This window comes from Calypte anna, chromosome 10 (genome assembly GCF_003957555.1).
Source record: "Calypte anna isolate BGI_N300 chromosome 10, bCalAnn1_v1.p, whole genome shotgun sequence".
NCBI classification, from domain to species: Eukaryota; Metazoa; Chordata; class Aves; order Apodiformes; family Trochilidae; genus Calypte; species Calypte anna.
Window position 1 is genome coordinate 1,251,126 of NC_044256.1, and position 124,451 is coordinate 1,375,576.

At 40.2% G+C, this 124,451-nt stretch overlaps 2 protein-coding genes across 8 annotated transcripts; both read right to left on the minus strand.

Moving 5' to 3' along the window:
* Positions 1–1,435: 1,435 nt before the first annotated feature.
* On the minus strand, positions 1,436–4,033 carry LOC115598867 (ubiquitin carboxyl-terminal hydrolase 36-like). The gene is made up of 8 exons (XM_030457268.1): positions 4,019–4,033; positions 3,711–3,956; positions 3,061–3,115; positions 2,801–2,917; positions 2,244–2,354; positions 1,999–2,163; positions 1,769–1,839; positions 1,436–1,599 (listed from the first exon to the last, which is right to left on the minus strand). The coding sequence occupies exons 1-8, from the start codon at positions 4,031–4,033 to the stop codon at positions 1,513–1,515; spliced, it is 867 nt and encodes a 288-aa protein (XP_030313128.1). The 3' UTR covers positions 1,436–1,512.
* A 2,230-nt stretch (positions 4,034–6,263) lies between these two features.
* HERC1 (HECT and RLD domain containing E3 ubiquitin protein ligase family member 1) lies at positions 6,264–106,218 on the minus strand. 7 transcript variants are annotated; one of them, XM_030456956.1, is made up of 78 exons: positions 106,097–106,218; positions 87,251–88,208; positions 85,844–85,939; positions 85,342–85,536; positions 82,799–83,110; positions 82,024–82,120; positions 79,916–80,059; positions 78,549–78,676; positions 77,794–77,938; positions 77,524–77,695; positions 76,313–76,447; positions 74,937–75,102; positions 74,248–74,373; positions 72,895–73,116; positions 71,658–71,810; positions 71,362–71,494; positions 70,692–70,883; positions 69,361–69,582; positions 68,332–68,505; positions 67,690–67,804; positions 67,472–67,592; positions 66,122–66,293; positions 63,835–64,141; positions 62,412–62,532; positions 62,070–62,121; positions 53,781–54,055; positions 53,261–53,476; positions 53,055–53,175; positions 51,869–52,106; positions 50,675–50,868; positions 49,910–50,065; positions 49,598–49,704; positions 49,240–49,350; positions 48,962–49,138; positions 47,936–48,175; positions 47,648–47,731; positions 45,641–46,161; positions 43,785–44,560; positions 42,510–42,708; positions 41,426–41,586; positions 40,623–40,739; positions 40,206–40,437; positions 38,914–39,038; positions 38,095–38,315; positions 36,618–36,886; positions 36,046–36,098; positions 34,586–34,786; positions 33,826–34,000; positions 32,847–33,117; positions 32,172–32,385; positions 31,226–31,482; positions 29,646–29,773; positions 27,752–27,879; positions 26,318–26,518; positions 24,941–25,071; positions 24,057–24,256; positions 22,651–22,765; positions 21,961–22,107; positions 21,339–21,440; positions 20,162–20,335; positions 19,570–19,863; positions 18,790–18,855; positions 18,562–18,687; positions 17,809–17,947; positions 17,191–17,372; positions 16,291–16,446; positions 15,668–15,790; positions 15,079–15,181; positions 14,221–14,390; positions 12,153–12,291; positions 11,695–11,864; positions 11,153–11,322; positions 10,834–10,999; positions 10,271–10,347; positions 9,608–9,860; positions 9,208–9,360; positions 7,913–8,218; positions 6,264–6,933 (listed from the first exon to the last, which is right to left on the minus strand). In XM_030456956.1, the coding sequence occupies exons 2-78, from the start codon at positions 88,178–88,180 to the stop codon at positions 6,748–6,750; spliced, it is 14,646 nt and encodes a 4,881-aa protein (XP_030312816.1). In that variant the 5' UTR covers positions 88,181–88,208; positions 106,097–106,218; the 3' UTR covers positions 6,264–6,747. The 7 variants fall into 7 exon arrangements, with proteins under 7 accessions (XP_030312816.1, XP_030312820.1, XP_030312819.1 ...); XM_030456960.1 differs by having other exon boundaries at positions 63,835–64,117; positions 106,070–106,218; XM_030456959.1 differs by having other exon boundaries at positions 43,785–44,536; positions 106,070–106,218.
* Positions 106,219–124,451: the final 18,233 nt, after the last annotated feature.

A 124,451-nucleotide genomic window follows, 5' to 3' on the forward strand; every position in this document is an offset into this window, starting at 1 on the left:
CCCTGCTGAGGGCTGTTCTTGCAGCACCCTCAGGGCTTCAATCACGAAGGCTACAAATGCCCAGTTCCACTGGAATCTTGCTACCAGGTTTCCTCCTGCTGGAGCAAGACCTCCTCTTTACACCCTCTATGGCCTCCTCAGGAGACATTTGCAGCTGGGCAGCAGCCTGAAGCCCAGCAAGGAGAGACAAGGACCGGCATGGGGTCGTTCAGCTTTGACAGCACTCTGTGCTACTTTGTGGAGGAAATGTCTCCTCTGACAGAAAGAAGAACACTCAGGAGGAGGAGAAGAAAAAGAGCCAAAGCTGGAAGAGGAAACACGTTCTGAAGCCATTTTTACGCTAGTTCTAACCTGACATAAAACAGTAAATAGGCTTCCTGCTGAAGAGCTGTGTCAACGTCACAAGGAGTCACAGATGTGTCATCCATTTTGTACCACAGCCCATCATTGGCCTGCAAAAAGGGCATCAGAGGGAGATGAGCTGCCTGGTTTCCTGCCTAGTGTCCTGCCTAGGTTCCTGCCTAGGCAGGACACTACAGAACCAAGAGCACTCCCAAACCAATCCCCTCCAGCCCTCAGGAGACCTTCTCCCCCAAGCCTCTGGCGGCCAGGAACACTGCCAGGAAAGTTGGTCTTCCCCAGGACACAATTCCCCCTGCTGAGGAAGCAAGTTGCTCTTTACCTTGATGTAGCAGAAATAGTGTCCCGAGTGACAGCTCTCTCCTTTGTGCACCAGCACAGCGTACAAGGAGTAGTGCTGCGCTTCTCCTGCTGTCGTGTATGGCCCAAGGTCCAAGACCTTGGGATACTTCACAACCTATGGAGAGAGCGAGGGGGCTCAGAAATGATCCCAAATTACTTGATGACACAGCCTGCCAAGACCAGGACCCAGGTGTGTGGAAATCCAGCTCTGGAGCTGGTCAGCACTACAGCTCCATGTTCTGGTTTGGGCGGCAGGAAACTGTTCTGGGCCAGAGCAGCTCTGTCGGGGCAGAGCACACACTTTTCTTCCCTTGGCAACTCTCCTCTCCTCTCCAAGGAAGGGAGCAGGAAAAACCCACCACGAACAACCCGTGAGGGAGCACACCGCCTGGGGAAACCTCCTGCTCCAGGAAGGGAAGGTTTCCCTCCCGTTGCCAACTTACCTTGGTGATCTTCCCACCAGAGGCATCCTCAAACCTCTTGAGTCCCACTGTGAGAACCTCAGGCGCCCAGTGAATCGTCAGCCTCTTGGAGGCAGCAGTCACCTGGCCACAGCTGGAAAGCAAGCAGAGAGCCAAGTGCTGCAATGGACCCTTGCAATGCCCCCTCCTCTCTATCCCCAAGAAAGCCAGACGAGCTCTCCCATCTCCCACACCCTTACTCTCATTGAAGAACAGTCAGAAGGCTGGACTACAAGAAAGCTGTGTCCCATCACTGTGCACCTCCCCTCCACCAAAGCCTCCCTTGCACTCTAAACCACAGCAAACCCCAAGGCAGGATCTAACATGAAGATGTTTGTTAGGAATCATCTTACTGGCGACATCTAAAGCCGCTTCTGGCATCCAGCAGCTCGGGTTTCACGAATGTATCAAGAGCTTCAGAAAGAGATGCCGCTGCCTGGAGAAGTGAGAAAGGAGAGCCCTGAGCTGAGGGAAATGCTCTCCCCCAACCTCCTCACCAGGAGCTGGCGTGACCACCCGGGTGGCTGGGGCTGAGGAGACCCCCGGGTTCTGGAAAGCTACAGGGGCCTTGGGACATCCTGAAGCACAACTACAAATCCTCTTACTTTTATATCCAGAAGGATATCCAGGAAGGGCTCGTAGTCATCAAAAACCACTTGGCAGCTCGAGCAGCAGACTGGAAGGGAAGTTGGAAAGCTCAGCGAGAGGGGAAGGCGACCGAATGTGCCGCTTACGCTGCTCATCCCTCCTGCGCCAGTCACACACACAGCTGCTTCCCACAGGCAGCGGGAAGGGCACAGCCAGTCCCAGGGAGAGGAGAGTTGTGGAAAAGTACCTCTGGATCTCAGAAAGCTCCCAAATATCTGATGGATGACGGTGTGCTGACAAGACGTGTCCAAGCTGCCATCACACAGATGAGCTTTCTGCATGGCGTCCAGAGTACAGCGCAAGAACTCGTGGGCGTCCTCCTGCACGCCGAGCTTGAAATGTTCTCCGATTTCTAAGAAAGAAGAAGTTGGGAGTTCTCTCCTCCAATCCAAGGAGGGAAGAAAACCTGGCAAAGCACCAGACAGGGCTTACCTGGGAGAGCAGTGATGACGTCCACAGGCACGATGGCAGATCCTGTGGCATGCAGGACCTTGCACACGTGCTCCTGCACTCTGCACATCACACAGTTGCCTGCTCGAACACCTGAAGAGGGACAGAGGGAGGGAGGAGGGGAGGGAGATTCTTGGGTTAGCCAAATATCCCTAGCAGTGGAAAACCTACTGGAGATCCTGAAGTGGTAAGAACAGCCTCCACTCCTCTGCTCTCAAGAGGCCAGTGTCCCGGCAAGTGCCTGGGAACCTTTCTGCAGAAGGATGCTGAACTGACAGAAGTTTTCTGTGCTGGGGCAAAGAAGGTTTCACTTGCAGGAGTGGAGACCAAGTCCCAGGGCTAGGAAGAGGTGCCCTTCTGACAGATGTGACAAGTGGCTTCTATGCTAAAAGTTTCTTCTATTCCAAGAAACCCAAGGCTGGGTTTGACAGGGGGTTGATAAAGAAGGCCTGCTTTTCTCCTGCATCCAGTTCCACATCCTGGGAATCCCTGGGAAGTGCCCAACAGATTGACAAGGAGACATTCATACGAGTACTCACAGGACTGGCTGTGCTCCCGAGAGAGCAGGTAGTCTGCCAGAGATGGGGTGTAGGTGAGGCACTGGAGGACAGCATTGAGGAAGCAGGTACTGCCCAAATTCTCGAGTCCTGCTCCAACTCTTAGTCTCTGCTTCTTGTCCTCATTTCCTTGTGGAGCCATTCTAGTGGCAACTGCAGGGAAATGACATTTGTAAAGAGAAGAAGCCTTTCTGGTTCACGAAAGCATCTTTCCCAAGTCAAGTTGTTTACAGGAGGCCCACCCAGGGAAACAAGCTCAAACCTCAAAGACAGAAAGTCATGTAGCCTCAGGAGAGGCTGCCATTGAACTTGTCTGGTCGAGAATCCCTTTGGGAAACTATCCTGTGCCCTGCCAGCCTGGCCAACCAGCCCACATTCGAACTTGTGTGCCTGCAGAGCTGCAGGCTGATGGCCCTGCTGTCCCTGTCACAGGACTCCATCTGACAGCAGTGCTCAAGGCCCTTTGGAAAGATCACCTTGTGTGTCCCCTTGTCTGCAGAGGAGCTGCTGCTCACCTGTGGTGTTAGCAGAGGGAGCTGAAATGAATCCTTCCCACAGCACTGGAGAGCCGGGAAAGCCACGAGAGCTGGGAAAGGAGAGACCTCTCCTTGTTCCGTACCCTGACCTGAGCTCCTCTCTCCTCTGTCCCGGCAGGGCAAACCCAAACACCTTTGACAGAGGAGGGAAGCTGAGGAAAAGTGGGCAGGAAAGGAGAAATGAACAGAACACAAAAGGCACACGACTAGCCAAGGAAGGAGCCGAGTTATCCCGAAGGTCAGCTCAACCACACTGGCATCCTCTGGCCCACTTCTCAGGCTTTTGTAGGCCTGGCCATGTGACATCACAGGTGGCACATCACAAGTGGCCCTTTGTGACCATAGTGGCCCGGCACCTGTGTTCTGGAACCCTCCAGTTCCATGGCAGCCACCACAGTTTGTGGCAGCCATATGGCCTCAGGGGCACACGTTGGGATCCAGCCCACGTCTCTGCCTTCGCAGCCTTCCAGGAGAGCCTTTGGGAGGGTCTGAGATTTCCCCTCAGCCAGCTCCTGGGGGTTCCCCACTCTTCTGCTCTTTGCTGAAGGGATGGGCAGGACCTCCACACTGTTGTCTTGGCAGGAGGCGATGGTGGGGATGGTCTGCAAAGAACCACATCCCTGTAGGCTGCGCAGTGGGCAAGGAGACAGCAGGAGAGGGTTACCCAGCCTTGCTCCATGGAGACTCCAGCACCCAGTGCTGTCCAGGAGAAGACCCTGCTGGGGAAGAGGGGTCTGAGCAGGTCCCAGCAGGGGGGCTCTGATCTCCACAGCTGGTCTGTGCAGCCCATGGAAGCTGCAGGGAAGAAGAGTTCAGTGCCCAAGTGCTTGGTCCTTAAAGACATGGTTTAGAAGTTGACTGTGGTGTTGGTCAAAGGTTGGACTGGGGACACGGGGCAATGGGGAGGCGGAGAGTGGGGTAGTGGGCAGCAGGTCTCTGGGCAGCCGTCCTGTACCGGGCTGCTCCCTGCCCACCACAGTGCCACCCGCATGAAAGCTCTCCACACCTCGCCCCTCACAGGCCGAATTCACCACAACCACAAACAAAGACCTCACAGATTAGCTCTTCCCTCCAAATCACTGCTCCAGCCACCTGCCCAGGCACAGCGGGAGGGGGGCTCGCAGGCAGACCCCCTGGGCAAATGGAGTTGGCTATGTAAAGCAGCGGCCAGAGGCTGCACAGCCCTGTTCACTGGGAGCTGGGGCTGCCTGGGGACACAGGCCTCCACGGCTCGGGACACACGCTCTGACTCCAGGGCTGGCAGCAGGACAGGCAGCCACGGAGGCACAGACCCAGGCCCTGACTACAGGCGCGGTGCCTCGCCTGCACCAGAGTCAAGCGGCTGCGCTCCCTCCTTCCAAAAAAGGGGCAACCCCAGACCCTCCCTCTGCTCGCGGCCTCACAGGGGAACCCCTGACTACTGCACAGACCCCTGCTCTTCCTCCCGGGAAGTTGCAGCTGAACTGCAGTCATTTGCAAGGAGGCCTAAAGCTCACTCACTCAGGCACTCACACCCACACGGACGGGCACACACAAACACAACTGCCCATGAGGGAGAGCGGGGTCTGTGCAGGCTATGTCTGGGGAGCCATCCCTGCCCTCCAGCAGGAGACAGGAGCCTCAGAGCTGCCCCCCCACCTGTCCCCGGGGCTGCGTGGAAGCCAGGGGGACCCCGAACACCCCAAGGGGATCTGACATGTGCAGGAAACCAAGGCACAAGTGGTGTGTGATACTGCATGACCCTGCAGTTTCACCCTGGCCTAAAGCCATCAGCAGGTACAAAGGCCCCAGGAACGGAGGAAGCAGCTGGGAAAGCGCCCTCCCCTACTAACAGGGGGGACATGGACATCCATCCAGCTCCCTCTCCCCCTCTAGCTGTGCAGACACTGCTTCTCACCCTCCTTGCAGAGTTGCCACTCCCTCAGGCACTCAAAGGACTGAGACATCAAAAGGCCAACACCACAAACACCAAAGCCCCAGACCTGCTCACAAGGAGCTGGCACACCCCAAAGCCACTCAAGTTGGGTCTCAAGGGTCTCAAGTTGTGCCAGGGGAGGTTTAGGTTGGAGATTAGAAAGAATTTCTTTCTGGAGAGGGTGATCAGGCATTGGAATGGGCTGCCCAGGGAAGTAGTGGATTCTCCGTGTCTGGAGATCTTTCCAAAGAGCCTGGATGTGGCACTGAGTGCCATGGGCTGGGAACCACGGGGGGAGTGGATCAAGGGTTGGACTTGATGATCTCTGAGGTCCCTTCCAACCCAGCCCATTCCATGATTCTATGATTCTATGAATAATCCAGGACTCATCACTGCAGCAGTCTCTCTGCTCCTCTCTTCACAGCATCCCTGCCACAGGAATCAGTGAGAATGGAAATCATTAGTGGGTGGGGATCTGGGCAGAGCAACAGGGACTCACCTGTGGACAGACTCTGCCCTTTTCCTCAGCCCAAACACGCTAAGCACCAAGCATTGTGTGGAGTTTGACACAAATCATGGGTTTTGATACACTGGGGAAAAATTCCTGTTCTACAGCAGCTCCCTGAGACACAGACCACAAGTGGGTTTGTGCAGGACATTCCTGTTCTAACCAAATGTGACCACTGCAGTGTAAGCTACAGCCTGCTGATCAGAATACCATTACAGCTGCAATGATATGAGACCAAACACAGGGAAAATCACTACAAGCAAAGGCATAATCTAAGAATGTATATAAAATCCATAGCCTACACTATTATTCTGTCACTTTTTTTTTTTTTTTCCCTTGTACTCTGACACATCACACTGACTGAAGATAAACAGTTCAGGATGTATCAAGTGTCACATCTGGTCTAAACACTGGGATTCTGTCTTTTCCTGAGACAAAATATAAAAGTATGAAGACTGAGAAAACTGATGACACTTCACAAATGGATACAAGCAACCAATTCTTGAATTTGCTTTATTTTTCTCTGCATAAGGAACCCTGCACAGGCAATTCAAATTAAAACAAAATAAATATGTGAATATTCATGTAAAACTGTCCTTGCTAATGAACAATTATACACAATGTACAACTTTTCATGTTCACTGGGAGGGCTTACAAATTTACTATTCCCAACAAAAATGCACCAAAAATGTCTCCATGCAAACTTATCAAAAGTGACCAAAAAGGAGAAAAAACTTACTGATCATTCTTTTTTTTTTCTTTTTCCTTGTTTTCTTTTTTACAATCACAAAAAAATAAAAACATCTATTTCTTTTGTTACATTTAGAGTAACTAAAGTGTGGCCACTGTCTATTAACATCTGGTTTTATGCTCCTAAAACACCTATGGTTACTGTAAAATTATGTCGACGATAAATTGGACTTAGGGCATTTATTTGTGGTAAAAGGGAGGTGATTTTGTTCACAGAATGTTAATAATCTGTGTCTGAGCCCTCTGCATTGTCCACGTTCCTGGAGAGCATATAATTGTCCATATCTATAGACCTGCAGTTGTTGATTGCATAGCGCAAACGCTCTGCCATGACCAGCTGACTCGAGTAAGGTGGGAGCCTCAGTTGAAAGAAACAAGTCTGTGAGGTAGGCAAGCTGTCGTAAGGCTGTGGAAATGGATAAAAAGTGGGACACTGTTAAGTTGGGAATGAGGGAAAACCCACAACATCACCCATATCTCATTGCTTCCCCCCTCCCGTGCCTCTGTCACTCAGCGTTTTCACATTCTGACTCAAAATTCCCTTTAAGAAGCAGAACAAGCTCCAGTGTTTCTATCACTTTTTTCATCAAAAGTGATGAAAACCATCATCATCTACAAATGGGCTACAAAATCATCTGTAGATGATTTTCTACAAAACTATTGCTCTGTCACCTGCTCTGTAAATGATTCAAGCCACTCATGAAATGCAGCTATCTGAAGAATGGATCACCCTGCTCTTTAGCAGCCCACTGGAAGATACCAAGCCAAGTGCAAACTGGCACTTGGACAGACATCCAAAGATGACACCCAAACCACTGTTATCATAGGTTTTGCCAAGTTTTTGGTTCAGGTAGTTCACAGAGAATGTGTCTGCAACACACAAAACCCAAAATGCCAAATGACTGCATCCTCTGTGTAAAGTCATGGACTGTAAACTCCTGACAGTGGTTTGAAGACATCCTAGTTCACTGTGGTCACATGTTGCCACTAACATGGATGTAAAGCTTAGGGAAAAAAAAGAAAGAAAGAAAAAAGATTTAAAAAAAAATTAAAAAAAAGACTGTGGAGTTATCAAATGAAAAAAGGGATTGGAACAGAAAATGAGTGTGGGTAAGTTACAATACAAAGAAGTTTGCTTCTTGAGCAAGAACTTGTCCTGACCTCCACAGAGCTGCAGTAAATGCCACAAATGAATGAAGTTGCAATTCATGAAATGTATGTACTGCTGCACAATTAAAGTGTTTGGCTTTAAGCACTCAGAGCATATCCCATCCCATGCTTTCTCTGTGAATTTTCAGCTATGCAAACCTGTCTCATATTGCCAAAGGACAGATTATACTAGAAAGGAACAAAAAGAACCCAAAAAACCAAAAATGGCATCTTACCCTATCAACCTTCATTATTTGGAATCGCTGAGAGATATCAGCTGTGTTGGCTGGCAGTCGAGATCTTCCTGACACAAACCTCATGAAAAGGACTCTCTCCTCATTTGAAAATTCTTCCAGGGTATGCCAGAACCACTGTACCAGCTGATGCTGCTCATCAACTTCTCTGTATCTCACAACTTTCTTCAGAACATCAACTGATATTTCTGGCATCCCACAGACCATTTGTTCCAACTGCTTGGCAGTCAGAAGAGACAATAAAGGAACTGGAACAATCCAAGACATTCCTTCTCTTACAGCAGCCACCTATTGCCCAAAAAAGAGAAGACATTTGAAATGCTCTTGTTTTACCTCTGCCACCTACTGTACCCTCCAAACATGTTGTAACAAACATGCTACAACAGTAACATAGCAGATGAAAATGGGAAAAAAAGAGAGAATTACAGAACAATTGCCAAATACATGTACATGCACCTCTTGTAACGGGTTGTATCCTCTCTCAAAACACTGATATTCTTAATTGTAACTGCACAATAAAGAACATGTTTTGAATAGAAAACAGAAGAACTTTAAAAAGTACAAGTTAGCAGCACAAATGATGACAGCCAAACCAAAGAGCAGCCTGAATACCATACAGCTGTCCTGGAATGAAGCTATAGTTGTAGGAAGTTCATACGTGTTCTAGGAGACTTAGGATTTGGTACCTGATGGAAAAGTTACTTTGCTACTGCAGACACTATCAGGCATGCAGTTACCTCTTGAAGAAAAGATTTTTACTAGCCTGTAATTGGCACACCACTTTTGCAAGCTTCACTACATCAATGACAAAACACACCACAGCAAATGTCTATTTAACACCTCTCAAAACACACAATGAAATATTTGTCTTTTCCCTGCTAGAGCAGAACATAAATAGTTTTAAGTTAAACAAGTGTCTGTCAATAATATTTGCTTTAGCTAGTCCCCAGGTTGCTGTGATGTCTCATTACAGTGCACAGCATGCACAACTGCAGGTTACTTTCTCAAGTGGGGCTTGGCAGCTGCACTGCTGCTACTCTAATGAAAGCAAAGTTCTGATTCCTGATGCTTTTTTGTCAACTGAGCAATTACTAAGAAAAGGAGGACTAATTTAAAACAAAACTCCAAAGCAGTTTTGGGGAAAGCCATGGGGACCCAGGCCATATGCAGAAAGTCAAGCTTTTCTTATTCCCTAATAAACTGTAATGGCAACTTGCATGAACCAAACCCCACTGTTCACATTAACTATGGGGACAGAGTCACAGAGAGATTCTTACCTGCCGGTCCATTTCATGGAGTCTGTACTCAATTGCCCTCTCCACATATTCTTTCCTGTTTGAAAAGGTAAGTGGGATACTGTTCCCTCCAGGGATTATGGGAACCATTTTACCATCAGCACTTTGGCCAACAAAAGAATCTAAAGGAATCATCTGTTATGCAAAACAGGAAAAGTATGTTTAGTGTAAGTCACTCTAGTGATCTAAGTTTTTTTTTATTTTATTTTATTTTACTAACAGTCACCTCTAAATATAAGAAGATGACAAACTATTCCAAATGTCTATGAAGATACTGTTATTCCAATAACAGAGACATTGTATTATATTAATACTGAACCTAAGGTACAGCTGCTAAAATAAACACAGAATAAACCTAAAAGCTCCAACTTTCTTATCTTACCTCATGGAAATTTTCTTCAGTAATCCCACTGTCTTCAATGTGAAGAATGCTGTTGAGGGTCTGCACATAGAGCAGATCTACCTCCTCCAAATCCTCCAAGATGAGTGGGATACAACAAAGTTGCTTCCAGACCATTGGAGCCAAATGAAGATCTAATGGCTTTTTCGTACGAATGGCTACACCCATGAGAATGCCCAAGAACTTAAACTGCATCAGATGTTCATCTAAACATGCTGAAGGGTTAAAGAGAAACCTGAAAGAACAAGGGATTGGTGAAAATACTCATGTCACTTCTATGCTACATTGTTAGAAGCAGAAGACAAAATATCTCTAAGCACAGCAGTGTAACTGTCATCACAATTATCAGCAATGGGTGTCCAAACAAGATTATTGATATCTTCAGCTGTTAGAACAACTGAGGTTGAAATGGGCAGAACTAATCCTGACCACAAAGGCTGGCACTATTGATGTTACTCTGCATCCTGCCCTCAGCAGTCCATGATAAAACCATGCCCTCTCCTCCACAATAATGGAACATCACAACCTGGAGAGAAAAATATGCTACAATCATGAAGTCTCATCATTTGGTATGAAACAGCTGACAGAAGATTTTCATTTTAACCACTAACATTATGAAATAAAAGCAACTACTGGACAACTTACCTATCCCTATTGTAGCCTACTTCAGCTGTAGCATTTGGGGAAGGAATAAGCAGATCTACTATTCCAGTTTCTAATTCCTTAAAAATAAACAAACAAACAAAAAGCCAGCTTAGTAATAGGATAAAAAAACCTATTACAGAAATATTATGATATTATAACAGAATAGACATAATATTAAAGCATTACAAGACAGACACATATGAGAAACACCTGCCTGAGTTGTTTCTGTATTGCATGCATGGAATGTACATGGAATTCAGCACGACTTCTCCTATAGAAGGCATTGGCTGGACAGAATGGGAGGGCTGCAAGATAACTCCCATCATGTGTAGGCCTAATGTAATACTAGTTAAGAGTGTGGCCTTATGGCATCACCTTGCCACAATCTAGGAAGATTTCTTTATCCTCTGAAATACCCCAAATCATGTAGGTCTAGTGTTGTGGCTTAGGAATGAGGAACAAGTGTTTACCATGATGCAAAAAGGAAATTTGGAGAATACTAAAAAGACACCAGAGGGAATAAAAACTCTACTCAGGCATTCTGAACTCACGTATTTTCATACCTGGCACATTTCTGTAATAGTGTCATCAAACACTCCACCTGCATCATCAGCTCCTTCTCCAACCAGTTTCACTTTCCAGGCACGGGAAGGCAGGCGAAGGTCTGAAGCATTCAGCTTTACCACTTGTCTTGCTATCTGCACAAAAATGGGTTTGCATTTCCGACCCCTTTCAAAGGAAAGAAAACAACCATACCATGTAACTCACAAAGATGTCAAGTCCACTGGAGCCGTGTGATTAACCAAGTAAGCCAAAAATTCTTGTAATACAGGAATATGGGTATTTAAGGTCTAATACAATGCCTGTGAAGGCAGCACTGACCTGGTGGATATCCTTTTCACAGTAATCTGTGGCCCATAGTTCTTCCCCTGAACCATTGTTTTCCCTATAGAGCGTACCATGGGGAGTGTGTACACCCGTGGTGCCAGCAAGGGCCTCAGCTGGCCTTGGACTATCCCCCACGTTCCAGCATTGTAATGAGAGGTGCTGTTCTACAATAAAGCAGCATGAGAATGAACATGTTAATAAGAGGTATTACTTCCATTCTTTACAGAATTAAAAATGTCACAGTAATCACTAGTACTTGGATGTTTCAGGAAACAGGACAGGTTTAGTTGTAGCTCTGAGGCTAGTAAGCTTTGGAAATGGAAACACTAACATGTCAATGTTAGCATAAGCAAAATTATGTAACAATACTTTGACAAAGTTTCGTTTAATCTATACTTACTTTAGAAATGTATTTTAAAAAAAACAACACCCTGCAGAACTACTAAGATCCACTCTGATCTGATCAGAAACTCTTCTAGCAACACAGGGTGACACGACACACCTAAGCTGTGGGGTTTTTTCAAATGATATTTTACCTGGTTATTGGGACTGAGGTTGAGTAATCTCCATGAAGAGTACATGAGGTCAGAGAAATGGTACAGCAGCCTGAGCCTTGCTCTTACTGTATGAATGCTCACTTCTTTCAGTGCCCCATACTGTGGTGGAATGGCATCAGGTAAGCCAAGCTGTAATGGCACTGAAACACCTAAAAGAAAAACAGCATTATTGCTAAAGGCAGTGCTAAGGCTGCACTGCTTTGAGCTGGGATGGAGTTCATTTTCTTTGCAGTAGCTCCTGAGGTGCTTAGCTACCTCCTGGAGTTAAACCTTGACAGCAGCAGAATTAAGATCAGGACTCAGATAATTCGAAAACCTGAACAGATTTAAAACAAAACAATTCTTTTCTCAAATGTCCACAAGTTGCTGCTGCACTCATCCCCCAGGAAACACAGGGACTAATTCAAGTGACCATAGGAACAATCCCAACCCTTTACCTGGAGCTCTTGGTGGAACAGGTGGAGCTGTCCAGGCAGCGCTGTGGCAGCGTCCCGCAGAGATCTGCCGAACGTTCTTTCCTTGCAGGACTGTTATCAGGGTTGGTTCTCTGACATGGTTGGTGTGGCCCAAGCCCAGCTGACAATTTAGTAAAGATGTAAAAAGAATCAACAACTGTGATAAGACTTCCAAAACTCTCTGAACTAATAGTAAAAAATGGTATTAATCCACAGCTTCTAGTGGGATTAAAAAATATTTTAAAATAAAAAATCCCTTATTACACTAGCATTTACCTTTTATTTTTGGTAGAGTATTGCATCCATACCCAATGGGAATAGCAGATCTAGAAACCTTAAAACAGCTAAAGATTGTTTTGCAAGCTATTATGAATACTGAGGAACTAATCTATGTTGCAGAGTTTTTCCTGTACACAACAGCACAGCTCATGGGTCTACTCTGTCCCATATAAATACTACTTTTGTTCTAGCACACACATTCCTACAACAGCTTATGAAAACCTGCTTGGACATTTTAATGGTAGCTTCATGTTCCAATTTCATATGCTAAAAGTGAAAATATGCTATCATAACAGTATAATTTCTTTTTTTTTTTTTTTTTACCCTCATGTGTTTTTCTCTTCCAGAAACACAAACTAAGCACTATTAAAAAAACCCCAAAACCCCAGAGGTTTCTTTCAGAAACTTATTCCAAACAACTTGCCCAAACAACCCTTATCAAAAACTCAACCCTGAAATATCAGACTTTGTCCAAACTTCCTGAAACACCAACAGCCAATACATCAAGAGGCTCTTTTTTAACACCTGTAGGATACAAGTCCTTTCAAAAAATTGAGTTACACATGGGGTTAGGGAGGAAAACAGATTTTTAAAGGTAGGGATAAAATGAAGTTCCCAAAGAAAACACAGAATTAATTATCTACTAATTTTCTGTTTTTACTTATACAAAATTAGCCTCTAAAAAAGTTAATTTGTATTTTCTTTTTAAAAAGCATCTAAAGAGTGTAAAAATCTGACATCAGCCATAAATACTATGATGTTGAAATACTGATGACAGCTCAAGAAAAAGTTAAAAAAAAAAATTTTTTTTTTAAAGTTTTGATTGTGATATTTTGTATAGAATGTTTTCAGTGCTCTTCCAAACTACCACCACATGAGAGCATAGGAAGTAAGAAAGAAAACAATGGAAATCCCTAAAGCCTGAAGGGAAGCAGGGGAATAAAAATAAAGCCTTTTTTTTTCCACCAAAATAAAGATATTTCAACCACACCTGGTGAAAAAGAGAAAAGATCCTGACAGGATTAACTCCTGTAAGGAGAGTAGATCAGGCCAAGCTGTTTGTGTGAGTTTACTTTATGTAGAATTAAAACTTGTAATATATGTTAATGAATTTGTATTCATAACCAGTAGAATTCAGGGTTAAACTGAGAAAGAAGTGAACAAAGCAGCTGAGACATGTCAAGACCCTAATGGGATTAACTTCTGTCTTGGAGATAATTAGGAGTGTAAGTCTTGGCACTGCCAAGGTGAGCTGGGCACTGGGGGAGTGCAAACACCTGCACGGAAGACAGGTTGAGGCTGCCAGAACCAGCAGATAAGGGGAAGATAATTGCAAGGGTCCAATTATGCTCTATAACAAGAGGATGAACTCATCAAAAGCAAGAAAGGTAGAAAGTTCAACCCTGAGGAAGACTTCATTACTTCATCTGAAGACCCCCAAAGACACCGAGACATATCCCCAAAAGGATGACTCCACCCAGACTCTGCCTGTCATGAATATTATGATTACATGTTGCTATCTTATGAAGATGTATGTAAGGATGTTGTAACCTCCCCTTTTAATGTATAAATACCCCAACCCTTTCCCTTAACCCTTGGAACATTTTGTCCAGTGCGAGCTGGGAGTTCCCCGGATCCGAAAATAAAAACCTTTGCTGTTTAAAGACTCAAAACTCTGTCTCTAAACAGTTTTGCTTGGCCTTTTTGGGCTTCACTGGAAAGGACAATTCTAGCCTAATCAAGGTAGAAATAAAGCAGGGATAGTACACACCTGCCCTTCAGAGTTGCTGCCCCAGGCATACACATCCCCTGTGGATGATAGAGCCAGTGTATGCTCTGCTCCTACAGCAATGTCTTCAATGAAGATTCCTGAGAGCACTGGAACTTGCTGGGGTCTGTTGTGATTTCGAGCTCGACCTTCTGGCAAACCTATCAGGCGATCTAAAATTGCAAGCATATGTCTATAAATGTAAAGAACATTAACAAGTTAATTTGACTTGCAGGCAAAAGCCAGGAAGGGACAAAATGCAATTCTACATACTCTCAGAACTGGGACATGAGTGCAATTGGTCAGGGAGAACTCTAGTGCATGATTCCTACAATACAGTGCTCATTAAAATTTGCTAAAGCTGTTTCATGCCTGAAGTGAACAAGATCAAACTCTACTGAAACAAGATTTCTAGCTATAAATGTATGGTTTTATAATATATATATGAATTAACTGACTTGAGATATTTAAACGTATTTAGTTCACTGCACCTAGAAATTCTCCTGCCAAGATTTTTAAATAATTTGTGTAGGCATTTGATTTGTTAGCCAAAGTGAACTTTGAAGTAACCCAATGTTTTTGGCCATGTGAATTTCAATGCAGTCTTACAAAAGGACTTGTGAAAAAGTAAATTAGTATATAGAAAAGCTATCCTGGGATCAAGCTAGACAGGATGACAAATCTGGATTTTAGGACTCTGCTAAAATTGCTTTGTTGAAGTTCCAAAAATCTGATCAGGTCAGCACAAATCTAAAAAGCAGCACTAGGTCAGTCTTATAAACATGTGTTCAAGTTCTTCCTTCTCACTTGCAATACACACAAACCTGCAGATGTAAAGGCCCAAAGATCAAATGGTCCTACCTTGTCCAAAGGTATACACATGACCATCTTTTGTCAGTGCAACAGAGAACTGGGTTCCACATGCAACTTTTTTTATTCCAATTCCACAGAGAATGTCCACTTTCTAGGGAGCAAGTGAAAGGAAAAACAGCTATGGTATCACGAGGATATAAACAAGAAATAAACATGAACTTCACACGTAACTCCTTCTTCCAAAATGGAATTCTGTAATGCTCACTGTGCAGTTCATAGATTGTAGAATTACTCTAATTAAGGCTCATAAATTAATACATCAATCTGAGACACAGTTTCCTCTTTTTCTTTAATGGAACTAACACCTTATTCTACATACCAAGGTTCAAAACAACTTCCTTTACAGGGAGTGGCATGGGAGGAAGAAGATAAGAGTGTGTAAAAAACCTTCCCCCCATTCCAAAGAAAGCAAGCTCTCTTCTTTAAGCTAATCCTGATTTTCACTCTTTGTATCAACACCAAGATAAGGTCACATTATTTACATGGAATCCTATAAAGCCCCAGGCTCAGCATAACATCTCATCAGAAAATATCACTGAAAATTTATGCAGGGAATAAGTTTTCTCTTAATTCTAACCTGTGGTGAAGATTTTGCAGTGGAATTTCCCAAACCAAGTTTACCATAATCCCCATCTCCAAAAGCCCACACCATTGAGCCATCTGTTGACACAGCTACGGTATGATTGAGTCCACAGGCCACCTAGTTGAAAGAAATCCATTAGTACCACAGCTTTTGCCAACTTACTACTTACTCAAACAACACAATTACCCTAAAAGAAAGAAAAACTGTGTTTTAAAAGTTAGTATCTTTTTAAACCTTCATTGCTTATTACAGCGTTTTAAAGACACTTAAGATCACAGTAATATTTTTAAAGTATTTGCTTCCTCTCAGATCCTTGAACTGAAGGCAGTATAATGCTAAATGAGATCATCATTTCAGAATATAAACAGTTCATGAATTCATGCTTTAAAAACTCCTAAATCTTGAAATGTTACAATGTTAAAAAACACGGGCAGTTTTGCAGAGGGAGGTTCAAAAGAAGATATTTTTTTAAATTACACATTGTGAAATTCTGACATCACAATCAAAATAAAAGCCAAGGTTAAAAAACAAGAAAACAAAACAAAACAAAACACTTCGATAGGATGAAAACATCAGCTTTCAACAAGGATGCACTGCTAGTTTTAGATAAACCATGCCTGTCCAATCTGGTAACCCTCCAGCGCTGTCACTCTTTCTGGAAGTTTCTTATTTGAAGTATTTCCAAGTCCTAATCGACCATAATCACCATTTCCAAATGTAAAAAGTTTTCCATCTGCTGTCACCACAGCTGAATGTTTGAAGCCACATGACATCTGAAAGCAAAATTGGAGTAATTTTTACACACAGTTTAAATTTTGATGGCATTACATTGGCAATTATATTAGCTATTATATTATATTAGCTATCACATGTAAATACACGTGATACCTTTCCTATTCACTCTATCAAGAGCTAAAATACAGGTATTTTAGTGTTAATGATTTCTCCAAAAGCCTATCTCTTATTTTCAATGGTAACACTGAGGAGGACAGGAGAGCATCTGCATGAAGAAAGGCTTTCAGGTAGTTTCTTTCTTTTTACAAACTCTGCCTTCTGCAAGCAGATTGCTTTTGTTGTATGAATATTTTACATTTTTACAAAGAAACCTCCAGCCAAAGCCAAAGATGATTTTGTGCATTTTTATAACCTGCCTCAAACTTAGGAGGTGATCTTAGTCACTGGTTTAGTAGGTCAAAGTCATGCGACAAGGACCAAGGGAAACTTCTAAATCATGTCTCTATTTGGACAATCTTTTGATTATCTCTGCCTTGCTCTTTTTAACTTCCAGTCTACTCTGGTAACACCTATCAACTAACAACCATGCACCAGCAATGTGGTTACATGTGATATTAACAACTTCCAACAGGAAATTGGTTCACAATGCTCAGAGAAGCAAAAAGTTGCCTGTTCTCACTGAGCATATGAATTCATGCTGTCAGGACTGACAGTAGCTCTATGATGTTCCTAGCACTAGGTTACCACTTGGAGTTTATTGGAGACAGAAAATATTTTGGAACCTGCACCACTTCTTCTCCTTGCAGAGCCTCTATCTGTCTAGGCCTGCGTTGTCTGTCACTGTTCCCATGGCCCAGTTTGCCATAATCTCCATCTCCCCAGCTGAAGACTTCCCCACTTTCAGTTAGAGCCATGGAATGTCCATCAGATCCACAAGAGGTCACTAGCTGTGTTACAACAAAGCCTGTTAAAGAAATGCAAGAAAATAAAGTTTAGAATGAATTGTAACAAACTCTTTACATACGTTTATCCAAGGGCCCCTGATGGCAGCCAATTAAGTCTGGGGAAAGGAATCAACCACAGAACCAGGTTTATGGCAACTTATTTATTTTCATTTTAAGCAAACCTTTTGTCTTCATGTAATACCTATGAAATGTAATATCTCATCTTGAGCAAACAGTTGTCCCTGAAGTCACCTTAAAATTAAGGAATTTTAACAGATCACTACTTAAACCCTAAGGAGAAATAAACATCTAGTTTATTTGTTTAATTCTTTAATTAAAGCCTACAACATTTTAATGTGTAAATCTGCAAAAACAGCACAAAACCAAATAACAGTAACTATCAAAATGCTCACTTGTGCTTGAGTGATCAACTCATTACAAACCCAACAACTTTACCTTGCAGTGCTGAAATGACTGTTAAGACATGAAGATCATCAGAATTTCCTTGTCCCAGCCTCCCATAGCTCCCTTCTCCACAGGCCAGAACTGTGCCATTAGCTTGAATGACAAAAGTACAATTCTGACCACAAACAACCTGGTTTAGGTAAAAACATAAGGGAGGTTTAATGGTTTTTGAGATAGATGCAGCAATGCTGTAATACCTGCACTACAGTGTACAATCTCCTTTGAAAACTCCTCTTCTTTGTATTTCTATCAAGACAACAACTCTTTTGTCACATTGCAATTTTGAGACAACCCTTTTACCCTAAGATTCCACTCCCCCTGGTGTTTAATTGTTATCCAGTCAAATCATAATTAAATTACTTCACTGAAACTTGCTACAAGTTTTGCCAAACCTTCTTCCCGTGAGAGAAATCACAACATATTCCCACCTGAGACTTAGTTTTGATGTTACCATACTGACTGTCAATGTTATTTTAGAAAACAAAATTGGCACATGGATGATGTTAAAGCTGTGCAGTTATTTTCACATGATGGTTTTTCCACATATTTGTTTTTTTTCAGATATCAGTGGCTTCTTGGTTTGAATTTGCAAAGAACCTAAAGACTTCCTCTCTAGTGAACACATGCTTTGGAGGTGTTTAATAGTAAATTCAAAAAACAGAAGACATTTAGAGCTGGATTTTAACAAACTAGCAATACACAATCAATAAAAACAGGAGCACATGACTGTTTACAAGTTATCACCTGCTGAGCCTGAGAGAATGAAGGTGCTGCTACAGGTATCATGACATTCCTGCCAGCTTCTGCTAACTGGCCATGTCTTCCTGCTCCCCACAGGTACACATCACATTTGCCTCCCAAGTGCCAATCCTATGGAATAGCAGGAAAGAATATTTTAAAGCAGGAGTACTTTCAAGAGCTTAAGATGTTTAAAAAGAATAAAATAACACCAAACCCATCAATTTTACTAACCTCTGGCCTCGACGTTGCCCAAGACATTATCTGTTCATCCATACCATTGATCCATTTACTATTATCCTACACAACAAAAGCCATAGTTACCACACTCAGTTCAAGAGAGGCACATTGTTTTGCTCTTATGTGATACATTTTGTCCTTACCAGGAACAAAACTGGCCTTCAAATTATTCTAAATTGTGTATCAGTAAGAATGAATATGTGCAGACTAAAATACTGTTTTTTCACCCATAGGCTAAGTTTATTTCCTTACTACACCTATCTACCAGTGACACTGTTAGCCATGGCTTGCAATTTAAATCAAAAAAAGAAAACCAAACAGAATTCATTATGGAGTAGTATTTTCCTATATACTAATGAATAGGTCTTTCTGAAGTTTTAATTGCAAATACTGGCTTTAAATGTCCTAAGTTTGCTTAGGCTTATTAAGCCAAAATTTCTCATTTGGTTTACATATAACAGGTCATAAAGACAACTGGCTCTAGCAAAAAATGTTGGTGTAGTACTGTGCCAAAATGTTACTCAAAAATAGCATTGTAAAGCTCAACATCCCTAGCTTTTATCAGATATGAAAATCACTGTTACAGTTTTGGGATGTTTCAGTTTGGTTTTTAACAAGTAACTGCCCTGCACTCACTGCATGCAGAGGGAGCACTTATTGCTGGTGCTTATGTTAATGAATAGAAATCTTTACAGTTCAGAGGTATTAACTGCATCATACCATATGCTCAGTAACAACACGATTTGCTGTTCAGGCAAAATAGGACATTTGTACCATTAGGAGAGTCAGTTCATCCTCTGGAACAGGCTCCAGGTCTGGAACAGTAAAGGACTCAGGGAACTGTGCTCCCTTGGCCAGGGCTTCAGCAGCTTTTATGGTGGTAGAGAAACACTCCAGCCATGCCCATTCCGTGGGATTCCAGGCTGAAGGATCAGGGAGGCAGCTCTGGTGATGAGGTGGTACTGGGGGGTTGCACAAGAGCTGATCAAGGTGAAGGCCCACAGCGAGTGATGCCAAGCACTGCATGTAAGGACTGTGAACAAGTTGGTCTCCACAAACCACGTGGGGCTAAAGGAGCAGGAGAGAGAAATGGAACACACCAAGTCAGAATCTGCATTTATCAGCTCAAAGCTTGGCCTACAGAAAAACATTTCCTCTGTGCTTAGTCAAAGTGTTTCTAATATTTAAAATATTCTCAAACTGGGAGAACGTTAGCTCTGAGAATACTGGAAGAATCTGTAAAGAGGACGTGGATTTCTGTGGTGAAAGACTGAAACCAGCTGAGAGTCTGTCCTGGTTTGGGTTTGACAGAGTCAAACAGTGAGCTCAGGTCACACATAAATTCTCCATGGTTGCATCTTCTTACCTTTTCATAAGCATACTGCTCCTGAAGCATGATGGGCAAGCGTTCCAAGAAAGCTCTCATGCAAGGAGCCATGTTTAATCCCAGAACTCCTTGCTGTTTCAGTGCAGTCCTACATGTTGCAAGCACATGATTGGAAGATGTCCACTCTGATGTACAGTTCACTACCAACACATCCTGTTTAACAGCAGCCACAAGACAAACCCAAAATTAACATTCAAAAAACGGGATCATCCAGCTCCATTGATTTATCACCAATCATCTTAGTTTCCACAGGGGCCAGAAAACACACAAGCTTGAACATCTTTGTCTCTGCTGGTGACAAATGCTACAGATTAGGCATCTCCACTTGCCACTTCCTCACATTCACAATTGCCACTTGGAGGCAGACTGCAGACAGGTTAATAAGCAGAGTTCATTTCAGTGAATGCTGTAACCTCACTTGGGATTTAGTTTAGATGTAACCTTAGTTTAAGTTTAAACTTAAGGATGTAAACTTAGTTTAAGTTGCCTTGTAACATGATCTCCAGTATTTGGTCTGAATTCATGAAGGATTTTCAAACAATCCTAGAATACTTAAAACCATATACAGCACGACTCTGCTAAGAGGACTCATAACTTGTGCCCAATTCAAAAAAAATACCATCTTTTGGAATAATCAGCTGTTAGGAAACTTCTGTTCAGATGTCAGCAATTCCTGACACAGCAAACACCAAAGAAAATTCTGCTGCTCCTTAAAAATTTTCTGAGGTTGAGGCTGCTTCATATTATTAAGTTAGATCACTGCAGAATCTCACTTGCTGGGGGAAATGAAACATTTCTTCATGTTGCATAAAGGGAAAATAAAAGTTGTCTTCTCCCTTTTTTAATTTTCCACTTACAGCTGCTGCCATTAAGCAGAGAAGCTGTTGTAACTGGTATGCAGCATCCTGCATAACCACTGCATCTGAAGAATTCCACCCTGCCCTCCCCCCAAATAAGAATAGGATTCTATTAAAAAGGAACAGGCTTTTTAGGGTCAGGTGACAGCTGAAAGCCAAACCAATGTGTCTTGAAAGGTAGCAGTTAGATAGACACCTCTGTCCACATATGTCTATACCAATGAATAATAAAGACACACAAAGGACATTTTCTGTTAGTAAAAAACCTGCAAGACCATTAATTTAATACATAGTGTCACCTTTGATCTGTTTGAACAAGCAGCTACTCCAACTTCAGGTATCCACACTGCAGTCTGAATAGCTCCAGAACCTATCACAACACTCTGTAATACTGAGCCATCCTAAAGAAAGAAGTTTGTTGTGTCAGTGTGTATACAATTTCTCATTTTCTGTTTAAATGCATCAGATCACATTCCAAAGGGATGACATTCTCCCAAACTGTTCAGTAACCATTTAAAGCCTTAATGTTTTATACCAAAAGCAAAAAAAAAAAAAAAAAAATCATAGTAAGGAGATAACAAAGGATTTAGAAGCATATAATAAATGATATTATTAAAGTTCTCAAACTAAGTAAATACTGTTCCCAACTATTAAGAGTGGCTGGTTTTACAAAGCCTAACAGAAATGAGCCTGCAGCATGAATCAACAGTAGAACAATAAAACACAAAATGGTTCAATATGAAGTACAATTTAAATCTATATTTTATCATTGATAATTTTATACCATTGTTTTATACTATGCTTTCTCTAATGTTTCTAGCATTCTAAGGGGGAAAACAAAGCAAGCTAGTCCAATGCTTTGTCTATTTCAGATATTCATACTAAAAAAAAAAAATCAGGTCAGAATAAATATGATCTTACCCGTAAAGACCAGATATTCATGAGACCACCAAGGCCACCAGACACCAAGGCCAGTCCATCAGGACTGAAGGCAACAGTCCGAACAGGAGTGATGTGTCCCCTCAGCTGAAATACACACTTGACTTCTACTGCTTTTCTGTACCCATCCTGCAAATAGTTTCATAGGTAAGGAACACTTCAAACTATTCACAGAAAATGGAAAAGTCTAGGAGCTTATATGTGGTGTAATAAATACTCATCAACCACAGAGATGGGGTAATTTCCAGAAGAAAATGAAACAGACCAGTTGTGTGATCATATTTAATGAATATCTTCATCAGATCATCTTTCCTTCCCTTACAAAATGCCACCAGCATTAAAGACAACATTATAATTTACGTAGGTGAAATTATTCTTGACTTACTTTTGCCTAGAAACAATTATAAAATCTTATAATGTTTTAGTATAGATTTATCAACTTCTAAAAAAGGGGAAACATATTAAAGTATAATCTTTATCCAATTAAAACTCACTTAAACCTGTGATTTTTCATTTCCTGTTCTGAAAATACATAGACAAATACAATATGAACTTTCTATTTATCAAATGTCTTCTGTCAGGAAACGCTGAGATTTGAGTAACTCACTTCTCCTCCCCCAGTTTCACAACAAGCAAAGAGAATCTCTTAAACTCTGAGTTTATTCCTTTTACCTTGGCACTTGTTTCTTGGTCCCACCACCCTTCTGAGGAAGCTGAGCTGGACTGCAATGTGATTACTATGTCCTGGGGAACAGTCCAGACACACACCAAACCATTGTGGCATCCACTGAAGGAGGTCAGAATGAATTAAAAAAAAGAACAAAATAAAGGTGTTAACTAACAAAATACCAATGGTTTGTTATTAACTTAAAATATCAGTAGTCTTTACCACCTTGCTATAAAATAGTATAATATTAATTTATCTAGAATGGAAAGGAATGTTCCCAATGGATAAATGCATTATTTCCTATTCTTCCCACCCTGCAGATTTTCAGTTTTTACCAACACCATATTTTCAGAAAAAATATTGGGATGAAACAAAAAAATTTCAAGTAGGACCTCATACACAGGTCTCATGGCATGGAGAAAACAGCTGGTGACTTGGACAGACTGGAGACTTGGGCTGATTCTGACGGGATGAGGTTCAACACGGCCAAGTGCCGGGTCCTGCACTTTGGCCACAACAACCCCATGGGGAGCTCCAGGCTGGGCACAGAGTGGCAGAAAGGGACCTGGGAGTCTGGATTGCCAGGAAGCTGAACAGGAGCCAGCAGTGTGCCCAGGTGGCCAAGAAGGCCAATGGCATCCTGGGCTGGCTCAGGAACAGCGTGGCCAGCAGGTCCAGGGAAGGGATTCTGCCCCTGTGCTCAGCTCTGGTGAGGCCACAGCTTGAGTCCTGTGTCCAGTTCTGGGCCCCTCAGCTCAGGAAGGAGATTGAGGTGCTGGAGCAGGTCCAGAGAAGAGCAAGGAGGCTGTGAAGGGATCCAGCAGAATTCCTGTGAGGAAGGGCTGAGGGAGCTGGGGGTGTTGAGGCTGGAGAAGAGGAGGCTCAGGGGAGACCTCATCACTCTCTCCAACTCCCTGAAAGGAGGTTGGAGCCAGGGGGGGTTGGGCTCTTTTCCCAGGCAACTCTCAGCAAGACAAGAGGGCAGGGTCTCAAGTTGTGCCAGGGGAGGTTTAGGTTGGAGATGAGAAAGAATTTCTTTCTGGAGAGGGTGATCAGGCATTGGAATGGGCTGCCCAGGGAAGTAGTGGATTCTCCGTGTCTGGAGATCTTTCCAAAGAGCCTGGATGTGGCACTGAGTGCCATGGGCTGGGAACCACGGGGGGAGTGGATCAAGGGTTGGACTTGATGATCTCTGAGGTCCCTTCCAACCCAGCCCATTCTATGATTCTATGATGACCAAACCACTCTTTCCATTTGCATTCTGAAGCCTTACAGATCTCAGGACAACTTGCTTACTGAATTCATGTTAGTTTTTTTTGAAAAGACAAAAACCTTCCACTGCTCTGGAAACTGAACACTGATAGAAAACACCTGCAAGAGAGTTGTGAGAACTATTTTTAAAGTGACATACGTGGCTAGTAGGAGCTGCAACTTGGGCCCTTTCCCTGGAAGAGCACACCAGGCAATGCCATTCACAAGAGCTGGATGGGACAGGGAATGCAGATGTCTCCAGCATCCTCCCATACATCCCCAGAGTTTCACTGTTTCTTCCTTGGCACAGGTCAGAAGAATCTTGCCAGTTGGATCCCACTTCATACTCACAATCAAATCCTATTGGATTTTAAAAAATTTAAAATGGGTATAAGATAACAGCACATTAAGAACAGAGAAAATGTAATGCTCGGAGCTAATGTAGTGTTTAAATATGAACAGCAGAGAAGAACTTGTTCTCAAAATAATTGTTACAGGATAGTGAGTTGCAGTTACAAAATTTTAACAATACTTTTCAGAATTATCAAATGAAAATAAAATTCTAGGTCTCTGGGAGGAAATAAAGGGAAAGCACAGGAAAAAATGTTCCCTTTTCATTGCATGCTTTTTTTGATATTTTTTTTCCCTAAAGAAGTAGACAATGTTTCCTTCTTTTTCATACTAAGAAACTGTGGTATGAATCACCTTAATGGTACACAGCTCATAAACATATTAGCAAAGGAGAACAACCCATAGTGGAAAAGGCAAACAAGAGTTTTATTGTCACAGCACACTCACTTCCATGACCACCATGATTCCAACACCAAAACCAGTTCATGAAAGCACTCAAGATGCTTAACTACACCCACACTTTGAGAATTCTCTTCTTAACTTAATAAAAAAATTATGGATTATTGATGACTTATTATTACATACTAGCCAAGCAAAGGACTGAAAACTTTGCAGCTGTGTACTTTGGAAAAAGCATCTTCTGCTTTACAAAACCATGAAACTATACAGTAGTTTAAAGAAAATTAACCCTACCTTATGTGCATCAACTAGAATGATTCCTCCTTTTTCAAGTGGTTCCTTTGTTCCTATTAGCAATTTTCCATCAGAGTAACCAACTGCAAATGGTCTGTCTTCACTGAACCAGGCCAGGCATGTGACAGACACTACACACACAGACAATGCAAGAATTAATTAAACTAAATTGAACCTGAACTGTGTCCTGGGCTGCACCAAAAGAAGCACAGACAGGAAGCTCTGAGGAGATCTCATAGCAGCTTCCCAATGTCTGAAAGGGGCTGCAAGAAAACTGGGGTGGGGTTTTTGACACGGGTGGGTAGTGGAAGGACAAGGGGAAATGGTTTTAAACAGTTGAAGCCTCCCTCTTGAAGAGGGGAGATTTAGCTCAGGCATGAGGAAAAAAATTCTTTCCTATGAGTGGTGAAATGCTGGCACAGGTTGCCCAGGGAAGTTGTGGCTTTCCCCTTCCTGGAGGTGTTCAAGGCCACTTTGGATGGGAACTTGAGTAACCTGCTCCAGTGGAAGTTATCCCTGCCAATGCAGGGGGTCTGGAACTAGATAAATGATCTTTCAGGTCCTTCCCAACCCCCAGCCATTCTATGATTCTATGACCTTCACTCCTGCCAAAGAGGTTTTTCTGTGCAATTGCCTAAAATACAAAATGTGTAGCAACTTCCCCCACCACAAAGATTAATTAATGTACTTGTGGTGTGATTATTTTCCTGAATTTTTACATCAAAGATAAAACCAAGTGTCACTCTAGTGACAAGTGTTGAGATAATTCTGTAATAGTATTTTCATTATTCTTTTTATGAAAACAATTGACAAGGTGAAAAGAACTATGCTAGGGAAAAGAAAAAAAGAAGACTGATTGTTATTGATGTATCTGAGGCACGGATGGTTCTAAGAACAGCACTGAAAACAAGCAGAGCCTTTCTTAGCACACTTAGATATTGCCTCTGCAAATTTCATTAAGTATCAATAGGCAAAACCACTCAATACTAGAGAAGATGTGCTTGCTACTTGATGTCCCCTGGGAGTGGAACTACAAAAGCAAATGGCAACAGTTCAGTAATTTAAATGACACTGACTCCATGCTATCTGTAGACATAGCAGACACTGCATTATACACTGATTATACATGACAGCAAGGAAGGTCAGGGTTTCACCAGGTTGCTACAAACTGCTGGTTCCTGCTGTAGTGGAACCAGTGTGCAGCTGGAGGTCCCACAGACATGAGTGAATGATGCTTCCAGATAAAGTACCAAAAGTCATGTGCCATGAACAATATTGAAAAATTAAGACTATACAGTTGCTTAATTGGGAAAAAAAAAAAAAGGAGTGGGATTTAACAACTTTACTTTCTCCTTAAATAATGATACAATCACCTACCATCCTTTCTGTAGCAGTGTTCCAGTTCTACTCGGTGCATGGTTGAAATATCTACAACTTCAATAAGACCAAGAGACCCATCCATACGACCAATTAACAATAATTCTGGAGCATCTCCTGTCCAGGTTGCAGCTGGCCCTTCTTCTGGCCAAGCTAGAGCAGACACCCAGTGAGGCTGAAGATCTAACAATCCTTTTCCTCCTAGGAGACAAAAAGTTTCTTAAAACTACTTCATCTTCATAAAGAACCAGCAAAAAAACTTTCCATGGAAAAATATGAAGAGATCCTATTTAGAGCTAGGACATACTGCAAATGCATTATGTAGGTACAAGTCTATGAAGCAATGGTCTACTAATCTACACAGAGACAGAATCAAGTTAGCATATCTCTATTATCAGGGAAGTGACAGTTTTGTTACAGATGGAAGCCAAATTCTTCAGTACTCAGTACATTTAAACTTTTCCTGTGGACTGTCTATTAACACGAGCAGTGCAACCCATGATTTTCCTAAGTGCAAGACAAGAGACTGAAGGTTTGGAAACTACAGATGACAAAGTGATTAACAGTCTTCCTTCTATTTCCTTCCTTGTGCTCACAGGGGTTCTAAAAGTATTATGCCAGATTAGTCAAGTACAGCACAAATGACAGGAAAAATATAAGAGAAACCTCTTAAAGATGCTCACAGACTGCACTGAGGATGAAAAGGGCCTTTCCTGAACCAGGCTCTGTCCCCTCATCACAGTGCAATCTCATAAGTTCAGATAAATCACTTTATAGTATTTCTCTCCCAAATGTCATTCCTCCTTATAAAATATGACATCACAATCTTACAAACATTAGAAATTTTCCTGAAGTTCTTCATGGACAATTTACTTACATTTCTTCTGTGCTAACACTATCAATTTTCTTACACAGCTGCTTTTTCTCCCTGGGCTTTGCCTAATCTTCCAAATGTATTTATCTATCTGCTTCTTCCTGACTCTTGTTCAAATAAATAAATGAAACTCACTCATCCTACTGTCATTAGAGGACATTCATCCTGCCTGCTCACTCAAGCAACCTTTCCTCCACCTGTTTCAGTCAATTTTCACCCCGTCCCTGTTGCATGCAGAGAGGTAATTCTTGCAGATGACAGGAAGATAGCATTTACAGATAAAAACTGCTAAGAGATCAAGTCTCACACCTAAGCATTTCTGATTCACCCAAGGACTCATGTGCTGCTCAGTTTTCTACTGAATTAATTGTAAATCCCACATCCATTTGTGGTTAGTGCCTTCCTCTAATTAAACAGGTTTACAGGATATCATGGAAGATGGTAGGCATTTACACTGGAGAACACACACAGTTAAATGCTTGGGTAAACAAATATTCAACACAGCAGATTCTCTAGAAATGTGTTGTGTCATGAAGTGCCACGGGTAGCTAAGAGCATACCATTGACTTGCCAAATGTTCACCATCTTCTCTGTAGCTCCAGCCAGATACTTGCCACTGATGCTCCAACACACAAGAGACAAACTAAGGTCACTGGGTGATCCAAGACTTTCTTCAGAATCACCTTCTCTACAATAGAATAAAATAATGCAGTTTAAAAAGGGCATTTTCTTTAAGCAGACAGGAAAACATAAGATCAGGACTTCAGAAAAGTAAAATCTGGAGTCCTCCTGCCATCACTGTAGATTTTCACATAAAAAACTTTTCTGCTTGTAGTTCTGTGTTCTATGTAAAACCACTTCAAACTACAGAATGAGATACCAGATATTTCCACAGTAAGAAATCTGAAGTTCAGTTTCAATTAGAAAAGTAAGTTTAATTATCTTTAACTTTGCCTCTTTAGATCTCACATTTCACAGTTTAGGTAAGGGCAAAACATTCTGGGAAATGAAATGAAAGAGAACAGTTTGGACAAAAGGAAAGAGGTACATCCTGCTCTCTGTTGTAGCTTAAACTCTTCCTCCCCTTACAATGTTGTTGCACCATACTAAAATTCAGTTTTAAAGTTTCTCTGGCTAACTGTAGCAGGACCCCTGGTATGTTTTATTGCCCTTAGGGTCATTCACAACAGGCAGTTTTTAATGATTTTAGTAAAAGAAAAATGCAGGCTATAATATTATATATTATACCAGGATGCAGATGTTAAACCAAACACTGTATCATCCCCATATTTTGGAAGACACAAACAGCTTACTTTTGGTGTGTTCTTGCTTAAGCAGGAGACATTTAATTTGTGAATATGGGATGCTGTAGCTATTACTAACAACATTAACTTACTAACATAACATGTCCCAATATTATCATTAAAAGTTAACATAATAGGTAGTAATACAGTAATAATGTATCAGGGAACAGTAATCTGGTAGCATCCAAATAATGTTGCTCTGCACTCAGAAAGACAAGAATTATTCTCAAAGCCAAAGAAAATTATCCCATCAGAAAGAAGGGATGATGCCTTTTCATCTGCTCATCTCCTAGGGCTAAAATACCAATTTTTCTGCCTTTAAAGCTGAACTGGCACTTACCTGTTGCAATTAAGAATACAAACACAATTGTGTTGCATTTGTACTTAAAGTAGTTATTGAGATTGTTAGCAATGAAGCCCATGAAAGTACTAAATTCTGTCTGAACCTACTGCAGAGGAAGCACACTTTTCTTCTCACATGAGTAACAGATCTCTGCTAAGGATCATCACCTATTTGTTGCTTTTAAGGAAGCATCAAACAGCAGCAAGCAAACAAGAACTCAAAAAACCAGTAAGAAATCATCATGAAACAACCAGTGATCAAGCAGTTCTGTGTTGTTTCTTCTGTTTCCTGAGTTAAACACACCTAAGCAGTGTTAAAGAATTAAATGTCAATCTTTATTTCTTTTTTGGACATATCTAAATGATGCAAAATTACTTCTCAGATACTCTCAGGATGAAGAGTTCATTTTCTGAATACCAAAAGTCACATGAATCAAACCACCACACTTGTAATTATCATGTTATACATGGGAACTGTCCACAGGAACCCTATCCACTTAAGGGATATTCACTTTTTTTTCATAGGACAATTTTTTTTTACTTATTTCTCATTATAAGAATTAATTAAGACTATCTTTAAACCCTTTTAACATGATCTCTTTATACTGACACTTAGCAGCTTGATAAATATTTAAGTTCTGTTTTCAGTTTTAAGCTATTTAATTTACTTTGTATCCTATAAATACAGCAACAGTACCAGAGAAATAAATAAGAGAATGACTGCAAGAAATACTGCAGTTTTGGCTCTTTTCACTATCTTGCACATATCTATCTTAAATTAAATGTCTATTACACAAAGACAACTTACAGCTTGTTGAGCACACAAGTTTGTTGCAGTGAATACTGCTTCTTTGTTACATTCCACACTCTTATGGTGCCATCATTTCCACTGGTGGCCAGGAGTCCCTTTCTATTGCACCAAACACAAGTCATGACCTACAAATACCAAAGTAATAATGGCAAAAACAAATTTAAAACCAAAGCTTAGGTATGTTTGTTCACTAATATTAAGCAAACATTAACCAGTGGGACAGCATTAGCTACATTCTTGAAAAAAACTGTAAAATGTACTGTAATTAAGCATGCTCTGCAATGATGCTACACTTTGTTCAGACCCTTGCTCTAGAGGCCCCTGTTGCACAGAATGCTGAAGGAGGACATGAACTACCAGAACAGAAAAAATAACACAAGTTAAGATCTAGTCTAAGAAAAGATTTAGGGTGATTGTGCTGGCTTCATGTACAGGGAGGACACTTTCATTTAGCCTTTAATTGAAGCTTTAAAGAAGTTAAGTGTTTTTCTGCATCAGAGGTACCCACAAGGAATAACTTACTTTATCATCAAAAACTTACTTCTTGTGGGAAATCATTTCAGTGGGTGAATCTGTAAAATCATAGAATGTCAGGTTGGAAGGGACCTCAAGGTCCAACCCTTCTATGATTGTTCATATGATATGTCTCAGAACCTCATCAAGCTGAGACTTAAAACTTTCCAAAGTGGAAGGATCCACCACTTCCCCTGGGAGAAGTAATGGTAGTAGTAAAACAGAGTAAAATAATAGTGTTTTCTTTTCAAAAGAAAAAAAAAAAGTAGTAATATTCATGCAGTTTGGGGAGCTGGTGAAGGGACTTAAGCAAATATCCTATGAAGAGAGGCTGAGGGAGCTGGGGGTGTTGAGGCTGGAGAAGAGGAGGCTCAGGGGAGACCTCATCGCTCTCTCCAACTCCCTGAAAGGAGGTTGGAGCCAGGGGGGGGGTTGGGCTCTTTTCCCAGGCAACTCTCAGCAAGACAAGAGGGCAGGGTCTCAAGTTGTGCCAGGGGAGGTTTAGGTTGGAGATGAGAAAGAATTTCTTTCTGGAGAGGGTGATCAGGCATTGGAATGGGCTGCCCAGGGAAGTAGTGGATTCTCCGTGTCTGGAGATCTTTCCAAAGAGCCTGGATGTGGCACTGAGTGCCATGGGCTGGGAACCACGGGGGGAGTGGATCAAGGGTTGGACTTGATGAGCTCTGAGGTCCCTTCCAACCCAGCCCATTCCATGATTCTATGATTCTATGACTCCATTCAAACCAGGGACTCCTCACTTAGTGAACTGTACAAAACGTACATGGGCATGGTCTGTAAAACTGAAATATTGAATGCTCACTCTCCACCGTGATCACTTCCTACACACCCTATTGGGGAACAAATAGGGTGGGAAGTAAAAGAGGATCATAGAATCATAGAATCATAGAATCATAGAATCCTAGGGGTTAGAAGGGACCTCGAAAGATCATCTAGTCCAACCCCCCCTGCCAGAGCAGGGCCACCTAGAGTACATCGTGCAGGATGAGTGTGTCCCTTCCAACCCAGTCGATTCCATGATTCTATGATTCTACGATCATGCTTACCCTGTTCTGATGAGCCTCTAGTTTGATGAAGGAACATTTCCTTAAGTCTCCCCCCATGTCAGCGAGGGTCTGAGGAACAGTTTGATTGTCTCGATCGTGCGCTGCCAGAGTTCTCACCAGCTGCTGAGCAGCCCACTGCCTGTGCTGAGATGATAACCTTGAAGAGAGGCAGCAAGCTGCTAGTGCATTAGCCAGCTCCAGAGGGCCTACAGCAGAAGGATCATAGGAAGGATGGGCATACAAATGGGCAATTAAACCTGCTTAAACAAAACAATGAGATGATGCCTAGATGAGTACCAAACAGAATGATGCAAATGAGCACAGCATTAGCCGTAAATTCCAGAAACAGAGAAACAAACCCAGGAATGCTGTAATCATGTTCACAATTATAAAAGAACACTCTTCTGACACTGAGAGAAAAATAACCTACAACAGACAGACTTACAAGTGGGCTTAATTCCCATGTGGAAAATAGTTATTGACAGAGCCAGGCTTCCTGATCAGGGAAATGCTGCCTCTGACAGAGATAAGCTGCTGTCACTGCTATCTCCTTCCCTGCTTCAACACAGCACCGGCCTGGTGCTGACCTTGCTTTCTGGCCTCACACCAGAGCCAGCACAACCTCGTGTTCCAGAGACAGAGCAGTGATTTGGCTGCAGCAGTCAGTGGTTTTTCCCCTTAATTTCATTAGATGACACCACTGAGGCTGAAGGTCTCAGCTACATGGCTTTGAGTTCACACTTAGAGATTTTTTTTTTTTTAAAGCAGCATCCAATTTGTGTACTAAACTACACGATTACTTTGATCAAAACAGGTTTTGTACATTTCTGAAAGTATATTTATTTGTATGTTTATTATATTTATTATTCTAGGAAGTCTCTCCTTAAATATGAAGAAGCAATTGAGGATTTAAGAAATAACATTTAAAAACAAAGCTGTATCATACCTTTCTTTTCAATTTCTGCCTTATCATAATTTGGCCTCAGTTTGGCCCCTTTGTCTGCCAACAGTGCTACAAGTGCTTGAGTAACCACAAAATTTGGAGATGTGACAAGTTTGTTTTCTTCTGCAATTCCTCTTAAAAAACTTGGCAAAAACTTTCGCTGAATTGGATCGTCAACTGTTGTCAAGTTTACACCAGTTGCTGCAGAAATCAAATTCTAAAAATAAAGACAATGAATAACCAACACAATCAGAAAAATCAATTTCTGAAAACATTTTTAGTTGAACAAATCATGCAGTGTTTTAAAGATCTCCAAGGATTTTTTTTTTTTCCTAGAAACTCTCAGCTACCAACCACTTTTATTTTAACAGGCAAAGATGGTATACAACCTGGAATACCCAAAAGAAATATTATGCAACTGGTGTTAGGCTAAAAAGCAATAACATAAATCATTTATCCCACCCAACACTTATATGTAATTTCAGACTTGGAAGAAAAAGACAGTTACTCTGCTCAGAAGTTTCCTGATGCATATGAAGTCCTGCTGGATCTGAGGACAGCCTCATCACAATTCAGGACATCAAAGTACAAACTATTCATATGTACAAAGGGATTGTTTCATCTCATGTGTGAGTAGCTTAATATAAATATTTATGTTGACATAACAGTCCTACCTACCTGTGTACATAACTGCACCAGCAGTTTTGCAGCACTGGGAGTGTTTGATGCCAAACAGCCAACTGCTGTACTCAGGTAGGCAAGACAAGATATAGGCTTGCTTGTTTTGCTGTGAATTCCTCTGGATCTCTCTGCTGAACTTGACCCAGTGGATGGGCTTGTGGAGAGGCCTGCTCTGCCTGCTGCAGCAAGGCACATCAAACGAACCAAGGTTCTGATATCTGTTAATCCCAAGGACTCAAGACCAGCTGCCAGGCTACAACTGGAACCACTGTCAAAAAAGGAACAGAAATCCTCTTGGGTTTGTGACTATTAAAAGCAAGCTATGTTTGGACAAAACAGTTCCCAAGCTGTTAGTGAACACTGCCTGTTCGATTAGATGAACATTGTTACCACGCAGGGGGAAAGGTGAGAAAGAGGAAAGAAGCTGCAGCCCCTCCACTCTTTTTCTTTTAAACTGAAGACAAAAACACATTACAGACGTGCCCTAACAAAAATCCATGAATTTACCTCCAGTCACTCGTAAACAAAGTTACATGGATATTCACCTTTAGAGTTATGCTATGGCCACACGCACACGTCAGATCCCTGCAGTGTATTCACAGCTGTACAGGCATCTTGTACAAAGCCAGTTTTTAAATCCTCATATCCATCAACTCCTTCTCATCATCTTCTCTCCTTTAATACTTACACTAGGTTCTAATACTTGCCTTGGCCCAAAACTGACTAACACATCTTTGTGTTCTGAATGGCTGACACTACTGAGTCCAACTTCCGTGTAAGAGGCAGAAATTTCTTTTGTAAAGCTTGGACAGGGTTCAAACAAAGCAAAATAACAGAACTTTTCCTCTTAATAGTATGGTATAAATACATAAAATGACAATCGCTTTCCCAAACAGCTTAAAACTGCATCTCTATCAAACAGAGTTGATAACTGGTTCCAAATGGAAAGGTGGGTGTTGCCAAGGATGCCACAAACCTGACAGACAAAAGTGAGAGCGCTCTCATAACCATGGTTCTTGCAAGAAGGACTTGGGCAGCAGCTGTCACTCTTCTTAGAGCCATAACACGGTCATGTGGATTGACCAGGGCAGCTGCTTGTTCTCCTAAGGTTATCCTGCCAGAAGAACTTTTTTCTATAGAGCCATGGCAGCCTTGGAAAGAAGGATGATTTGTGTTAGTGTTTAAAGAAAACCAAAACATTATCATAAGCACAGGAGCAATTTTGCATCAAGTTTGCAAATTGCTCATTAATTTCTGAACACTTCATACATATGGAACTACAGTGACAATGACTGAGAGGAAAACACACTCCCAAAATACACTCCCTAATTTAAAGCCTCCTTATTTTCAAAGTTGTGAAGTGAGCACAACTTGACAATACTCAAGTCAATTTTAATTCCTCTATTTCCCTTTTCCATCAGAGGAGCCTACAAACTTACATATTGATCCTGCATTTCAACAGGCTGGTCACTAAATTCAAAATTAAATCCATCCATCTTTGAGTTCTGCAAAACATGCTACTGGCATCCACTGTAGGACTAGGGTCACAGCAAAGTTTCAGAGCATTATAAATCCCTCACACCCTTCTCTCTAACTCCCTCTAAACAAAAGGACAGTTTAGAACCCTGTCTTCACTTCCTCAGGGTGGGACACAGGGAAGACTGTCAAAACATTTCTGCACAGCCCCTGTAAAGGGGAGGTATTTGTCCTTCTAATCAAACTCATTTCAGATTTACCTATTTGCATCAGTGTTTCTTCCATGCTGTTGGTGGCTGTCACCATTGCAACTGAAGCACCCAGAGGGTCACTGTCAGGGAACTGGACAGGTTCAGGCACAATACGTCGATCATTTAACCCAAGAGGTCCAGCCAGTAACTCAAACTCCTCTTCTCCTGTCAGCTTTTCATCTTCATCTACATCTAACATATCCCAGTCTTCTACAGTTGGGGAAATGTAATTAGATTTGGTTACAAAAGCTAAAATAGCAAATTAATTTAAAAGCAAGACAGGGTTTTTAAATGTGGATTTTCACCTGCAACACAGTAGTCATAAAACTCATCTTCTGATGTTTACATAGACATTTCACAGTAAATCAGCAAAACAAAATCACACTCTTGTCCCCCTCCATTAAATTTTATCTTTATTCCTACTGCAGAGAAGTTTCATGGAGGACTCTCTGAAGTATCAGCTAGCTGTTTTTTCACAACACAGAAATAGAAGTCATCACAGCTAGCACAAAACTCCAAAACCTAAAAGACAATGAAAACTGTAGGCATACAGTTGTGCTTTAAATCATGATAAAAGGTGCTTATTCCCAAGGACTCAGCAGTAAAGACACAAACCAGAAATGTCTGGTCTTCATATTTATTAAAAAAATATCTTCTTAGCTTCTAGCTGTACATTTGGGCTTTTGTTTTTCTTTCACGAGGGAAAAAAATGAAACAGAAAAAACCACTGTAACTGCCAATTCATTTCTGCATTCCATTCTCCTCCCCAAAATTTACACAGAAGTCAGCTGATGCTCACTGATCCCTCCTGCTCTCTCTCACTCCCCATACAGTAGAATCTGAACATCTTTTATCTATTGGAAGATGAACCTGATATTAAGTTCTGAAGCACTCATTCACTCTTAAGTAGACAAATGTGGTAGATTACACAATTATGATTATATAAGCTACAGAAAGGCCCAAAATCAAAGAATCATCTGGGAAAGGTGTTCTACAATCAATAGAAATAATCTGCTTCAAATGAAAACCATCCCCAGGCCACTCTCAGCTAGCAGAAAGGTTAAAAATAAAAGAGTAAGCCTAATGGCAGACTTTTGAGACTCTGACCTGTGCTAATTAACCTCTCCTAGAAAGGCAGCTGAAGAAATTTATTTGAACATGAGGCCTGTGTGTGCAGCTCTGGATAAAACACCTACCCAAAATACCTTATCACCCAAAGTTCACTGTTTGCTATTTCAGCTATGTAGATGAAAGCCAAAGGAAAAAATGTCACTGGTGGTTTTGTTTTTTTTTTCCCAATTTGAACTAGAAAAAACCTAAAATACTACATCCAGACCAAAGAAGATTTTGAAGTATACCTTAATGTACAGTTCCATGTCTGGTTTATTTGCATGGAAATACCTTTCTGAGAAAATAGAACACTGTGCAAGTGCAAAGTATTTAATATTTTCATCAACTTAAAAACTTACCTTCATAGACACTGTCCTGTTTACCTATTAAATCAGGAGCCTGCCCTTTGTACCTGTATGAAAAAAGTAACAAAGAAAATAAGTGAATGGATCTAATAATTTACATACATGCTTAATAATGTCAAACCTGGTTTACTATTCAGTTACTTCAGCGTTAGGCCAATGATTTCTGGAAATGACTAGTAACAGACTAATAAATTGGGGTTCTAAAAGTATCTGGGGGAGTGGAGAAGCATTTTGCAATACGAATGTATGAAAGGCCCACAAAAAATACTGCAATTGCCAGACAAAATGGAAAAATTAAGTCTTCAAAAGTGAGCAAGAGTAGGCAACATCCCAACAGAATTTCTTGGTTTTCACTGAAGAAAACACAAATATCTGATCAGAATTTTTCCTATGTATACATTTGTATAATGAATTAAGAGAATAATTTTAAACCTCAGATAAAACACAAATTCTGCCAGGAATTTTGATTTCTTCCATCACATTCTTAGAATCCTGATGCTAGTAAGAATTTTTAAGCTGCTTTCTTTCATTACACAGAGTATTCTGCTATTGTGTACTTCTGTTACCTTTCAGAAGTGGATGTTTTAGATTTACTCTTCAGGGCCAAGTACTTCTCTCTGCAGATGCCACATAATAAATAGTAAGGATTTCCACTCCCACATTCCCCACCAAACCATCCATCCACATAGGAACCATTGCTGCGATAGCCTTGGCGATTTGCACTGCGGCCACAGCCCGGGTGGTTTCTTTTCATGTGTTGGTTGAAGCTGACAACACTGGATTCACACAGCTCACAAACCACAACTTCTTCTCTGTCTTCAGATTCACAAACATGCTGCACAGTAAGAGTTTCACACGTTATTTCTGCAGAATAAATATCTTCAAATGAGATAGAAAACAAGCCAGTATTTCTAGAGGGGTGTGCCTGCCCGTTTCTATTGCACACACAGAGTGATATTTAGGTGGTTAACTTGCCCAAAAACAAAACAGAAAGAGACAATTTATGAGATAATGAAGAGCAGACCATCTCAGATAAGAAAAAATATTCAGATATATAGTTTCAGAGGAGATATTCCTATTTAATTTCAGATCTGAAATTCAATGACAGTATTAACTTTTCATGTATTGTCTAGTTCACATTCAATGCTGTCTTTAAATTTTTGCTTCTCCTCAGAATTTGACTAGACTTGATCAAAATAAGGAAGAAGAACCCTTTTGTTTCTATCAGCCTTTTTAGTTACTAAGCAACAACAATTATAATTTGTGTCAATCAATTATGAGGCTTTCTCTGAACATAGCTTTCATTTTTCTATAATTATGTTTTTGTCCTAAGTAATTTCACTGTGATGTTCCAATTAAACAAGCTTTCTGAAAAATTCAGTATGCCTCCTGAAACTTGCTTCCATATCAGAGTCAGGTTACATCATAATTAGGATTTGAAAGCCTAGGCATGTGGGTTGCTCATTTAATTTGAAAAGGATTCAAAGATTACCAAGGTTAGGTAATTCCTTTCCTTTCCCAGCTCAAATGTGTATTTAGTGAGGCTATAAAATAACTGATGAGGACAGTCACCATGCCCTTCCTAGAGACTGTAATGGATGACATGACTAACTAAATAAAGGAAAACTAATTCAAGTACAAATTATGCCCCTATAGATCATACTATGTTGTTGTTGTTGTTGTTATTTTAAATAGAACAACCAAGTATGTGTGTTATCCCACATGACCAAGCAATCTGGAACACCTACTTGACTTCTAAGTAGTATCACCAACATAAAAACTACACCAGTTCTGTTCTCATCTTTCAGGGGAGGGAGAAGAAAAATTATGTACCTGTAGAAGCACAGAGCAAGAAACACAAGAAAGAACTATCCTGAATCTATAAGTGAAGCTAAAGAACACAAGGAGATTTTAAGCACTGTGGACATTTAGTGAGATTATTTTCCAACAGGCTGTAAGCATATGCACTGTCACTTAAAATTTAAAAACATGACCATGCAAAAAGCAGAAAGTTAAAGCAGCCCCCGCTGCAGTCACACACACCCAGGTAGGCCAATCCAGTACCTCTGGGATCCACATTCCCAGAATATCATTATCACTAGCCAGGTCTTGGCCAAACATAGCTTCCATTGCTTCGTCATCAAGGTCGATTTCCAATTCCTCATCCAAGTTGAAGTCATACAGTGCCCCTGGATCCTGCTGCAAAGATATTGCTTCTCTTCTGCTCTGATTCCTGTGGGCCTGCACAGAGCGGTATAATCCCGCTCAAGTGGGAAAAAACACAAGGAAAGCAGGACTTTTATTTTGCATCTAACAGAGATTACTATAATTCTAACTTCCTCTTGCTTTGTTTTTAACTCTCCAGTCCTATGAGGTGAGGCTGAGGGAGCTGGGGGTGTTGAGGCTGGAGAAGAGGAGGCTCAGGGGAGACCTCATCACTCTCTCCAACTCCCTGAAAGGAGGTTGGAGCCAGGGGGGGGTTGGGCTCTTTTCCCAGGCAACTCTCAGCAAGACAAGAGGGCAGGGTCTCAAGTTGTGCCAGGGGAGGTTTAGGCTGGATATTAGAAAGAATTTCTTTCTGGAGAGGGTGATCAGGCATTGGAATGGGCTGCCCAGGGAAGTAGTGGATTCTCCGTGTCTGGAGATATTTCCAAAGAGCCTGGATGTGGCACTGAGTGCCATGGGCTGGGAACCACGGGGGGAGTGGATCAAGGGTTGGACTTGATGAGCTCTGAGGTCCCTTCCAACCCAGACGATTCTGTGATTCTAAACACCATCTACTTATCACCACATGAAGTCCCAGTTCCCCCCTCTTCACTTCCTGGATAAGCCAAGGCCTGGGAAGCCTCTCAGGACACTTACCAGCACGTGCCAACAACGTTCGGGCAGCCAAATCAAATTTGTGTCTCCTGGTTACAGCTGACCTGCTTCTGGAAGGAGGGCCACTTGCAGAAGCTGCACTGTCTGCATGATCCATGGGATCAGGGCTACAAGAATTTGCAACATACAGACAAATCAATACTGTTTTGAACAGCCACATACAGTGCAGAGGGAAAAATATTTACAATAAATCATATTTATTGGCTTGTCTCTTTCTTTCACAGGAGAAAATGTGAATTTGGAATTCAAGAACTTCCACTGCAGCCTGTAATCACTGCCCTTTGAGCTGCAGCAATGTCAACACCTATTTGATGCTTCCACAGTGCCCAAGCATCACACACACATTTTGGGAGAGCACTCATTTTATGCCATCAGTGTTAACTGCAACTCAAACTAAGTTTCTCCTCCTTTTTAAAAGAAGCAAAACCAGCATTTCTGTTGTTCCTACCTCAGTCATTACCTCTTCTGCTTAAAATCTTCTGGAAAACATGATTTGGAGTTATTTCGAGACACTTATTGCTCAGTTATTTCTCCCAAATGAAATCTGTGGCTTCTCTGTGAAATGACAGTTTAGTTTACCTGGGACAAAGTAACTGAGGAAACTTCAAAATAGGTATCTCAGTAGGATCAAGGAATCTGAATAAAGCACTCTCAGTATACATCCTGAAACTGTCATGCTCCCCCTTACCAAAAAGTTAGCATGATTCCCAATAGGTGTCACTTCAAAATATAACCACTACTTTTAGAATCAAAACAAAACAAAGAAAAACAAACATCTTTCCTCCTTGTTTAACAGATGGTTTAGATCTAAGGTTGGGAAGATGACTGAGAATGTAAACTTCTGTTCAGTTTCATCCTCTCTGAACAAACCAAGAATTTAAAAAAGAAAAATGTGGAAAATATCTGCCTATTAATACACTGAAGGAAACAAAAAGCCTACAATGAAGTTTTGTTTCCTTTTTAGGTCTTTTCAGTAAAATGTGAGCTGTATGCCCTCACATTTTTCACTGCTCCTTCCTCTTTAGTTTTTTTGTTTAAGGAGGAATGCCTAATTACATTCTTCCCAGGTTCTGTGCAGAAACCATCCCAGAAAATACATGTACTACGAACACCTAATTTAACTGCATCTTTGCTTTTACTGACAGAATCACAGAATTCCTAACAAAATTCCTAACTACCATTACTAAGTAATGGTTTGTCAGCAGCAATGAACTGGTGAGATTCTCAGTGTCAGCAACAGATTACAAGCAACCAGGAGAGAACTCTCTTTTTACCTTTCACTAAAGCCTTCTTCCATTTCAGTGGCATCAGCAGAAGGGATATCACCTGGAGACTGCAAATAACAATGATCACCAGATTTTCCACCACTTCCAGAGACTATTGCCCCATGTCGTGAATCTGCAGTCCCTTCTGGCTGGGGCTCTTCATCATCTTCATTTCCAGGGTGCTCTATCATCCACATGGCCAGCACTGTGATATTCTGTGCATCTGCTTCTCCTCTGGCACCTGAAAGCAGGAAAGTCACACTTTAAGATTGTATGATGTCACTGATGGTGAAAAAAATCTATTTTTATTCCCATACATGTTAATAGAAGTTAAAAATTAAGTATTCCACTAGAAAAAAAAAAAGTGGTTTATATTTATCTGGGGTTTTTTTTCAGTTTAAACTGATGTTTATAGTTATAGATTACCTGTAGCTTCCATAGCTTTTGCAATTTGTCTGAGGGAGAACCCCATTTCTAACAATGGAACAGCAATGGCAGGAGGAGGAGGGGATGTTGAAAGTCGGCTGCTTGGATCAGACAAAGCTTAAAAGACAGAAAACATTCAATATAAAGTACACAAACATCTCCTTAGTGTCACTTTGATATATTAGCTTCTAATAAGGGAATAATTGTAACTAATTTCCTCTCTATTACTTTCCACAAAGCAGGATACTTTCTGTAATGAAACCAGAGTACTACAGTCCAGACAGTAATAGAACTTCTGTGAGGATAATCTCCCATTACCTTCACGTGGTTCCAGACAGCAGCACAAGAAGCCTATGAAGGCTGAGCTGCCTTTCATATCTCATCAAATAATATTAACTAAAAGGATGGTGCATGTATAAAAAATACAAAAATTCTTGGTTTTTCTGGGGCACATGATCCAACAGAAGCTAGAAAATTTGTGCACACCACCAGGAAAACAAGCCCAAACTGGAGTAGCATTTTGAAGCAATTACCAATTATACTGCATTCTTCTTTTATACATGTACTTTGTATTCCATTCCACAGCTTTTGAAAACTAATTTCATTTGCTGGAGAAAGTCTACAGCTAAACAATCTACCTATCTGCCCCAAGACAGCTTTCAAAAGGTTTTGAACAATGCTTTGAATATTAGGTTGCATGAAAAAGAAATCCTGCATGTTTTCAACATCTTAAAAAACTACACTAAACTTCCACTAATTTACTAACTTGTCCAGATTTCTACCTCTATTGACTGGAAGTTTACCTGTACGATTGGCAGGCCTTGCAGACTGGGAGTCAGGAGAAGTCAAACTTTGTCTCCTTCCAACTTCATCTGAAGGAGAAGTTGGTAAAGAGGATATTGGAGGAGTCTGAGCACGGCGTGCTGGAAGCACCGTTGTAGTAGGGTAACTTGAGAACATTTGCCTATAAAAAAGAATATATGAAAAACTATGCTGAAAAGGTTCTGAGACAAGAAAAACATCAACTTACAGGGCACTTTACAGCAATTGCATTTTGCAAGGCCAAGGTGTAACACAGTAAAACTCCTAACAGCTCATTCCCACCACCTTTGCCTGGAAAGGTAAATCCTTGGCATGCACCTAAAGAAAGCCCTCAGAGACCAAGAGCTCGCCAAGGATTTCAAAGAGAAGTAAATACTCTTGCCACTTCCCCACTTTGTCAGAACTCAGCCTGGATAATAACTCAAGTATTTTGCTTCAACTGTCCAAGTAACAGGACATGGTTGTGATTTTTGTCAAATTCTATCTGCAAACCCTTCAAGGACAGAGGTCAGAAACATCAACAGAATTAATCAACTTGGAACAGTACTCTTTCCCAATATAAAGCAGACTTCCTTTTACATCACAAATAGCCTCTGCAGATTAACTAGCTTTATCTTACTTCCATTTCAGTGTGTGAGGGTAGGATGAAAAAAGGTCTTAGCCTGCAGGATGTTACCTACAAACTAAGATCTACTCTAGTTTGAGAACCAACAACTACTTATTGAAAATAAAAAATTTTAAAGATTTGTAATTTAAAGTATGCCAAACAAATGTGAGAACTGAAGGACAACATAAGGAAGGTATTTTCTCCTGTTTTGAAGAATTCAGATTTTACATACATATACAGTGTATATTAAAAGCTCAACAACTTTTTATTTCTAGAATACACGTCCTGCAAGGTGAAGTAACAAATTAAACTCTGTCCTCTGCAGAGGCAGTTCCTAACAATAAATACAAACATTAACATTCTAAGTGGTTTAGACAGTTAAAAACATATATTGCATATAAATCACACAACCCATTCTCTGCACCCACAAAATCATATATGCTAAGAAGATCCTTCACCTCAGAAGACTAAGAGGCATAACACCAGGTGATTCTGAAGCTGGGACTGTTTCAGTATCAGTCACTGGAGTAGTAGCTGTGGTAGTATCCTCCAGAGAGCTACTCATGAAAGATGTGGTGCTAGAAGCAGAAGGGCTGGTTGTAACAGGTGTTTGGGCTTGCTGAGACTGATCACCTTCTTCTACTTGTTGATCTGCTTCTGCAACAGAAAAAAAAGGATGTTACAGGAACAGCACAAAACAGAAGCTGTGGCTAAACTGCCAAAGATAACTTATAAAGATTCCTTACAAAGAAAGGAGTGTACAAAAATGGTCACCACACAAATACTTCTGCAAATAACTGATGATCTTCTGTAAAGAGAGCAGGCTACTGGCTCTTGCTGATGGCAAACCAATAGCAGGTAAAGAGTAAGTGAATCTTTCCAGAGTGTAACAGAAGCCATTTATTTGTTTAGATCTCATGACATACAGATTTATGATTTTAACAGCTAGGATTTCTCTCACAGGCAGAAGGAAAAGAAGTTTCAGATCTAGAAACAGAGCTGACTAACTATAGAGCTACTTTTAACTCAGCTGTGTAAGGACCAGATTTTTCAAGGGTTTCTTTGGTTGGTTTTGAAGTCCCTAATATAGTTAAGAACTAGAGAGCACAGTAATTAGCTTTAATATTCTAAATATGTTCATGTTTTTAAACTGATTTAAATGGTCTCCCTAAAGATGCATACTGTAACAACCATATCTTTAAGAAGAAAAGGAATTATACTGATTTTCTCCTCAACCTCTGTCAGTGCAGCACCAAATGTCACAGGAAAAAACCTCAGAAAACAAACGCCCAAATCCACAACTGATTTAGACATTTTCACAGACAGAAACATGGGTAGGCTACACCCTGAAAATACATGTGCTCAACATTTCTTGCTAACCTAATTGCATACAATCACGTTTGGCAACAGTAAATGTTATGGTATTTCTGTCACATACAAATCCTTCTGACAAGTATATACAGAGCTGCTCGTTTGCAAAAAGTCTTAAATCAGCAATGCCTGTATTGCTGATTCATTGATGTGCATTCATTTCATGAAAGCAAGGAACTGTGGAAAAGGCAAAGAAGTCAGTAGTGCATCTGCAGAACAGTCACTCTCTGCCCAATTTAGATTCCTCAGAAGTATAATCACTACAAATTCACAAGATTATGGGGTTTGTATTACCCCTGTTGCTACTCAACTTAAAAGAAATCAAAAATAACTTAGCACTCTGCATCATTTTAAATATGTACCTTGTTTGAGTCTGCCACCAAACTGATCCTCCAGCAGCCCATGAACCACTAACTTGTAGATCATGGCTTGTGCTCGTTCCAGGTCTGCCAGTCCCAGGGCCCTCTTGATGGGGGAGCGCATGACCGCCCGTTTCACCATGTGTCTCATCAGGAACTGCAAGGCAGCACGCATCTCAGCATCTTCATGAACAACTGGAGAACTGGCACAATCAGAGTTGTGACCATTTTCTGCCAGGACTTTTGGTATTAACAGCAGTTCAGCATATTTACTGCAACTAAGAAGAACACTAAGTGACTTCATAGCACCAAGATAAAGGTAAGACAGCTGCACTGCTCTGATTTCCGACTGCACTATGTCGTGACTTCTTGGAATATGCTCATGATTCTTTTTTCTTCCTTCAGCAGGTTGGTGTTGGGATTCCATACCTAGTGTTGATGGCTCTAAAGAAAAAGAAGCAATTTCATTTTCTGACTTAGAGCTGGTTGCACTGTGTCCTTTGTTATCATCAGCACTCTGTATCAATCGTATCTCTGATCCAACATCACTCTCTGCCTTCTGGTCCATTTCCCCTTTGTCTTCAGATTCATGTCTGTGTTTTTTCTCATGTCTCTTGGTGCTTTGTTTTCCCATATCTTCATGAATACCAGTCAGATAGGTAAGGTCCAGCAACACAGTAGCTGTCAGCCCACGGAATCTTGCAACATCAAAAGGCAGTGGTTCACAGGGCTCCAGATTATACAACGGAGTATCACTAGGCGACCAAAAAGTTGGGAAGCTTTAATAAAGATCAGAATGACACAGGAAAAAGCAAGTGAGGGAGAGACAGGAGGAAAGTACAGGAAATAATGTAGGCAAAGTAAGATGCGAAGTATATTTAATAGAACAAGCAAACCAACTCTGAAAAATAAATGCAAACAAGGGAAAATGAGGTTATGATCAGAAAACGGGGAGATGTGGTATCAGAGCAAAGCCAAAGCATGCACAGGTGTCCAGAAAGAAGCATTAAAATCCAGAGGTACCATAGAAGCCACCAATTCTGTGCCAACAGAAGTTTATGCTACATTATTTAGAATTATTTAACAGACTTCTACCAAGAAAAACTACCTTAAACCAGATTTTGTGACCATACCTGAGCTGAACTTGTGAACAGGTATAAAAGCTTCAAAAGAAAACACTCCTCAAGTTTTTTCACATTAAGGAAAAGCTTTGATTGACCTCACATTCCTGTTCAAGTCTTCATCACAAGAAGCACACTACTAATAGCTTATGATAGTTCGGTCTCTAGAAAGGACAGTGACTTTTTAAAAACACAAGTCAGACAACCCAAAACCCCTCAAACCTGTCTGTCTACCTGTCCATCCATATTCGTGGGGTTTTGTGCAATATTTAGCACTGCTACAACCAAGTAGTGTTCACTCTAGGCAGGGCAAAAATTCACCAGCCTGTAATTCCATACATCTTCTATTTTCCGTACATTCCTTTATTATCCAAAAACATTTTCACATTTCACAAACACTACTTCAATGTAGCATTAATTTCAATACCATCATCCATCCCATCATTAAGAAGAGAGAATACACCCATCTCCTGACCTTAACCACTCCTCGAGCCACAGAGAGCAATTCCCAGTCTCCTAAGAAGGGAATAACAATGCAGAAAAGATACCTGTTCTCAAACCTGGTCTGTCTTCAGACCCATTTATGACTGAAGTGTAAAAATCAGTGTTCTTTACAGGCCTAACCAAGAAGCTGCAGTAAATTAAGACAGCAGTAATGTTTTAGTTAGCCAATACTTATCAACTCTGAAATAAGAGTGAAAAACACTAGACAGTGAAAAGCACAGAACATGAGCATACCTGATAGTGATCTCTGCTTCATCCCACTGGACCTTGGCAGATGTGCTGCCTTCCTTCACTACTCCAAGCAAGGTGGCGTGACGTCCAGTTTGCCTGTGCACACACCGACCTCCAACTCTGAGACCAGCATCAACTCCACCAATCACTGCCAGCACAGGCCACACTTCCACACAGAGCATCTTCAGCTGCAGTTCTGACAGGTCAGCCAGACCATGCCTACCATGTTTGCTTTTCTCCTCTTCTTTGTTTTCTTTCTCTTCCCTCACCTCGTTCTCTTCTCGACTCTGAACTGAGCGACTTTTCTTCAGCTTTTGGCCTGCTTCTTTAAGACAGGCTTTGATTTTATTCAGCCTTTCCATCATTTTTTTATTGATGCAGTGTGTCCAGCGGTCTGTGCGGTGCAGGATACGGATGAGCTGGATAGTGGCTTCTGCCAGCACTGCAGCAACAGGACTGCAGATGGGGTCACCAGGCAGCAAATCTCTGGGTGTACCACGCATCTGCATATCACAGATTTTCACCTAAGTGTTAAAAGAAAACAGTTGAAAAGTTTTCTTCTCATGATACCCAAGGCAGCTCATTTTATAAACACATGAGTTTCCTACTGAAGAGAAAAAAATTACAAACATTGCCTTTTTTTTTGTTTCTTCTTCAGGTTCCTAGGAAATCCACCTAAACATTGATCAAAACATCTCTTCAAACTCAAGGATGCTGAAATTACAACAGTTCATGGCTTCTCATTTAAGACTTTAGAATTCCTAGTCCTACATTCTCCCTGGACCCTGGGGAATGCAATTTTGTGTGTAGAATGTTTAAGTTTGTACACCAATTCTAAAAGATGCATTTTATCTTAAAGTTACATAGATTGCACAAAATATACATTTATAAGGAGCACAGATCCTATGAAGAGAGGCTGAGGGAGCTGGGGGTGTTGAGGCTGGAGAAGAGGAGGCTCAGGGGAGACCTCATCACTCTCTCCAACTCCCTGAAAGGAGGTTGGAGCCAGGGGGGGGTTGGGCTCTTTTCCCAGGCAGCTCTCAGCAAGACAAGAGGGCAGGGTCTCAAGTTGTGCCAGGGGAGGTTTAGGTTGGAGATGAGAAAGAATTTCTTTCTGGAGAGGGTGATCAGGCATTGGAATGGGCTGCCCAGGGAAGTAGTGGATTCTCCGTGTCTGGAGATATTTCCAAAGAGCCTGGATGTGGCACTGAGTGCCATGGGCTGGGAACCACGGGGGGAGTGGATCAAGGGTTGGACTTGATGATCTCTGAGGTCCCTTCCAACCCAGCCCATTCTATGATTCTATGATAAAATGTCTAATTATTGTGCAAGCATGTAGTGCTACATGTCATTAACTGAAATGAACATTCAGTCCCATTCTCAGTGCTAGTTAGCTACCAAATCCCCCCATCTGTAACACTGACCCAGAGAACAGACTGGAAAGCCCAGGCTTCTGACCTTTGTAAAGTGTAAACCCCAGCAAGGCAGCCAAGCCCCCCCACAGCCACTCCATCACTCCCCCAGCAGGATGGGGAAGAGAATAAGACGACAAAAGGTGAGAAAACTTGCAGGTTGATGTAAAAAAAATTCCATAAATAAAAGAGAAAAGAAGAAAAAAAAAAGTGATGCAAAACATAATTGCTCACCACCAGCTGAGTGGTGCTCAGACAGTCCCTGAGCAACAGGAACTCCTGGCAAACTTCCCTGCAGTGTTACTGCTGTGCATGGTGTTATATTGTATGGAATATTCTACTGGTCAGACACTCACCAGCTGCACTCCCTCTCAGCCTCTTGCCCACCCTCAACCTTCTTGCTGGGAGGGACAGAATGAGAAACCAAGAAAGCCTGAATGCTATGCAAAAAAAGTTCAGCAGCAGCTAAACCACTGTGCATTATCAAAAGTGATTTGGTCAGAAAAAGAAAAGAAAGCACCATAGTGGGTGTTATGAAGAATATTAACTTCATCCCACTCAAAACCAGTACACCCATGCAAAGGAACATTTAGGTTACCTTTTCTCCTGGATTACTGCTGTAGAACATGACACATGGGTATAACTCTGCTGCATCCACATCTTCAAAAGCTAGTTTTGGCTCCTGGTTAAAAAAAAAAAAAAAGTCTCAAACTTAAAAACACCTCAACAAGCAAAAATACAAACGTGACAAAGTCATAACCTATGGTATAGTCCTTGTAAATACTGAAGCCATGTGTTTCATTACAATGCTTAGCTTTATCTGAAACTATCAATGTCAAATTACTGTTGCAAAGAACACCAAAAATACCTAATTAATGCTAAATACCTCTCCGTTTTTGCCAAAGGAAATAGTTCTTGCTTCCATATCTAATACACATGTGATGAAATCTCCTTGGGTGAAGCTGGAGAGAGTCAAGGTTTGTTCCCCATTGTGGTAGAGGTTGCCACTGTAGGCTCTGTAGAGCCACATGTCCGAGGTTGTGCGGTGGTTAAAATCATGCACTGGCCAGCGAGAAACTCCGACACAGGTGCCCTCATTCCCTCGGTTCTCCTTCACTATGTAGAACTGGCAGGCAAAACGAAACAAAGCAGGGGGGAAAAAGAAAGCAGTCATATACATTTGAACATACTAAAGTAGTGAAAATTCACCTTACACATATTTATTAATATGTGAAACTGGTTTGCTCGGAAGCTCTTAATAAACCAAAAATAGCAAGCTAATAAGCTACACCCATGGTGTATCTCTAAAATGACATCTTGGTGCATAGGGTCAGGTTCAAATAAAATATTTAAATACAGATTCCAACTAAAAAAGAAGTGTGTTATACTCAAAGATAGCACTAACAAGGACCACAACCACGTATTCCTAAAAAATCAATCCAGATAATGTATTACAAACTGGTCTTGACAGTCAGGCAGGCTCACGTCTCTTTTTGCTCTAAAACCAACTGCTTTTGTGAAGTGTTTTTCTAAAGAAAAAATCCACAATCCACATATTTCAGCAGTCAGCTTTTGCAAGACAATGCATGTTTGGGTTGCCAATGGATCCTAGGGACTGGTGCCACCAACCCTACAAACACACAAAACCTGAAATATCCCAATGGCAGTGCTCAAAAGCACCCACAAACTCTTCACTTTGGATTTAAAACCATAACATCACACAATCATTTAGGTTGGAAATGCCCCTTAAGATCAAGTACAACTGTAAATCAAATGCTGCCATCATGTAATTTACTCAAGAATGCTGTCATAAAGGAAAAAACACAGGTATCTGTTGTTCATAAATCATAGTACAGTTCCAAAACAAAATAAGAGATGTTAATAAGCATAAATAATAAATAATGCAGCCTACCTTCCACTGGTAACACCCAGAAGTAACTCCAGTGGATGCTAAACCATAGCCTTTACCCCCACTTCCATGAGTTAGAATCTGCCCATTCTCCACTATGCAGCACTGAGCTTTCTCAGGGTCAAAGGACACTTCCTGTATGGGAAGATTCTCATCTTCATCTTCAGACTCTCCTTGTTTCTACAGGAAACAGGACAAAACAGTGGTGGCAAATGTAACTCGGTTGCATTCAGTCAAAAGAGAAAGCAAACCCTTCATTACCTGTAGCTTCATTTCATTACCTGTAGCTTCATTTCTTGCTCTTTCTCCTTTATTTGAATTGCATGCTTAGCCTGAGCTATTGGAGTCTCCCACATGCAGTCAGAGAGCAGTGAGAATAATCGTTCAACAACCTGGTGTAGAGAATATAATTTAGATCATTACAAAATCCAAGAGAAGGACAACAAAGAATATTATACTGGTTTACTTGGCTTCACAGGTATAAATGTACAAATCTGCAGTGTTGTTAGATAAGAAAATACCCACACGGAGCCTCATCTGATTTATGATTCTGAACAAACCTATGAAACCCTGAACACTTTAATGAGACTTTCTAAAGAAGCAGGTATAAAAGCTTATAACAAAATAATGGCTCCTAACCTGAGCCATTTGATCATCTTCAACACCAGATTCACAAGCAGGTAATACAGCTTCCAGTACATGAAGTGCAAGAAGTCTTGTCCTCAAATTGCCAACCAAGGGAACTCCTAAAGATGGAACAGGATGTTAATAGCCAGAAAGTGACTTCTGCATGCTACCAGTGCACAGCTCTCCAAAGAGTGACTTGGGTACCTCTACTGGACTTGGCTGCAGATGATCACCATGTAACACATGTTCTAACAGGGCCCATTTTTAGGAACTGCACAAGAGAAATTCAAGTAACCACTTGAGCACCTTCTGAAAGGATCATACCTGAGCAACACTTCTGAGAAGCAATGTTAAGAAGTACTTCTGTCCACTTTGGAGATGCCATTTTGGACTGAATTGCTTTTGAAGATACAACTCTACGTAGGAAAACCAGGAAGTCTCCCAAGTGCAACTCTGCTGCATGTTGCTTTCGGAGGGCAGCTAGGAAGTGAAATTAAAGTTTTCATTTACAACCTTATTATTACAACCTTATTAGCAGTCCTTGTTACTGGCAACAAACTGTTCTGTCAGTAAAAATGAAGTGACTGGCTATTAAATGCTGGCAAGCTGTTAACTTTGGCTGGCTGGTAGGTGCCCATTAAGCTGCTCTCCCACTTCTCAGGCAGACAGGGTGGAAATAAGACAAAAAGCTTATGAGGCAAGATAAGGGCCTGAACTAAGAGGTACAAGCATGGGAAAAACAGACTCAATATCAGGAAGATGAATTTAATTTACTGACAATGGAAAATAAATTAAGAGAGTGAGAAACAAAGACAAAACTAAAACACTTTCCCCTCAACCACCCCTCCCTTACCAGCCTTGACTTCTTACACTTCCCACTCTGAGCACATCAGGAGGATTGGTAATGTGGCAGAGAATTATTTTATGACTTTAATTTTAAATTTAATTTATCTAGTTTACAAAGTTAAGAATGACTCAACCAGAATCAAAATACAGTAAATTGGATGGGGGCTTCTGCATTTAGTGATTTCTTTTCTTATGTTTTCTGGTATTTCAAAATGGTGACGTTAAGTGATTAAAGATAATTACCTCTGAAGTCTCTCTTCTCATTATCCCCACTTGAATCTGCCTTTTTTGATTCCACTTCATCTTCCTCACCTTCCCCATCTCCAAAGGAAGCCATAAGCATCACACCAGCTTGAGACAACAAGTTCTTCAGCTGACTGCATAGTAAATCCAGCAAAGACTGGACCACCTTTGGGCTCAGTTTGTCTGCATAGGTTCTATACACAAACACAAAATAGTAAAAAGAAAGAGTATTTGGCAGCTGATTTGAGGAAAAATAACAAAGAGAGAACTATAAACTCAGAGCAAGTGACAGCTGGGCCTTACAAAGCACTAGGCTAATTCATTCTGTTGCAGCAGGTAACTTTTTGTCACCCTTCACCATGTGCTTGACAGATTATTCTTATTTGAGCTCTATCTGTAAGACACTTTAAAACTGTCCAGTCTTGGAAATCAAAGGATACATTTCCAGTACTTCCTAGGGGCAAAAGAACAGCTTAGTCAATTTAACTTAATCCCACTGCAGCTTGCAAAGATGGGGTGTTGTTTCTGTGGCTGTGTTTTGTTTGGGTTTTGGTGCAGGGTTCTGGGGTCTTCATACATAATGGATTTGGCAGGTTAAAGCAAAGTGTTGTATGAATGCTGAAATGAAGAAGCATGTCCTGAATATAAAACTACCCCCTTGCTCCAAATAGAAAATACTTCCTCTACTGTTTTTTCCCCTTACTGAATTAGACTAAATATTTAAGTGTTGACAGGATTTTGGATGCTGTTCCCTTGTCCAGCAGAGGCCAGTATTCCTCAGAAAATAACTTTGCATTCTTAAAAGAAGCATAATGTACTGGTCTGAAGAACTCCTACCACATGATCAGAATTGCTTTTACATAAATGACTTTTACACAGCAACAGAAAGCTTCACCAAATCAACTGAATGGATCTAGATACAAACTAGAAAACTGGGAAAATGCAGTGTTTACAGACCATAAAGTTCTAACTGTTTTTATCCAAACTCTTTATTTTCAATTTTAAAATATTTATTGCTATTATGGGCATCTTTATAATTAATAATGTGACTACTCTCCACCCATCCCCTTAACTTACAACTTCTGAACAACATTTATTGTCCTAAAGCAAGCTTACACACACACAAAAAAAAGATTTTTAAAGGCTGCTGGAAAAACTTAATAGTTAAGTTTTCTGAAAGCATTTGATACTTACCCTGTGGTGATAGCAAGGATCTGGAGTAGTCTTGTACTGGCTACTTTCAAAGCTGTGCTGAGCTGAGAAATACCAGTTTTGGGCAGCAACTGCAGTGGTTGTCCTAACATGGTGTCTGTGCCACACAGCTGTGATAGCACATTGAGCAGACCAGTGGAGATGGCCAAGGAGACATCAACAGGCTGATAGTGCACACTCAGTGCAAAGACTGTTACCAGCAGAAGACGCTGCTGTGCTTCTACAATTAAAAAAAGTTGTGTTCAGTTAATAGGCTGTTTAGAATAAGAATACTAAGACACAAGAGGAGCAGATTATTTGTTTTTAATGAATGAATTAAATTATCAAGTAAAGAGTCACCTTTGTCAGATGCTTCAAAGTAGTCTTTCTGATGTACAGTGTAGCTCCCTTTAACTCAATGCAACCTTTATGTCAAGGTTGCCCAAGGAAGAATATTACATTGCTCTAGTTATGGGTATTCTGAGACTAAATCCCAAACCAGAATCATCTTTCTAAGGCAAGGATAACTGGGTGAAATGCTCAATTGTCTATTTGTACTTCAGGTTCATTCTCAAGAAACTTCTTTCAGTTCCATCTTAATTTTAAGTGAAAGAACAAAACAATTCAAGCAAGAATGCCCAGCAGCCTGCATCACAGAACAACAACCTAGATCACAGAATTGTGCCCTGTACTGAAGCTCTGAATCAGTGCATGAACAAAGACACAAAGAAGTGCAGAGTTCCAGCTATCCCTTAGGGACAGAAGCACACAGCAATATATGGGTTTAGAAGGACAGGAGAAAGGGCTTCCAAAAAGGGCAAGATGGGCTGTTCTTCATTTTGAGTTTAAAGAAAACGTACATGAGCAAAAGAAAAAAGATTGGAGACTTTTCAAATCCTCAGAAAACTACTTAGCCCTGAAAGATCAAAAATCACTTTGAAGCACAAAAGACATGGGTGCCATGTGGAACAGAAAGGCTGGCAATACTTAAGACTTTAATAGGTTTAACACCTAAAGAAAATTAAAGACTTAAGGAACAACTTAAAGAAAATTAAGAAAGCTTCTCTCTCAGGACAAGAAGTAACACAGATAACTCAGCAAACTCTGGTCCCTAATATCAAAGTCTGCTTTTTTAAACATCTTTCCTCTAACATACAGCTTATATTTTGCAAATCTGCTTCTCACTTACCTATGTGATGCTTATTAGCTTGCAGAGCTCTTTCTAGTGTAGCTGATAACTGCTGGTAAATTTTGTGTACAGCCACCTGGATTTCAATTTGAATACTTCTCTTAGCTGCTCTGATACCATCCTGAATCAAACAGATAAATATTGTAAGGACTGACAGATTTTTATCACCCAGTTATTAAAGCAGCAGAAACTATTGAAGTACATACTTGGTAGTGATGCAATCTTACACTCTCTCCTTTGGTGCCTGCATGTCCTACAGTGCCCAAACCAAAGCAGCCAGCAAGAAACTGTAGTCTAACAGAAGTAAGCAATGAAGAAGACTGAAATCCTGGGACTTGACGACTTCCCATTAATGGCACACTGCCTTTCTCCTCCATCCCTGATAAAAGCACTAGAATCTGATGAAGTGCTTCCAGACGAAGCTAAAAAAAAAGACAGGCAAAAAGACAGTACAAAGTAAGTAGGAAGCATTCTTAGAAATTAGATTATCTCCAACCGTAAGTGAGCACAAAGGATGTAGGTGTTTTCTCACCGACATTTTGTTTTTAAAAAAAGGGAATTCTGTAAGTTTTGGTTTAGAGTTGTTTATATAAAAAGTTCTCAGTTCCAGTTAAGATGTTTTAACAGAAAAATGTCCACAACAGACAGAATTTAGACAGTTTTAAAAAACCCATAAAATGAGCACGACATACTAAGAGTAAGAAAAGGTTCTAAACTGAACCTTACCTCAGCCCTCAGCTGCTGCTGCTCCATGGCAATTATTGATGCTTGTGGACTGGTGGACATGCTTTCTTCTGGTTCCTTAAACCCTGGTGAGTTTCCCACATCTCCACTTACAAAGCTGACAACATTTTCAATCAAAGTATGAACTCCAAGGGATCTTGAGAGATCAAAATCGGACTCGACAAAGGAGTAGGAGGAGGAAGTGTAGAGCCAATCTCTGCTGTGTTTCAGTCGAGCCCACGAGTCACTTAAAGGTTCCACCTGGCTGTGTATTGCTCCTAAAGATGTACACGAGGAAGACCCATGAATTCCAGTTCACCAAGTAACACATTTTCACAGTAGGTGAAGACTGAACTGCTGCTATCATATAGGTGGAAAATGGAGATTCATGTTCATTCTACCATGCATTGAGCAACTCAGAGCGAAAAACTTGATTTAAATTTACAGCAACTTCCCCAAAGGAAAGGCTGCACACTTCTTTTAATTATGTTAAGCAGTATAGCAACACGCTGCCAAGAGATGAAACAAAAAGATAGAAGCCACTCAAACTGCTTAGCTTAAAGCTGAATAAAACCACTTTGCAACTAAATGACAAGCTATTAAAGAAAAGATCTGCCACAACAGAAAATGTGCATTTTGAATATTGATTTTAAGGTCTAGCCATAAAACAAGAGGATTTTTTTTATTATTTTAATTAATCCACCATATATGTTATAGGTCTGAAAAAGCACAATGTCATTTTGGATGAAATATTCATAGAATTCACTATGCAGAAAGGAACAGAATATTTTTATTTTAGACTAACAAAGAACATTTATTTGGTTATGATTCAAGATAACTAGATACATGTACATTGAATAATATCTACAGAATGTATTAGATCTGTATCTTGGTCATCTGGCAATATCATGAGTCTATTTTCAAGTACTTCCTATTAAACTGGCATGCCATTACACTACCTAAAACCTCACCATCAGTAATAAATGCAGTTCTTCAAATGTGCATCAGTCATCAATCCACAGCACTAGAACTTATTTATCACCACATATGTGATCTCATTCCCAAAAAAGTTATTCTAGAGCTCCATCCCTTACTGAAGACAGACACCAGTTAGATAAACATATGAACACATAAGTTGGTATTGTATTGATTTTCTAAATGCTGTTAGAGCTGACTTGGAGTTAGTATTACAAGAGGACAGGCCCTGTGCAAAAGAACCTTCCATCTGTATAGACAGATAACATCTGGAGATCTATCTGGAAAACTAATCTACCATAGAATCATAGAATCCTTGGGGTGGGAAGGGACCTCGAAAGATCATCTAGTCCAACCCCCCCTGCCAGAGCAGGGCCACCTAGAGTACATCGTGCAGGAACGTGTCCAGACGGGTTTTGAATGTCTCCAGTGAAGGAGACTCCACGACCCCCCTGGGCAGCCTGTTCCAGGGCTCTGTCACCCTTACAGGAAAAAATTTTTCCAGATATTCAACTTGAACCTCCTGTGCTCCAATTTACACCCATTACCCCTTGTCCTATCACTGGTCACCACTGAGAAGAGCCTAACTCCATCTCCCTGACACTCACCCCTTACATATTTGAAAACATTGATGAGGTCACCCCTCAGTCTCCTTTTCTCCAAACTAAAGAGACCCAGCTCCCTCAGCCTTTCCTCATAAGGGAGATCTCTCACAGCATCCTTGTAGATCAAGTATGGGTTTGGTGACCAGGTAGTGAGGTGGATCAGGAACTGGTTGAAAGGAAGGAGTCAGAGAGTTGTAGTCAATGGGGCAGAATCTGGTTGGAGGTGTGTGACCAGTGGAGTCCCTCAGGGGTCGGTACTGGGACCAGTGTTGTTCAATATCTTCATCAACGACTTGGATGAGGGTATAGAATGTACCCTCAGCAAGTTTGCTGATGACACTAAGCTGGGAGGAGTGGCTGACACACCAGAAGGCTGTGCTGCCATTCAAGAGAGACTTAGACAGGCTGGAGAGTTGGGCAGAGAGAAACATGATGAAATTCTAATTAATTTTAAAATTCTAGTTTGAATTATCTTAAATAACAGAATTTTAACATATTCATGTCTCTTGTGCACAATGCACTGCAGATAGGATTTGGAGAGTCACTCCCCATTCACAGTACCCCTGTGAACCTGTGTTAACACTTCAGTTGGTAAAACCTGTATGCAGGGTATTGGCCTCACACACTGTTAAGCATAGCCATTTTCAGGAAAAAGTCACACAAATTCAAAAACATTCAGCTCCTGAAAGCTTTCTTTCATCAGGGAGGCCATGTTCCAATGGCAACAGCTGGATACCAGTTTCAGGACCTCCTTTAAACACTGCCTACCTGCAGCAGCTCTATAAGCAGCTCCTCAGAGGAACCAGGAAAGAAAGAGGTGACAGCTTGTGAGCTCAGGACATCTCATAATCATTCTACACTATTCTTTTCCTGAGGAAAAGGCAAAATGCTATTATCCTGCTAACCAACCTGCACCTTCATAACTTGGAAATTAAATATACTGTGAAATTTTGCTTTTCCTTTGTTAATCAGGCAATAGCTTACTTGCAAAAAAATTTAATTCAGGGCTATGAATGATGAAAATCTGTTCACATCCTTTTTCCTTTTATGAACTGAAACATGCATTTGGATAGTATTCCTTACACTTACTACTAAATAGGCTGCAATGGCTTCAGAAAGAACCATCACAGTACTCAGGTCATATTAGGCATTTTACAAAAATATACCCATATATATTTATTTTGGATAACATGAAGTTTAAACACTACTTTCTGAACCATAACCTCATTTTCTAATTCCTGCTGGTTTATATTACACAGTTAATATACCCTGGTTAATATACACAGCACTATTAACTGGTTTACAGAGAACAATATAATTTATCATGTTAAATGTCAAAGAAGTAAAAAAAATACTGTTGCTTAATTTTACACTTTATACTTGGTGACAACATTCCAAATGAAAGAAGACATAGCTATCTCAGATATCTATTTTAGATATCATAGATATCTCAGCTTAATTTTAACATTCATAGAATCATAGAATTGGCTGGGTTGGAAGGGACCTCAGAGATCATCAAGTCCAACCCTTGAACCACAAATTAATTATTAATTATTATTATTATTATTAATTTTTATAATACTTGTTTTAAAGTTCTCTATTGAAACCTAAGTTATTTGATGAAATGACAGATGAGAAACGTAAGATAAATAGAACACAATAACAAGGTGCTAAAATACTTTATGTAGGAAAGAGATTTTTTGCCTAAACACAGTGAACAGAGCCCAAGGGAGAGCTAAGTCAGTCCAAGCCCACAGAATGTTGCCTACATTACCACAAGTATTTCAGAAGCCTCCTGAAGCCCTACAGTCTTTCAAGAGCAGGAGAGCTGAAGGTATCCCAAAGCAACAGGGGCTTCCTGTCCTCTGCCTGTCCTCCACTACTCTGTGCCACTGACACAGCACAGAATCAAAAGATTTGTAAAAGAAACAAAAAGCAACTCCCAAGTCCTAAACCACAGGCTTTAGGAGACCTTTCAAGGCTTAACATTATATCAGAAGGAAAATTTTTTTTCATAGTTAACAAACCTTATAAGAACCTCCCCTGTTATATCAATAAAAAACCTTAATTATTTCCTATTTGAAAATGATAAGTTCTCAGTTGATCATTTCCTTATTAAATGCAAGAATGCTTGAATGCAAGAACAATCCAAAACTCTATGGGACTGGGAGTCCAACAACAGTTATGAGATAAAGAGTAAATGTAAACTAAGCATGTTATAGCTAAAAGTATGGCATTTAAAAACAAAGATGTCCAATGTCCAAGTGTTATACTTCATAATTAAAACCATTTCAGAATCAGGGCATATAAATTGTAAACAAAGCAAATTTTTTTTCTTTCAAGATGTTAAATACCAATAGAAGAGTCAAAAGTTATGATTGTGGTTTTGAGCTTAGCTTGATTCTGTGTAATATCAATTACACAGAATTGATTGCAGCTTAGCACTTCCATAAGCCTCTACAATCAAACAAATAGAGCTGCACAGATGAATAAACTTTAAGCTTACAGTTAAAAAAAAAGTTTACTTGTTCTTATGAGCCAGCCTGATGAGTTTTCTAAATGAACATGGCATAGCTGCAATACAAACTTCATAGAACATAAAATATGTAGGGAAGCTATAGAGACAAAAAAATAAACATGCCATCAGTTACTTGCTTGAAGCTCTTCTTTTTTCTGGGGCTCAACTGGCCAAAAAGGAGTAAATACACTACACCACACAAAAATCAGAAGACAAAAGCAAACATTTGAAACAGAAGGTAACATAAAACCTCTCCTTCACATTATTCTGACAGACTTAAACGCTCAGTCTCATCTCAATCACTACAACATACAGAGCAGCAAAGTTTGGGGAAAATAATATTTACTCTTCCTTTAAATCAGTATAGCTTAGGTAACAGAATTTCTAAATTCTCTATCTTCTGTTCAGGGAAAAAATTATATCCCCTCCAGCACAGTTCTGTGCATTGGCCAAGACATATTTACATCCCTTACTCAAACATAATCTCTCCATTTCATAATGCAGAACTCCTACTATTATAGGCAGACAAAATATTCCAGTGTAATTTGGATTTCATTTAAGTTGCTGCTTTTTTCTGAGTTGCCCAACGGTGTTAGTAAAGCTAATAAAAGTTAAAAGGTAGGTTTTTAACAAAGTAAAAAGCCAGCTACTATACACAAACACTGAAATTCACTGAGTTAAGAATTATGTGAATCCAGACTGCAGGACTCTCCTTTATCTGCCTGTAACTATGTTTATGATTGCACTGCTATATGCCCATTCTTTACTGCTAAGTATCCTGCAGGTACAACATCCTCAGGCATGTTCTCCGGATCTGCAAAATTGGGAAAGATTAGTCTAAGCAACAAAAAACCCCTAAGGGCTTAGATATGAAGGTAAAATAACAATAATGTGTTCACCACCTCTTAAAGCCAAAGTATTGACCTAGATTTTTTCTGCAGGAATGGAAGCAAAAAGTTTAATAATTCAGAAGTAACTAAATAAGATATTCAAACAATCCTTAGGCTGAAGTAAGAATATTGCTGTCGTATTTCTGAACAGAATAATTAGGTTAAAGATTGGATGAAGATGTTAACTGAGTAAAAAGAGAATGCTTTCCTTCCATGCTCCTCTGCAAGAACACAGGAACAATTTACTGTATCAGTAGGTTTTCTACTGCTAGTTTTCTATATTACAATTTATGAATAAAAACAGCTTTTGTACCATAAAAATCAGACCAAGAGTAAGATTCAATTGTTACAGAATGTGATCTGAATTCTGAATAATGAGGTATTGCTGCATTCAATAAACAGAAGTTCCAAAATAAGCCAAGCCAATCCACTCCAGAGGGATTCCTCTCTTGCTTGTTACAGAAGAGCCACCCACTAAAGTCCTACACACATCATTTTGATAGCTTTGCAATGATTAAATACTCTGAACAGAGTACAACTGAAGGTAAATTAACCTTGTGAAAGGTTACACCACCACGTGTGGCCACAATTCTGTCACAAGAAGTGTGGTTAAATTCCAGTAAACTTTTTAAGAAGAGATGGAAGGAACCTCATGCTCGTATATTAAGGATATTTCTTTAGTGAAAATTCTCTTCTAAGTCTCCAAAACACCAGAGCCTACAGGAAAAAAAATATTGGTGACAGAAGGAAATTTCTCCAGGAAAAGAACTTGCTTTCCAATTAGCTCTGCCTGTCAACTACATTAACACAGCTTACAGAGAAACACTTCAAAGTATTTTCAAGGGACTGCTGCAAATTGCACTGGGATGCTCTAAAAATCACATGTAAAATGAAATTATTGTATTTTTTTAATAATAAACTTCAACTGAAATAAATGAGACTTGGTTCCTATGGTTTTTTCTTTCCCATGTAACACTGTCAGCTCTACATTCAATCCAACAAAAGCTTGAAAAGTTCAGCTGCAAGTGCCTCAAAGCAGCAATAGTTACTGCTGGTTTGTAGAACTGGACAAGAAAAAGCAGGAGGCTTTACTTTATGTTAACTGCACTTTGAGAAGGGTTTCCCATGGATATTTCTAGTGTAAAGCATGACTGTCCTCTGCACTCAGCAGAGAACCTCTCTACTATCTGTATGGCATACACGTTTACTTCCTCTCCTCCTCCTCATTTAGAGGGACAAAAAACCTTCCACATCTTCCACTCAAAAGCAGATTGTACCTGGAAGTCTGAGGAGAATTTGGCACTAATATGATTATGGAAATAACATCTCGAAAGAAAATCCCAGAGACTTAAAACATGCTGCTTAATTCTCACTAATATATCTTAGCAGTTGCTTCAGGGACACCTAAAAATCCAGCTGGAGAACACCTTGAGGAACAACACTGTAGTCTTCTGTAGGTTCTCCCTTCTACAGTGGTTTACTTGCCATAAACAGGAAACTAGGTTTCTTCTATGTCTTTAGTTCTTAAAACATGTGGCAAATTGAAATGCAGATAGCTTGTTCTGACCACTTTTGCCAGCAACTCAGGATGGAGCACAGCATAAAGTTAAATGCTGTAAGCATTTATCTCCTTTTCTTCAAGGTGAGGTAAGTGAACATCAATGTCCTCTTTACTAGTCATGGTATGAAGATGAAACTGAAGAGGTTTTACCAAGGAAAACATTCTTGATAGACATGAGAGTAGCTCTAGCTACTAGCTCCAGCACTTCAGTGCTGGTGTGTTACAAGAGGTAGATAATCCAAAATAGCTGCAAGTTGCATCTTCCACAAACACTGGGGCATATTCAGTTCTAGAAGATCAACTAGGATTCACAAACCCAGATCATTTCATAAGAAATAAAAGACCTTAAATAGTACCAAGCAGAACAGCTTGTCCACTTGATTACACAGATCTTTGTGGATCTTTTCCTGATCTTGATATAGATATCAGGAATGTTTATCTGTAAATGCACCCTGCATTGGGTATCAACCAAAACTGTCATATATATATATATATACACATATATGTGTGTGTGTGTGTATAATATGTATGATATATAATATCATTCAGCATAAGCAGAAGAATTTTCATTTTGCATGGTGACTGCTATCTGCCAAGACCAGACAAAAAATTTTAAAGTATCATGGGACAGCAAAAATAATCTTCCAGTACCAGAGAACAGGTACCAGTAGATGTTGTCACAGTATTCAGTTTGTAAACCAATTATCTGAGCTTCTTTAGGTTCTGAACACATCAACTGCATTTATAACTTGTTTCTCCTGAGTCTTCCAAACTTGGTGCTGAACCTCCTGGAATGAAAAGCCTCTATAAACTGGCTGGTTGATAAAGTCTATTCTTGCATTATTTCTTATTTCCCGTAGCCCATGACCAAAACAACCTCATCAGTCTAACCAACTGTTCAGAAACCACAATCCATAAAACATACTGTATCTCATGCCTAATCCAAGATGATTTCCTGGATTACTCTTAGGATATAGAGGAAAGCAAGTGACAAGTTCTGTGTTAGGTTGATGGGAAAGCTAAAAACAGTGACTTCAAAGAGTATACACTAGATCAGAGTGCTGACAGAGGCTCTCAGATCTTCTACCTCTGAGAAAGCCAACACACATCCTGCTGTCACAGCATGAACATCTCTAGTAAGTTTCTACACTTGCTTAACTGGTTCAACTGATGACCCAGGTACAAGAAATTCCTTTCCATGTTATTTACAAAGTGAAGTGTAATGATTTCTGACACTGATGGCTTGCTTTGTAACTCCAAAAGACTTGGAAAAACAAGGAGCCTCTCAGTACACTGGTTCATGATGAAGGTTATTAAACTGCAACTCTGACACAGCAGTATTAAGGTTTCTGTAATTAAGGCACATCATAACCCAACCTCATCCCTGTTAACCTCTTCCCAAGATTGTTAGAAATACACCAGAAAAGTGACTCAGGCAGAGATTCTGCATCACCCAGAATGGAGTGGGACTTTCTGGTCTCTCTGTGAACAAATACCCTTTCATTTCTCCACCACCTTCTGTGAAGAAGCTGACTGAGATTCCTCAGAATGAAGTAGCAACAAAAAGTAGTACAAAAGCTAAAAACCTGATTTATATTGGAGTAATAGAAGAACTGACTGCTTGGTCTGTAGGTGTTCTGGTGTTGATAAGATCCAAAGTATTCAAACTGCAAAGACATTTTAACTAAGAAATTCTGACATATTTATCAGGTTAATATTCAACAGGTAAAAAATAAAACTTACCCCTCTTTCTGTGTGATGATGCCAAATCCAAATCAACATTTCGTCTTCCACTCTAGATTAAAACATCAATAAAAGCCTCATTGCTTTAGGTGAACATATGTGGTGCATAATACTTGAGTATTTAAAATCCCTCACTCACAGAAGTGGGAGAGTTAATAGAGGTATAATAATTCTTTTAGCACCACTGCTTTGTCTCAACAATGGTGGTTACTCCTGTACTAATCTCCAGCTATACAATGGTGGAGATTCCTATACTGAAACACAGTCCTAAACAAATGTGTGAGGCTTTCCACCCAAACAGTATATTGACAATCTCTAAGTACATAACGCTGCTTTACTTACCAATGAATAACCTTCCTCATCTGATTCTGGCTGAGATAAATCAGATTCACTTCTTGACTTAATCAGTCTGTAGTTTGAGCTTGCATGGATTGAGCGACTTTCTGCAGTGAGACTTTCACTCCTGTTTCAGGTGCACACACACAGAGAAAGAAAAGACTGATTTTAGGCAAAAGTAGGAGCCTAGAATCAAACTTAGCAGGTACCACAGTTTTATTTGGTAGCAAACTATCACAGAACACCACAAAACCACAGCAAAGAGGAAGGAAGTGGTCTGATAGCTTCAGTTGTGTTTATAAAGGGTATTAATAAACTTTGTTATTACTCAAACAAAGGCAACTTCAAGTAACTGAACAACCAAAGGGCCTTCATAAGTATCACAGAGAGAGTATACAGAAACTTCTGAGCTGAGAGGACAAGAAAGCAAAGTAAGTGTGTGAAAAAGCACTGAGCTTATTAAAAGCCCACCCATAAAACGCATCCTAAAGTTGATATACTGCAGATGAAACCCACTTCTACAACAACAGAGGTGGTCACCCATGCTTTAGAGACTGTATTTCCAAAAAGAAGCAAAAAGAGTAAAAGGTACTGAATATATATAATCTTCCACTTAACTCATCATCAGTATCTTAATTTTAAGTATCAGAGCAGAGTTTCTGTACATTAGGAGCTTAGGTAGGCTCAGGAGGTCACTAGTAGCACCTGCCACACAAGTCATTTGTTATATTTTCATACAGACAAAGATCTCTGGAACTGAAACTGAAGTTTAAATGGGTCAAGTTTGGAATAAAACTGTGTAACCTAAAATATCTCAGGTTATTAAAATTCAAATACATTATGTAATACCTACAGTATTTAACCTACACACCTCTCTATTTCAATGAGCTGTCTGGCTTAATCTTCATATTCTCCTGTACCTAGCAACACTGTTGTGAGCATGCCAATATGTCAGGGATATTTATAAAAATTAACCATGAACAACACTTTTCTTATAATAGACTTTAAAACTTTTGGTTCTAAACATATGCTACAGTTATTTTTTTTGGACACTACCTAGGGCATTGGTAATGTTGAAGGAAATACAAATATGGTAATCAAAAATCCAAACACATGAATTTTAAGAAAAATAAATATTTTTCCCAGTTACCTCACATTATCTGTACACATGATGATGTGGACTTCATTCCTATTCATCACTAAGCCTGACTTTGAAATGGAAATGTAGTCAACCCAGAAATCAACTCTTATTAAGATTTAGTTAACGTGGACAAAGAAAGTTGCAAAAATCCACCATCCTCAAGAAAGCATAACATTGCTCTAGGCAAAAATCTTCTTTGAGAAAAGAACTAAATCTAAGAACCCTCAGAGGAAGACTGAGGTTGTCTAATCAATGATAAAGAAGAAGGGAAGGGATAGCTAACCCCACCTCGTCATGAGCCCGATGCCCTCTGGAGCAGAAGAGGGAGGTTGGTGCAATTGTCCATCTTCCCTCCGCTTCTGGAGCTCCTCAATAACAGGGCTGACTCCTAAGATCAGCAAGGCACATCTGTGGATCACAGAGTTGCATGCTGCAGTGTACACATCTTGCCCTTCTGTCAGATCAGTGCTGATTCTGCGTTCCTGCTGAGCCTGAGGAGGTGGATCATCAAGTCTAGTCCCTGTCCCAGTGCTCATCCTATCTCGATCCCGACTGCGAGCTACTTCACGGGCTGATAGGAAACATTGAAATATTTCTGTAACATGCAACACAAAAAGAAGGTCTTAACTTCTAGGCAAAGCTACACAGAATGAAATATTCATCTACATCTTGGGCCAAATAATTATATAAAACAATACATTGTTAATAGGAAGCTATACAAGAAGTCATGCAAGCAGGATAAATGAAGCATTCACATGATGTCAAGTGTAAAATGAATATGTGGTTTGACAGAATAGTAAACTTTCTTTCAGTATCTTAGAGATTACTTCACATTTGCCTTTTAAAAGACACATATAAAGTTGTGCTTCTATAAATCTGTATTCCAGGCAGCTGCATATCTGTAACTCAATACTTAAAACAGTTTCAGGCTTTTATTGGCTTTGGTCAGTGAAGATCCCATCCGTATCTTTAGCCTTTACTTTGCTTAATTCTGCAGTTGCTTTAGGCACCAGTTGCTACTAAAGAAGCTTTGTGAGAGATTGCATTGTCTCTGCCCAGACTTAAAAGCTCTCTTGACTTAGTAATTTTAATTTTAAAGCTTCTGTTCCCCTTTAGAAAGACAAAGGTAAATCCAAACACCTCCTTCATTGATGTTTATAGTTAAAAGCAACACGGGATCAAGGACACAAACTGAGCTCTGCATGTCAGGATCAGTTTCACTTAGGATTTTCAGCAAAAGAGTCATCATCTTCCTACTTAGTTGTGCACAACTTGTCTGGATATTTCTGGATACAATTTCCTTTATTGTACCAAGAAACTATGTCCAGGTAGAATATGAGAACACTGAGCATTTACCCAGGATAACTGCAGATTAAGCAGCAAAAGCATAAGCAAACTGCATCTTCTGACCAGGTAACAAACACACCACAGACACATTCTAGAACCACAAATCATCTCTCAGGTTTGCATTTCAGTTCCTTAAGTACACTTTTCAGGAAGGGCTATTGCATTAGGGATATAATGACACAGCATACAGAAACTGAAGTTGTAACATACATTTTAGTCTCTAAGATCCCAAACAGAAATTTGGGAGTCCTAATGGGGAATATAAAACCTGACACCAAAATGGGAGAGGACATGAAAGGCTGGAAAAAGAAACATTCTAGCAATATCCAGAGGAACAATATTGGGAAAAGAAAAAAAATATATATATACCTCTGGAAAATATGTCGAGTCAATCAGTTTTCTTTCTTAAGGCACATAAATTATAGAGCAATTTTCAAAGGCTAATGTGATTTCTATCTTTAAGTTCACTAGGGTAACAGTAAAAAAAAAACAACTGAGTGTGACTGTATGTTGCTTCACTAAAACTGGAAAAACCCAGCATTAACTACCCCATCGAGCCTGATTACAAGCCCAAGTCATCAAAGGAGCAGGCTGTGAAGTTCACATTTCTCAAGCTATCTTCTGAAGTTTTTCAAACAAGCCATGAGAAAGTATTGCAAAGTGTTACATGGACCCAACTTTATCGAAAACTTTGAAGTTTTAGTCAAAGTTTCTAATGAATTAGGTAAGAGACATCAAAGATAAAAGTGAATTCCAACTCTGTAAGCCTACTGATTTCCACAGCAGTTTTGCTTATGAACTTCAGGGTTTAACATTACCCTTCAGAGCTTATTACATACAAGAACAACACATACAAACACAGCAAAAACTTTCTATATAAATACTGACAAAAAAGCCCAGAGATCTATTGAAAAGAAACTTAGAGAAAGTAATATGAAACCAACTAATCTTGTAGACAGTGCATGTAAGTAGTGTTGGTACACATCAGATGCCCTGAGATTTACCCATCAAGACAGACCATTTGCCAGCTATTCACATGCCCTTATATCAAGACTTCTGTGACACAATAAAAGCACTGCACTATTTTATAAAAACAAACTTCTCACAATCTTCATGCTGACAAATCGTTCATAATCTTTTAAATAATGTCTCCATTTTGGATCAGAGACAGAAATATATTGTCCTTCTAAAGCATACTGCACTACTGACACACATAACTAGTACTTACTACCAGCTGTCATAACTTCATGCTCTCTTTCCTCCTCTTCATCTTCTTGTTCTGGGTGTCCTTCTTCTCTGTCACGTTCTGCCTGCTCCTCCATTTCTGCTTCTTCATCAATTGTACGAGTAAAAGAATGTTCTTGAGTATCAACATCACCAGACTCTTGGTTATCTAACATCTTGATTAAAAAAAAAACAAAAAAACCAGCAGTCAAATTAATTCTCATCAAAATGAAAGGTAAATATATGAAAGTATTTAATTAGTTAAATAAATTACTTCACATTTTCCTTTAAAAATGGTACTTTTGATAATTGAAATAAACAACAAAAACAGCTGTTTACATTAAAAACTCTAAAGATGTAAGTTGGAAATTTTAATTTTCTTTTAGTAACTATTACTCAGATTATTTGCAGAAAAACACCTCCTTGTAATGCTCACTTAAGACTTTACTGTCAAACTTTTGACACTTTAGCATCAAAGCCTTCACCAATCCCATGCTGTTGTTTCAAAATTTTCTCCCATTAAAAGGGGACATGAATATGTTAAAACTTATTTTGATGGACAAGATTTTGTTACTTAATGGGACAGCAAATATGTTCCCATTTTTATTCTCAACAGTCCTGAACTCGCAGTTCTTTTCCTCCTTTTTATTTCAATGAAACTAAGAAGATTCCTCCTCTTATTTCAATGAAAGTAAGTGGATTCCCAAATCCTACTTTAAGGACTACCTTGTAATGCACATAACAGTTCCCAACCCTGAGTAATTCCATGAGTACTCCCACCATCACCTCTGACCTGACTTAATAAAATGATTCAGAAGTTGCCACCATGCTAGCTTCCAGCCCAGTCTTAATCATGTCTATCATCCATGTAGGACTGACAAGGATAAGCAACCTTAAGGTGATGGCAGGACTAAGATATGAATTTGGCTAGGGAGGAAGGAAAAAGGGGTAAGTAAGGCAGGGAAGGAGGAGAGAGAGGTACAAAGAGCAACAGAGATCCAAGGCCCACATAGCTCAGTTTTGGAATGGCAGCCAGGTTAAGCTGTGACATATCAACACAGTTAAGTGATCTACATCTAAGCTGTAGGCTTAAATGGTACAGAACACCAGTGCTATGTTTACAGGTAAAAGCAAGCTTCAGGCTGTGCTGGAGTCAAACACTGTCAATCAATCATTTGCTTGATTTAACCCCGCATGTCCTACACATTAATGGACTTCTAATTATACATTCTACATTTTAATTTGAAAAACCCATAAAAAGTTTTCAACAAGGTAGAAATAAAATAGCAGCACCATATATGAAGCTAACATGATACTATAGCCTGGAGAACTGGAAAGAGATTTACAGTCTTACCCATCTGTCTCTTGAGGATGATCTAGTCTGAATAAGTTCCATGTTCTTGCAGGCAAGCAAGCGACTCCGAACTTTATATACGCAACGGTACACTTCTGCCAATGCTTTGCCAGGCTGGTACCTACAGAAAAAGAGGCCCAAAAAGGGAAAAAATCATAGAAACTGTCTTTTTAAAAACTGGAATGTGAACTTACAGAAGCAGTTTTTAAGTTACTTGCCTGCTCTCTCCGCAAGCTTGACTAAGTAAACTCGTATGTTTCAGAAGCGCTGCAAGGACAAATCTGGACACGGTATCGAGGAGTGATTCATTACTCAAAGTTGCAGTATCCCAATCTGAAAACAGGAAAGGTTGATCAGAACTGGCTACTGGCTACACACACCCACCTATCTCCTGCTGTTGCTGGGACAGAATCACACACCACCCTGATATGCAGAGGCCATCAGCAGTTTCCAGTCGACTGGGAGCTCAAGCAGGGAGAAGCAATCCCCAGGGCAGCAGACTTGAGATGGCTGACAGGTACATCCCACATCAACCCCACACTCAGTAAAAAGGGGAGTTTACCAAAAAAGGAGGAAATCTCCTCCTCCTCTCAAGTGTCACCATCCCTGGAGGAGCTTGCTTGTCATCCCACTCCTGCTGTACATTCACTGAGGTGTGAGTAACCTTCTATACTTTATATTTGCATTAGTATTAATATTTGTTTGGCTATTTCATTACTTCTTATCTCAAACCATAGGTCTCCTCTCCTTCTACTGATTGTCCTTCTCAGCTGGGGAGAGGTCATTGGGTGATAGAAAAATTGCTGTAGTTGTGCCCCAGATATGGTGTAAACATAGACAATGTACTTTCAACATCTTACCTTTACTAACAGCATAGTCTTGCATACTGATCCAGAGGCTCTTTGCTGGCTCTTTTGTACAGCCCAAGGCCAAATCAACATAGACAGAAATTTCAGGTCTCAGCTTATAATCAAATGGCTTCTGTTCCTCATTTCCAGATAAGGCCACTTCTAATAAGGAGCTCATGCATTTGTCTAACAGGAGGGAAAAACTTAAGAAGTTGAAATCTGCAAATTCTGAGTGTGTCAAACAGTTTTCACTTTCCTTTTTCTTTAAAAAAAAAAATAAAACCAAGACATCTCGTTGTCCTACTACAAACCCTCATTAAAAAAGGAATAAAGTGATTCAGAGTTACAATTTACCTAAAATGTATGAAGATTTAGAAGCATTATCCAGCTCTACTTCACCAGCACAATTTTGTATCATTAATTCTACCTGAGCTATACAGCCATACAGCTGCAATTGCTATCTTTTCAGACATGGGCCCACTTCAAAAACCTGTCTCCTGTAAATAAGCCTTGAAGCTGTCTACTTGGAATCAGAGGAAGAAAATGTGAACAAAGAGAAACAGGCCACAGAGAAGCTGAATCAAGTGCACTGTTCAGACAGGAAGAGATGACTTGAAACACAAATCCTGCTTCCTGTTGGCATCTTTTGGTAGATCAAAAAGATTGAGGTCTGCTGTTAACAGGATTATTTCTAATTAATACCATTAAGTATTTCAACAATAACCATGACAACGGAGCCCCTGATGTGTTTATTAAATGCTGAGAATCTAAGAGTAAAAAGTTAAAAATTAACTCAGTGAAGTCTGTTACTTCTTGCACTGAGAAACTGCAGGTTTTTCTGCTGCATGCCTTTACAAGATCCTTTATAATCTACAGCATATACTGAAATATCCATTTTCTAACTTTTCATATAATTACATAATTAGACAAGGCTGAAAGACAAACCCTAAGTACATACACTTGTTCAAACACCATCAGAAATTTCAAAACTGAAACCAAATATTTACAATGACAATCAGCCACTTGCACTGAACAGCTTACCTAAATGAGGAATATCCATTTCCACTCCATCACTGAAAAGTGGAGTTTTCAGCCAATAGGCTGTATCTTGCTCCTCAGGGGACACTGGAGGTCCTTGGAGCATCCCACCCAGGCAGCGCCCAATAAGCAAAGCCACAGTTCTCTCCAGATCAACCAGCCACACCCAGGACTGGGCAGGCTGGGGCAAGGGCACTCCAGCAGGATCAATTAATTCAGGGCCACCTAAAAGTATGAGCAATGATTTGTCATATTAGTCACTGCTGCTGTTAAAACAGTTCTGAAATTAGTGAAATTAATGCCAGATATTGTTCCTATTTCCCGGTTAACAGCAGATTTGTCCCTCAGCCAACAACCTGTAAACTGAAGAAAGAGCAGTTAGGACAAACAGATTAACATTATAATCTGTTTAATTGTATATTAATTGTAATAATATTAATAATAAATGTATAATAAATGTTATAAACATCAGCAGAGACCACATCAACATTCATGGTACAACCATTCATGCTCAATGAAGTCTGCCCTCAACGAACTCTTTCAAACTGTGCCCAAGCACCTGTTTTGTCCAATACATTTTTCTTTGCATTCTGATAAATGGTAACTGGAAACTACCTAATTAAAGCAAAAAACTTTGCCAAAGTATTAATGAAAAAAATCAGTGGATGGCAAAGAAGTATAGCACTTCCTTTCCCACCTTTACCTCTGTTGTTGAATTTCTATTTCACTGGCACTAGAAATACCTGGTGGCATATGTTCAGAAATTGAGCAGGTAAGTCATGATTCTACCATAAAGTTCTGCTAGACCACAAAACTGGAAGCATAAGTTTGCACATGAAAGTAAACAGATCACAACAAAACTATCTATTGGCTACCATCAGGTCAAGTCCAGATTGGACATCAGGAAAAGGTTCTTCACTGAGAGGGTGGTCAGTCACTGGAAGAGGCTTCCCTGGAAAGTGGTCTGTTGGATTTCAAGGCAGTGATATGGCCCAGTTTTAGGAAGTCCCACAAGGAGCTTGTAATTGGACTTGATGTTCCTTATGGGCTCCTTCTAACTTGAGATAATCTGCTTCTAAAATCACCATTTCTTTTACAAGAATGGTATTTTCATATATAACAAATATTCTGAGTTGACAGAACAAAGAAGTTTGCCTGCAGGCCAAAGTATTCCACAACAGGGGCACGAATCCATTTAAGAATTTGAAAAGGAGGTGGAGCAAGACACTTAGCTTTAAAAAACTTGTCATCTCTAAAGGGAAAGTTAAACTTCCAGTATGAAAAGGCAACATGCCACTCTTTATTTTTCTGACTGTATTAATTGTAGCACTTACCATGGAGTGGCCACTGCAACTCCTGATCTTCTAGAAGGGCTGCAGCAGGCAGCAGTCTATTTAGACGGTCTAAAGGGGGCAGCAGATCGAGCAGGTAACTCAGCAAGGGCCGAGCTACTGACACTGGCAGCAACAATAAGGAGTTGACAATCTGGGAGAGCATACTACCAGCAGCAGACACATAAATTACATCTGCAGAGAGACAAAGAAACAAACTGTAACTCAGAATACAATTGCATGCCAAACCGAAGTCAGAACTGCATAAAAGTATCTCAGCTGTCTCAAAGTGTCTCATCTGTACATGCTGGATTGCAATTAGTTAAATAACTGTTAATCCATTCCATCCTTCACTCCTGTGCTTTTCTGTAATCTCAATAAAATGTACTTTTACAAAGAGAAATACAAAACTGATGAAACTGAAGCAATAATGCAGGGACAATATCCTTTCTCTTCTGTATTATTCCTCTATTGAAAATGTATCAAAAGCATGAAACAGAATGCTACCCTTGGGTAGACACTTCACCTTCTCCTGTGGGGGGAGGCCTGCAGTGTCTGCTCTATGCAGATACAGGGAAAACAAGGCATTTTAACATTCAAATCTAATTAAAAAAAAAAAAATAGCACCCAAAGCTTATAGTGCCACTATTACTGATTTTTTATTAGCATTTACCTCTCAGTTTTTCCCCAACACTGCCATTCCAAGAGCTTTCCTTCAGCAGAGTTGCAGAACGGGAATAGATATCTGTAGCATGAGGCAACAAAAGCTGCAGGTGTTTGTGAAGCAGTGCCACACTGCTGGAATTCTAGAAGGAAACAAACAAGAATAAGCCTCTCAATGCATTTAAGGGGTTCATTATTTAAATCAGTTTAGCTTTCACATACTCAGAAGATTTTCTTACCACATGTAGTGCTCATGCATATTGAATTAACTCTCCCCTTTGAAATGATAAAAATAAGGGCACATACCTCAGTAACACTGTTGATGTGGCAATAAGCCAGCAACTGCTTCTGCAGTGAACACAAAAGCTCATGAAGATGAGCAGGTTGGCTGTTTTCTGATGATGATGTACCCAGTAAAAATTTATCACTGTTCTTTTCCAGTTCTCCAAAGGCTTGGTCCTATTAAGACAAAAAGGAGGGGAAAAACCAACTGACTCTGTCTCCAAATGCTGTAATACTACCACCTTAAAAAGAAACATTTTTTTACCTTCACCATGTGTGTCTGTGATTATCAAAGAAATAAAATGATGCCAAGTGGATCATGGGATAACCAGACTTGAAGCTACAATGATTGAGAACACAATCACAGCAGTGATACTGATAGCTGACAAGCAAACATTTCTATTCTAAAAAGGGTATTTTCAGATGCAGAAATATTTTTTTGTTCAATTCACCAATAATAACTGGATGAAAGAACTCACTTCCCACTCAGACTCCCATATCACAAGATGCTAAAATAAGAAATAACCCATTAGAATGTATTGTGGGCTGATACATAAGAAGTATTACAATCCTTCCTTGCATTATCTGGGATGACAATAAAAGGAGCAGAAGGTAGACAGGTGGAGGCTGAGAGGAAAGAACAAAAAACCCCACCAACCCTCACCCCCAGGTGATGACAGAGAAGTGAAAATGTGTGATTTCTTTGCTCTTCTATTTAACTGGTTAGTTGTGTGAAAAGGGGAGTCAGTCACTTGCTCTTACATTCCCCTAAACTTCCCATCTTACATTCCCTAAACTTCCTCTACCATTGTACAGCTAAGAACACCAACCTGTTTGACATGCTGGCAAAGATGGTTGCCATGCACTTGCTGAACTACTAGGAGGTAAGTATTCTGGTGAAATGAATTAAACAGACTGACATTCCTGGTGTCTGCTCATCTCTCCCTGGTGGCTGAGATTATGCAGACAGAAAGGGTTCCATACAGGGATGTTCTTTTTGAGGTGTTACACCCAATCTTCAAAAAAATTCTGAAGCCAAACTAACAGCAGTAAAACACTTCAGTCTGATATGAAACCACCTATATTCACATAAGCCACATTAATCAGTAAATACCTCTACAGTGACACTGGAACCATAAAGTTAGAAATCTTAGTCCACACTGACACATCCAACAGTGCTGCTTCAGATAAACAAAACCAGCAGCATTTTCTGAAAGAGGGGGGAAAACATTAAATAAATAAATGCAAGACCTATACATACTGTATAAAATCCCAAGTTTCTTAGAAGAGTCTTCATTAAGATTTCAGCTAGGTGAGTGTCTGGATGACTGCTCTGGACAGCATAAGTTTGATCAGAGAGATTTCCATAGCTGATACATAAGGAGGAAGTTTCTGTGGCATCAGATGGTGAGCTATAGCCAAGCAGGGAAGCTACGTGGGTGTGATCCTGCAAGCTTGTCAGAATAATATCCAGTTGCATTCTCTAAAGAAAAAGGTTTAGACACAAAAAATGCTATCTGTTAATGATGATAACATAATGAGACAAGAAGGAAAAAGCATCAGGCATAGTTATGCAATAAAAATAATCTATTAAGGGGTGAAAGTAAGTTTAAGGACTTCACCAGAAAAATCCATAACAGTTTTTTCTGCAGATCTGTAGTATTAGGGAGCAGAAAAATACACTGAATTATATGACCATATCTAGTAAAAATCTGAGATTAAGACAGATTATTTAGACATTGAAACAAATGCTTTCTTCAGCTTGTTCTAGTTATCTGATTACTGAGAGGGGTAAAGGGAAGGCTGGCAAGCACATGAAGGAAGGTGGCAGATGCAGATCAATAACCTCATGACCTCCAACCTCAGTCATGGTCCCCACTGCTTCTGGTTATGATTTCTGACAAACCTTAACCAGGCTTACCCTAGTAATTGTTAGGTTTTAAGTTTGTACCAGTGCTAATCTTCAGAAATCTTTAGAAAATTAGAATCAGAAGATTCTCCACAGCTTCAGTAGCAGTGTAAACCAGTCTGTGCCACAGTTTATAAAACAAAGAAACCAAAGCATTTGACCAGGATCCTGTTGTACAAAACTGAACAACAGTTTCTCTGAATTTTTAACTTGAGAATACTGCTGAAGCTTCAGTTACTACTACCCTCAGGGACAGGAACAGGTTTTCTTTCAATGTCTTCCCTTGCATTTGTAGGATACTGGGCAAATCTAGCAGTCTTCAGCAATTCCTATTCTTTTTATTCAATAAAGGAAAAAAGTAGGGCAAAATCCATGTAGGGAAAGTATTCTTCCAAGAAAACAGTTAAATTTTCTGTTGCCAAGACTTGCTAAATCAAGCTAGTGCTCAGAAATATCTAAGATTTAAACTCAAGCTATTCTACCCTTTTAGTACTCTATGTGAGAACATATGTGGTGGTCTTTACCTCACTTTACCTCACCAGGCAAAAGATTCTTTTAAACTGGGCTTTGTGCTGCATCCTACCAATAAAGTGCTTGCACTCTGAAAATGCAACTCATCTCACAGTTCAAAATGTTCTAGGAAAAAAAAAAATAAAACAAAACAGAGCTGCTTTCACAGCATGGCACATTTTTACTTGACCTTACCTGTCCTTTGGATAAGCTTTCCCATCTATCAGGACCTTGGGGTAGAAGAGAATGTAGCAATTCCATTCTCTCTCTCAATGGAGGCAGTAGCATAGTGGCTCCTACTGACAGAGTCTCAATTACAACCTAAAATTAGAGTGGAAGAAAATAATTTTTTGAGGGAGGGGAAGCAGCAACTCAAGTCTATCTTTAAAGAATACAGTATATCACATACAATATATTCAAAACACCAAAGTTCTACCACACAATAGCACATTAATCTTTTGTTCTGTAAGATATGCAGCACACTGAAGGGGTGAAATGAGACCAACATGGTCAAAACAATAAAAAATCCCTTCTAAGTTGCTCTTTCATGTAAAAGTGCCACCTTAGGAGAAGTTACTCAACTAAGTTATTACTCAGTCCACAATATAAACACTTTAGGTTCATTATGACAAGCAATAATAATTAAAACGTTACAAAAGAAAAGAAGCTTTTTTTATATTCTCATGCAAACATTCTCCTCTGCTTTCAGATCATTAAAAAGTGATCGTGATTAATTTTTTTCATTTTAACAAGTAACACCATTAAGTCAAAACTCTGCTAATCTAACTGCCAAGTTCAGAATGTCAGAGAAAACTCTAGCTACCCAGTCAAAGAAAAAGGAGTGTAGCAGACTTTGTGCCTTTGAACAAAAAAGCATTACTCACCTCCTGAATTTCATCAGGGACAGAAGAATCCATCAATCTGAACAACAGATTCCTAAGAGGACCAGCTTGCCGGCCAAGAATGCTGGTAGCTACACCTCCAGCCAGTGCCAGGGCAAGATGATTGGAAAGCAGCTTCAAACACAACTTAAGAAAATTGTGATGTTCCCTGGGAAAAGCAGTAGATCCCTGTTAATCCCTCCAATTATTATTTTTGTCCCCCTTTACTTATTTGTTAACTAACAGCTGAGCTCTCATTTGATTTCGCATATCAGAAATAAGGAAATTACAACTGGGGCTTTAAAAAAAACCTCTCAAAACCTACTGCCAATCTGCTGACAGAATAAAGAAAAGTCTTTGTGGCCAATGGTTCCAAGAGGTATTCAGTTTAGAAAACAGTCCCATAAATTAGAAGGCAAAATCATCCCTACACACATGAATAGATAAATACATTCTTCACACAAAAGAAAAAAAAGAACATTTAAGCAGTAATAATGTAGCCTTCTCCAGAAGATTTAAGAGTACAATTATCATATTAAAAATGAAAAGCCAGAATATTAGTTTCTAGTCTTCTTAAAAAAGAAAATTTTGTAGCATGGACAAAAGATTCACTAGGATGTTTGGTAATAATCTTTGGTAATCAGAAAAATCTATTCCTGAAAAAACGGAGCTTTCTCTCTTTTGTTCATTTAGATGAACAGTTTTGCTACTTGACAAAACCTGAACAGCAGTGTCATACGTGACCTTTAAAAAAGCCTTTCATTTATTCTGAACTATTCCTATTCTTTCAGAGGTGATCAAGAATGAAAGAGTCTCATAAGCTAAAAACACTTGTGGAAAAATAACCTAATCCTTAAACTAGCCATGGGGATTTATCAGAGCCTTGACTCCAACTCAGAAGACAATGGCACCCCCTATCCATCTCCTGGTCCAAGCACCATCCATATGTTAGTCTAGAACTGCATGGATGGATGGATGGATGGATGATCACTTGAGGAGAGTTTTTTCTCTAAGTTTATCAGTAGATTAGAGTCAGTAAGCATCCACTCAAACTGGTTACAGAAGGAACTTGCAAAGCAGGACTGAAGTACAGAAACAGTAAATGCATTACAACTACATAGAAAAAATGTGTTTTAAAGGATAAGTCTGAAAGAAAATGTTTAATTCTATACATAATTAAAATAAATCCCAGACAAAAGCTTCTGTTACATTTGAGGCACTGAAAAACTCCAGTGTTATACAAACAAACAGCACCTGGAAGAGCAAAGAAACTAGACTTAGGCTTGTTAAAGATTAGACTATCCAGGACTAAGCCACACATGGCTGCTGTAAAGAAAAAAAAACTATAACCATCTATAATATGCATATGTTGTGCATACCTTGATGTAGGGAAAGGAAGAGGGGGAATTTCACTGTTAATTTTGTCACAGTAGTGCTCAAGAAAAGAACGGAGATGTGAAAAGGTACTTTCTTCAAGGTCTACACAATAGGGTCTGTGCCATGCCACAACTTGCCTGGAATCAGACATCAAAATGAAATGAGTTAACTACTGAAAATATTACAACTGCCTTAATAAACTCACAGTGGAAGTAGGCTGAGTACATGCTTGACAAAATCAATTTTTTTCTTACAGTAAAGTAATATGATTGAGGCAGACCAACTTCCTGACCCTTGAAGTTATTTCTGCTCTCTTTTCTGCCAAGGTCTTTACAAATCAAACACTCTTCATTTATGAACAATCAAAGCTGACCAGTACTCTGGTTTTAGTACAAATGCTGGATTATAAAGAGACTTTCATACAAAGTAGGGAGAATTCAGAGTAGTACTACTTGAGTCTCACTATTTTTTTAATTATCAGTTCCCTTTAAAAGAGGGAATTTGAAATACTTCATGAATTCACTTCCAAATCTAAGTTTTTCTATTTCTTTGTGTAATATAAATATATAAGCCTGAAGTTTAAGAGTTTGCTTCAATTACTTGTTCATGTCTTTGGTGTAAAAAAGTATTACTTCAGTTATTGTGTATCAAAGTATTTATTTAGGTACCTGTTTTCAGTTTAATTTAACATGTAACCAGTCAGAAATTTGTTACAATGTCTAAACCCATGTCAGTAATTTGCCTGAATTTCTTCATTTCCCCGAGTCTTGTGCTTCATTTACTCCTTGCTGCACCAAGGGAAACTGCCTAAAGCCATAGACAATGCACAAAATAAAACATACAGAGCATTTTTCATACTCAGTATTAAATAATATTACATTTTGATAATCTTCTCCTACTGCCTAACTTGCCAATTTTTAGTAAACAGAGTTAATTTTTCTTTAACAGCTAAAAAAATTCTTCATATAAAAAGAACTAATACCCAAATCCTTGGTGCTGCTCTATTTTCACTTGCAATCTGTAACAGTTTAGAAAGAAGAAAGAAAAGATGAGGAGGAAAGGGACGAACAGAGAAGAAAAGACTCTCCATGGACAAAACACCACAAGCAGAACACTTGAAACACACAATGTGGTTCACCTCAGGAAAGAATTACATGGATCCCAAAGTGGACTTGGGTAAGAATTTATACCTGTCCCCCAGTGTAACTGTTACCTGTCCCTTGGAAGAGCTGTCCAGGCAAGGCTATGGGATGTTCCTGCTGAAATCTGTTGAATTGCAACTCCATCTAAACCACTCACTTTCTTGGGTTTGGTAATGGGACCAGTAGAGTTTCCCTGACCACACTGTCCCATTGAATTGTTACCCCAAGCATAAACTTCATTATCTAGAAACATAAATAAAGTAGAAAACAAAACCTGAGATAAAACTGCTTTTAAACAACAGAACATTATGTATTTTTACACCTTTTTTTTTTTTTTTTACCATGAGAAAGTGCCAAACAGTGACTGTCACCAATTGAAATATCCACTATCCTTGTAGCTGCCAGTTCTTCAATAAGCTTGGGTCTGAGAGCAGTTGCCTCTGAAGATCCACAGCCAAGGCAGGCACCACAGCCCCACGCATAAACCTAGAGCAAAAACCAACCCCAAAACACCAGCACATCAGATTTGTGTTGTTGGTGATCATGGATGCACAAAACACCAGATAACCACGTGCATATTAATTGCAATTATGCTTTCAACAAAACATGCACAGTACCCTCATGACTCTAACAGGGATTTCATATAATCTACCTGTCAGATTAGAAACCACAATTTTCAGTTAGTACCCCTGGTCTAAAACATTGCTTAAAAGCTAGGAAATCACTTAATCACTTGAGTTGGTTAATGCATTAAAAATTACAAGCATGTCACTGCTTTTTGCTTCCAGAGCCCACTTTGTTTCCTGAATACACTTTGCACTGATTATATTTATTAACCTAAAAATAATTCATTTTCTGCAGCTAGACAAGGCTCTTAAAAAGTGGACTTTTACATAACTCTTCAGCACATTTTTATTACTCTAGCACACTAGAATCTCAGCACTTTGGTCACACTCTAATCAAGAATTTTACTGACATTTAAGTAACAGTTGAATTTTGTTATCAACAGTCAAAATAATAACTGCTGAAACAATGAACCCACACACATCATCTTCATCAGCTTTCATCATTTGAGTGAAAATTTGGTTTTGCCTACCTGCCCTGTTGATGTCAAGGCAAGTGAAGACTGGCTCCCAGCACAGACTTTCCGAATGAACATTCCTTGTAAGGCTTCTATCACTTTAGGTTTATAAACTCTGTTTGTATCCCCATGACCAAGTTTGCCTACAAAAGGAAGAAACATCAGTGAAAGGTATTTCCAACATATAAACTACAACAATTGGAAGTATCCAAAGAGAACTCTTTGGATTTCCAAAAACGTTTCAATTGCAGCAATTACCAACGTCAGAAAACACAGAACTATTAGAGTGTGTTTAAAAATGCAAGTATTCATTCCAAATACCTACACTAGTCATTGCCTGCTGTTCAATTACTAAAATATTCCAAATCTTTTAATATTTGGCAAAAAAATGAGAATTAAAAACTTTTCTCTTCTTGAAAAAAACCACAACTTTTCTACATTTTTTCTTAACATGCACTGTGTGCATTGGGGTAAACTTCAATATTTTTATTTCCATATTATTCCTTTAAGTTTCTCTTGAAAACAGTTACATGTCTCCACAACTTCACCCTTTTCATTTACCTCAAAAACAAGGACTGTCACTTGACCATCTCAGTGTGTTGACAGAAAAACATTCCTCAAAAGGGAGGAGAAAATTGTATTACTAATACTTATAATTTCTACAGAGATTATGCTTAGATTCTTCTTGTTTTAGCTTTACTACAACATTTTAGTACCCCATCACTAACATCCAAAAGCCAAATTGTTTATAGTTTACTGAAACAGGAGAGTAAACTCCCAATACATTGTGAAGGTTAAGATTCCTGTTCTGCTAGAAAATGCTTTTTCAACTGAAATTACAGAAAGAGGGAGACAGAGGAGTGGAAAGAGCTCTACACATGCATGCCAGAGCTTGCTTCTGAATTAAATTCTAACTTCTACCCAGTTTTATTAACCACCAATTTGATTATGAGATTTATGTCATTTACATTTTCCTCACTTCCCACACTAGGTTGGAAAGCAATAATACTGCAATTTTAATATGAGTTTTAATTTTTATCTAGTAGCATAACTATATGTAACTAAATAGAGTCAACAGAAAAGGAATGATTCTGTGTTTGACAAAGCATCTGATGGCAATGAAGCTCAGAGGCCCTTCACTTTGGAGATGGGAGATGTTTCTCCAAGATGCAGTTTAAATGCAAGTTTCTAGTAGACAAAGAGAGTTATTGTCATATCAAATAAGTGAGTTTATTTCAAGGTTAGCAGCAAAGATTCAAATGTTGTGTTCTGATTTTACAAAAACCCTTTTCCTGAACAGCTACCAAAGGATGAGGAGTACTGTGGCTATGAATTAGATGGAATAAGAGGAAAATTATTCCCAAAATGTTAGTTTTACCTACCATTATCTCCTCCTCCAAATGACCATACTGTTCTCCCATCTTTTGACAGGGCTATTGTGTGTGAACTGCCACAGGAAACCTCTCCTACATTGCTAATATCCTTCACTAAGGTTGGAATGTTGCGGCTGTTGCTGTCACCATGACCTGAGGAAAAAAAGAATAAATGTATTTTCTTTTTGTGAAGATTTGGCAAACCCCAGAATTATCACAAATTATACTTTCTGCCAACTTTTTGGAAACACCTGTAGTAGGGTTGGGAGGAGATCTGTAGAAAAGTTAACAGACATTTCATTTTTTAAGACATAATCAAGAACACTTTTTCCTACCTTACTGCCACTAAGTTACAGGACTATTTTCTACCTAGTTTAAAAGAAATAAAAAATAATCACTTGTGCAGCTGCCTTTAATAGTAGTTGGTTAGCTAGAGTACTGCCTAATACTGGGCAGCAGGTAGCCTGAACAGCATGAGGAAGGGAAAATAACATCACACTTACTGCTGTCACTACAAGTGTGCACACTGCACAGGCAACTAAAAGCAGCAAACTTGTAAGTTTTAAAAAGTCACAGTTCTAACTGGTCCTTTCTGCAGAAGCCAAATACATTACAGTATCACCTGCTTCATAATAAGCATGATTTACCATGAACTACACAAATTCTGCAGACAGGGGTTTAAAATGGGGAACAGAGGCAAAAAAAGAATACTACAAGGTAACCACAAGTGATCAAATGTGAACAAGTTACTCTGACCTAATTAAATGCTACTTTTTAGCTGTGCATTTGAACACACCACTGCATGCCCCAAGCCCCCCTGTATTCACCTAAATCTCAACGAGTTTTCCACAATTCCTCCAAAATTGCAGGTTAAACCTCTAATGCAGTGTTGTTTCTTAACAGAAGAGACAGGCTCAGCACTTGTACTGATCACCTTGAAAACCTGTGGCTCTTTACACTGTAAAACACTCTCCTCATCTTCTGCCCTGTCAGATACTTGTCTTTACCCCCCTGGTTGGTGATCATGACCAAAGACAGTAGAAAAGAACTGAAGCCCAACTGGAAGCCATTTTCTGTGCAGAATCTGTTGGCTGAACTGACCCTGCTTGAAACAGGTGGTTTGACACTGGGCATACCAGCAAAGATGCTAAAACAGACAAGTGAACTTTTAGCAAACAGAAATGCTCCAAAACCAGGGTTGATGTTGAAGAGCCTGAAATGCAGGGCAAGCTGGGGGCTGCAGGGATGGCTTCAGTGTGATGCAGAAATACCAGAGTTAATTATAAAGAGCTGAGTGGGTACTTAAAACAGGCAGTGTAGAAATGGCTGTGTCAGAAATCACAAATGTCCTGTCAGTTCAGGGCCTTGGAGGGCCTGGCACTCTGCAGAGCACAGACACCACAGGCTCTCTGAGCCCCTTGCTCAGAGAGGCCCAGAGCAGCCCACGTGTAAGCAACTCTGCTGCTGCTTTATCCTTCATTTTAGATGATTTGAGTTAAAAATAAGTAATAGGTTGTTTTGAAGAAATGGGCTCTGCATTTCCACAAACAGAATGTCACAGGTTCTTGGAGGAGAGGATTGTGTAAAATCAGTCATGTCTTTAATATCTATTTTTTTTAGTTTTGAAATTTCAGTTCAATTTAACTTTTAGACATATTAAGGCAAAATTACATCAAACCATTCTGGAAGACTTATTGTCAAGTATCTTTATTAGTATCATGTAAGAATCAGACCCTGGGTATTTTTAGCCAGTTATTCATCACTGTTCAAAGAACCTACCATCCCAAGATGATGCTTATATAGAAATCCAGTTTATAAATAACATCCAGTGTTAATATTTAAGTGGCAGTGGCAACCACATGTAGTTTTATGAATGAAGACAGCTTTTCTTTAAAATAATTTTTTCTCAAAAATAGAATCTTTGTAAAACTAAGTGCAGTGAAATCCTTTAAGAATCTCTGCATTAATTTTAATACAGTCATTTATTTACACACACTTGTGTTAACTTGCATATGTACTTAAAGGGGGACAATAAGTGAACAAGGCAAATAGATGTACAGTACAATTACCAGACACTGGAATTATTTCAAAAACATCTTGTGAGATTTTAAAATTACCTAATCTTCCAAAGTCTCCTTCTCCCCAAGTATATAACTCTCCATCTTCTGTAACAGCAGCACTGTGTCTGTATCCAGCTGACACACATACAACAACCTACAGTCCAGGCAAAAATAAAAATCAAGTTTATATGCAAATTGATTAGGAAACCTTATAAAAGTTTCAGTAGCAGTCTACATAAATCAATTTGTTCTCATATGGAGCAAGTACACACATAAATTAGTCTTTGAAATCTTTTCTATTTAGTGGAAATGATTACACAGAGAAAAGTTTATTTAGATATAAACTGGTAATGATTTTTTTGTCAAGCAAATTTAAAGCAATGATATCCTAGTCTTACAGCAGCAAAAAGCAGCACCCGTGGATGCTAAAAACACTGGGGAAAACAAAGGCAAAAGAAGGCTCTGAAGGACAATACAAAGCTACATTTCAAATGAAGCCACTAAAAACTCATTTACAAAAAGTCCTAATGGTACAGATAAAAAAAGCTCCTGGAGCAGAAGCTCCATCTCCTGGAACATCACTGCAGCTCAGCAAAGCACATGAGGAAGCCACACTCTTAAAACTATAAGAAGGCCCACTGACCATGTCAGTGTCCAGATCACAGGGCTAAAGGTATCTATAAACTCTGGTGCTTTGCTGAATGCAGACCCAGCTTAAAGAGAAGTTTCAATAAAAGACAGAACTTTTTCTTTAGATTTTATGTATTTCAGATTTTATACAACGTCACAACTGAACAGAACAAAAACAGGTTTTCTACCATACAAAACATACCTTGCCTTGCAGAGGACCCTGAATAAGTTTGGGGTATTTCTGAGTTGAACTGTTTCCATGTCCCAGTTTGCCATAGTCACCATCACCCCAGCTGAAAACTTCCCCTTCTGTTGTAAATGCTAAAGTGTGACCATCAGATCCTTTTGAAGAGGACACTTTTTTAATAGATCTATGAGGCTCAAAAGTCAATTTTTTCAAAGTGGACTGATTATTGGAGTCACCCAGTCCTAGTCTCCCATAGCTGCCTTTACCACAGGCTCTAACAGAACCATCTGTAGAAATAACAAAGGTGCAATATTGTCCAGCTTCAATCTATAAACAAGAAGAGTAACATGTGAAAAAAAAAGATTAGATAAATGTAAAATTCACATCTGGGTCTAGAGGTCTGTATTTTCAAACAAAATGCAAGGTTTCTTTATATAATCCTTTTCTATATACATGATGTAAAAAATAAGGACAATCTGGAATTCAGCAAGCATTAAAAATCAAATTCTTCAGAAGTATTCTGAGTAAATCTGTTTTCTTGAGCTACAGGATGTACATAGCAATTGATCTCTAATTCATTTCCATCTCTTCTGCAGACTATAGAACTCATGCTGCCTTCAGATCTCCAAGACTTGGGGATGGAAATGGGTGGTCTTGGAAGCTTCCTTAATTTTTTAAGATTAACAAGATAGAGCAGCATCTTGATAAAGAAATGCAGATTTTGATTATTTTTAACCAGTACCAGCAGTACCATGTCCCTGCTCACTGCAGAGGGGTTGGATCAGATGATCTTTAAAGGTCCCTTCCAACCCAACGCATTCTAGGAAGCTGAACAGGAGCCAGCAGTGTGCTCAGGTGGCCAAGAAGGCCAATGGCATCCTGGCCTGGCTCAGGAACAGCGTGGCCAGCAGGTCCAGGGAAGGGATTCTGCCCCTGTACTCAGCCCTGGTGAGGCCACAGCTTGAGTCCTGTGTCCAGTTCTGGGCCCCTCAGCTCAGGAAGGAGATCGAGGTGCTGGAGCAGGTCCAGAGAAGAGCAAGGAGGCTGTGAAGGGATCCAGCAGAATTGCTGTGAGGAAGGGCTGAGGGAGCTGGGGGTGTTGAGGCTGGAAAAGAGGAGGCTCAGGGGAGACCTCATCACTCTCTCCAACTCCCTGAAAGGAGGTTGGAGCCAGGGGGGGGTTGGGCTCTTTTCCCAGGCAACTCTCAGCAAGACAAGAGGGCAGGGTCTCAAGTTGTGCCAGGGGAGGTTTAGGTTGGAGATGAGAAAGAATTTCTTTCTGGAGAGGGTGATCAGGCATTGGAATGGGCTGCCCAGGGAAGTAGTGGATTCTCCGTGTCTGGAGATCTTTCCAAAGAGCCTGGATGTGGCACTGAGTGCCATGGGCTGGGAACCACGGGGGGAGTGGATCAAGGGTTGGACTTGATGAGCTCTGAGGTCCCTTCCAACCCAGCCCATTCTATGATTCTATGATTCCATGAATACAGAATTATGCCCAATGCTAAAAATCCACTGCCATTTGAGACCACACATTTTGATTAGATAACCACAAAGAAATAAGTCTAAAATTTTTTAAGAAAGTAAGAACTTGCTTCTATTGGAAAGTCAGTGCACAGCTAAAGAAGAACCTAATAGCAAGACAATGGACCCTACAATAATTTCCTATAGGAATCTTAACACATAATAAAGCAACACAAAGCAGGTGGTGGACTGCATGGTGACAGCCCAATGAATTGTGAATTAAAAAGCAAAGCATTCAACGATCATCTATAAATGAGACAGAAAAAATTCCTTTGTCCCAGTGGGAAATCACACAAATCTGCTGTATGGGTGTATATCAAAGAGCAGCCCAGTCACTCAGACCACTCATTTCACTCTTGTGTATTAGTGCTTTCTTTAAAGAAAGCAATTGAATGCAGAAACTTGTTATATGATGCCTGGTCCATTGGCATATTAAATATAACAGTGATGTCACTAGAAACAATTTCAGAAAATGTACCTGAATTGTCCAGTGACCAAAAAAAATGCTTTTACTTAAGTCAACACTGTAAAGCCAGGAAAGCAAACTATCCTACCCTGTGTCACGGATCAACAGAAGTGCTCAGTGGCAACTGCAGAATCTGTGTCTTAAGAGCAGAAAGAGCACAGGGTACACTGAGTTTCACTAAGCTCATTAAGCTAGCTGTGCCAGCAACTTAAATAGGCAACCTTGGTGTGAAAACCAGTGGAAAAGATGATGGAATAGTTAGGATACCTTTTAAACAACAGTAAAAAAAAAAAAAAACAACAAACCCACAGGCAGGGATATGCATTTCATAGCAACTCAATCATTCCTGTTACATGGATATTGATGTGTGCCATTAGAAAAGAAAGGGTCGTTTTTTCCAAGCACCAATATAAGTAGTGAGATGCCTTCAATAAAATACCTTGTGTGATTAGTTCTGAGCACACCTTCATTACAACTTGACACTCAGAAATAAAGTACTGTTTTCCAATTTCCTACTGTAACTATGAAGCTGTCACATGCTACATAATGTACTGCTATACATGTCACTTACTGTCTGCGCATCAGAAAAACTTGGAGCAAGCTTGGGTTGAAGTATTTTCTCTTGGGTTCCTTCTACCAGCTGATGACTGCTGTTGCTGCCCCAGACATAAACTTCACAGGTCTCAGAAACAATGGGAGCATCACCTGTTTGAATGCTGTCAGGGCTGGCACATGTTCTTGAATAGTCTGATGCCATTCGACAAACCTATGGAAATGAGAGATTAATTATCCAGTAGCATTTTCATTTATTTCCATGTGGTCACAGTGTTTAATGAGATTTTAATTTCCTTTCAATATCAATCTGCCTACAATACAGACAACCCAGCACTGTATCTTCAGCTTGCCCAAATTACTTTGTTTCTCTGCGTTTTAGTTTTTCATCTCTTTTTGTCTTCTGCTACAGAGCAACTCAGCAGAGACTGGACCAAACCCACATGCACACCCCAATCTCAGATGTGTAAGGAGGAAGTAAACTACAATTACCTTAGAGACAAGTTTGTTTCAAGACATACCTCTTCAAATAAACACAGAGCTGCCTCATACAGGGAACACAAGCCATCAGACGTCCGGGTTGGCTCTCGCCACTGACTTCGATCAGCAGATGATCCCTACAATTTTTAAATGAGAAAAATATTTATATGAGAAAAATATTTATATGAGAAAAATATTTCCACAGAGCCACAGTGCACCCATACAAAATATGTTAGGGATTTATTTTTACAGTTAAGCAAAATTTAAAATTTTTTCTATAAGGATATGTAAACTACCTTTTCTCCCCTGAGTTGTGACATCTGCAGCCACTTCATGTATGTGACATGTGCAATGCAAAAACATTCCTATTTGTTCATTCTGGTGAAAATGCCTGGGTTTAGAGTTTATTTCTTCTAATACCATTTTCTTCTGAACTGCAGGTAACTTGTGTTCATATTGAAGTGATCATTATTTAATTTTAAAATTACTAATCATTATTTTTGAGTTTACATATCTTGAACATTTTGTTCTCTATTTTTATATCTAGTTCAAAAGCAACAACAAATTAAGTTGCCCATCAGGATACTCAATCCAATTCAGATCCTGAATTCAGATCCTGAATGATCTTCAGATCCTGCCATGCTCTTCTTCTGGTGTCCATTCTTTTATTTTTATTTTAGCTGTTAAAATGTATGTTTATCAGCAAGTATTACAAGACTGAGAGGAGAAAAAAAGAATGACCACTTGGGGAAAAGTCCTTCCTGTTTCAGTTTGAGCATATGTGGCAGAAGCTTGCCCCAGCTGCTGACTGCATATTGTGCAATAATTTCACAGCTCTAAAACAAATATTCATGTAGGACCAGAAGCACTCAACATACAAAGCAGTGTGCCATATGGCCAAACAATTTGGCTCTTTTTCTTAGCATGTTAATTTCTGAACACTAGTAAAAATGCTAGACATTTCGAATCTTACTGGTTTGGAAAAGATCTACAAGCAGAGGTCCAGGTTAACTGGAGAGGAGAAATGTCCAATATGAATAATTTTGAGCAGGAAAGAAAGCATACTGAAAAACTTAGAATTCTAAGCAAACAGTTTCATATTTTCTTATTTTTTTGCTATGAACTTTAGTGTAAAGTGCCAGTGGATCAAGTACATCCTTGATGTTTTTCCTGAAATTAGATCATAACAGCAGAAGTGGAAACACAGGCATTGCTTTGCTGCTTCATCTCCTTTACCTATGAGGAAATGCATGGGCAGGGAGGAGAAGAAAAGACAGACATGGTGGAAAACACTGCAAAAAGTAAAAAAAAAAAAAAAAAAAAAGCGTGCCTCTTTTAAGATATTAAGCAAACTATTTGGCAAACTGGCATTCAGTGTTGAGAAATTATTTAAAGTTAAGAATGCAACTACTTCTGCAATGCAGAAAAATCAAAGCTGGTGTACTTACCAAAGATCGTCGCATCTGTGTTAATATACTCATGAAGCAGTCAAAGCTGATCATCCCCTCTGGACTTTGCAGCAACTTGGTTTTCTCCATGGTGTTCACTACAGCTGAAGCACCTAAAGCCATTTCTATCCATTCAAGAAGGTATCGCAAGGAACCTCGTTGAGCAGCTAAACCAAGAAGCAACTCAGAAGCTAATCTACGGCCTAAAGTGTCTGCCCCAGAGTTTGGAATTGTCACTCCTTTCAGAAATGCTGTTACTTGTGACAAACAGTCCAACCCCATGGGTGGAATCTTGCTTTCATTTGCTAGAGATAAGGGTGGTAAAGAGCTCACTACTTCTATCGCAGTGTGGATAACATCATTGCAAAGACTGAGGCCAGGTCCTGAGGCAGGCATCATCCAACTTTGTCTCAGCAGTGCAAATAACAAACTTAATCCAGTCCGAACCCCCATTTCTATCAGTGCATCTGTACTTGACCTAGGACGTTCACTGACAGAATGCACATCTGTTGATCCAGAGCTGCTTTCTGGTGAATGCTGCTGTTGTTTCACCTTACCCTTATCATGGTATTTATTAGAAAGTGCATAGAAGACGCGCTGCAACACAAGGAGCCGTTTCCGAAGCGCTCCAGCAAACGGAGAGTCTGAGCACACCATCTTTGCCAGTGCCAGCTGGCTGCTGAGGAGGGCATCCAAGTAGTGGTCCTGCTCATCACTAGATAGAGATTCCCGCTCAAAATCTGGTAACTGAGGTCCTTTGAGGCACAGAACCTGCTGGGGCAATGGCACTACTTCTTTATTGCTGACTAACTTAGCGTACAAGACAGAGACTCCTTCCCTTGTTGCAATAGATTCACTGTCTTCTGTGATCCAGGAGCTGTTCAGGTGTTCAAGCCATTTCAGCTTCACAGGTGGGACCATTGCTGCCATGTTGGTTTTCACTCCTTTGCCATTAGTCCTGAGGATAAAAAAACCCCATGTAACTAGGTGTGCAATGTGTTATACAGGACTTACCACTCACAGCGGGAGAAATCCTAATAATCCTTTAAGAAACGAAGTAGCAAAAGATCAATCAACATGGACTACCAAAGATCCTCCACTTTAGGAGTATATTAAGTACTGCAAACTGGTTTCATATCAAATACTAACAGAATAGCTTAGGAGCAGTTTAAAAAAAAAAGATACTTTGCAGACTAATTCCTATCCTAATTTTTAAAAAATAAGTATGTGTATGCAGCTTCCTTAACAAGTTTAGTGTCAGTCTGCATTTTCTAAATCCATATGTACAAAAATTTACCCAAAGCAGATTTAATTCTGCTATTTTTCAATGAAAACAATAACATTCACTTTGCAGACAACAAAACTGAGGACACAGAGTTCAAAAAATGCACAAGATCACACACAGCTGTGTACAGGGGAACAAAGTACCTGTGTAAACCTTCATTTTACAATAAAGGAGACCACTAATTCAGGCCATAACTAAGGGCTCAACCCGTCAAGCATATTAATAAGTCCTGCTGTCACAAGCCACTCTTTCCCCTGTCCAAGGTAAAGCTCCAGATCTCCTTACAATGCACATCAGAATGCCAAAGGCAAAGCAGGACAGAAGGCTTGGCTGCTGGAGTGGCACACTATGCAGATCCTATTCATTCAGCAAATAGGCTTTCCAGGGCAGAACACATGCCCAAAGTATTCCAAGTAAATTTACATTATCAAAATTATGCATTACATTACAGTAATGCACTGTATAATGCATGACTTTGAAAATATTCAAAGCTTTAAGATGGATTTTTAAGGAAGTGATCAGTAACAACATAGAGGTTAAAAGACAATTCAATAATGCAACAACACTGGTTTACCAGGAATGTTCACATTGGTTCTCAAACCAACTAAACAGATTACCAACATTTTTCAAATCAAAGACATAATTAGCTGGAGAAATCTCTTTTTTTGCTGACAATTTTTGGAAAAATTTCAACCCAACACATTAGAAAGCAGGACACCTTGACATGAATCCATGCTCAGTGAAACATTATGATGAAATTGCTACATAGTTCCTAGGAATCCTGGAGTTAAAATGGGATTCCTCAACACATACTATAAAGGGTTTTTTTGCTAACACTAACCCCCTCTTCAGTCTTTTGCACTGCCTAATCTCAAGTCAGCTTACTTCCAAGATCTGGTTCTTCCTTGTAATTTCCTTGAGAGATGAACCAGCAACTGAGTTTTAAACAGGTGGTTTAAAACCTCAGTTACAAAATCCATGTATGCAATTTGATTGCTCGCAGCCCACTTATAAATTATCTTAAATGAAAAGTAGTTTCAAGGTTTACAACTATTAGATGGAATTAGATTTTTTGTGCCTGGTTTTAAAATTCAAAATCTAAAATAAATCAACAGGTTTGGAGAGGTAACACATAAATTACAGAATATCAACATTTTTTAAATTTAATCTGAATGCATCAGCTTTCAAACTGAACATGGCAACAAGTCCTCTTTGATCACTTTCAGAAGTGAGAATACAGGGCTGGAAAAGCAGAGTATTTTCTCTACAGAGTCCTTTTTTCAGTAAAACACAACACAGGTGTATGGCACAGGCAGTGTGGCAAATATGCAGATCCACTTGTGGTTCCCCAATGCTCATTCAACACAAAGCTCTTAACCATACTGCTCCTAAAATGAAAGTGTAAGCCATTTCTTAAAAAATCACCCAAAGGGCATCTTGTAGATTCAAAAGCATACAGTATTATTTAGGCAAATGATGCTGGAATAAAGTGCTTCCAAATACTAAGGTGGTGTAAGTTTATACAGCTGTACATTGGGAAGACAAAAATTGGACTTTAAAGAGGAAAAAAAAATCAAGTTAGTTAAGATTTGAGAGATCTTCTCTATTTTGAAACCAACAACATAGTGCTTTGGTTAATGAGTTGGTGAAACTGACAACACAAAGGGCAGAAGCACCTCTGTCAATGCAGATGAGCACCTCACTTGGGAAGAAATCATATGCAGGTGAGAAGTTGTAAGACTGAAGTAGTAAGAAGCATTAAGCTTGAAATTTAGTAGCAAAACACACAGGATTACACAATTCCAGAATAAGAAATTCTCCTCTAAGTAGAGAATCTATCATCTGGAGACTCAAAAGAAAAATAAAAAATCTAGTAAACCAGAAGGATCTAGAAGGATCATTGGTCATCACAAAAGAACATACAATCCTGAGTAGCACTAGCAAACATTTCCAGAAGGGTTAGATAAGGGAAATACTACTGCACAATATTATAAATTGCTAACCAACTGGTGCTCTTTCAAGTTTTCAATTGCTCTTTAAAAAAGAAATGTTGTTTAAAGCAACCCACAAATGCTTTATGTCCTATTGTACAAAACAACTTTGTCTGAGTCCTTTTATGATCATTAACTGTAGGTTTGAATGATCAGTTTCTGTTCTTTGACCCTTCAAGTTCTTATGTATCACAATTTCAACAAAAAGCAGTATATTCTGAGGAAGAGATTTGTTTTCTTTGACAGTCTAAGCCCTATTTGATCTCATTTAAAACTAAATCTTTGGGGTGTGAAGCACAGGCTTATTATAGCTGTAATGTTTGTAGTGCAATGGGTATCTAATACAACTTTGTTGTTTCTGACTTGACATTTCACTTAAAGAGAATTATACTAAAGCTCTTCTCTCAATTTACCCTCAGAAAAAGAGCACATTCTGTGCTATTAAACACCTGCTTTGTTCCAGCTAATTTTTTCTCTAAAATAGATGAGCACCTTGATCACAAACCTTATTTGAACCTCAGCAGCCATGCCCAAGTAACTTCACTTGTGTTACAGCAGACAAAATCCTTACATGTCTGTCACATAAAAACTGGAGCCCCACCAGTCAACCACCTCTCCAAGGCTGTGAGCATTCTTTGTGTTTCATACTAGAAACACCTTCTCTTTACTCACACTACAAAACACACCAGCAGCTCAGCCTCCAAGTGACACAGAGAGGTATTAACTTACTACATCCAGGACCTTGCTTGGGAAGAAAAAGCAACATTTTCTCATCTGTCAGGAAGGAAGGATTTGCTAATTTCTATTTGATCTGAACTGCAGTTGTAAGGCAAATCAAGGCAAACTTCTAAACTTCCAAGCTCTGGTCAAAGTTAGCACCTCTCATGAGGTCTTGCTACATGAAGAAAATACCTAAGACTTATTCATTTGCTTTATGTTGTATTTACACCAGCTATTCTTCACTCAAACTTCAAAACATGCTCCTGTACCTCAAAGGAACAAGATACATTTTTGTTGTCTTCCGTTGTATGCACCTCTAAAAAGAGACCAAAGCTTGAATCAGAGCTCTCAGTAGTGACTCTACTACTGCTACTTTCTACAGAAATATTTTAATCCACCTTGAAAACAACATCCCATTTGGTATGACAGGGAGCAGTCTCGACCTGAACACACTGCTGGCAGCAAGAGGATTTGACATCTCCCTAATGCAAACAGAAATTATCTCTGTTCTCTGCATGCAAGCGTAGTGACTACAGCTCACTGCAGTTACCCAGAAACCAGGTAACAGTGGCTGAGAGTGCTCCTCTGCAGGGTTTACTTCCTCCAGCTCCTTGTCTGAGGACCAACAAATACCAGGTTTGTGATTGCTTGGGAGCACGGGCAAGGACATCCCATTTCTTCTGAAGTGCAGGCAAAAGAAAACACATTAGACATTGAAAGACTGTGTGAATATAGTCACTGCTGATTGGCTGCATCTCAGCCCTCCAGGGTCAGCTGGCAATGCAGAAGGTGCCAGTTCTGCAGTGTGGGCCAGCATGTAATACCCCCAAGTACCTAAACAAGCTGATCCTATGGGCTAAGAACAAAAGGAGAACACAGAAACACGTGACAAGAAGTGGAGGAAGGAAGTACTTGTCTTGCAGCAGCACAAAACTTCAAGCAGTCTAAAGGTACAACAACAGCTTTATAAAAGTATTTCAGTGCTCGGACTTAGGAATGCAAAGGTCCAAATTCAAGAACTTTCTGGGATTTCTATTTGAACAAAACCAAGCAAAACCCCACAGATCTTTTCGAAATTGCAATTATTGTTTACTCTTAAAAGCAGCCATTTCATGCTTTGTTATGTGTTTATATTTTCGTATTTTGGGACTGCAAGTAAGAGAAAATATTCCTTCCAGCAATCCAAGAATAATTGATCCTGTCAAATCACTAGTCAACATTTTATGTGCAGTAGATGTCCAGATCTTCCAAGTGGACAGCTCTCACTCGTTTAAAAAGCTAGGATTTCACAGAATTACACACTTGTCAGAGTTGGAAGGGACCTCTAGAGATGATCTGGTCCTGCTCTCCCACTAAAGCAGGATCACCTACAGAACATTACTCAGCACTGCATCCAGACAGGTTTTGAATACCTCCATATAAAGGACTCCATAACCTCCCTGGGCAGCCTGTGCCAGTGCCTTGGCACCCTCAAAATAAAAGTTTTTTCCTCCATTTAGATGGAACTTCCTATGTCTCAGCTTGTGCTTGTTACCCCTTGTCCTGGCACCGGGAACTACTGACAAGAGTCTGGCTCCATCTTCCTTGCACTCACCCTTTAGACACTTGTAGACACCCGTAAGTTCCCACCTCACCCTTCTCCAGGCTGAAGAGTCCCAGCTCTCTCAGCCTTTCCTTGTAAGAGAGATGCTCCAATCCCAATCATCTTTGTTGCCCTCTGCTGGACCCTCTCTTGAGCTCCCTGTCCCTCTTGAGCTGGGGAGCCCAGCACTGGATGCAGTATTCCAGCTGTGGCCTCACCAGGGCAGAGCAGAGGAGCAGAATTACCTCCCCCAGCCTGGGGCCACACTCCTCTTTATACAACCCAGGATTCTGTTGACCCTCCTGGCAGCAAGGGCACACTGCTGGCTCATTTTTATCAGGACCCCCAGATCCTTGTTCTCCCAAATGCTTTCCAGCATGTCCACCCCTAACCCATACTGGTGCTTGGGTTCTTCCTCCCCAGGTGCAGGACCCTGCACTTGCTCTTGTTGAACCTCACTATGTTTTTCTCTGCCCTGCCTGTCCAGGTCATGCCTGATGGCAGCACAGCTCTGCAGAGTGTCAGCTACCCCTCCCAGCTGTGTATCATCAGTGAACTTACTGAGGATACACCCTCTTCCCTCCTCCAGGTCATTGATGAACAAGACAAAGCCTTGAACATTACCTATTGCATAATTTCCAGGTACAGAACAAAGTTTTAAAATTATAATTGTTAAAAAAAAGGTTTGGTATTTTATCTAAATAAAACCAGATCTGTTTGGCAGCAGGTGCAGATAAATGTCATTGCATTAAATAAAACATGGACCACAAAAGCCCAGCTCTCCTTCCCTTATTCCCTGTTTTCTCCTCCTCTGCCCCCCCCCCCAAAAAAAAAAAAGAAAAAAAAAAAGGTAAATAGAAAGAATTTGCAACACAACTCACTTGTCATATCTTTTAGAACCACAGTTCCTGTTGGGCAAACAGCCATTTGAAGGGGAGTAAATGCCCACATATGTTTTACAGTTATTTAAGCCAGATAAAATGGACTTTAACACCTATTTCAAAAGCTTGCTCCAGGGAACACTTAGGACAAAATGAAAATATCAAGCCCTAAAAAAAAAATGTTTTATGCATCCTGGATGTAGAATTTTTTTCAAAATAGCAGTGGCAGCAACTTGAGCTGCAGTAGAGATAATCTGAAGGTAAGAAAGGCTGCCCCAGAACTTGTTTGCTAACTCAGCATTTCAAGTTTTTTGTCATAACATTAGAAACCAACCTGGAAATCCTCTGCCTCAGAGCTGACTGTGTAAAAGAAAAAAAATAATGAAGAAACGTTTAAGTAAGTGGAAAAACTAATCAAGTACAGCTAGTGAAACCTGGTTACACTAGAAGTAAACAAGGAGCAAGACATAAAGTAAAGCCAAGATAACAAAGCACGAGACTACCTCCACACAAGTGGCTTTCATTAACAAATGCTGAAGGCTGAGAAACTGACTGATGCTACTGGCAGTCCCAAAAAGAAAGATCTGCTGCCTAACAGAGGATAAAGGGAAAGGCATTTCTCCTTCCCCATGTTCAAAATGACCCTTAAAGCTGGCAGCAAAAATGATGCTTAACTCTGCGAATCACTGGCGGTGCTGCTCTCTACAACTGACCTGAAGAAAAGGCTCAGATTCATCAAATATTAATATCTGCAAGCTGCAGAACAACCAGAGCTGTTAGTTACCCTTCAGCTGAGACACTGCCAGCTTTTTCTCTTACCATCCTATAAAAGGGGATGAGAAGAAAAGAACTTTAAAATCAAACCTGTGAGAGCAAGAGGAACATAATCAAGGCTTTTTGGTTTTTTCTTTCCTGGGCGTAGAGGATTTAAATAAGAAAAAAAAAATATCCTTGACAGCTCTCTCTTAATGTTACAAGAACAAACCTGCAACATAAACAAAGGTTATTTTTCTTTTTATCAATCCACCATTTACAACATCCCCAAAGACAAACCTACGTCTCACTGCATAATGTATCACCCTCTCTCTGTGTTTCAGGCTCTGTGTTTTCAAGCACGAAGTACAAACCAGCAACCTCTTCTGGCCTGTTTGGGGTTTTACCCATTATGTAAACAAACTATCATCAAACACACAAATTACCTCATGCTATTATCGCTCAAATCCTAAGCTGGAGATGAAGTCTCCACATCATGCAATAATTAGTAAGCAGAAGATAATAGGCTGCATTTTCAAATTCAAATAAATCAACTCACAAGCAATTCTAAGCATTATGAAATTATAATAATTAAATGGCTGGTATGCATTTCCACATGGACAAGATCTCAGGGAGAATCAAAGTTTACAGTAAATTTAATTTCTCCATTTCCCACATATTCCTGTTCCACATGTTTACATGGTGATGTTAAAGAGGATGTTGTTAAGACAATGTTTACTGCAGCTGCAGAAAAAAGACACAAAACCAAGAGCCTGCATGTGTTCATCAGCGAGACAAGAGTAAATGCTAATTATAATACAATTAAGATCTTCCCTTTTGAGTCAAAATAAAAGAAAAAAGTTGAAACTTGACACGTTGCTGGCAGAGCATGCAGTCTTCAGTGGCCTATTTAAATATTAAATATTTAGTATTTAAAATAGTCAGCATCATTGAAGTGTCCAAAGGGTGGGTGCAAGGAAGATGGAGCCAGACTCTTGTCAGTAGTTCCTAACAGGACATGGGGCAGCAGACATAATCTGGAACATAAGAAGTTCTATCTAAACATAATAAAAACTCTTTTATTCTGAGGGTGCCAAGGCACTGGCACAGGCTGCCCAGGGAGGTTGTGGAATCCCCTTCTCTGGTGATATTCAAAACCTGTCTGAGTGCTGAGTAATGTTCTGTAGGTGATCCTGCCTCAGGGGGAGAGCAGGACTAGATCACCTCCAGAGCTCCCTTCCAATCTGATGATTCTGATTCTGTGATTGAAGAGTTTGGTTTTCTACAATAGGAATTAAGACAACATGAAACCACCAGCTACTTCTTACAGATCACTGAAAAATGTAAGCATGTCTAAAATTACTATTAAATCACGTGCATGAAAATGCAAAAACCCTGTTACAAGTAGCCATTAAATACCACAAAATAGCAAATGAGCTTTCAGTTACAATTATGTTTACATTACTAATAAAACAGGCCAAATAAATGCCTTTATTGAGGACAACTGAGTGCTATCTAAGGAAATAAGAACTAACTCTGTGTCTTAAATAAGATTAAATAAAAGACTGGAGATGCATATAAGTAAATTTATGAGTTATTTCCATAAAACAGAAATAAATCACGAAGTGATAAACCATAAATACTTCTCCTTTCTTCTGTCAGCACAGCAATTTAAACACTCAGAAACAGAAAGAGGAACTCAATCCTGCAATTAATTGCCACTTGTTTATTTTATTTATACAATACCAAGCCACTGACTGCATGGGTGCATGAGCAACATCTGAACTAAAAATTACTAGATGTAATAAAATTGGTTTTCTACTGTAGATGTTTCTGTTTTTTAAATATATACATAGATATTTCAGTGTTTATAGTACATAGCACAAGTACTTCAGTATTTCACATAGATCTGTGCCTGAAACACAAGTGACCTCTGTGTAACAGGTACTTATTTTCTAAAGTAGAGTAATTCTTTCAAGATGTCACAGTTCACATCTACGTAAAATTTTGAGGCAAATGCTGTAAAAAGTTAGTTTTTTTCATATCATGTGCCATACAAAAAGTTAAATAGGACTGGAAAAAAACCATTTTTTTTTTCCAGCCACCTACCACTGCCTCCTAAATTATCTATGGAAAATGTAGATTTTTCTAGAAGGGAAACAAGGCAAACATTAAAAGGTTCTAATAAATTTACTTGGCTGGCTCAGATATGAAAACTGTCAAATCTCTAAACCCAGGAAGTTTTTTGTTCAGAATTTTACTACCACTTCTGGAAACCAAGAAATTTTTAGGTCTTCTCATGCTGAGGTAAGTGGGACAGCTTTGATCAACTTCAAATTCAAATATAACTCACTAGAGGGGAAAAAAAACACTACAAAACAAGAGTTGCTCAAGTTCATCAGTCTAAGGACTTTGAAAGATGGAAAGTGCAGCAATTATTCCTGTATTACAAGGAGAGTAACAGTAAAATTTAAAACAGGACTTTAGCATGGGGTTGAAAGTCAAATCTTCCAATCCATGTCCTTTTCTCAGATTAGCAGGGAATACTGTTTCCAGACTGAATGGTCTACACAGCTCCCTAAAGGGAATTTCTGTAACTTTACCTTTCCATGCCAGATTGGAAATTTTCTCACCCAAGAACTGGCTCCACAAGATGACAATTTTATCCTAATATAAGTTTATAAATTAATCTAGGATTTAGATTTTTTTTTTAATTCTTACTGAGAAGATGCTCTGTATAGAAAGACTCCTGTGATAAATTAAAGGAAGATGGAGATGGCATAAAAGCTATGTAGTTATTTCAGCTACTACTGTAGTTTCTTTTTGAGGGAGCAACAGGAAGATAGAAACAGCTCTAAGCAGCTGCAAAGAGAGAACTCTAAATTCCTGTTAGAAGATGTTGAAGTATCAGAGTCAAGGCTAGAAAAAGTAGGGGGTTTTGTTTTGTTTAACATAAGGCTGCACCAAAAAAAGTGGAATACTATCAGGAATATTATTTTACTATTTTAAAAGCAGGGAGTGTAACAGCACTGCTTCCCCACAAAATGTGTTTTTCATTTCTTAGCACAGGCATTCCACTTACCAACAGGCAAAACCCTGAACGTGTGGAAGAGAGGAGTTGGGTTTTTGGTTTGTTTTTTCCTACCATAGTGATCTCCAACACAGTGGTTCTTCCATTGTTGGAGAATGTTGGCAATCGTGGGCATTCCATCAAGAATGTCAATAATAAATGCCCACAGATAAGAAGGAAGAAGGAATAACTGCTGCCCAGACTGCTAAAAGGAAAAACTGAACTATCAACTCTGAAATGTAGCTACATCACTTAAACACAGTGATTTCCCACCACTTGTACATACCTGAAACTTCTGCTTGTTACCACTCTGTGCTTTCTTCCCTGTGTACAAGGTCCAAACAAGTGAGCATTGCAATACAGGGATAACAAGCAAAATTGATTTTACTTGAACTGCTGTCAAAAGGACACAGTGAACAAGGGGTATATGGTTTAATGTAGTCCTTAGGCCTCATGGAGATTTTCAACCTTATAAAAATCAGTGTTCAGCTAACACAATTGTTTCAAATTTTTCTGTGGATCATGAAAGTCTATTTCTCTTTCCTCCTGAATGGTAATACCTTCCTGCTAATCATACCTGACTGCATTGTTGCCATCTGCCACTCAATCAGAGAGCAGGGTACAAATCTGTTCCTTTTACTTTGCTGGGGGCTTTGCATAGTTTCAAATAAAACCCAGATTTTAAAAGATCTTTTTGCAAACTTTTCTTTATGACCATCAAAAATCCTGGAAATACTGTGTCCTGTACAATGTCCAACACAAGTATCTCATCACCAGTTAAACAACTGAGGAAAGTTCAACTACCTGGTCACCATCACCATCTCCTACAATTGTCAATGTACACAAAACACAAAAGCCTCTTATCTGAAGATTTGGCAAATGCTATCATGTTCTTCTGCTCAGAAAAAAACATGACTTGTCAGGCAGAGAAATAAGAGAAGAGAATAATGTGTTGTAGTAAGCTACATTACAATGGAACAGTTAGTTCAGAGTTACTGGAGAGAGGAAAAAAATAGATATTATCATTTGTGATTATAAAAAACAGATAAGTAATGCTTAGAATTTACCATTTCACCCAAATTCTACTTTAGCTAATTTTATTTCTCCTTACAGTGTCAACTGAATAAAATGTAGAATTATTCACTCTCTGTATTAATTATGTATTATGAACAAAGCAATTAAAAATAGCTAAGCAGTCTAGCCCAAAAGCTAGAACATACATGGGGATGAGATAAAAAATTACTTTAGTGCTTATAAAGGGCAAAGGTGCAACACTCTGTAGCAAAACCAGGACAAATTTCTGGAAAAGTGAAAATATACATTAGAAAGGTAATAAAACAAGACATGCAAGTATGATCCATGAAGACAGCACCACTTGATGAACCACCATCTGGAGAACACTATGTGTAAAATGAGACACAGTATCTTCAGTCAGTATGAAGAAAATACATCTTAAATCAGTGACTCCAGCACACAGACTGGAGGCATTAATACAGCCAGAATATAGCAAAGCTACATATCACTACATTTTTCTTTAACTTAGTCTGACTACAGCAGAAATCAAGCACACACAAAACCAGAGGCTAAGTACTCAGACTCCTAGAAGTGCTACATAAGCAACTGAAAGCTTGATTTTCTGCAAAGTTCTTGAAAAACTTCACCTGGAGCTGCAGACCTTACGTGTCCTAAGCATCAGAAGTTTTCTCTGAGGAGAAATAAACCTCACAAGCTCTTACTCACCCTCTCCTCTCTGCACTTAGCAGTTTCAGCAACCTTGGTAAGATGCTGCCTACATTTCACTTTATTTTTTTGGAACCCAATTACAAAAGCTTGTAACACAAGAAGCTGGAAGTCTCTACAGTCAAACCAAAGCTAGCAAGAACCAAAACTAAAGAATGTGCAAAGAGCTGGCTGTGAAACTCACATGGTTGAATTCTAATAACTGCCTGACTGTCATGTACCACCTTTCCCCAGCTGGAAGGGTAAAGATGCTTTCTAAACAGAGTGCAAGAAAAAGCAAAATGTTAACAAAATAAGCTAAACAAACTAGCAGATTTTTTCCAATGGACAAGGTTCTTCAGAGTATGTTCACTGCCAATGAACTTTCTCAAGGTCACAGCAGTTTCATTTTCTATTTCCACCATGAATGGTCCTCAAGTAAACTGTGCTAGAGGTGGTACTTTAAGCATGATGTCACCTGGGTGGTTTCTGAAAAGAATTAGAAAATTTAATATTAAAACAGCTGGCAGCCAGGGTGCACTACAGCTCTAAATATTAAGAATAGTTAAATCTTTGTTGGCAACAGTGAAAAATAGTTTCTGTGGATGGGCCAGAAAAATCAAGCTTTTTGTGGCTTACACAAGACCCAGGAAAGATTCCACATTCAGAATAATCAGGTAATTCCACTGGTTCATTACAAATATAATTCAATTCATTCACTGCAAGTGAGACTGACTATTCAAAAAAACTTCCTTTCTCTGGGATGTTATTTTATACAGGTTCTTAAGAAAGCAGAAGTTCTGGATGCATAGCTGATCGTGGGCCTAGAACAGTCAATTTATTTGAAATATGACTGAAAACCTGATGGAGTATGTTTCTATTTTACTGCCTCACTGTGTTGAGAATGCTGCTCTTCCATTTTGTGAGTAGAATCTCTTCAAAGTTGCAAAATTTTCGATCTGTTGGAGAAACACTTAGAATCCTTATAAATTATTTTGTTAATTCACAGAAATCTAACATTCTTACCAGTAAACCAGTCTTCACTTTGTATCTAAGTAAATCATTATCTCAATATTCTACCTGAAAATTCCTCATACAACTAAGGCATACAAAAAATGTTATTTTATTTCTCCTCTGCAGAATCCACTGAAAATGAAGACTCTTTTTCCACAGCAGCACTGCATATCACTTATCACCAATACCATATCCCTTTGCCTCTTCTCTAGTTCTTTTGTTGCATGAAGTCCCAGTAAGAATCATGCCTTACATGCTACCAGTTGTTAGAATGCAGTTGCTTTTGCAATCTTTTAATAAAGTTTTACAAATTGAAAGTGTGACTGGAATGGCTGTCTATGGATGATTGAGCAGTAGGTAACAGTGCTCCAAACACTTACAGCCTTTTTCTTAAAAGGTTAATTTAGAAACCAGGAATACATAAAATTAATTAAAATCCTGCCTTGTCATAGGTTGACAGTGCAAAAAGCTGCAAGCAATGCAAAACTCTCAAGATGGTCTGTATTACTCATAGCAAGTTGAAACCAAAGGTAGCAGGGCATAATGTTGCCTAAAAAGATATTTGTTCAATATTTCACTCATGCCAAAAAGCACTGCCAATCACTGTGCAAGGCAATAATCCTCAAACATGCTTTTTGGACTAGATATTTAGTCTATACACAGTGTCATGACAGATGGGAGCTGAAGGGGAATCTATAAAAACAGTCATGAGAAAGAAAAAGAGAAAACAGTAAATTAAATACTGACACTGCAAAGAGATTAATAGAAATTCACATAGAATTGAAACTAAGGAGACAAGAAGAGACATTAGAAGGAAAGGGAAAAAAAGAAAAAAGGGAGATGTGCTAAATAGTAGGAGATGGACAGTAAAACAATGCAGAAAAAATAAAGCCATGGTCTACAAATCTGGATCAATGAGACAATGAAAAAAAGGAACAAAAGCAGAAAGAGCAAGCAAGAAGAGCAGCTCCAGCAGATTGTTTGTCACTCATAAGAAAAACACTAACAATTATTTGTGTGAATATCTGTCTCTATTGTCACATTGTCCACTATCCTTCCCTCTCCTATAAGCCTTCTGCTCAGCATATGGAAACGAAATTACTGATGTTTTAATTCAGATTAATTCTGCAGCCACCTCCTCTTTCCAAACATTAAATTCTACCTAGTTTCTCAGTGTCTGCCAGGTAAGCCATGCTGAGGTTCTACTGATATTCTTCAAAATTCAGTCTTACCACATGATTTTAGGTTATTTGAGGATTATTCATTATCACATCTACCACTGAATCCAATATAAACTTATGCTGGTTATAACTGGTCACTCCTATAATCTTTTGGGAGACAGACAAAAGGAGGACAAAGTTATTTTTAAGTTCATAAGAACTTAAATCTATTTGCTCTTTTGCCCTTATGTTTATAAAGAAAATTATAAAAAAATCTAATCCTGGCTTGTGAATGTAAACCTTTATATCCTTGCATGATGTACAAAACCTACCCAAGTATAAGAGATATAAAAGTTACTTATTACTATTCAGCAAAGAAACTTACAAAAACCAATTTAACTCATTACCTCTTCACATGCACTGAAGTATATAGAAATAAAAGCTGAGAATGCAAAAGGCAATCCACAGACATAATCACCAGTAGCAGTTTGTTAAAAGGAACTTGGAAGCAGAGATCCCTGTGCATCAAATCCATTCCAACAGTTTGAGGGAAACAAGGTGTCTGATTTAGCACAGGAAAGGGCTGAAAACCCTGGTGAGATTTTACCACTACCACTCTGCCCCCACCAGGGTATGATCACTTGTACTTCCACTAACTTGTACTACTACTAACCAACATTTTCCTGCAAAAACTACATGTACTAAGATGCATTTACTAGTAATCATGACTTTAAAATGGAGAAAGCCAGGGATGGATAGAAGACCACAAAATCTGAGTACGTATAGACAACCAAAATTCAACCAGATCAGAGATCTCATTTGACTTCAAGTTAGTTCTGATGTAAGCAGAAAGCTGGACTGCAGCTTTTCTACATTTATAAAGGGGGCAGGTAAGAAAGCTGGAGAGGGAGTGTTTGTCAGAGCCTTTAGGAAGAGGACATGGAGGTCATGGTTTAAAACTAAAAATGGCAGGTTAAGTTTGGTTATTAAGAAGAAATGTTTTATAATGAGGGGGTTAAGACACTGTAAGAGGTTGCCAGAGTGAAAGATGCCCCTGCCCATGGTATGGGGTTGGAGGAGCTGAGCTGAAAGGATCCCTTCCAACCCAAACCAGTCTGTGACTGTGTGACCTCCAGGGGTGACTTACAACCTAATAATGTGACAGCCCGCTCAGCAAGTGCTTGAATCACTCTCTGGAGTGAATAAGGGGTAAATAATTCTACTTAAAAATACAACAGAGCCCTTTTTTGCTTTATCATGCAATTTCTTAGCTCAGAGAGTAAACGAAGCACTCAAGAGTTAGACTGCAACTTAAATGCAAAATAATCGAAGTATATACTTTGTGTTAACATTTTGAATTTTTGAGTCAGAGTACTCTCAGTATAATGAACTGAAAAAGAAACATTTGTTGTACAAATTTCTGCATTTGTAAGGGAATGTCTGAGGATGGAACTTCTGTATTACACAGTGCTGACAGGAAAAACGAGAAAAACGAAACAGAAAAGAAAAGAAAAAAAAAATATTACTAGTAATGAGAACTCAACTCTAGGCTCTTCTTTAAACAATAAATTCAAGCCCAGCTTCCAGCAGAGAACACGACTGCTTGAGCCACCTGAATATACTCCTGAGTAGCTTGATGACATCAGGTCAATCACAACAGGCAGCTGAGGCCACAGAATGTACCTGGCCAGTTCCCAGGTCACTATTACACTTGCTGTTGCCTGGCAAATTCCCTAGCCACTGGGTTCCAAGCTTGGGTTTTTTTTTTTCATCTTCAGAAATTAAAAGGGTCACTATGAAGTTACCATGATGCACAGTAAGCAGCTGCAGCACACTGCCAGTGCCTTCAGCAGCACTAGGAAAGTGGAGCTCCATCTTCTGAGGGATACTTTATATATTTTTAAAAAGAAAACACGCAGTAGATTTGAATGTTCAGTATGACCATCAACAGGCAAAAAAAAATAGAAAACCTGACAGCAATTTCAGAGTTTGAATAATTCTGAGAAACAATCATGAGAAAGGAACATGACCAACACAGTGATCACAGTTCTCTAGGATGACTTCTATACCAGGAAGTCAAATTAAACATAGACAAATGCACCCTATATTCAACTAAAATACACTACTGCCAGATAAAAACCTTTCAAGTTACATAAAGGGAGCACGATTGAGGATCTCTACAGTGTCTAAATGAAGCCTGTAGTAGTGAAAGGATAATAACCCATGGCCAGAACTCAAATGCCTGCTCTACCAAGTCTTCCTGAAATACAGATATTTTTGTCTCCATTACTTATTCTCTACTCCATAATATTTACAAGACTCATAAGACTTATTAGATAAAAAATGGAAAGAAAGATTGCAATACTAAAAGTGGGTCTTAAACAGAAGCATTTAAATGTATATGCTTTTCATTTTATCACCAAAATACAAACACTAATTTCATGTGTAGTTTTTCCCATCTGTTAAATGGTCCCACCTCAGTCATGACTGACACTTTAAACCATGCAGAGCATCCCTGCACTGTTTTCTTAAAGCAAAAAGAAAATTATAGCTTTCTGAAACTGGTGAATTAAAGACAAAAAAAAAAAAAAAAAAAAAAAGCTGAGATTTTTAGTCAAGCCACTTAAGTCCTTTCCTAATCAACCAATATCCATTTAATTTAGTTCTGAAATAACAGAAGAAAAAGCTTCCACTGGTAAACTCTTCCAGTTCAGGGTTTAAATGAATTTAAAAATGTTGTTTATTCTTACTATGCCAAGCAGTCCTTAAGCAAAAATAAAGCAAAAACTACACCTCCAATATTCTTAATTAATAATTAGGTATCAATACCTCATTTACACAGCTTGCAGAAAAAACCTGCAACACCACCATGCCCCTCCAAGTTATATACCTCTAGATACAAAAATAGTTATCCTTGACATTAAGACAATGAACAAAAGATACATGATGCATTTGATAAAGAACATAGGAGTAAAAGGGAAAGCCTCAAACATATACAGATTTGTTCACAGTTGGAGACAACTTGCCCTATAATGTTTCAGTCTGAGAGGAAAACCCCCCGTACAAAGCCACCCAAGAAATTCCCTGCAAGTGCAAGGGCAGAGGGGATTGGCAATGCCTTTTTTCCATCATTAACACTCGACAGCTTTTAATCTGTCATACAAAATTAAGACTCCTCTTTGAACACGGGGAAGCAGCAGCAGACTGATCAGGTACACAATCTACCATTTCAGCTTAAATGCCTATTATATTTTTCCCCATAATTATGTGAGACTCAGTTCTGAGATCCAAGTCCTTCCCAGTCCCACTGTGCAATGGGGAAGATGTGGTTTATCTGAAGACTCTAACAAGAAGCATTAAATTCAGTATGTATACATGTGAAGCTGAGTTCCTGTTGTGAAGTACTGGCATGGAACACTATGCTAAACCTGATCAAAGCCATGACACAAAATGTATGCACATGGATATATACATATACATACATGTGTAATATCTGTGTATGTATGCAGAGCACGTGGGCCCAGCTAAAGCAAATTAAAAAGCCCAGCAAGCAACAATCTCCCTACATATGAGACATAAGAAAAGGCCTAAAACACCAGAAGATGAAGATGTTTTACCAGGTGCATATGAACCTCCCCTACACACACTGTGAAAGGGAGAGAGAATGACAATAGGGTACTGCCCTAAAAAAAAACAACATGAAGAGCAGATAGCATATAGTAAACTGTAAAAAAAAAATTAACTGTATGTACTTTTAACACACACACACAAAAAAAAAAAAAAAAAAAAAAAAAAAAAGAAGCAACCACCTGCTAGGGCATCACTTTAGAATACAAAATAAATAATCTCTCGGTAAAAGTATACATAATTTTTTTCAGTACTACAAATAAGAGCCAGCAAATAAACGAGGGGGAGACGATGCAGTTAGGATGACAGTTCTGGAGGGAGGCACATGGAACACGCAGTCATACACAGAGTTGTTGAAGGCCAAAAAGACAGATTTCTGACAGAATTCTGTGGGAACAGCCGGATCCACCTCAGATTCGGGCCGCCAGAGATGCACTGAACACTCAGGGGAAGAATGCACGGCCACGCTACAACCCCTTCATCAGCCTCAACCAGAGCAGCAGAGTCTCCCAGGCTCTCAGACGGAGCACACCACAGATTCTGTACAGTTCATATCCCTCAAGAGGCGCCAGAAGCCCCTCTCCTCATCCCTGTACAAAGGAAGCAGACCCGCTGCCCGCCCGCCGCTCTCCCACCCCCCGCACCCGGGCACTGACATCTGCCGGGCCCCACCTGCCAGCTCCCCCTCGCCTCCATCTCCGCCTGCATCTTCCTCCCCCCTTCCCTTCCCTTGCCTTCCCGGCCGCCGCGGCCTCTCCTCCCTGAGCGCCCCCAACCCCCTCACCGGCAGCACAGGCGGTGCGGGCCCTCCCCGCATGACAAGGCGGGGGTGGCCGTGCCGGGGGGCAGCAGCGGGGCCGGGGCCGCGCCCCGTGAGGCGGTGGCTCCGTTCGTTGGGGAGCGGCGCTCAGCAGAGACCCCTCCCCCGCCCGCGACGGGCAGGCTCGGGCCTCCCACCCCCTGTCCCCGCCGGCGAACGGGATCCTCACTCAGCTCTTCCCGCAGCCGAGCGCTCACCGGGCAGCTGGGGGGGAGGCGGCGGACCTTAGTCCGGGTCTTCCGAGAGGCCGGGGCGAGCGGCAGTCCCCGCCGCGTCCTTCCCTGCGGTGGCGGCGGCGGCGGCTCTTGTCAAAGAGAAAACATGACGCGGGCGCCTCGCAGGGGGAGGGAGGGAGGGAGGCGCCGAGATCTCGCGGGGCTACCGCGCGGCTCTCGCGAGGCGCCCGCCGCTCCCCGCCTCCGCGCGGCGGGAAAGCGCAGCGCGTGGCCTCGGTCCCGGCCCGGCAGGAAAAGGAGGGGAGGGGAAGGGGGGGTTCGGTTCGGTTCACGATACCGCAACCCATTCAGCGGCCCTGGGCTGCAGGTGTGCGTGCGGCAGCCAGGTTGCACCGCAGGCAGCCGCTGCCCGCGTGGGTCACCTTGGCTGCAGGGAGCTGCGGAGCGAAAGTTCACCTGGGATCCAAAAAGGACCGGAGAGAAAGAAGGAGAAGAGGGAAAAAACCATCACGGGTTACACAAGATGTCTATGGGTGGAACAGTCTGACTCGCAGAGCACTGAAGGCCACGGTGTACTGGGGCACGGGACAGAGTTGGTGCCTCCCTTCTCCTCCCTGGGCACCTGCCCGGTACCCAGGGAGCGCTACAGCCCCTCCGCTCACACGGATCCCGGATCTCTTAGCCCAAACCAAACCCTGAGTGGTTTGTTCCGAGGACAGAGAGCTCAGGAGGTTTACGAAGGACACAGCTCAGCCCCCTGGAGGGGCTGTTTAACACCACACAAGTTCCGACCCAAATGACACCGTCGTTGGGAAGCCGCATGATTCGTGGCTTTTTCATTCCGTCCCACCCAAAGGCTGCTCGTGGATTCTCTGCAGCAAAATAAAACCCAGCTGTCTCCTTTGAAAATAATCTCTGACCCACCCAAGCTAAAAGAAAAAAACAAACCCAGACCAAACATCACCAGAAATGGGGTAAATTATAAAAACGTTTTAAAGCAGTCTTTAAGTATTTCAAAATACAGCCGCTAAAGGATGCTGTGGAAGAAATACACTTTAACAACTCAAAATAAATTCCATTTGGAAATGTCCAGCGGATCTGCCATCCCCCAGGCCAGGAAGCAGCACTCCCCAGCACGCCCCACACCCACGCAAGGATCTCACCCACAGTATGAAAACAAACCTTATCACTAACTGCAGCTTTGCCTGGCTTGCAGGCTCCACCAGCAACCAAGGCTCGTACGGTTCTGTCCGGGTTTGGGCCAGGATAAAGGTGATTTTCTGTCTTGTACTTTTGCTTTTAGCTAAGTCTCTTGTAAGTAGTTGCACTTGCTGAAATTAACAGCAAGTTTCTCAGACAGTGTCTGCTTCTGCTTCTGACTGATAACACTCCATGTTTATAGTTACTGCTAGAGACTGGTGTGCAGAGCCAAGGACACTGCTCAGCTCTGAGGAAAACTTTTACCCTCCAGAAGGAGTAAAGAGATCCCACCTGCAGCCTCCTTTGGGGAGGAACAGACAAGACAGATGCCAGAACTGACCAAACAGAGGATTCCATCCCATATATGTCATACTCAGGATAAATTTGAGGGATCACAAGGGCCAAGCCATTGATTTCCTGCTTCCTGCTTCCAGCTTCCAGCTGCCTGCCCTTCCTGCCCTCCCTGCTTCCCTTCCTTCCCCCGGCATCCTGGGAGGATTCCATCCCTTCCTCTGCCTGTGCTCCTGATCCATCCCAGCCCATATCTGTGTGTTCCTGCCTCCAGCTCCCAACTGCTCCTGACCCCAGGATTCCAGCCTGGACTTTCCCAGGGCTGCCCTGCAGCCTCGGTGGTGATGTGAGAGTTACTGGGGGAATGGGGGGAGGAATGTGGTTTCCATTTTCCTGTATATTTGTATAGATTTAGTCATTTTTCCTGTTTATCATTACTGTTCCATTAAAGTTGTGTAGTTTACTTTCCAACCCATCAGTCTCTCTCCCTTATTCTCTCTCCTTTCTTTATCAAGGAGGAGAGAGAGATTAATGAGAGCATCTGTCACTCGGTTTAATTGCCAGGCCAGTGTTAAACCCTGACAGGTTCTCAAGGAATTTCTTAGGTTTGCAAATGTTTAATGTTTTTAAATTATGCACACTTGGATATTAAGTTCAGAAAGCCCCAAGGTTTTCAGGTTTTAAGTCCTGACACAGCCCCTCAATCACCTTGCACCTGAGGCTTCCACCTTGCAGGCTGGCTCTGTGTGGATGGCTCTGGTTGCACAGCATCGACATCAGAATCCAAGCCACAGGAGAGGAGGCCACTCCGAGGTATCCAGAGCATGAGAAGAATCAAGGATGCAAATTTAGTAGGGTTGGTTTTTTTTTAAAGGAGTAAAAATTTTTAAATCTTATTTTTAATATGTATTTTTAAAGTCTACGTGATGATGATAACAGACTGTAATCAAAGTACCTAATTCTCATATGCCTTGAAAATTTTTGCCACGTCATTCCCAGTCATTACTGTTGTCAAACAGCATGCAGCCAGCTGAAGGTGGGGATAAGAGGGACAACAAAAGAAAGGAAAAACTAGTTGTGCATACCCAGCCTTCCAAAGGCTTCCATCCCATACAGAGCCACCAGCATCCCCCCGAAACCACCCCGGGCAATTTATCCTTTTGGATTCTCAGAGGAAACTTGTCTGTTAGATAGCAACTGTTAACACCTGAAGTTAACTTCAGTCTTTGATATGTCTCACACAGCATCTAGAAGTGACTTCCCCAGTTTCTTTCCCCAGTTTCCCCAGGAGGGCTCTTTTACAGCAGAAGCCCCCACTCCCTGGGGGCTAAAATGCCTGAGCTGTCTGCATGTGCAGCCTGCTGGCACTTGGGATCCCCCCAACTCAAAGGAACAGCAAGGGATGCATGATGAGGAGGTCTACTCCAGCTCTTTGTGCTGAGCAAGCAAGTGTCATCAAAAAAAAAAAGTTTTCCTGCTTATTTTTTATCTGGAAGACAGTCTTCACCTTAGATCCAAAGCACAAAGAACCCAAATGAAGCCAACAGCATCCTAGCCAACAGCAGTACCAGTAGGTCTAAGAAAAAGGATATAAAAATAAGAAGAACAAGATCTGCATTTGCTCTGGCATTGACTACAGCTGTCACTAGAAATCAGCCACCTCACTGAACAGTTAAATTATCATTAAATCAACATGGCACTTACACCCTTTGGAAAATGCAGATGATCCTGAAACACTTCTGGGCATCTCAAGGGTGTGTAAGGGGAAAGCTAAGCCTTCCAGCCATCTGCAGCAACGTAGGAACAGGGTAAAAATAATAAAAGGAAGTTGAGAAGGGTTTTATGGGAGAAGCCCAGGCACAGGCAAATCTGAGTTACAGCTCCTCAGTGGGCAACATCAGTCATCCTTTCCCCACCCTCACAGCAAGCATAAACAGAGGTCTCCAAAACCTACACATTTCTGGAGCTCAGCCTCTAATGCCCTGACTGCAGGGTATTCGTGCTTATTTTTCATCTCCAAAACAGTCTTCACCTTAGTTCCAAAGCACAGAGAGAGGCCAGGACACAACCTGTATGTACAGTCGTGCAGGTTCCAAGGAAAGGAGGCTGTAGATACCCCCTCCGTCAGCTCTGTGCTCCTCCCTCTTTTTAGAAGCAGAAATAATCCCTCTGATGACTGCAGATCTCTCAAGTCCCACCTCCTGGCTTTCCTCCTCCTCAGCTTCACTTGGACCAAGGCAGACTCCTGCTAGCGTTCAGCTCTGCACTACCTGTTTTACCTCAATGATTTGTTATTATTTTATGTTAATAATATTATTAATAATTTTTACTAATTAATAATTAATATCTATAATTTGCTGGTTTATTATCTATCTATAATATGCTGTTTTATATGCTTATTTATTATTTTTAATGTAGTTAAGTAATCCCATCAAATGTAATTTTAAGCAATGATGAGACAGCTATGATAATGAAAGAATACTGCCCATTTTAACACTGAGTCTTTCTAAAGCTGTTAGTAATTATCCTTTCTTTTTAGCAGCAACATTTAACTCTTTATCCTTTTCTAGTCCAAACATTATACCAAGACTATGACCAATTCCACTCTTACTATTTTAGTAAGGGCTTTTTTTGTAATGCAGTACCTAGGACAGGACCCAGCATTAGACTGTTTATCTAGGGCTTGTTCTTTACTGCTCCACAATGCAGGGTAACTTTGGATCATGATAGAAAATCAGATTTATAGATGAAGTATTTAAATACTGTGGGTTGTTTTTTTTTTTACTGACTTTTTTCCAGGAGACATGGCTAACATTGGCATGTCTTGCTGTTGTCATGGCAATGAAAGGAGTCTGTATGTTTCTGGATGTGAATCAGAAATCTTTTTATACAGAAATGGGACAACAATTAGCATAACTGACATTGGATGGTAACGAATGGTAAAAAAAAAAACAAAAACAAAACAAAAAAAAAAAAAAATAACAGCAACAAGACTCTGACCATAGAAGCTCCTTGATTGGACACAAGACATCAAATTGGTGCTTGTGACCCCAGCTGCAATTAGGGCTGTCTGGGTAAACCTTTGACACTCTTGAGAGTTATCAAATTACAGTGATCTGCCTGTACAGATATTTAACTAGACCAGGACTCAGATTTCCCCAAATAAATCCTGCTCTCAATGATATATGAGTAGAATCTTCTATTGTATTCTCATCCCAGTAAAGAAAAAAATTGCTTCCCTGTGAGGGCTCATTCAAAGGCAAGACATTTCTCTTGGCCAGCGTGTCCACAATTTACACAAGGCAATAAATAAATAAATAGAGTTTACAATTAAAAGATGAAGAAAGGAGCTCGTGTCAGTGACTGATCAGGTGTGGAAGAAGCAGTTGCAAACACGAAGAAACAGGACTAAAGCCAGCCTAGTAAAGCCATCTAGGAACTGTTTGGAAAATCTGATGGCTAGGCTAAAAATTCACCTTGTCTCCTATACATTACTCATCCCAACAGCTCTTTTCCCGTGGATCCCAGGTATACAAGGTGAGCTGTTATTAGATTATTTTGCCTGTGTAAGGATGCCAAACGTAGAGGCACTGAAATATATCTATCTGTGTCAGTCCCTAATTTCATCTTCTGACTCATGTTCTGGAGTGACATTTCTTCTGCATGGCACTTCCCGTTCACACCAAGCCAAGCCACACGAACTGTTATTTATTAGAAAGCAATCTAAAGCCACATCCACACAGCCAGCTGGCTCTTGCCCCAGTACCAATCATCACTGCCACATAATCAGCACTTTCAGAGCTCAGGATTGCAGGTGGCTTTGTCACTTCCCTCCTTCTGCTGCAGGATCCCAACATGCTGGGAAGTGTAGAGTAGGAGCAGGTCTGAAGTAAGCTGAAATTTAAGATCTGCTACAATCATTACCATGGCTCCCTTTCTTTAGCTATCTGGTGACTTTTTCAAACTGTTACAAGCCAGCCTGGATGAAACAGTGTTCTGCACCTGGGAAATGTCTTTGGCCAGACCAAACCAGGAAACATGCCAGAGAACAAATGGGAAAAACATGGGAAACAGGAGGGGTTTGCACAGGAAGATAATGCATGAGAATATCCAGGGGAGAAGAAAAATACATGAACAGCTAAATAATATTAAAATTCATACAGATGACTAATTGCAAACCAATGTATCCATGGGTACAAAACATTCTGAGCATATACAGCAAGAAGGGTATTAGAACTTCAGAAGGATGAGTAGTAATACACATTAGCTCACAGCCAAAATGCAGCTTAAATACTGTGTCATAATAACAAATGTATGCACAAAGATATTAGATTTAAACAATAAATGAACAGTGGCCAAAGTACCATTCATAGGACTGCCACTGTCCATGTTGTTCAGAATACCTTCAGGGCCTTAAGAGTGCACTTTGGTCCTCTGCTTTCTTTTAAGAACCAACCAGTGCTGTGAAGTCCTGCAGTCCTACCCCTGCTTCGTGTCCTTTTAGCAGCAGTTAGGAAAAGAAAACTACTTGTCACAATTCCTTCACACCAGAGTCTTTGCTGCTCAGTGCACAAGGCAAACTGCTGGATGGCAAAGAGACAACTCAGAGCTGTAACATCACCTTTGTGATTGCTGTTGGAGTCTGCAGGTGCAAACAGAGACTACTTGTCCCTTTGCATTTCAAGCAGAGAGGTTATCCAGCTACCAGGGCCCTGGGGCAAGAGAAGCAAACAGACTGGTTAGTCTTGGCAGGACACAGGGGGCTGTGCTGGAGGACTCCCAAATACAGAATATGCAAGAGATGTGTGCCTGTACACATTAACTCACTGCTGGGGCAAAAAGGAGTAGCCCACAGTATTTCACCAGTTAATATTTACAAAGAGTTGCATCATATAAATGTAGACTCAGCAGCACAGCAATGCTTGAGCTGTTTCTGAGGGGTGCTAATATTCCATTGTGCTTCAAGGAAATTCTTAAGACGTGAAAAATTTAAGGAGTAAAGATTAAGATTAAAATTAAAGTTTATGCAGGACTGAGCCAGTTTCCTTTTTCCTAAGGAGAAAAGAAAAAGGCAGTGCTTTAGTTAGTTTATCTGCAGGGCTCCAGTTAAGAAGAAAGCTTCCATTTTGTCCACTGAGGCCATCCGACCTTGAATAAGTCCCCTTCCTATTTATTCTTCTATTTATTCTTCTTCTTCTTCTATTTATTCCTATTTATTCTTCTCTGAAATGGGTATAATGAATGCTACTTAGATCTGTAACTTGCTTTCAAATTATTCTAATCTTTTTGCACCATAGCAAAATATTATGAAGTTTTACCATAGTTGTTCCATGAGATCCTATGCATGGTTTTGTTCAGCAATAGGCATTTAGTTTTTAAGTCAGAATATAGCACTAATTCTCTAAAAGACATTCATACATATTAAGCCTAGGAAAGAAAGCACTTGTTCCCAGCTGTGATTCTTTCCTTTTTCTTTGCAGAATACAGATGCATAAAAATGGTAAAGCTGTCCCTGAAACTAACAACATTTAAACCCCACAGTTATACAATGGTATAAGGTTAACCATGCCACACAAAGCCTGAAGGCCTGAAAGGCAGTGTAAAACACCTTGTCTGCACATCAGACTCTAATCCGTTGTTTAGCATTCTTAAAAATAATGAATTCTTCCATTTTCACAGGGAGGTCATTCCACAGATATAAAAGATTCTTCCAAAAAAATACATTTTCAGGGGAAGAAAACCCACAAAACATCACTACTTTAATCCCTGACTTGCTGTTTCTGAACTTGAGCTACAGAAGCAATTCATTTTTCCAAGGTTATCATCTTTTCCAACTCTGACAGCTATGTCACTTCCTTGCTTAAGTTCCATTCTGCCATTTCACTAACCTATGTTTTTTCCTCTTTTTCTACTAGCTATCCCCCAGTCCCCTCTTTTTCCTGATTTTTCTTTCTTTGTTTTTTTTTTCTGTCTGTCTTCTGTCAGTTCATTGATAATTTTCTAGTCTTTAAAACAGAAGTGAATATTCTAACTGTTGTCTGAAAGCTGCACAATGAGGAATTATCCTTCTGCTTTCACGAATCAATGACTACTCTGTAAAGCTAAAAGCTGCTTTTCTCTTCCCATTGTTTTCACATTTCCTCTCATTCCATTTGTTCTTGCTATCCATTTTCTCCAGCCTGCACCACAAAACAACTAACACCCTCCCACATCTTTCACTTTGAGATCTCTGATGATTCAAAAGGAATCATCTTTCCCTTAGACAGGGAAAACACAAAGGTATAAACAAGCCAACTCTCTCATCCCAGTATATCTGCACTCCAGCCCAGCCTAATATTTTGCTTTTGCAAAAAAACCACTGCTCATATTGGTCTTTTTAGAAAGAGACTGGTGAAATTCAAGCATTGCTTTTTGTTGTCTCACACATATTCTTAAGCTATCACTGCTGTACCTCACTGCTGCTGGGGAGAGAAAGTGCCCACTCACAACAGAGATGTGGAAATCAAAAAGTGGCTTTTGAAATGAATACTGGGAACAAATCTATCACATGGAGCACTACCAACATCTTCAGAGAGGCAGACAGACAAAAGAACAGCTTTGGAAAAGCTGCTAAGTTTCAAGGTATAACTCAGAGCTGAGCAAGGAATACAGCTCCAGTCTAAACAATCCATTTGGGTTTGACCCAAATGTCCAGAGATCCTGCCCACAGGCATCTAGATTTGTATGTGCCATGAGGTCCTGGACTTGACTGACAGAATCACAGAGCAAGCAGCAGACTCGTTGTTGTAGCTAATTCAACCCTAAATCACCAAGAAATGAGATTGTAAAACAATATTGTGATATATCATAAAACACTAAGAGACACTTGAGCCAATTAACAAGTTAATAAAAGGCCAATGCCATTGTGCTGAGCAGGGGATAATCTTGTGACTGGGACTGATGCCCCTGGCATCACCACCAAGGCACATACTCACTGATTTCCATCTTCTGTTCTTGCTCTCTTGGTTAATGACACGTGGCTCTCTTCAGAACTGTCCTAACAACACTCCCTCCCTTAAGAAGGACAGAGAGCTCCTTGAGTGTGTCCACAGGAGAGACATAAAAATGCTTAGAGGGCTGGAGCACCTCCCCTATGAAGCCAGGCTGAGAAAGTTGGGGTTGTCCAGCCTGGAGAAAAGGAAGCTCTGAGCAACCTTTCAATATCTGAAGGGGCTACAAGAAAGCTGGGGGAGGGCTTTTTGCATGGGTGTGTAGTGAGAGGACAAGGGGCAATGGTTTCAAACTCGAAGAGGGGAGATCTATCTCAGACATGATGAAAAACTTCTTTCCCAGGAAGGTGGTGAGATGTTGGAACAGGTTGCTCAGGGAAGTTGTGGCTGCTGGGATGTGTCCAAGGCCAGGTTGGAGGGGGCTTGGAGCAACCTGGCCTAGTGGAAGGTGTCCCTGTCCATGCAGGGGGGCTGGAACTACATGATCTTCAAGGTCCCTTCCAACCCAACCATTCTATGATATTAGTTCACTTTGTAAATAGTGAAGGGAAAAAAAAAAAAAAAAGCTTTTTTTTCCTGTAACTGGTCAGATAGCTACCTGCATCTCTTTCTAATATATCCTTGTTCACCTGAACTAAAGCATTACTTCAAGTCTGAATAATCATCCAGCTGAGAAAACCATCAGAAATTGGGGACCTAATTATTGCTTCTCAAAATTCCTACAAGTATCGACCAAAGAGACAATTTTCTGTGCATCTGTGTCAGTATGACCTGAGAGCAGAAGTGTTTTGCCAGGCTGTGAAAGAGGAATAAGGAGCAAGGAGAAAGAGGCAAGAAGCCAGTCAGAACACTGTGGCAAACTCCTGCCAGCAGGCTACTTGATGGCCAAGATGTTTTTTTTCCCAATTCTTCTAAGAAATGAAAAAGCCAATCAAATCTTATCATAAACCTTTTTAAGTACATATAGCAAGTCAATAGCAGAACCTTGTTCTTTTTTTTTATTGTATCTTTTCTTGCAAGGAGAAGTGTTTGCTCCACCACACATGCAGGTTTTGGTATTCTGAACCCCCCTGGCCAAACGCTGTGCTAAGGGGCCAACACATAGAGCTGGCTACACTCCATCTGATCATCCTCCTCACCCCTCCTCAGCATTCAGCTGATTAGTGAACAGGTTTTTCTTGCTGTTATTTTTAATTCCCTCAAGCTGTCTCTTTGCCAAACAGAAGGAACATTCAACTCAAGAAAGGCCCTGAAGAGCTGCTGGATGCTGTGGACTGGGCTGCAGGCCCTGAAGGTGTGCTCAGAGTGTGCTGCAGCAGCAAAAAAAGCCAACAGGAGACTGGGCTGCATCAACAAGAGCATCCCCAGCAGAGACAAAGAAGTTCTCATCCTGCTCTACTCAGTGCTCATCAGACCACACCTGGAATATTGTGTCCAGTTTTGATCCCTGCTGGATAAAAAGGATCCGAACAGGCTGGAGAGGGTCCAGAGAAGGGTGACAAGGATGACCAGAGGACTGGAGCACCTGCCATATGAGAAGACACTGAGAAAACTGGGTTTGTTCAGCCTTGAGAAGAGAAGGCTTAGGGGGGACCTTATTACAATGTTCCAGTACTTAGAGGGGCGGTTACAAAGATGAAGAGTCCCTGTCTACAAGGGGTCACATGGACAAGGCAAGATGCCATGGGCACAACTTGCTGCTGGGGAGATTCTGTTTGAAAAATTGTCCTCTTGTTTTAACTCTGAGGACTGTCAGACACTGGAATGGTCTCCCAGGGGAAGTGGTGGTTTCCCCCACTTTGGAAAGTCTCAGCTCAAGGGGGTGCTGAGACATCCCATATAAACAATGATATTAGAAGGGTTGGACCAGATGATCCTTGAGGTTCCTTCCCATCTGACATTCCATGATTCTATGAAGGTGGGAGCAAGTCAAGGTGTAGGACAGAGCAACAGCTGTAGGCTGGGCCACACCACCAGCAGCAGCAAGGGGCTGCAGGGCCCAACCATCCCACACAGCCCCAGAAAACCAAGGCCTGCCTAAACATCCTCACATGCTCTTTTAGGGACCACTTGCCCCCATCCTTACCCACCCCTCCCAGTTCCAGACAGATTTCAGAGACTTATTTCTGAACAACATGTATGATCCAGTGGAAACGATTTCTTTCAGTTCATAGGGGGGGAAAGGGGGTGCTGTAGTCACTCTCAAATATTGTCTGATCTTTTCAGAGTGAATACCAGAGATTCAGTGTGCTATTCAGGATTCAGTGTGCTGAAACCAGATCCAGAGTCTGTGCCCAGAGCAAGTCCTTACCTGCAGCAATGTGCACTCCATCAATTCACCCACAGCTTCCATCAGAAGAGCACAGCTAAGGTGGAATGTCTGATACCTGAACATGACTAGAATGGGTTCTTAATTTTGTGTGATGTTTGCTTTCAAATGCTGCTACTAACACAGATGCAACAATAATAAAAATCTTAAAAGAATATAAAGATTTTGTAAGAGAAATCATTGAAAAGGGAGAGGAGCCAGTCAAACTATTTAAAGAAAAAGCAAAAAAAAGCAAAAAAAATAGACAACAAATTCAGTTAAAACCCTATCCAACATTTACCTTCCATGTTCTCCAAATGTGCTATCTCAAGCTCCAGGTAGATAGTGCTAAATCAGTTTAGTTTCAGAATAGGTATTATATTATGCATCACCCTCCAAACTTCAGTAACAAAGTTTTGTTAAAGACAGAAATTAATCCCCAGGTTTTACAAACAGGTCCAGTATTGCCAACTGCCCAAGATAAATTAAATAAGGTTTTAGGAAAGCCATACAGTACTGGCTCTCATCCCAAGTTTTTCAGTTCTTAAAAAAATAGAAGAAAGATGTGCAGCTAGATGAATACAGCCTTAAAACATCCATGATGAGTAACTGATAACCATGGCATCTTGTCATTTGTCCATGGAAAATGATGACGAGGAAGTGCAAATCCTCAACAGGTACATTCAGTACTCTATTTACCTGGGATTTATTTATTTCAACTAATAAGCACTGTATTCATTAAAAATATCATTAAACTCTTTTCCAGTTTAGTAGCAAGAGAGGGGGGTTTAGCACCAGCCTGGATGTGACTAAACCCTTGTACAGTTGTGGTGCCAACCACAGACAATGGAAATGACAAAGGAAAATAATCCACTCAGTTGATGAAGTGCATGAGATAATCCATGAGCTCCAGTTAAACTAAACTGGTTCAATAACATGGACAGTATTCAGAATTATAATTTTTCTTGTTCTACCTAAAGGAAATAGCTAACATGGCAATTTAATTTGTTAATTTTGTTCAGATTATGTTGTGGCTCAGCAGTTTTGACTGGACTTTTTACAAAAGGTTTTTGTGTTAGGTTGCTTCATTTTATTACTTTGAAGATCTAGCTTAATGTTTAAAATACAGCCCTGTTTACAATGCATATAAGCAAAAAAGCAATTATAATTGAGTAGTTTCTAGCATCAAAAACATAAATCAAAGACAACACGAGAATATAGTACTGATTGAAGATTTTTTTTTTGCACCTGTATTTAAATAACCAGCTCTGGGGACAGAAAAGGAGGGGTTAAAGGGGTGAAGGAAGCACCAAATGGGATAGAAAAACTCTGAAGGGAGCATTTTATGAAGAAGCTTGGAAAGTCTCCAGGTCAGTCGTGTTTTCCAGCTGAAGCACTCAGAAAATTCATGCTCTCTGCTGTCACATGTTGGGTTTATAACACCAGTGTACAATTACATACCTGGTGTGCCAGCCTTTGAAGTGAGGCAGAGGATTTCAGATGCTCTTTGGTAATGCTCTCAGCAACTGTATTGCAGAGTGAGGTTATGCAGTGCTGAACACCAGGGCTAGGATTAAAGTCTAAGCTACAAAATAAACCATACTCAATAAGACAACAGCAGATTGGTTAATTTCAGCATGGTGACACAGGAATGACAACAGACATCTCTTTCCTGTTTCTATGGGGTGTCAAAGAAGTAAAAATATCTATTGTATTAGAAGGTACTGAGCATGAACATGAGCCCACTGCCACCATCTACATGTCTCTCAACTTTTCTCCCCCACTATGCAAAAATGACCTTTCCCAGTGTCATCCCCTTGCTTCCCTCATCCAAAACCCTTCCTCCCCATTTTAGGCACCCTGTCCAATTTCCTCCCATGTCCATCAACATCTGAACCAGCCCGTCTGCACTGCAAGGGTGCAGAAGCAGATCACAAACACACTTTATTCCAGTTGGCCCCCACTCAGTATACACAGTGTGATCAGCCTGGTAGCTCCTGCCTTTCACTGGTGGGGCACATGGATTGTTTAAGCCTGGCACAGAGGAAGTCTAGGGGAACATGGTGTGATCCAGCCTGGAAACACAACATTTTCCAGTTGAATGCCAGTTAATGTTAGCCTGAAGCAGAGGTGAGGCTCCAGCAGCAAGTGGCTACAACAGAAAATATGGGGGAAGCACAGGAATGGGTTAGTTTGGTGTTTTATTTTGTCTGCAGTACTTCCAGTGACCTGCCAGCATCTGGAGGATGCCTGACTGTGCAGAACACAGAGCACACTTTTTAACACTTGGAGCTGCCACTCCAGGAAATGTCCTTAGCTCTATCTTCTAGCACGTGTCAAGACACATACACCAAGGACCACAAGAACTAGAATCAAACACGATGTCACCCTTTCTTGCAGCAGTTGAATAAAACTGTGCAAATCTAATGTTAATGCCCAGATGATGCCAGTAAGAATGATTTTTCAAGTTCATGTCAGAAAATAATAATAAAAAATTAGTCGTTGTTTACTTTGGTCACAGTTTAGGAGAGATGCAGCAGTCATGATCCAGCTAAACCAAAAGCAGCAAGGCAGTTAAAGCCACATGGCCACCACCAGGGTGAAACAAAAGCTGAAAAGCTACTGTGAAAACCAGTTACCAACACAGTACTACAGGGAAGTAAGTCACAAGCAGTATTTGCAGAGCAGCAGCAAAGGAAGGTGATTTGGGAGGTATGGATTGAGAAAGCTGTTGCCAACAGAGGAGAATGCAGCTCAGACTATTATTCTTGCATTGCTAACTGCTGCTGGCTGCCAGAGCCCCCATCACTCCAGAAATGGCTGCACAAATCACAAGCCTACAGCTGCTGCTTCACAAAAATTGACATTTATGACTAAAGCATTAATAAAGAGTGTAACTTGAAAGAGATGGAGCCTGAAGAAAGATACCCAGATCTTGCCACCAGATTTCAAAGAAAAAACATGCAACACACAATAACACTGACACAGATTTTACAAATGCACTCTCATGAGTAGCAAAAGAAATGGTGATGACCTACAGTATGCCTGTCTAAAAGCAGAAGTACAGTCATGTTGGCCTGGGCAACAAGGAAGCCCCCTGAGGTAACACATACCTCAGCCCAGAAGGATTATCTGCCTACTTTTTTCCCATTTTGGGAAATTTCTGGGACAGAAACACTGTGACACAGTGGGGGCTGTTAGTGATACTCTTGAGCACTGCCCTGTCAGGACGTGGCCTTGCATTCACCCATTCCTTTGGGCTTCTTTTAGAGTCCCATCCCTATTAGGGAACTACTGGGATGAAGCTGAGCACCGGAAAACAGATGAGGCCACCATGCACTGTCCCAGAGACTGATGTGGGACATTTGAAGCTTCAAACCAGTGCTCATTCCATTCAAACCAGTGCTTTAATGTGCCCCAGGATTAACAGACATGAAGCAAGGCAGGTAGAAAGTCTACAGCAACTACAAAAAGCACTGAGAGGGGCTCTTCCCTTGTGGCACATTTTTGAGAAGGATTTTCAGGCTTTGCAAAGGCCAAGACTGCTTAGATCTAAATGGACAGAAAGCAGCATAGGTCAAAGATCGTTTAGAAGAGCATCTGTAATAGATTCATGATCCCATCCTTCAGAGAGCTCAAGGTCAGGCTTTTAATTGAATTCTAAATGTTCTCCTCTATCTGTAAATAATGGGGTTTGCAGCACTAGCAATCAGGCTGTGCTGCTAAATGGTTTCACTTACAAATGTGACACAGGAGCACAACTACAGGACAATATAGGGCAAGGAAACAAAAGAAGAACATCCCCTGGAAGCAGCAGGGCACAGCTTGGGCATGCTGAAAGCAATTACTGACATGGGAAACTGGCCAGCCTGCCCCTGCCAACAGCTCTCCTTACAAAATGGATACAGGTCAACTGGACTGCAGATTTATATCGTTTCTTAGGTGGGCCACCATCAAACAATGCCACTTAGCATTTTACAGTACTGAGTCAGAGAAGAAAAGCAACACCTAGCAAATTACCAACAGCTTCCCTTAGAAGTGATTTCTGTATCTTGGCTACAAGGTGATCAGATGCTTAACTTCTCCTTAAGTTACAGCTGAGTTAGAAGTTCCAAAGGTTTTATGCCTATATGTAAAAATAAGCAGGAATACAAGGATTTAATGAATGTCTCTGATTTTTCTATGCAAGAGCCTAGATGACAAAAAAAGTCAAGTTTATCAGTTTCTTGCTCATCCTTAAGAGGATATATCCTCCTTAAGAGGATATTTCAGACCACCGTGAAAGATGTCCATGACTAGAAGGTGCTCAGATACCATGGTTACAGTCACGGTATGAGAATCTAAACAGAGTACTATAACTGATTTGCTAGGTTCTTTTATGTTTTATTTAAGCTAAGACACTGGAAGACAGAATTTTTTAACATGACCTGTCACTGTTTTGCTGATATTTAGCATTTGGATCAAAAGAGATATGACTACAATTTTAGACCTGGACACACACTCCCTCTGAAGAAACTGCCCTTAAAATCACAGTCCTGTTAACTTTTTTACTGAACAAAAATCTGAAGTAAAAGGTGTGTCACTTCCAAGGTACTTAACAATTTCCAGGCTATGTTTTTTTTACAGAAGTGTCGACAGGAGAAGCAGCAATCATTACATCCACCACAGCCTCAGAAGACTATCCAGCAGCTACTTACAGATAAATCATACATTGCAAATGTGTAATACCTTGTCAGCTGCTTCCCCTTCAATGTCCTGTCCATTACATATGCTTTCAGGGGGCAAAAAAAGCTGTCTCACTAATGACCACCACTCAAATCAGGGGCATAAAGTTGCTTGGCTGAGCTGAGATACACAGACCCCTCCTGAACAACCATTAACCAACCCCTGGATTCAGCCCTGTCGGTTCCAGCTTCTTTTCTAAGCATCAGTGTCAGCAAAAACTTTATCAAGGACAGGTCAGTCATATTACTTTCTAAAATTCTCCTGCTGGAAGTGGACTGCTGATCTGTGTCTCCAAAACTAACACTGTTCTGCCCGGGGTCTTAAAAAGTTCCTGCAGATTCTGTGCTGCCAAGTTTTGTAAAGATCAACATCCCTTACTCAGGAGCAGTAACAACAGCTGACAAAAGGAGACTCAGACATTTCAGATCACAGCAGGTCGTAAGTATTGTAATTACTGTTAATTACAGACATTGCTCGGAGCTGAGGCATGACAGACTCCCAGTGCAGATTTTGTCTTGAAGAGCAGCACACATTCTCTGGCCAAAAGGCACTGAAAGTCATGACCCAAACTTGCAGGCAGCACTGACATTTTTGTCACATTCAAGTACTGCTTTGCTTTTATTTCCAGCTGAAGAGACTTAATTGTCCTCTTTTTAACTTCGGAGAGTTTTCTAGCAGCCAACTGAGTGGTGTGACCTGCTTGGTCTGCCTTTAAGACAGGACACAAATTATTTGCACAGAGGGTTCTCTACAGAGCCAGGCAGGATAGGCATGACATCCAGTGGTGAAACAGCCTCTACCACCCCACGTGCTTCTTTGGGCCATGAAACTTTGTTACCTGAACTTCTCATAAGTGCAACTCACCTGAAATGGCCATCAGAATTTGCTTTATTAAATAGAATAAATGTACATTTACCATAATTAATGGGAAAAAAAAAAATCTCAGTCACACCTGACATTCTCTCAGTGTGCCTTTTTAAAATAAACAGTCAGTGCTGCTTGAAATGAAAAATTTCTGATGAGGTAAGAATTTAAAAACAATTTTAATAATTAAAAAAAAAAAAATCTGCCTGCTGAGGTAAGAAGCCAGCAGGAACTTCAGAACAAAGACAGTAAGAAATGGTCTTGAAAACTCTGATTGATAACTCTCTGATTGATAACTTAGAGAAACATACTAGCACATTAATCTGCATTCTCTTCCAAAGAGATTTTGTCCACAGTTCTTTTCCTTTCAGATGTTGCTACAGAAGGACACTGCTGAGTCTCTAGAGATTCAGGCCTGTCTCCCCTACCCCAAACTCTCCTGTAGGAATATATTCCCAAGTGGAACATACCCATTGAGCTTACATTTTCTGTCGCCTTGGCACTTACTTTACAAAAACAAAGTTTATACTTGCATGAAAACTACATTACTTTGTTTCCACACTACTTTATGAGAGGTGTAAACTGCAGATTTCTCCTATGAACACAGAGATCTTGATGACAAAGCTATCTCCCAGCACTTTGCCTGTGCTATGGTATGTTGTTTGTGTCACCTCAGGAGCATCCCACCCACTCTGAAGTGCATTGTAACACTCAGAGCACTGAGAGTTGTGTTTGGACTCTCAACTGTGGAAAGGTGAGCACTCTGGTAACCAAGCCACACCTGAGTGATTTATGCATTTTAGCTTAAAATGCCCTGAAAGCACATACAAGCTTAGTGGCCTCAGCTCTCAGAGCAAAAGAGGGTTACATCAGTTCAACCTGTGCATTGAGAAACAGGAAATGAGTTCTGGAATGTAGATGTTACCTAACTAGGAGAAACTACTGCTCTAGAGAGCAGAAAATGGAGAGATCTGGTTCAGCCTCCCTGCATCCAACTATGGGACATCTCTGCATGCAGAAAACACAGCCCCTGCTCCTGTGTAGGCAGCATCACCCCTGTTCCTCTGACTTCAGTCTGAAAAAAAGCTGCATCTACCAACTGTGGCAGAAGCCCAGATAGCTGTACCTCCACATGCATGATTATGCTTATCTCTCCTAAAGTAACACCAGGATACTCCAGACAAGAAAATCATAAATTGTCTTACATGCTCTAGAAAGCCCAAAACTAGAAAGATAAATCATTTCATACAGCTTGCCCTGCACACTGATCAATCATATCATTTACCATCATCCCATTTACAACATAATTGCACTGATTTTGCATTAATAACTTCAGATGCTCTCCTGTATAGTATCTCTCTTACAACGTCACACATGTTAAATGCAATAGCTCTGTGAATTCAGTCTTTTAAGAAAAAAAAAAAAATCATAAATAAATTTATGTCAGTATCTGCATAAACAGCATATCCCTGGGCCCCAGTTGCAAGGCTGTTCAATAACAGGGTCTGCTTCTGGACCATGGCATGACAGACCACTTCTGGTAAGTGATCTGCCCTCAGAAACTCATCTGAATTTGCTCCAATTACACAGCTTCCTGCTTTCTGTCTTTCCAGATGTTCTACAGTTTCCTGTAGGATTTTTCCCAGAAGAATAACCAAACAGCAAGACAGGATCTGGAGTCTCTAGTGCATTGATTTGCTTCATAACAGTATAAATAAAGGCACAAATCAAATATATGCTGTGCAGGAGACAAACACTGACTTCTACTACCACTAGCACACAGAGTGCTCCTGCCCCAGGCTGAGAAAAGCTCTTCATCTTGCTTTGATCCAGGTGCAGATGTGGGAAAATGGAGTACTCTAGATGACAGAGTAGCACAATGTATCCCCACCTTCTGATCATGAGCTTTGAGACGAACACATTTCAAAATCAGGCTTCACTTGTTTAAAATTCTTAAGGACTTAACTTTGTGTACTGCAGATTTGAAAGGCCCAGCAGGATCTTAAACAAAGACTAAGGCCCAGCA

Coding starts and splice junctions, on each gene's coding strand:
- LOC115598867 (XM_030457268.1), bottom strand. Junction 2,355..2,800: donor TCGGGAGCACAGCCAGTCCT/GTGAGTACTCGT, acceptor GTCCCTCTTCAG/GTGTTCGAGCAGGCAACTGT. Junction 1,840..1,998: donor GAGCTTTCTGAGATCCAGAG/GTACTTTTCCAC, acceptor CTTCCCTTCCAG/TCTGCTGCTCGAGCTGCCAA.
- HERC1 (XM_030456956.1), bottom strand. CDS start 88,180: ATGGCAGCAATGGTCCCACCTGTGAAGCTGAAATGGCTTGAACACCTG. Junction 36,099..36,617: donor AAAACATCCACTTCTGAAAG/GTAACAGAAGTA, acceptor TTTTTCATACAG/GTACAAAGGGCAGGCTCCTG. Junction 12,292..14,220: donor GCAGCAACTCTGAAGGGCAG/GTGTGTACTATC, acceptor CTAAATTGTCAG/CTGGGCTTGGGCCACACCAA.